Source organism: Lepisosteus oculatus, chromosome 26 (genome assembly GCF_040954835.1).
Source record: "Lepisosteus oculatus isolate fLepOcu1 chromosome 26, fLepOcu1.hap2, whole genome shotgun sequence".
Taxonomy (NCBI): Eukaryota; Metazoa; Chordata; class Actinopteri; order Semionotiformes; family Lepisosteidae; genus Lepisosteus; species Lepisosteus oculatus.
This window is the reverse complement of record NC_090721.1, coordinates 7,501-134,090: the sequence shown is the minus strand read 5'-3', so window position 1 is coordinate 134,090 and position 126,590 is coordinate 7,501. Positions and strand designations below refer to the sequence as shown.

Sequence of the window (126,590 nt, the reverse complement as noted above, 5' to 3'; positions counted from 1 at the left end):
CAGGAGTCTTGTGTACCCCTGATTGTGTTATGTGTACTCTAGTGTGTTTGCAGCGCTCGTCCTGCCTGGTTTATCAACTCGACACAGAAACAAAACCCACTGCCGTCGTGTTTGTGGGTTTCTGAGCTCTCTTGTCTTGTTTGCAAACTTTTCTCCGGTGTTTATTTTACTTTGTTAAATAAAACGGGGTTGCCGGGGCAACGGAGCTGCAGTAGTTGTTGCCGGAGCGGGTCTGACCTCCAGCAGGTCAACAGGCGGCTTTTTTAATCTAATCTGCGAGAAAAACAGAAACTTAAGAAACTTTAGTCTAAAAAGCGCTGGCTGGAGTATTTTGTGGAAGAAACGGTGACTCGCAGGCTGTGGGACAGGACTATCAGGGACACATCAGCGCTGGACACCAGCCTCACACCGCTGGGCTCACTGCACCATGAGCGAGTCCGTCGGCGCCTCCTCCTGCTGGGGTGTGTTACTGCAGGAGTGAGGAGTCTCCGGTCTCCGGTCGCGTCATGATCTGCAAGTGGAGGTGAGAGACGGCGGCGCAGTGGGTGGCAGCGCTGGGAGCCTGGATTTAGTTCCTGGGGTGCTGTCTGTGTGGAGTTTGCATGCTCTGCCTGTGTTCTCATGGGTCTGGTGTCCTGGGCTGCTGTCTGTGTGGAGTCTGCATGCTCTGCCTGTGTTCTCATGGGTCCTGTTCATGGGGTGCTGTCTGTATGGAGTCTGCATGCTCTGCCTGGGTTCTCATGGGTCCTGTTCATGGGGTGCTGTCTGTGTGGAGTCTGCATGCTCTGCCTGGGTTCTCATGGGTCCTGGTCCTGGGGTGCTGTGTGTGTGGAGTCTGCATGCTCTGCCCCTGTTCTCATGGGTCTGGTTTCCTGGGGTGCTGTCTGTATGGAGTCTGCATGCTCTGCCCCTGTTCTCATGGGTCCTGTTCCTGGGGTGCTGTCTGTGTGGAGTCTGCATGCTCTGCCCCTGTTCTCATGGGTCCTGTTCCTGGGGTGCTGTCTGTGTGGAGTCTGCATGCTCTGCCCCTGTTCTCATGGGTCTGGTTTCCTGGGGTGCTGTCTGTCTGGAGTCTCTATGCTCTGCCCCTGTTCTCATGGGTCCTGTTCCTGGGGTGCTGTCTGTCTGGAGTCTCTATGCTCTGCCCCTGTTCTCATGGGTCCTGTTCCTGGGGTGCTGTCTGTGTGGAGTCTGCATGCTCTGCCCCTGTTGTCATGGGTCCTGTTCCTGGGGTGCTGTCTGTGTGGAGTCTGCATGCTCTGCCCCTGTTGTCATGGGTCCTGTTCCTGGGGTGCTGTCTGTGTGGAGTCTGCATGCTCTGCCCCTGTTCTCATGGGTCCTGTTCCTGGGGTGCTGTCTGTGTGGAGTCTGCATGCTCTGCCCCTGTTCTCATGGGTCTGGTGTCCTGGGGTGCTGTCTGTGTGGAGTCTGCATGCTCTGCCCCGTTCTCATGGGTTCGTTTTCCTGGGGTACTGTCTGTGTGGAGTCTGCATGCTCTGCCTGTGTTCTCATGGGTCCTGTTCATGGGGTGCTGTCTGTGTGGAGTCTGCATGCTCTGCCCCTGTTCTCATGGGTCTGGTTTCCTGGGGTGCTGTCTGTGTGGATACCTGGTGAAGAGACCCAGTGAGTGTTTGTGTGGCCAGCTGCGTCAACTTCAATAAAACTGGCCTTTTGGTTTGTTGCTGACTTGCTATGGTGTATTTTTTCTCTCTGTGAACAACACGTCCTACGGCCAACACTACCCACACAGGAGGTGTGTGCGTGACAGTCCAAGTGTGCACAGATTTCTTGTTGGGTTTTGTTGTTTGAAGTTTCTGTTTGTATGTAGGAAGCAATTGTGCCATCGCGTGGTCCGAGTTATAGCACGGGACGAGAGCTCCCGAAGAGCGCCTGCCTCCTGCCCGATTCAACGTCTAAAATCATCACAGAACGGTGAGGAGCCTCTGACACAGCCCCCAGTACTGGGTGTGCAGAAAGAATCCTATTGTACAGTTTTGGTGTGAAATGGCCTCCAGTTCTTGTAACATGATGGGTTTCTCTGGACTGCAGTCCCAGTGCACTCCGCTTTGGATTTGCAGTGGTGTTTTCTACAATGGAAAACCCTTTGTTTGTACAGAATGGAAATGGCAGTCTGCATGTTTTAATAATATAATGTGATCATGTACTACAGCTTAAACACTGAGCCAGGTGACGTTTGATTCTAAAAGATTTCTCTATCATTTCAGCGGCGCCTTGTCTGCGGCAGCCCGGCAGCTCCTCCTCCCTTCCAGCTGAGACTCTTCCCTCTCCAGAGGTGGGTTAGTGCTCTCAGGTCATCTTCTCTCACACAGCTGCCGGGCAGAAACGCTACTTCCACTGGGCAGAGAGCAGACGGGCAGTGGGAAGGGCAGCCCTGTGTTTGGGGATCAGGGCTGTCCCTGCTGAGGGATGCTTTCAGAGCCAAAGCAACTGGCTGGGTTATGAACTTTATGGTGTGATCCAAATAAGACATAAAAAGACAGAGAATGAGAAAGAAATAGTATTGCATGTATCTAATCAAAACAGTCTCTTTCAGACAAAACAAATATTGAACAAAAACTTAGTTGCAACACACTGCACTACACTTTCTTCTAGGCTGACATTACCGATAGTTTGTGCTGTCTTCCTTTCAGTCTGCAGGGTGTGCATCGTTTTCCTCAGCTTCCTACACGAGGAATCAGTTTCTCCTGCCCTGGTTTCACTCCTTTATATCTCACAATCTTCTGCAGCTCCTGGAGGCTGACGACATGTTTGCTGTTTCTGAAAAATTGCTGACTGGCTCATCAGCACAATTGCTGATTCAAAATCCTTTACTCACATGTTGCCTTAGCCTCTGTATCACAGAGATGTGTGCTTTTCTGGGTTGGATAGATCGATAGTGTGCTTTTGCTCAGTTGCTCTGCTCAATGCGTGGTCTTTTAACTCCGGCTGGGTACGAGCACCTCACTCTCCACACGGCTTTCCAAGGCTCTGTCATCGTGTGTGAGGATATTGTGTAGCTCGTGAAACAGTTCCCCCATTTGAGCCCTGGATTTACTGGGTACTTGAATACCTGAATCTTGCCGTCAGTCCTGATCACCTTGTTTTTGTTCTGCAAGGACAAGGCACCTCCCCAGCACTGAACACAAACTGATACTGGCGGGTTGATTGTGTTGTGGAAAAATCGGGCTGTGGTGTGAGTTTGTGTCTGTGGGGGTAAGGTGTCCCCTGCAGCGCGAACAAACATGCAGACTCCACACAGACAGCAGCCCTGGAATCAAACCCAGGGCCCCGGTGCTATGAGGCAGCGATGCTAACCACTGTGCCGCAGTGTTGCCCCCTTTGAAAATGTCTGACTTCCGTTTAATTTGAGGTCACAAGCTTATAAATGGTCTCACAACGTTTGTCTCATCTCAGGTTTCTCTGACCAGTCCCAAGGACCTGTAGTCACTGACAGCTTCTGCAGTCTGACGGTTCATTTCAGTAGGCTGGAGGGATGGCGCAATTATCCTCAAATCAGTGAGTATTGTTTTGCTCTTGTAACATGAAACATCAAAGAGAAGTCAACAGACTATTCCGTGAAACTGTTCAGACTGGCCCGTGGTGATTTTCTGGGTCCTTTAGTAAGCTGTCCGGGACTGTGTCATCGACACACTTTGTGAGAAGCCAGTCTGTGTGTTTGCTCTTGTGATCATTCGTGAACGAATGTAAGAGAGGGAGAAGATTCGGCCCTGGAGTGATCCAGTTTTCTATTTAACAACCTCAAACTGCAGGAGAGAAATGCTTCATTTCTAAGATGGAAATATAATCAGAAAGTATAATTAGCCATTTGTGTATATCATGTCAAAAAATGTTTTATATATAAAAAGAATTTAGTAGAGACATTTGCTTAATAAGGCAGTAGAATAAATGTTGTGATGCTGGTGTGATGGTGCTCTCCAACAAACTGATACAAATGGACAGAGAGACAAAGTGAGAAAGAAAATGTGTACATAACAGACATGTATGCAGAATACAATACAGTGCTGTAAAGTACAGTACCCTAGAGTGAAGATGGAAATCATTCATTCTGGTGCAGAAGAAATGAATCTGCTCTCAATGGTTTTCCTGTACAATTGGATCACGTTGTGAATTCTACATAATTCACAGAAAACAAAATAAACAACTCATTCACTCCCCTGCTGTCCGTGACCCAGAGCTCTGTAATCATTTCACTACTGAAGATCATGCAGTTTTTAATGCTTTTCATTTGAACATCCTACTTGTTAATATTTCCTCTTAGATGAGAATATTCTCTTTGGCGTGTCTTTACAACTCTTCTCTTATTGCTCCTCTTGTCAGTAATCCGGTGTGAAAGCTGTCTCTGTCGGAATCAATGTCTTACCTCTCCGTCTTGTGTTTCAGGTCTCCTCTGGCTGCTGACCCTGCCGTCAGGACAGAACACATCCCGCACTGACCACACTGCTGGGTTTACTGTACGTGACAATAAAGAGCTTGAGCAACACATCTAATGTGATCTCTGCACGCTTCCCGAGGAGGGTCCAGCAACGTTGTATATAGTGCACATCACCATCGGGATGAAAAACAAAAATCCCCAGTGGGAGTCCAGTCTTTCCCTGCTACGCAAATTGCTTTTCGTTAGGTGAGGTCGCAAGTTCTTATTGGAGAATGTTGTACAGTTTCTTAATGCAATAGGGCGAGTAAGACTGAAGTTCCCCCCGTGTTGGCCGATCAGTGGAACGAAACTGAAAAAAGCTCCTTGAAACTGTGATTCATACACTTATACACTGGCTCAGCATGGTGCTCACCTGCTGTCCTTGGGTGTCTGCTGAAATTTGATTTTTTTTCAGGAGCACTGTGACCCAGAGCTCAATAATCATTTCAGCTACTGAAGATCATTCACTTTTTAATGCTTTTCATTTGAACATCCTACTTGTTAGTATTTCCTCTTAGGTGAGAATACTCTGGTACTTTTCTGGGTCTTAGTTGAGTGAGCTTTATTAGAATAATTGAACAATACTTTCACCTCCACATAACACTCATAGATTTTTCAAGGGTTAAATATGGGAGCCACGTTTCTTGCATGTTTCCTTTGTAAGTTGATTCACAAAGCTTTCACCGCCTCCACTCCAGTGAATCACTTTGTTTAGCAAGTGATCAGGTGGAACAGTTTAATTTCTTCCTGCAAATAATGCCTTTTCCTTTTTCATCCCATTCAAGTCTCCGTCCTAGTTAGAGTCATTGTGATGTAGAACGGCAGTGGTCCAGTTGAAAGGTTCAAGGTTTCACTGTGTTTTAGAGTGCAGATAAAGAAGATAATAGGAGAGGAAACTGGAAAAGCCGTGACTCTGTCATTCCATTCAATTCAATTTATTTTCATATAGCACCTTTCACAACAAGGTTGCCCCAAGGCGCTTAACAATGCAGGTAAATATACATTTTGTGAATACAGAACTGAAGACAATGGAGGAAAGGAACCAAAGACTCAGTAAGGAGAATAAAATCCTCTAGGGGTCCAAGGTCAACTGGCTGCCCAACCCCTTTGGGCATGCTAACATTATATCATTAAAAAAAAAGAAAGAAATGAATGCGGGTATTAATCCATCCATCCATCACGTTATCTGTATGTCAGTACCCCACGCAGGTCTCTGCAGACCAGCAGAATCCTCCTAAACGACAGCTGTATCCATGATGCCCCTCTTGGATCCATGGCACTGATGCAGCATTCAACTCACATGGTGCCCAGCCCATGACAGACAGTATTTCTCCTCTGCAGGATCCCTGCGAGGCAGGACAGGTGCCTGACCTCTGAGAGCCTGGTAAGTAAGTAGAAGGAGTTTGAAGTCCGCCCTGTACCTGAGAGGAAGCCAATGAAGAGAGAGAAGTATGGGGGTTATGTGGTCATTCTTTCTGCTCCAAGTAACAATTCTAGCTGCTGCATTCTGTAAGTATTCAAACTCTTTGCTGTGACAAATCTAACGTACTTTAGGCAGACAAAACGACCTTAAAAAGCCACATGATTTTTAAGTAGTCTGTCTGTGTGTAGTAACAGTGGTTCACATTATTTCAGAACGTATACTCCCGTCTCTGTAACTTTCCTCAGTCAGCTAGTGAACATTCTGTATTTACACCACGAATGCACTACTTTGTCTCGCGCGCGGTCACACTGGCCGTCCACAGGCACGGGCAGGAGCAGGGAACACGAGGCCGCTCTGTAGTGCCCCTGTGGCTCTCCAGCAGAGGGGAGCACTTTGCTCAACAGCCCTGAGCCAAAGGACCCAGTGATAAAGCTGAAAATCTGGCAAGTCCCCCAGTCTCCCTGGGGCGCTGAAGAGGATTTCATCTGATGCTGAGGTTCCTGTAACTCAACACAAAATTGAACACGGCGAGTTATGAGTTTGTGAAGAAGTGACAGCGGAACAATGTCAAACAGGAAGTTAACCTACAGGAAAGAATGAATTGAATCTCTGATATTCAAGCACGCAGTGTGACGTCCACAGTCTATTCAAATCTACTCTGCAAGTCTTACAATTCTTTTTCATACACCGTCTCCTGGTTATTGTTTTGTGAGTGCTTGAACTGTTTCTCAGTAGAAATAAGACCGATAACTCACTGCTTCAGGATGCACACTATCGTCGATGAAACCTGTGGTGTAAGCAAGCGAAAAGAGACAGATCCTTCTAAAACACAGAGGCCATCGGGAGGGCAGAAACACTCTGCAACAGGTAGGAGCTGTGGAGCCGTGATTCCCCCGAGCCAGAGCCCTCGTCCTCCCTCGACAGCGAACTGAGCTCCAGCGACTGGAGCAGCTACCTGCCGTCGTGGGACCTCCTGCAGATTGGGAACGGGTAAGGCAATTCGACACGAGCCCACTCCTCTTCCCACTGCTTACACCCCTATAACAAATAGTTTCAGGGTATTATTCAAGTACAGGATAAAGAGATGACAGGTGTTCCCAATTGGCTGAGGATACAACTCTCTCTCTCTGAGAAAGCACACAGAGGTGGACAAAGCAATTAAATGCGTTTACAAGTCATTTCCTCTGTTTCTGGTCTTTCTTTACATATCAGAAAAGTGAACTGGTGGCTGTTGGAAAGTGTCTGCTCCGTACGTAATATACATGTAAAAGATGTGATTAAATATCTTGGTATTAAGATTTTCAAAAAGGTGATTTTGTGATTTGATGTTCTCTACCTTAGTAAAATAAAAAAAAAAACTTTATTCATGGTTGCTATTTGTCAAACACGGGCAGAAGGAGGCATAAATGCTATAGGGTTTAGAGCATCTAATACCGATACTGATAGTATTATTTACAAAATTAAGCAAAGTAGGTGATGTATGTTTCCCTAATTTAATCATTCAGGAACTAGGTATTGATGCTTTTAAGAAACTAACAGTAGCCCATCAGAAACTATGGAAGAATTTACAACCTTTATTAGACTACAAGGAAAACAATTTAGTTATACTTGTACTAATAAATACTTCAGATCCCTCTCGCAATCTCACAATATCTTGTCAAACTATTTTGGAGCACCTCTTTGGGGAAAGTGAGTGGAATCAAACATGACTATTGTCAAACAGATTTTGTATGAATAATAAGGTTAAGGCGTCAGTACAAAATTGTACATTGAATCGACCCGGTAAAGATACACAGTGTGCATAGATTTAAAAGTAATATAGATGATAATTGTCTTTCTCAAAGCAGCCCAGAAACCTTACGTTTGTTTTTGTTTTGTTCTGTTGTTAAAACACTCTGAACAGATCGGCAAAATGGTGTAAAGAAGGCTTCTAATTCTGACATTTCCTGTAGACAAATTGATGTTATTTTACTGCTCAATACTGCTGAACCGAATCTAAAATATAATGTATCATTGGCTTAATCATTATACTCGCTCGTTATTAGATGTAGAAATAGCCTAAAGATGAGAAATAATCGAAAATTGAATAATAAGACCGTATGTCGTAGTAGCAGATTGTACTTCTCGCCTACTTGATGTGGTCGAGCAACACCACAATCGCCATACAATCCGTCCGTTCTCATGCTCTGACTTTCAGGTTGGGCAGTGGACTGGATTCCAGGGCAAACTCGTTCTTGTTTGATTATCCGTGTGAAATCTCGCCCAATATAACAGGTAAGCTCATGCACTGAAATGATGCGCTTCCAAAATAAAGCGACACGCATTTGAATAATTCAAAATACACACGAGGGAACGTCTCCAAACCATGTCTAAGTATCACAACATGAAAGCTGTGCGTACCTTATCTTTATTTGACTGTATAATGTACTCCGGTGATCTGTAACGTAGTCTTGCGTGCATCGTAAAGGATCCGGACTTCCGGCTACGGAAAACCCGGAGTGGATCAGCCTTTGCACCGGACCCGGACTTCCGGCTACGAAAAACCCGGAGTGGATCGGCCTTCCACCGGATCCGGACTTCCGGCTACGGAAAACCCGGAGTGGATCGGCCTTTCCACCGGACCCGGACTTCCGGCTACGGAAAACCCGGAGTGGATCGGCCTTCCACCGGATCCGGACTTCCGGCTACGGAAAACCCGGAGTGGATCGGCCTTCCACCGGATCCGGACTTCCGGCTACGGAAAACCCGGAGTGGATCGGCCTTCCACTGGATCCGGACTGCCGGCTACGGAAAACCCGGAGTGGATCGGCCGTTCCACTGGATCCGGACTGCCGGCTACGGAAAACCCGGAGTGGATCGGCCGTTCCACTGGATCCGGACTGCCGGCTACGGAAAACCCGGAGTGGATCGGCCGTTCCACTGGATCCGGACTGCCGGCTACGGAAAACCCGGAGTGGATCGGCCTTCCACTGGATCCGGACTGCCGGCTACGGAAAACCCGGAGTGGATCGGCCTTCCACTGGATCCGGACTGCCGGCTACGGAAAACCCGGAGTGGATCGGCCGTTCCACTGGATCCGGACTGTGAGCAGCTTTTGTCCAATCGGCGCTGAGATTTCAGCAGGAGGCGGGAGACAGGCTCTTGTCCAGTCACACAGCTTCAGTCCCGGGACTTTTCCGAATTCCGGCGGGCGGTGACACTTCCGAGAAATGTCCACTGGGTGGCGACAGAGATACACGGAGCTGAGTCTCAAAGCGCTATCGGAAAGACTTGAAATCGGAAAGAAATACATTTGTTACGTTTTAATCCCATTGAAAAGGAAGATGAAAATATCGTTTGTATTTTAAAACATTATTATACTTGCGCAACATAATTATTAAGGGAATGGTGTGAGAGGAGACCGTGTTTGAACAGTTTAAGACGGATGTAAAGACATTTTATTTCAGAATGTCTTTCTGAAATGTGTCTGTTTCTGTGTTGTAAGAACGTTGAAGCATGGACGGGCCTTATCTGCATTTACCTTGTTGAATCTTTTTTTCCATAAAATGTACATGTATTATTGCATGTACCCTGACAATACGACTGCTACGTTACGTTTTCTTGTAGTTTTTGGTCTCATAAAAAATACAAAAGTATGAGTCGATGACGTCAAAATGGTGTCGCCCACAGGGCTTATGGGTAATGTAGTCTCTGTAGTTCACTGGGCTGCCCTGCCCATGTGTTTCGCTGATTTCATTGAACATTAGAATGAATTATATTAATACAATTTCAGCGTATTTATCGTGTCTTGTATTTCTTTGTCTCTCTTATGTGTTCCCTTGTGTGTATGTTTTCTTGTATTTCACTTGTCTGCGGCGCTGGTTAATCGACTTGGCACATAAAGCAAACCCACTGTCCTCGTGTTTCTTAGCTCCCGTCTTGTTTGCAAACTTTTCTCCTGTGTTTATTTTACTTTGTCAATAAAACGTGGTTGCCGGGGAAACGGTGCTGCAGAAGTTGTTGCGAGCTGACCTCTAGGAGGTAAACAGTCGGCTTTTGTAATCTAATCAGCGAGCAAAGCAGAAACGTTAGTCTAAAAAGCGCTGGCTGAGTATTTTGTGGACATTATGCAGAAGAAAAGGAAGAAACGGTGAGTCGCAGGCTGTCGGTAAATATCAGCGCTGGACACCAGCCTCACACCGCTGGGCTCACTGCACCATGAGCGAGTCCGTCGGCGCCTCCGCCTGCTGGGGTGTGTTACTGCAGGAGTGAGGAGTCTCCGGTCTGCATGTGGAGGTGAGAGACGGCGGCGCAGTGGGTGGCAGCGCTGGGAGCCTGGATTTAGTTCCTGGGGTGCTGTGTGTGTGGAGTTTGCATGCTCTGCTCATGTTCTCGTGGCTCCAGTTTTCTGGGGTGCTGTGTGTGTGGAGTTTGCATGCTCTGCTCATGTTCTCGTGGCTCCAGTTTTCTGGGGTGCAAAATTCTGTTTATTTCACAAGACGGACCCGGGCAGCAGCATGTGTCTGCAGCGCTCATCCTGCCTGCATGTTTGCAAACTTTTCTCCTGTGTTTATTTTACTTTGTTAAATAAAACGTGGTTGCTGGGGAAACGGTGCTGCAGAAGTTGTTGCGATCTGACCTCCGGGAGGGAGACAGCTGGCAAAGCCGAAACTTTAGTCTAAAAGGCGCTGGCTGGAGTATTTTGTGGACATTTTGCGGAAGAAAAGGAAGAAGCGGTGAGTCGCAGGCTGTGTGACAGGACTGTCAGGGAAATGTAAGCGCTGGGCTGAGCGAGTCCGTCGGCGCCTCCTCCTGCAGGAGTGAGGAGTCTCCGGTCTCCGGTCGCGTCCTGATCTGCATGTGGAGGTGAAAGGCTGAGAGACGGCGCACATGCTCTGCACATGTTCTCATGTGTCTGGTTTCCTGGAGTGCTGTCTGTGTGGAGTTTGCATGCTCTGCTCATGTTCTCAAGGGTTTCCTGCCGCTTCTGCAGTCCAGTGTTGGTGAGTCTGTCGGGTTGATTTTGTTGTGGTGTGAGTGTGCCCTAAAGGGGTTTTAATAGTATGGGGTTTGTGTGTTCACTTGTTTGCAGACCACTGGAGAGACCGGTTGTTTTTTGCCAGGCAGACTAATGGCTGCATATTCAATTCCAGCTACTGATGTTGCCAAACCAGCAAGTGGGACAGTGTTTGAAAACCCTTTCAATGAAAGGTTTGTAGAACAGTGTTGCTATTGTTCTGTTTAATTCGAGGTCACCAAGCTTATAAATGGTCTCACAACGTTTGTCTCTTTTCAGGTTTCTCCGACCCGGAGAGTGAACAAAGAAGTGATAAGGGCCCATAACACCTAAGCTCGGCACTCTCACACTCTTCAGCCACACGAGCTTCCTCCTGGTAAAATACTGGGCAAGCCCCTTTCTGACAGGGACAGTGGAAAACCCCCTGAGGGAGATGGGCTGAGGGGAGGAATAAAACCATCTGAGCCGGAACGGAGCACGCTCCCGATTCCCACCAGACCTGGGAGACGACACAGGCAGCACAAGGGAAGCTGCGGAGCGCGAGTTCGCGGAGGCAAGGACCGATGGACGACCACGGGAGACAGTGGCATCGGAACAGAGGTACTGTACAGAGACTTTTAATACCTGAAGGCAAGGAGCGAGAAACCGGCCCGGCTAGCCGCTCCAAACTGAGGGGAATGGAATACAGTTCGCGGGAGGATTTCTAGTGGAACCTGAATGGAGTCTGGGGAAATGGGACCGGCCTCTCGTTCACTGGGGCCATCAAAGACTTTACAGGTACGAAGAAGAATCGTTCGAGTGGCCACTCTTCGGTACTTGACAGAAAAGACTGCCGTCCCTCTGGATTCATTATGACCCTTGGAAGGACCTTTTGTTGCTGCTGTTTTCGTTGTGTCTTTGGCTGATGGTGAATGTGGATAGAAAATAAAAAGGTCACTTATACGATACACATGCTTGTCGCTGGTCTGTGTGGGCATTGGTGGATCTGGGAGATCAACAGAACCTGTTGCATTGCTAGGTGCCGTAGTCATATATGAGGCAGGAAATAATTGTTGTTTGAGGGGTCACCTCACTCTGACACGAACGTGTTGGGAAGACGCGCCAGTTCTGACGTTAGTGCGACGGGTCTGTAGGCATTAAGGCAGGTTCTTGTGTCCTTTTTTGGAACAGGAACAATTACAGAAGATTTGAAGCAGTCTGGCACTGTGCACTGGGACAATGATTGCTTAAAAACGTCTGTAAAGATTGGAGCGAGTTGGCCAGCACAGGGCTGTAGTGTGGCTGGAGATACACAGTCAGGTCCTGCTGCCTTTTTACAGTTTTGCTTTTTGAATAGCCTTAACACATCCTGTTCTTTGCTTCACAGGGCATTCTCAAGACTTGTTAACGGCGTCAAGTCTTCGTGAGAGATTGAGTGTGAGTGGGTGTGGCACTCCAGTTGAGTGGGGGACAATAGCTCATCCCCAGGATGTGAATTATTTGGACGAGTTGTGAGACTGCCATGGACAAGGTCGTTGGAGATCCTTTGTGTTTCAGGCCTGCTGTAAAATGTGTTATCTGGTAGAGATGTATCTGAGGGGATTTTCTTTTGTAATTGGTAACAGTTTGGAGACCTTTCCAGACAGATAAACAGTCTTTGTTAGCAAACAGTTGTTCCAGCTGTGGACAGGAGGGGAAACAAAAGGTAGAGAACACTATTTTTAGAGAAATGGTCCTAAAGGAACAAAGCATAGTGTAGGATGCCACTAGCTTAAGTCTTAACAGCACTGCATGAGAGGAGACTCCAGTGTCTATTTGTTCCGAGGGATCCTCAGAAAGGTCAAAAGGTTGCAAACAGATAGGAGACTGGTTACATGCCTGAAGCTTAGCTAGAGGAACATAACAGTGCTGGAATTCTGAGAGGGGAGGTTATCAGAGCCTAATGTTATTGCGAAAAATGGCAACTAGGTATAGACGGTCTGCTGAATAATAATAATAATTGCTTACACTTATATAGCGCTTTTCTGGACACTCCACTCAAAGCACTTTACAGGTAATGGGGACTCCCCTCCACTACCACCAATGTGCAGCATCCACCTGGATGATGCGACGGCAGCCATAGTGCGCCAGAACGCTCACCACACATCAGCTATCAGTGGGGAGGAGAGCAGAGTAATGTAGCCAATTCATAGAAGGGGATTATTAGGAGGCCATGATTGGTAAGGGCCAATTGGAAATTTGGCCAGGATGCCGGGGTTACACCCCTACTCTTTTCGAGAAGCACCCTGGGATTTTTAATGACCACAGAGAGTCAGGACCTCGGTTTTACGTCTCATCCGAAGGACGGCGCCTGTTTACAGTATAGTGTCCCCATCACTATACTGGGGCATTAGGACCCACATGGACCACAGGGTGAGCACCCCCTGCTGGCCCCACTAACACCTCTTCCAGCAGCAACCTTAGTTTTTCCCAGGAGGTCTCCCAGCCAGGTACTGACCAGGCTCACACCTGCTTAGCTTCAGTGGGTTGCCAGTTGTGAGTTGCAGGGTGATATGGCTGCTGACTGTCTGTCCTGTGAATTGTTAAGGGTTTCATGTATTTGTGTGTCCAGGTAGTCCGGACTGCTGTGCTATGTGTTGTTTGTCTTTTGAATTTTCTGTTTTGCACCTATTGTATCCATAGTGGTACGGGCCAAATCCAATTTAAAGGGTGTTGTGAGCACTGGGGTTTGTTGGGAGTGGTGAGTTAGGAGTCTGGAAATGAGAGCAAGGTGCGAGTGGATATGATAAAAAGATTGTTCCTTTATTTTGTTTCTGATACCTGGTGAAGAGACGCAGTGAGTGTTTGTGTGGCCAGCTGCGTCAACTTCAATAAAACTGGCCTTTTGGTTTGTTTGAGTGCTGACTTGCTATGGTGTATTTTTTCTCTCTGTGAACAACACGTCCTACGGCCAACACTACCCACACAGGAGGTGTGTGCGTGACAGCTCCTCAGCTGCAGCAGGAGTCCAAGTGTGCACAGATTTCTTGTTGGGGTTTGTTGTTTGAAGTTTCTGTTTCGATGTAGGAAGCAATTGTGCCATCGCGTGGTCCGAGTTATAGCACGGGACGAGAGCTCCCGAAGAGCGCCTGCCTCCTGCCCGATTCGACGTCTAAAATCATCACAGAACGAGAGGAGCCAACAGGAATGCAAGTCTCTTCTGGTGAGGAGCCTCCGACACAGCCCCCAGTACTGGGTGTGCAGAAAGAATCCTGTTCTACAGTTGTGGTGCGAAATGGCCTCCAGTCCTTGTCAAATGCTGGGTTTCTCTGGACTGCAGTCCCCTCCGCATTTGGATGATTGTGATTGGTGTTGCTGCAGCTGTGCTGTCCTGAGACTGACTGGTGTCAAGACCAGCTGTACTCTGGGATCAGCAGGGCCTAGTGGTGGTATGAATTGTGGCCTCTGTTTCTCAGGTGTAACAAGTGTTTGATTACTCTGTTCTGTATGTTTATCAATAGTGGGTACTGGCCTAATTCAGCCCTGCACTCGCTGTTGGCTGTTTTTCTCTGCGCAAGGCGGATGTTTCTACAGATTGATTAGAGTTTCTACAGAGTGTACTCCTGGTCTGTGAGGGGACCCCACACTTCACTGCCGTATAGGGCAATGGGTTGGATTACACTTTCAGATATTTGGAGCCAAATTCTTGTTGGTGGGTTGACATTGAAGAGCCTCCTTCTTATTGCGTAGAAAGCCCTGAGTGCCTTCTCCCTCAGTGCCTTCACTGCCAGGTCAAAGCTCCCAGAAGAGCTGATGGTGAGACCGAGATATGTGTAGCTGGATGTGTGCTCCAATGTGTTGTTGTTCAGTGTGAATTTTGTACCCGTTTCCCTGAGGTCTGGCTTTCTCCTGGAAAACCATAACTCTGGTCTTGTCCAGATTGACTGGCAGTGCCCAGGTGTGACAGTCCTGCTCCAGCAGTGCCAGGCTCTGCTGTTCTGGGTCCAGATGGGCTGGCAGTGCCAGGCTCTGCTGTTCTGGGTCCAGATTGACTGGCAGTGCCCAGGTCTGACAGTCCTGCTCCAGCAGTGCCAGGCTCTGCTGTTCTGGGTCCAGATGGGCTGGCAGTGCCCAGGTGTGACAGTACTGCCCCAGCAGTGCCAGGCTCTGCTGTTCTGGGTCCAGTTTGGCTGGCAGTGCCCAGATGTGACAGTCCTGCTCCAGCAGTGCCAGGCTCTGCTGTTCTGGGTCCAGATGGGCTGGCAGTGACCAGGTCTGACAGTGCTGCTCCAGTAGTGCCAGGCTCTGCTGTTCTGGGTCCAGATGGGCTGGCAGTGCCCGGGTCTGACAGTGCTGCTCCAGCAGTGCCAGGCTCTGCTGTTCTGGGTCCAGATGGGCCATCAGAGCCCAGGTGTGAATGTGATGGGATGTGTGGCGGTTTGGTAGGAAGCCAGTCTGACTCTTATGCAGGACATTGTGCTCAGTAAGGAGGGCCGGTTATCAGATATTCAAGACTGAAGCCCCGGTACCTGTTGGGGTCGAGTCTGTCTCCATTCTTACAGACGGGCGTGATCAGTCCTTGATTCCAGGCCTCAGGGAAACAGCCGGCCGTCAGGACGAGGTTGAGGAGTTTGAGCAGGCTTTACTGCAGGTCTGAGCTGCAGTTGGGTCAAGCGTTGTTGACTGTGTCTTGGCTACAGGCCTTTTGTGTTCTGAGAGTTGTCTGTTTGTGTATGTGCTTATCTTCTTTAGGGTGTGCATGTAGTGTCTAACCATCTCACAGTATCTGAGGCGCAGTTCAGAGTGGTGTGGTGTTGTTTTAGTTCTGGTAGTTCTCTTCAGTTGTTTCTGCACTCTGTATCAAACCATTTGATATTGTTTCTGAGTGTGTTTCATATGAATGTAGTCATTTTGATTTTAAGGCTAGTTTCTCAAAAACATGGTTTAAATTTATGCCCGATTTGTTGGTTTGATTCAGAGCATTTTGAAATGTAAGGGATCAAGTAATGGGTTTATTTGCTGCTGAAAAGAGAAGAAAGAAAAAAAAAGAAATGAGACAATTAGCTTGTAATGAGTTTATAACAACAGTAATTAGATTCCTGCAAGCACTCTTTTCATTGTCCAACAACTGAAAGCTTTTAGGTATAAAGGAAGGGTCCTCTAATATTTGATGTGTGAGATTGTCGTTCTATTGGAGATGTTAGTGAGTCTGAGGATTTGTGTTAATATGACAATATGACAATACAATACAATGCTACTACTATTAATAATACAGCATGGCAAGACTTCTTTCAGTCATTTCCCACCCCTCCACCTCAGTGAATCACACATGTTAAACTTCCATCTCGTGTTCCAGATCAGACATGAGCAATCCTATATTACAAATACTTACCACCAGACAATTTAACCAGACAATAATTTAAGCAATTATTAATTCAACAGAAGCAGCAGGACGAGTAAAGTGCCCCTCTGATGGCCGGTCCGTGGAATTAAACTGGAAAATTTCTTAGAAATGATTATTCTTACAATAATGTGCCAATGGCGCCGCTTGGTGGTCATTCAGCAAAATTTCACCGAAAGTTTGTTTAATTAAAATACCGTTAGTAATGTTCGTATTAATACGTTATTTTAATTTTAAATATATTTAAGCATTTTCAACAGCAAAGAATGCAAAGAATACATTGCATTGCAAACAAGAGTAATGAATGAATGAATGAATGTATTGTACATGGATACAAAATACAAAATAAATACAATAAACCCAAAATTAAAATAACATTCAAAAGGCGCGAGTCGATGACGTCAGAAGGAAGTCGCCCACAGGGCGTATGGGTAATGTAGTTTCTGTAGTTCTCTGGCCCGCACTGCCCACGTGTTTCGGTGATTTGATTGAACATCAGAATTAATTATATTGTACCATTTCAGCGTGTTTATCGTGTCATGGATTTCCATGACTGTCTTGTGGGTTCTCTTGTGTGTCATGTTTATTTTAGTGGGTGGCAGTGCTGGGGCCCTGAACTGTAATCATTCGTGTTACTCATCATCATTGTTACTGTGACCCTCCTGGGAGGAGTGGACCTTTGTAAGATTCCTGTCCTGGCAAGCAGCAGGTGACAGTTTGCTGTCCGACTCAATTACACCTCCGCTACCTCATTTCACCTCTTTCACCAGCCTGTAAAGGGGGTTGTGATAGTATGGGGTCTTTCTCTTTAACAACCTCAAACCGCAGGAAAGAAATGCTTCATTTATAAGATTGAAATATAACCAGAAAGTATAAAAATAGCTATTTGTGTGTATCATGTCAGAAATATTTGTTTTTATTTTTAAAGAATTTAGAAGAGAAATATGATTAATAAGGCAGCAGAATCCATTTAAACTGTCATTTTCCTGTTTAGGTTGGAAAGTTTAATTTGATCAAGTCCACTTGAGTGCCTAAGCAACTATTTGGGTAGTTTGGCTGGTGTGGTGGTGCTCTCCAAATACCTGATCCAAACGGACAGAGAGACAAAGTGAGAAAGAAAAGGTGTAAATAACAGATATATCATATGCAGAATACAGTAATGTGCTGTTCAGCACAGTGACCTAGAGTGAAGATGGAAATCAGTCATTCTAGTGCTCTCAATGGTTTTCCATTACAAACGGACCAGGGCTTCCTGAGACACAGGCAGTTGGAGTTATATAGAGTTAGAGGTTGTTTTCACGGCACCAGCCGACTAAAGCAGAGACCTCCTTCCACTCCAGAATTTTTTTTTTATTTGGGTGGGATCATCTGGAGTCTTGATTCCTTTCACGGAGTCAGCAGTAGATACACAGCTGTTAGCATAGGAGGAGTACAGAAGAGGTGACAGCAGTGCTGGGGACCCTGGTATCTCTTCCACTGAGGACCCTCTGGCACAACCAGAGGTGTGAAATTGAAATTGTTTGGAAGGAATGGGAAGCTAAAGGCAGAGTCACAATCTCTGATTCATGTAATCAAAACAGTAAGTTCTTTCCTCAGGCAGCTTCGTTAGAACATTTTAAATAGATGTAAAAGTGTATTTACAGACTATATCAGCCCTTATCTTTATTAACCTGGTTTAATCTTTTTTTCAGAAGTGTAAATATATTATACTATGTACCCCTGATGGTATTATTGATGTGCTATAAATATACTCTTGTTTGTATTGTATCTATTCTTATTGCTACCATAAAAAGTTAAAAAGAACTGCACTTTCGAGAAATGTCCACTGGGCGGCGACAGAGATACACGAGTCTATGGCGGCGAGTCCAATAGCGCCTCCGTACAGATCCTCGTTGTGCAGAGATTGAAAATCAATACAGATGATAACTGTGACGTTTGTGACAGCAACTCTGAAAGATAACGTAAAGAAGGAAACTAATATTGACATTACTTTTAGAGAAGTTAAATAATACTACATTTTAAACCTATTGAAAGTAATATGAAAATATCGTTTGTATTTAAAAAAATATGATACTTCATAATAATTAACGAAATGCTGTGAGAGGAGACCCATGTTTAAACACTTTAAAACGGATGTAAATGCGTCTGTACAGACAATTTGAAACATGTACGGACCTCATCTGCTTTTGTTTACTATTAAACAAGATTACTTGTTTAATCTTTTTCCATAACATGTACATGTATTATCGTATGTACCCCTGACTATACTCTGTGTTATATGTATTCTTGTTTTTATGGCATGTATTGTTGTTATAATTAAAAATAAAAAGACGCGAATCGATTACGTCAAAAGGAAGTCGCCACAGGGCTTGTGGGAAATGTAGTCTTTATAGTGCTCTGGACTGCGCTCCGCACGTGTTCCGCAGATTTGATTGAGCATCAGAATTAATTATACAATGTCAGTGTATTTACCGTGTCGCGGATTTCTATGTCTGTCTTACAAGACGGACTCGGCAGGAGCTGTTCCTTGCTCTCCGGAGTGAAGCTGCTCTGGGAAGAGACGAGCAAATCTTCAGACTCTTTGTAAATGAGACATCATGACAGCTGTGCCGACCTGCTCTTTATAGGCCTGTTGAACCTGTTTGTGTAAAAAGCAGGAGTCTTGTGTACCCCTGATTGTGTTATGTGTACTCTAGTGTGTTTGCAGCGCTCGTCCTGCCTGGTTTATCAACTCGACACAGAAACAAAACCCACTGCCGTCGTGTCTGTGGGTTTCTGAGCTCTCTTGTCTTGTTTGCAAACTTTTCTCCGGTGTTTATTTTACTTTGTTAAATAAAACGTGGTTGCCGGGGCAACGGAGCTGCAGTAGTTGTTGCCGGAGCGGGTCTGACCTCCAGCAGGTCAACAGGCGGCTTTTTTAATCTAATCTGCGAGAAAAACAGAAACTTAAGAAACTTTAGTCTAAAAAGCGCTGGCTGGAGTATTTTGTGGAAGAAACGGTGACTCGCAGGCTGTGGGACAGGACTATCAGGGACACATCAGCGCTGGACACCAGCCTCACACCGCTGGGCTCACTGCACCATGAGCGAGTCCGTCGGCGCCTCCTCCTGCTGGGGTGTGTTACCTGGGCTGCTGTCTGTGTGGAGTCTGCATGCTCTGCCCCTGTTCTCATGGGTCTGGTGTCCTGGGGTGCTGTGTGTGTGTGGAGTCTGCATGCTCTGCTCCTGTTCTCATGGGTCTGGTTTCCTGGGGTGCTGTCTGTATGGAGTCTGCATACTCTGCCCCTGTTCTCATGGGTCTGGTTCCTGGGGTGCTGTCTGTGTGGAGTCTGCATGCTCTGCCTGTGTTCTCATGGGTCCTGTTCCTGGGGTGCTGTCTGTGTGGAGTCTGCATGCTCTGCCCCTGTTCTCATGGGTCTGGTTTCCTGGGGTGCTGTCTGTGTGAAGTCTGCATGCTCTGCCCCTGTTCTCATGGGTCTGGTGTCCTGGGGTGCTGTCTGTGTGGAGTCTGCATGCTCTGCCCCTGTTCTCATGGGTCTGGTTTCCTGGGGTGCTGTCTGTGTGGAGTCTGCATGCTCTTCCCCTGTTCTCATGGGTTCGGTTTCCTGGGGTACTGTCTGTGTGGAGTCTGCATGCTCTGCCCCTGTTCTCATGGGTCTGGTGTCCTGGGGTGCTATCTGTGTGGAGTCTGCATGCTCTGCCCCTGTTCTCATGGATCTGGTGTCCTGGGGTGCTGTCTGTGTGGAGTCTGCATGCTCTGCCCCGTTCTCATGGGTTCAGTTTCCTGGGGTGCTGTCTGTGTGGAGTCTGCATGCTCTGCCCCTGTTCTCATGGGTCCTGTTCCTGGGGTGCTGTCTGTGTGGAGTCTGCATGCTCTGCCCCTGTTCTCATGGGTCTGGTTTCCTGGGGTGCTGTCTGTGTGGATACCTGGTGAAGAGACCCAGTGAGTGTTTGTGTGGCCAGCTGCGTCAACTTCAATAAAACTGGCCTTTTGGTTTGTTTGAGTGCTGACTTGCTATGGTGTATTTTTTCTCTCTGTGAACAACACGTCCTACGGCCAACACTACCCACACAGGAGGTGTGTGCGTGACAGCTCCTCAGCTGCAGCAGGAGTCCAAGTGTGCACAGATTTCTTGTTGGGTTTTGTTGTTTGAAGTTTCTGTTTGTATGTAGGAAGCAATTGTGCCATCGCGTGGTCCGAGTTATAGCACGGGACGAGAGCTCCCGAAGAGCGCCTGCCTCCTGCCTGATTCAACGTCTAAAATCATCACAGAACGGTGAGGAGCCTCTGACACAGCCCCCAGTACTGGGTGTGCAGAAAGAATCCTATTGTACAGTTTTGGTGTGAAATGGCCTCCAGTTCTTGTAACATGATGGGTTTCTCTGGACTGCAGTCCCAGTGCACTCCGCTTTGGATTTGCAGTGGTGTTTTCTACAATGGAAAACCCTTTGTTTGTACAGAATGGAAATGGCAGTCTGCATGTTTTAATAATCTAATGTGATCATGTACTACAGCTTAAACACTGAGCCAGGTGACGTTTGATTCTAAAAGATTTCTCTATCATTTCAGCGGCGCCTTGTCTGCGGCAGCCCGGCAGCTCCTCCTCCCTTCCAGCTGAGACTCTTCCCTCTCCAGAGGTGGGTTAGTGCTCTCAGGTCATCTTCTCTCACACAGCTGCGGGGCAGAAACGCTACTTCCACTGGGCAGAGAGCAGACGGGCAGTGGGAAGGGCAGCCCTGTGTTTGGGGATCAGGGCTGTCCCTGCTGAGGGATGCTTTCAGAGCCAAAGCAACTGGCTGGGTTATGAACTTTATGGTGTGATCCAAATATGACATACAAAGACAGAGAATGAGAAAGAAATAGTATTGCATGTATCTGATCAAAACAGTCTCTTTCAGACAAAACAAATATTGAACAAAAACTTAGTTGCAACACACTGCACTACACTTTCTTCTAGGCTGACATTACTGATAGTTTGTGCTGTCTTCCTTTCAGTCTGCAGGGTGTGCATCTTTTTCCTCAGCTTCCTACACGAGGAATCAGTTTCTCCTGCCCTGGTTTCACTCCTTTATATCTCACAATCTTCTGCAGCTCCTGGAGGCTGACGACATGTTTGCTGTTTCTGAAAAATTGCTGACTGGCTCATCAGCACAATTGCTGATTCAAAATCCTTTACTCACATGTTGCCTTAGCCTCTGTATCACAGAGATGTCTTCTGGGTTGGGTAGATCGATAGTGTGCTTTTGCTCAGTTGCTCTGCTCAATGCGTGGTCTTTTAACTCCGGCTGGGTACGAGCACCTCACTCTCCACACGGCTTTCCAAGGCTCTGTCATCGTGTGTGAGGATGTTGTGTAGCTCGTGAAACAGTTCCCCCATTTGAGCCCTGGATTTACTGGGTACTTGAATACCTGAATCTTGCCGTCAGTCCTGATCACCTTGTTTTTGTTCTGCAAGGACAAGGCACCTCCCCAGCACTGAACACAAACTGATACTGGCGGGTTGATTGTGTTGTGGTGTGAGTTTGTGTCTGTGGGGGTGAGGTGTCCCCTGCAGCGCGAACAAACATGCAGACTCCACACAGACAGCAGCCCTGGAATCAAACCCAGGGCCCGGTGCTATGAGGCAGCGATGCTAACCACTGTGCCGCAGTGTTGCCCCCTTTGAAAATGTCTGACTTCCGTTTAATTTGAGGTCACAAGCTTATAAATGGTCTCACAACGTTTGTCTCATCTCAGGTTTCTCTGACCAGGCCCAAGGACCTGTAGTCACTGACAGCTTCTGCAGTCTGACGGTTCATTTCAGTAGGCTGGAGGGATGGCGCAATTATCCTCAAATCAGTGAGTATTGTTTTGCTCTTGTAACATGAAACATCAAAGAGAAGTCAACAGACTATTCCGTGAAACTGTTCAGACTGGCCCGTGGTGATTTTCTGGGTCCTTTAGTAAGCTGTCCGGGACTGTGTCATCGACACACTTTGTGAGAAGCCAGTCTGTGTGTTTGCTCTTGTGATCATTCGTGAACGAATGTAAGAGAGTGTAAGAGATGGAGAAGATTCGGCCCTGGAGTGATCCAGTTTTCTATTTAACAACCTCAAACTGCAGGAGAGAAATGCTTCATTTCTAAGATGGAAATATAATCAGAAAGTATAATTAGCCATTTGTGTATATCATGTCAAAAAATGTTTTATATATAAAAAGAATTTAGTAGAGACATTTGCTTAATAAGGCAGTAGAATAAATGTTGTGATGCTGGTGTGATGGTGCTCTCCAACAAACTGATACAAATGGACAGAGAGACAAAGTGAGAAAGAAAATGTGTACATAACAGACATGTATGCAGAATACAATACAGTGCTGTAAAGTACAGTACCCTAGAGTGAAGATGGAAATCATTCATTCTGGTGCAGAAGAAATGAATCTGCTCTCAATGGTTTTCCTGTACAATTGGATCACGTTGTGAATTCTACATAATTCACAGAAAACAAAATAAACAACTCATTCACTCCCCTGCTGTCCGTGACCCAGAGCTCAGTAATCATTTCACTACTGAAGATCATGCAGTTTTTAATGCTTTTCATTTGAACATCCTACTTGTTAATATTTCCTCTTAGATGAGAATATTCTCTTTGGCGTGTCTTTACAACTCTTCTCTTATTGCTCCTCTTGTCAGTAATCCGGTGTGAAAGCTCTCTCTGTCGGAATCAATGTCTTACCTCTCCGTCTTGTGTTTCAGGTCTCCTCTGGCTGCTGACCCTGCCGTCAGGACAGAACACATCCCGCACTGACCACACTGCTGGGTTTACTGTACGTGACAATAAAGAGCTTGAGCAACACATCTAATGTGATCTCTGCACGCTTCCCGAGGAGGGTCCAGCAACGTTCTATATAGTGCACATCACCATCGGGATGAAAAACAAAAATCCCCAGTGGGAGTCCAGTCTTTCCCTGCTACGCAAATTGCTTTTCGTTAGGTGAGGTCGCAAGTTCTTATTGGAGAATGTTGTACAGTTTCTTAATGCAATAGGGCGAGTAAGACTGAAGTTCCCCCCGTGTTGGCCGATCAGTGGAACGAAACTGAAAAAAGCTCCTTGAAACTGTGATTCATACACTGATACACTGGCTCAGCATGGTGCTCACCTGCTGTCCTTGGGTGTCTGCTGAAATTTGATTTTTTTTCAGGAGCACTGTGACCCAGAGCTCAATAATCATTTCAGCTACTGAAGATCATTCACTTTTTAATGCTTTTCATTTGAACATCCTACTTGTTAGTATTTCCTCTTAGGTGAGAATACTCTGGTACTTTTCTGGGTCTTAGTTGAGTGAGCTTTATTAGAATAATTGAACAATACTTTCACCTCCACATAACACTCATAGATTTTTCAAGGGTTAAATATGGGAGCCACGTTTCTTGCATGTTTCCTTTTGTAAGTTGATTCACAAAGCTTTCACCGCCTCCACTCCAGTGAATCACTTTGTTTAGCAAGTGATCAGGTGGAACAGTTTAATTTCTTCCTGCAAATAATGCCTTTTCCTTTTTCATCCCATTCAAGTCTCCGTCCTAGTTAGAGTCATTGTGATGTAGAACGGCAGTGGTCCAGTTGAAAGGTTCAAGGTTTCACTGTGTTTTAGAGTGCAGATAAAGAAGATAATAGGAGAGGAAACTGGAAAAGCCGTGACTCTGTCATTCCATTCAATTCAATTTATTTTCATATAGCACCTTTCACAACAAGGTTGCCCCAAGGCGCTTAACAATGCAGGTAAATATACATTTTGTGAATACAGAACTGAAGACAATGGAGGAAAGGAACCAAAGACTCAGTAAGGAGAATAAAATCCTCTAGGGGTCCAAGGTCAACTGGCTGCCCAACCCCTTTGGGCATGCTAACATTATATCATTAAAAAAAAAGAAAGAAATGAATGCGGGTATTAATCCATCCATCCATCACGTTATCTGTATGTCAGTACCCCACGCAGGTCTCTGCAGACCAGCAGAATCCTCCTAAACGACAGCTGTATCCATGATGCCCCTCTTGGATCCATGGCACTGATGCAGCATTCAACTCACATGGTGCCCAGCCCATGACAGACAGTATTTCTCCTCTGCAGGATCCCTGCGAGGCAGGACAGGTGCCTGACCTCTGAGAGCCTGGTAAGTAAGTAGAAGGAGTTTGAAGTCCGCCCTGTACCTGAGAGGAAGCCAATGAAGAGAGAGAAGTATGGGGGTTATGTGGTCATTCTTTCTGCTCCAAGTAACAATTCTAGCTGCTGCATTCTGTAAGTATTCAAACTCTTTGCTGTGACAAATCTAACGTACTTTAGGCAGACAAAACGACCTTAAAAAGCCACATGATTTTTAAGTAGTCTGTCTGTGTGTAGTAACAGTGGTTCACATTATTTCAGAACGTATACTCCCGTCTCTGTAACTTTCCTCAGTCAGCTAGTGAACATTCTGTATTTACACCACGAATGCACTACTTTGTCTCGCGCGCGGTCACACTGGCCGTCCACAGGCACGGGCAGGAGCAGGGAACACGAGGCCGCTCTGTAGTGCCCCTGTGGCTCTCCAGCAGAGGGGAGCACTTTGCTCAACAGCCCTGAGCCAAAGGACCCAGTGATAAAGCTGAAAATCTGGCAAGTCCCCCAGTCTCCCTGGGGCGCTGAAGAGGATTTCATCTGATGCTGAGGTTCCTGTAACTCAACACAAAATTGAACACGGCGAGTTATGAGTTTGTGAAGAAGTGACAGCGGAACAATGTCAAACAGGAAGTTAACCTACAGGAAAGAATGAATTGAATCTCTGATATTCAAGCACGCAGTGTGACGTCCACTGTCTATTCAAATCTACTCTGCAAGTCTTACAAGTCTTTTTCATACACCGTCTCCTGGTTATTGTTTTGTGAGTGCTTGAACTGTTTCTCAGTAGAAATAAGACCGATAACTCACTGCTTCAGGATGCACACTATCGTCGATGAAACCTGTGGTGTAAGCAAGCGAAAAGAGACAGATCCTTCTAAAACACAGAGGCCATCGGGAGGGCAGAAACACTCTGCAACAGGTAGGAGCTGTGGAGCCGTGATTCCCTCGAGCCAGAGCCCTCGTCCTCCCTCGACAGCGAACTGAGCTCCAGCGACTGGAGCAGCTACCTGCTGTCGTGGGACCTCCTGCAGATTGGGAACGGGTAAGGCAATTCGACACGAGCCCACTCCTCTTCCCACTGCTTACACCCCTATAACAAATAGTTTCAGGGTATTCAAGTACAGGATAAAGAGATGACAGGTGTTCCCAATTGGCTGAGGATACAACTCTCTCTCTGAGAAAGCACACAGAGGTGGACAAAGCAATTAAATGCGTTTACAAGTCATTTCCTCTGTTTCTGGTCTTTCTTTACATATCAGAAAAGTGAACTGGTGGCTGTTGGAAAGTGTCTGCTCCGTACGTAATATACATGTAAAAGATGTGATTAAATATCTTGGTATTAAGATTTTCAAAAAGGTGATTTTGTGATTTGATGTTCTCTACCTTAGTAAAATAAAAAAAAAAACTTTATTCATGGTTGCTATTTGTCAAACACGGGCAGAAGGAGGCATAAATGCTATAGGGTTTAGAGCATCTAATACCGATACTGATAGTATTATTTACAAAATTAAGCAAAGTAGGTGATGTATGTTTCCCTAATTTAATCATTCAGGAACTAGGTATTGATGCTTTTAAGAAACTAACAGTAGCCCATCAGAAACTATGGAAGAATTTACAACCTTTATTAGACTACAAGGAAAACAATTTAGTTATACTTGTACTAATAAATACTTCAGATCCCTCTCGCAATCTCACAATATCTTGTCAAACTATTTTGGAGCACCTCTTTGGGGAAAGTGAGTGGAATCAAACATGACTATTGTCAAACAGATTTTGTATGAATAATAAGGTTAAGGCGTCAGTACAAAATTGTACATTGAATCGACCCGGTAAAGATACACAGTGTGCATAGATTTAAAAGTAATATAGATGATAATTGTCTTTCTCAAAGCAGCCCAGAAACCTTACGTTTGTTTTTGTTTTGTTCTGTTGTTAAAACACTCTGAACAGATCGGCAAAATGGTGTAAAGAAGGCTTCTAATTCTGACATTTCCTGTAGACAAATTGATGTTATTTTACTGCTCAATACTGCTGAACCGAATCTAAAATATAATGTATCATTGGCTTAATCATTATACTCGCTCGTTATTAGATGTAGAAATAGCCTAAAGATGAGAAATAATCGAAAATTGAATAATTAGACCGTATGTCGTAGTAGCAGATTGTACTTCTCGCCTACTTGATGTGGTCGAGCAACTCCACAATCGCCATACAATCCGTCCGTTCTCATGCTCTGACTTTCAGGTTGGGCAGTGGACTGGATTCCAGGGCAAACTCGTTCTTGTTTGATTATCCGTGTGAAATCTCGCCCAATATAACAGGTAAGCTCATGCACTGAAATGATGCGCTTCCAAATTAAAGCGACACGCATTTGAATAATTCAAAATACACACGAGGGAACGTCTCCAAACCATGTCTAAGTATCACAACATGAAAGCTGTGCGTACCTTATCTTTATTTGACTGTATAATGTACTCCGGTGATCTGTAACGTAGTCTTGCGTGCATCGTAAAGGATCCGGACTTCCGGCTACGGAAAACCCGGAGTGGATCAGCCTTTGCACCGGACCCGGACTTCCGGCTACGAAAAACCCGGAGTGGATCGGCCTTCCACCGGATCCGGACTTCCGGCTACGGAAAACCCGGAGTGGATCGGCCTTCCACCGGATCCGGACTTCCGGCTACGGAAAACCCGGAGTGGATCGGCCTTTCCACCGGACCCGGACTTCCGGCTACGGAAAACCCGGAGTGGATCGGCCTTCCACCGGATCCGGACTTCCGGCTACGGAAAACCCGGAGTGGATCGGCCTTCCACCGGATCCGGACTTCCGGCTACGGAAAACCCGGAGTGGATCGGCCTTCCACTGGATCCGGACTGCCGGCTACGGAAAACCCGGAGTGGATCGGCCGTTCCACTGGATCCGGACTGCCGGCTACGGAAAACCCGGAGTGGATCGGCCGTTCCACTGGATCCGGACTGCCGGCTACGGAAAACCCGGAGTGGATCGGCCGTTCCACTGGATCCGGACTGCCGGCTACGGAAAACCCGGAGTGGATCGGCCTTCCACTGGATCCGGACTGCCGGCTACGGAAAACCCGGAGTGGATCGGCCTTCCACTGGATCCGGACTGTGAGCAGCTTTTGTCCAATCGGCGCTGAGATTTCAGCAGGAGGCGGGAGACAGGCTCTTGTCCAGTCACACAGCTTCAGTCCCGGGACTTTTCCGAATTCCGGCGGGCGGTGACACTTCCGAGAAATGTCCACTGGGTGGCGACAGAGATACACGGAGCTGAGTCTCAAAGCGCTATCGGAAAGACTTGAAATCGGAAAGAAATACATTTGTTACGTTTTAATCCCATTGAAAAGGAAGATGAAAATATCGTTTGTATTTTAAAACATTATTATACTTGCGCAACATAATTATTAAGGGAATGGTGTGAGAGGAGACCGTGTTTGAACAGTTTAAGACGGATGTAAAGACATTTTATTTCAGAATGTCTTTCTGAAATGTGTCTGTTTCTGTGTTGTAAGAACGTTGAAGCATGGACGGGCCTTATCTGCATTTACCTTGTTGAATCTTTTTTTCCATAAAATGTACATGTATTATTGCATGTACCCTGACAATACGACTGCTACGTTACGTTTTCTTGTAGTTTTTGGTCTCATAAAAAATACAAAAGTATGAGTCGATGACGTCAAAATGGTGTCGCCCACAGGGCTTATGGGTAATGTAGTCTCTGTAGTTCACTGGGCTGCCCTGCCCATGTGTTTCGCTGATTTCATTGAACATTAGAATGAATTATATTAATACAATTTCAGCGTATTTATCGTGTCTTGTATTTCTTTGTCTCTCTTATGTGTTCCCTTGTGTGTATGTTTTCTTGTATTTCACTTGTCTGCGGCGCTGGTTAATCGACTTGGCACATAAAGCAAACCCACTGTCCTCGTGTTTCTTAGCTCCCGTCTTGTTTGCAAACTTTTCTCCTGTGTTTATTTTACTTTGTCAATAAAACGTGGTTGCCGGGGAAACGGTGCTGCAGAAGTTGTTGCGAGCTGACCTCTAGGAGGTAAACAGTCGGCTTTTGTAATCTAATCAGCGAGCAAAGCAGAAACGTTAGTCTAAAAAGCGCTGGCTGAGTATTTTGTGGACATTATGCAGAAGAAAAGGAAGAAACGGTGAGTCGCAGGCTGTCGGTAAATATCAGCGCTGGACACCAGCCTCACACCGCTGGGCTCACTGCACCATGAGCGAGTCCGTCGGCGCCTCCGCCTGCTGGGGTGTGTTACTGCAGGAGTGAGGAGTCTCCGGTCTGCATGTGGAGGTGAGAGACGGCGGCGCAGTGGGTGGCAGCGCTGGGAGCCTGGATTTAGTTCCTGGGGTGCTGTGTGTGTGGAGTTTGCATGCTCTGCTCATGTTCTCGTGGCTCCAGTTTTCTGGGGTGCTGTGTGTGTGGAGTTTGCATGCTCTGCTCATGTTCTCGTGGCTCCAGTTTTCTGGGGTGCAAAATTCTGTTTATTTCACAAGACGGACCCGGGCAGCAGCATGTGTCTGCAGCGCTCATCCTGCCTGCATGTTTGCAAACTTTTCTCCTGTGTTTATTTTACTTTGTTAAATAAAACGTGGTTGCTGGGGAAACGGTGCTGCAGAAGTTGTTGCGATCTGACCTCCGGGAGGGAGACAGCTGGCAAAGCCGAAACTTTAGTCTAAAAGGCGCTGGCTGGAGTATTTTGTGGACATTTTGCGGAAGAAAAGGAAGAAGCGGTGAGTCGCAGGCTGTAGGACAGGACTGTCGGGGAAATGTAAGCGCTGGGCTGAGCGAGTCCGTCGGCGCCTCCTCCTGCAGGAGTGAGGAGTCTCCGGTCTCCGGTCGCGTCCTGATCTGCATGTGGAGGTGAAAGGCTGAGAGACGGCGCACATGCTCTGCACATGTTCTCATGTGTCTGGTTTCCTGGAGTGCTGTCTGTGTGGAGTTTGCATGCTCTGCTCATGTTCTCAAGGGTTTCCTGCCGCTTCTGCAGTCCAGTGTTGGTGAGTCTGTCGGGTTGATTTTGTTGTGGTGTGAGTGTGCCCTAAAGGGGTTTTAATAGTATGGGGTTTGTGTGTTCACTTGTTTGCAGACCACTGGAGAGACCGGTTGTTTTTTGCCAGGCAGACTAATGGCTGCATATTCAATTCCAGCTACTGATGTTGCCAAACCAGCAAGTGGGACAGTGTTTGAAAACCCTTTCAATGAAAGGTTTGTAGAACAGTGTTGCTATTGTTCTGTTTAATTCGAGGTCACCAAGCTTATAAATGGTCTCACAACGTTTGTCTCTTTTCAGGTTTCTCCGACCCGGAGAGTGAACAAAGAAGTGATAAGGGCCCATAACACCTAAGCTCGGCACTCTCACACTCTTCAGCCACACGAGCTTCCTCCTGGTAAAATACTGGGCAAGCCCCTTTCTGACAGGGACAGAGACTTTTAATACCTGAAGGCAAGGAGCGAGAAACCGGCCCGGCTAGCCGCTCCAAACTGAGGGGAATGGAATACAGTTCGCGGGAGGATTTCTAGTGGAACCTGAACGGAGTCTGGGGAAATGGGACCGGCCTCTCGTTCACTGGGGCCATCAAAGACTTTACAGGTACGAAGAAGAATCGTTCGAGTGGCCACTCTTCGGTACTTGACAGAAAAGACTGCCGTCCCTCTGGATTCATTATGACCCTTGGAAGGACCTTTTGTTGCTGCTGTTTTCGTTGTGTCTTTGGCTGATGGTGAATGTGGATAGAAAATAAAAAGGTCACTTATACGATACACATGCTTGTCGCTGGTCTGTGTGGGCATTGGTGGATCTGGGAGATCAACAGAACCTGTTGCATTGCTAGGTGCCGTAGTCATATATGAGGCAGGAAATAATTGTTGTTTGAGGGGTCACCTCACTCTGACACGAACGTGTTGGGAAGACGCGCCAGTTCTGACGTTAGTGCGACTGGTCTGTAGGCATTAAGGCAGGTTCTTGTGTCCTTTTTTGGAACAGGAACAATTACAGAAGATTTGAAGCAGTCTGGCACTGTGCACTGGGACAATGATTGCTTAAAAACGTCTGTAAAGATTGGAGCGAGTTGGCCAGCACAGGGCTGTAGTGTGGCTGGAGATACACAGTCAGGTCCTGCTGCCTTTTTACAGTTTTGCTTTTTGAATAGCCTTAACACATCCTGTTCTTTGCTTCACAGGGCATTCTCAAGACTTGTTAACGGCGTCAAGTCTTCGTGAGAGATTGAGTGTGAGTGGGTGTGGCACTCCAGTTGAGTGGGGGACAATAGCTCATCCCCAGGATGTGAATTATTTGGACGAGTTGTGAGACTGCCATGGACAAGGTCGTTGGAGATCCTTTGTGTTTCAGGCCTGCTGTAAAATGTGTTATCTGGTAGAGATGTATCTGAGGGGATTTTCTTTTGTAATTGGTAACAGTTTGGAGACCTTTCCAGACAGATAAACAGTCTTTGTTAGCAAACAGTTGTTCCAGCTGTGGACAGGAGGGGAAACAAAAGGTAGAGAACACTATTTTTAGAGAAATGGTCCTAAAGGAACAAAGCATAGTGTAGGATGCCACTAGCTTAAGTCTTAACAGCACTGCATGAGAGGAGACTCCAGTGTCTATTTGTTCCGAGGGATCCTCAGAAAGGTCAAAAGGTTGCAAACAGATAGGAGACTGGTTACATGCCTGAAGCTTAGCTAGAGGAACATAACAGTGCTGGAATTCTGAGAGGGGAGGTTATCAGAGCCTAATGTTATTGCGAAAAATGGCAACTAGGTATAGACGGTCTGCTGAATAATAATAATAATTGCTTACACTTATATAGCGCTTTTCTGGACACTCCACTCAAAGCACTTTACAGGTAATGGGGACTCCCCTCCACTACCACCAATGTGCAGCATCCACCTGGATGATGCGACGGCAGCCATAGTGCGCCAGAACGCTCACCACACATCAGCTATCAGTGGGGAGGAGAGCAGAGTAATGTAGCCAATTCATAGAAGGGGATTATTAGGAGGCCATGATTGGTAAGGGCCAATTGGAAATTTGGCCAGGATGCCGGGGTTACACCCCTACTCTTTTCGAGAAGCACCCTGGGATTTTTAATGACCACAGAGAGTCAGGACCTCGGTTTTACGTCTCATCCGAAGGACGGCGCCTGTTTACAGTATAGTGTCCCCATCACTATACTGGGGCATTAGGACCCACATGGACCACAGGGTGAGCACCCCCTGCTGGCCCCACTAACACCTCTTCCAGCAGCAACCTTAGTTTTTCCCAGGAGGTCTCCCAGCCAGGTACTGACCAGGCTCACACCTGCTTAGCTTCAGTGGGTTGCCAGTTGTGAGTTGCAGGGTGATATGGCTGCTGACTGTCTGTCCTGTGAATTGTTAAGGGTTTCATGTATTTGTGTGTCCAAGTAGTCCGGACTGCTGTGCTATGTGTTGTTTGTCTTTTGAATTTTCTGTTTTGCACCTATTGTATCCATAGTGGTACGGGCCAAATCCAATTTAAAGGGTGTTGTGAGCACTGGGGTTTGTTGGGAGTGGTGAGTTAGGAGTCTGGAAATGAGAGCAAGGTGCGAGTGGATATGATAAAAAGATTGTTCCTTTATTTTGTTTCTGATACCTGGTGAAGAGACGCAGTGAGTGTTTGAGTGGCCAGCTGCGTCAACTTCAATAAAACTGGCCTTTTGGTTTGTTTGAGTGCTGACTTGCTATGGTGTATTTTTTCTCTCTGTGAACAACAGGTCCTACGGCCAACACTACCCACACAGGAGGTGTGTGCGTGACAGCTCCTCAGCTGAAGCAGGAGTCCAAGTGTGCACAGATTTCTTGTTGGGGTTTGTTGTTTGAAGTTTCTGTTTGTATGTAGGAAGCAATTGTGCCATCGCGTGGTCCGAGTTATAGCACGGGACGAGAGCTCCCGAAGAGCGCCTGCCTCCTGCCCGATTCGACGTCTAAAATCATCACAGAACGAGAGGAGCCAACAGGAATGCAAGTCTCTTCTGGTGAGGAGCCTCCGACACAGCCCCCAGTACTGGGTGTGCAGAAAGAATCCTGTTCTACAGTTGTGGTGCGAAATGGCCTCCAGTCCTTGTCAAATGCTGGGTTTCTCTGGACTGCAGTCCCCTCCGCATTTGGATGATTGTGATTGGTGTTGCTGTAGGTGTGCTGTCCTGAGACTGACTGGTGTCAACACCAGCTGTACTCTGGGATCAGCAGGGCCTAGTGGTGGTATGAATTGTGGCCTCTGTTTCTCAGGTGTAACAAGTGTTTGATTACTCTGTGCTGTATGTGTCACGGACGTCCAAAGGGACTAACCGTAGGGAGCAGGAGAGCGGAAAAAGACCCATATGCGTAGCGGCGAGACGGGAAAAAGGCCCGGGCTCATTAGTGCAAAGAGTTCAGGAATGCCGTATAGAAACCTATGCCCTCAGGGAGCGGACGTGGGGCGCCCTGGTGCTAGGCGGGTCTCAGGACATCCGAACAACAATGCTGAGCGAGGACAGAGTGCAAGACCCGGAAATATATAGCCCAAGGGAAAGAGAGGGACAGGAAGGACAGCAGACCGGAAACTAGGGACAGGACAGAGAAGGAGCGCCCTCTGGCTGCAGAGGGCGTGACAGTATGTTTATCAATAGTGGGTACTGGCCTAATTCAGCCCTGCACTCGCTGTTAGCTGTTTTTCTCTGCGCAAGGCGGATGTTTCTACAGATTGATTAGAGTTTCTACAGAGTGTACTCCTGGTCTGTGAGGGGACCCCACACTTCACTGCCGTATAGGGCAATGGGTTGGATTACACTTTCAGATATTTGGAGCGAAATTCTTGTTGGTGGGTTGACATTGAAGAGCCTCCTTCTTATTGCGTAGAAAGCCCTGAGTGCCTTCTCCCTCAGTGCCTTTAGTGCCAGGTCAAAACTCCCAGAAGAGCTGATGGTGAGACCGAGATATGTGTAGCTGGATGTGTGCTCCAATGTGTTGTTGTTCAGTGTGAATTTGTACCTGTTTCCCTGACGTCTGGCTTTCTCCTGGAAAACCATAACTCTGGTCTTGTCCAGATTGACTGGCAGTGCCCAGGTGTGACAGTCCTGCTCCAGCAATGCCAGGCTCTGCTGTTCTGGGTCCAGATGGGCTGGCAGTGCCCAGGTGTGAATGTGATGGGATGTGTGGCGGTTTGGTAGGAAGCCAGTCTGACTCTAATGCAGGACATTGTGCTCAGTAAGGAGGGCCGGTTATCAGATATTCAAGTTACGACAGAGTTCCTTCCCCAGGTTACTGTTCACACTGAAGCTCCGGTACCTGTTGGGGTCGAGTCTGTCTCCATTCTTACAGACGGGCGTGATCAGTCCTTGATTCCAGGCCTCAGGGAAACAGCCGGCCGTCAGGACGAGGTTGGGGAGTTTGAGCAGGCTTTGCTGCAGGTCTGAGCTGCAGTTGGATCAAGCGTTGTTGACTGTGTCTTGGCTACAGGCCTTTTGTGGTCTGAGAGTTGTCTGTTTGTGTATGTGCTTATCTTCTTTAGGGTGTGCATGTAGTGTCTAACCATCTCACAGTATCTGAGGCGCAGTTCAGAGTGGTGTGGTGTTGTTTTAGTTCTGGTAGTTCTCTTCAGTTGTTTCTGCACTCTGTATCAAACCATTTGATATTGTTTCTGAGTGTGTTTCATATGAATGTAGTCATTTTGATTTTAAGGCTAGTTTCTCAAAAACATGGTTTATAAATTTATGCCCGATTTGTTGGTTTGATTCAGAGCGTTTTGAAATGTAAGGGATCAAGTAATGGGTTTATTTGCTGCTGAAAAGAGAAGAAAGAAAAAAAAAAGAAATGAGACAATTAGCTTGTAATGAGTTTATAACAACAGTAATTAGATTCCTGCAAGCACTCTTTTCATTGTCCAACAACTGAAAGCTTTTAGGTATAAAGGAAGGGTCCTCTAATATTTGATGTGTGAGATTGTCGTTCTATTGGAGATGTTAGGGAGTCTGAGGATTCGTGTTAATATGACAATACTGCTACTACTATTAATAATACAGCATGGCAAGACTTCTTTCAGTCATTTCCCACCCCTCCACCTCAGTGAATCACACATGTTAAACTTCCATCTCGGGTTCCAGATCAGACATGAGCAATCCTATATTACAAATACTTAGCACCAGGCAATTTAACCAGACAATAATTTAAGCAATTATTCATTCAAGAGAAGCAGCAGGACGAGTAAAGTGCCCCTCTGATGGCCGGTCAGTGGAATTAAACTGGAAAATTTCTTAGAAATGATTTATTCTTACAATGATGTGCCAATGGCGCCGCTTGGTGGTCATTCAGCAAAATTTCACCGAAAGTTTTTTTTAATTAAAATACCGTTAGTAATGTTCGTATTAATTAGTTATTTTAATTTTAAAAATATTTAAGCATTTTCAACAGCAAAGAATACATTGCCTTGCAAACAAGAGTAATGAATGAATGTATTGTACATGGATACAAAATACAAAATAAATACAATAAACCAAAAATTAAAATGACGTTCAAAAGGCGCGAGTCGATGACGTCAGAAGGAAGTCGCCCACGGGGCGTATGGGTAATGTAGTTTCTGTAGTTCTCTGGCCCTCACTGCCCACGTGTTTCGGTGATTTGATTGAACATCAGAATTAATTATATTGTACCATTTCAGCGTGTTTGTCGTGTCATGGATTTCTATGACTGTCTTATGGGTTCTCTTGTGTGTCATGTTTATTTTAGTGGGTGGCAGTGCTGGGGCCCTGAACTGTAATCATTCGTGTTTAGTATTTGTTACTGTGACCCTCCTGGGAGGAGGGGACCTTTGTAAGATTCCTGTCCTGGCAAGCAGCAGGTGAGAGTTTGCTGTCCGACTCAATTACACCTCCGCTACCTCATTTCACCTCTTTCACCAGCCTGTAAAGGGGGTTGTGATAGTATGGGGTCTTTCTCTTTAACAACCTCAAACCGCAGAAAAGAAATGCTTCATTTATAAGATTGAAATATAACCAGAAAGTATAAAAATAGCTATTTGTGTGTATCGTGTCAGAAATATTTGTTTTTATTTTAAAAGAATTTAGAAGAGAAATATGATTAATAAGGCAGTAGAATCCATTTAAACTGTCATTTTCCTGTTTAGGTTGGAAAGTTTAATTTGATCAAGTCCACTTGAGTGCCTAAGCAACTGTTTGGGTAGTTTGGCTGGTGTGGTGGTGCTCTCCAAATACCTGATCCAAACGGACAGAGAGACAAAGTGAGAAAGAAAAGGTGTAAATAACAGACATATCATATGCAGAATACAGTAATGTGCTGTTCAGCACAGTGACCTAGAGTGAAGATGGAAATCAGTCATTCTAGTGCTCTCAATGGTTTTCCATTACAAACGGACCAGGGCTTCCTGAGACACAGGCAGTTGGAGTTATATAGAGTTAGAGGTTGTTTTCACGGCACCAGCCGACTAAAGCAGAGACCTCCTTCCACTCCAGAATTTTTTTTTTTATTTGGGTGGGATCATCTGGAGTCTTGATTCCTTTCACGGAGTCAGCAGTAGATACACAGCTGTTAGCATAGGAGGAGTACAGAAGAGGTGACAGCAGTGCTGGGGACCCTCTGGCACAACCAGAGGTGTGAAATTGAAATTGTTTGGAAGGAATGGGAAGCTAAAGGCAGAGTCACAATCTCTGATTCATGTAATCAAAACAGTAAGTTCTTTCCTCGGGCAGCTTCGTTAGAACATTTTAAATAGATGTAAAAGTGTATTTACAGACTATATCAGCCCTTATCTTTATTAACCTGGTTTAATCTTTTTTTCAGAAGTGTAAATATATTATACTATGTACCCCTGATGGTATTATTGATGTGCTATAAATATACTCTTGTTTGTATTGTATCTCTTTTTATTGCTACCATAAAAAGTTAAAAAGAACTGCACTTTCGAGAAATGTCCACTGGGCGGCGACAGAGATACACGAGTCTATGGCGGCGAGTCCAATAGCGCCTCCGTACAGATCCTCGTTGTGCAGAGATTGAAAATCAATACAGATGATAACTGTGACGTTTGTGACAGCAACTCTGAAAGATAACGTAAAGAAGGAAACTAATATTGACATTACTTTTAAAGAAGTTAAATAATACTACATTTTAAACCTATTGAAAGTAATATGAAAATATCGTTTGTATTTAAAAAAATATGATACTTCATAATAATTAACGAAATGCTGTGAGAGGAGACCCATGTTTGAACACTTGAAAACGGATGTAAATGCGTCTGTACAGACAATTTGAAACATGTACGGACCTCATCTGCTTTTGTTTACCATTAAACAAGATTACTTGTTTAATCTTTTTACATAACATGTACATGTATTATCGTATGTACCCCTGACTATACTCTGTGTTATATGTATTCTTGTTTTTATGGCATGTATTGTTGTTATAATTAAAAATAAAAAGACGCGAATCGATTACGTCAAAAGGAAGTCGCCACAGGGCTTGTGGGAAATGTAGTCTTTATAGTGCTCTGGACTGCGCTCCGCACGTGTTCCGCAGATTTGATTGAGCATCAGAATTAATTATACAATGTCAGTGTATTTACCGTGTCGCGGATTTCTATGTCTGTCTTACAAGACGGACTCGGCAGGAGCTGTTCCTTGCTCTCCGGAGTGAAGCTGCTCTGGGAAGAGACGAGCAAATCTTCAGACTCTTTGTAAATGAGACATCATGACAGCTGTGCCGACCTGCTCTTTATTGACCTGTTGAACCTGTTTGTGTAAAGAGCAGGAGTCTTGTGTACCCCTGATTGTGTTATGTGTACTCTAGTGTGTTTGCAGCGCTCGTCCTGCCTGGTTTATCAACTCGACACAGAAACAAAACCCACTGCCGTCGTGTTTGTGGGTTTCTGAGCTCTCTTGTCTTGTTTGCAAACTTTTCTCCGGTGTTTATTTTACTTTGTTAAATAAAACGGGGTTGCCGGGGCAACGGAGCTGCAGTAGTTGTTGCCGGAGCGGGTCTGACCTCCAGCAGGTCAACAGGCGGCTTTTTTAATCTAATCTGCGAGAAAAACAGAAACTTAAGAAACTTTAGTCTAAAAAGCGCTGGCTGGAGTATTTTGTGGAAGAAACGGTGACTCGCAGGCTGTGGGACAGGACTATCAGGGACACATCAGCGCTGGACACCAGCCTCACACCGCTGGGCTCACTGCACCATGAGCGAGTCCGTCGGCGCCTCCTCCTGCTGGGGTGTGTTACTGCAGGAGTGAGGAGTCTCCGGTCTCCGGTCGCGTCATGATCTGCAAGTGGAGGTGAGAGACGGCGGCGCAGTGGGTGGCAGCGCTGGGAGCCTGGATTTAGTTCCTGGGGTGCTGTCTGTGTGGAGTTTGCATGCTCTGCCTGTGTTCTCATGGGTCTGGTGTCCTGGGCTGCTGTCTGTGTGGAGTCTGCATGCTCTGCCTGTGTTCTCATGGGTCCTGTTCATGGGGTGCTGTCTGTATGGAGTCTGCATGCTCTGCCTGGGTTCTCATGGGTCCTGTTCATGGGGTGCTGTCTGTGTGGAGTCTGCATGCTCTGCCTGGGTTCTCATGGGTCCTGGTCCTGGGGTGCTGTGTGTGTGGAGTCTGCATGCTCTGCCCCTGTTCTCATGGGTCTGGTTTCCTGGGGTGCTGTCTGTATGGAGTCTGCATGCTCTGCCCCTGTTCTCATGGGTCCTGTTCCTGGGGTGCTGTCTGTGTGGAGTCTGCATGCTCTGCCCCTGTTCTCATGGGTCCTGTTCCTGGGGTGCTGTCTGTGTGGAGTCTGCATGCTCTGCCCCTGTTCTCATGGGTCTGGTTTCCTGGGGTGCTGTCTGTCTGGAGTCTCTATGCTCTGCCCCTGTTCTCATGGGTCCTGTTCCTGGGGTGCTGTCTGTCTGGAGTCTCTATGCTCTGCCCCTGTTCTCATGGGTCCTGTTCCTGGGGTGCTGTCTGTGTGGAGTCTGCATGCTCTGCCCCTGTTGTCATGGGTCCTGTTCCTGGGGTGCTGTCTGTGTGGAGTCTGCATGCTCTGCCCCTGTTGTCATGGGTCCTGTTCCTGGGGTGCTGTCTGTGTGGAGTCTGCATGCTCTGCCCCTGTTCTCATGGGTCCTGTTCCTGGGGTGCTGTCTGTGTGGAGTCTGCATGCTCTGCCCCTGTTCTCATGGGTCTGGTGTCCTGGGGTGCTGTCTGTGTGGAGTCTGCATGCTCTGCCCCGTTCTCATGGGTTCGTTTTCCTGGGGTACTGTCTGTGTGGAGTCTGCATGCTCTGCCTGTGTTCTCATGGGTCCTGTTCATGGGGTGCTGTCTGTGTGGAGTCTGCATGCTCTGCCCCTGTTCTCATGGGTCTGGTTTCCTGGGGTGCTGTCTGTGTGGATACCTGGTGAAGAGACCCAGTGAGTGTTTGTGTGGCCAGCTGCGTCAACTTCAATAAAACTGGCCTTTTGGTTTGTTGCTGACTTGCTATGGTGTATTTTTTCTCTCTGTGAACAACACGTCCTACGGCCAACACTACCCACACAGGAGGTGTGTGCGTGACAGTCCAAGTGTGCACAGATTTCTTGTTGGGTTTTGTTGTTTGAAGTTTCTGTTTGTATGTAGGAAGCAATTGTGCCATCGCGTGGTCCGAGTTATAGCACGGGACGAGAGCTCCCGAAGAGCGCCTGCCTCCTGCCCGATTCAACGTCTAAAATCATCACAGAACGGTGAGGAGCCTCTGACACAGCCCCCAGTACTGGGTGTGCAGAAAGAATCCTATTGTACAGTTTTGGTGTGAAATGGCCTCCAGTTCTTGTAACATGATGGGTTTCTCTGGACTGCAGTCCCAGTGCACTCCGCTTTGGATTTGCAGTGGTGTTTTCTACAATGGAAAACCCTTTGTTTGTACAGAATGGAAATGGCAGTCTGCATGTTTTAATAATATAATGTGATCATGTACTACAGCTTAAACACTGAGCCAGGTGACGTTTGATTCTAAAAGATTTCTCTATCATTTCAGCGGCGCCTTGTCTGCGGCAGCCCGGCAGCTCCTCCTCCCTTCCAGCTGAGACTCTTCCCTCTCCAGAGGTGGGTTAGTGCTCTCAGGTCATCTTCTCTCACACAGCTGCCGGGCAGAAACGCTACTTCCACTGGGCAGAGAGCAGACGGGCAGTGGGAAGGGCAGCCCTGTGTTTGGGGATCAGGGCTGTCCCTGCTGAGGGATGCTTTCAGAGCCAAAGCAACTGGCTGGGTTATGAACTTTATGGTGTGATCCAAATAAGACATAAAAAGACAGAGAATGAGAAAGAAATAGTATTGCATGTATCTAATCAAAACAGTCTCTTTCAGACAAAACAAATATTGAACAAAAACTTAGTTGCAACACACTGCACTACACTTTCTTCTAGGCTGACATTACCGATAGTTTGTGCTGTCTTCCTTTCAGTCTGCAGGGTGTGCATCGTTTTCCTCAGCTTCCTACACGAGGAATCAGTTTCTCCTGCCCTGGTTTCACTCCTTTATATCTCACAATCTTCTGCAGCTCCTGGAGGCTGACGACATGTTTGCTGTTTCTGAAAAATTGCTGACTGGCTCATCAGCACAATTGCTGATTCAAAATCCTTTACTCACATGTTGCCTTAGCCTCTGTATCACAGAGATGTGTGCTTTTCTGGGTTGGATAGATCGATAGTGTGCTTTTGCTCAGTTGCTCTGCTCAATGCGTGGTCTTTTAACTCCGGCTGGGTACGAGCACCTCACTCTCCACACGGCTTTCCAAGGCTCTGTCATCGTGTGTGAGGATATTGTGTAGCTCGTGAAACAGTTCCCCCATTTGAGCCCTGGATTTACTGGGTACTTGAATACCTGAATCTTGCCGTCAGTCCTGATCACCTTGTTTTTGTTCTGCAAGGACAAGGCACCTCCCCAGCACTGAACACAAACTGATACTGGCGGGTTGATTGTGTTGTGGAAAAATCGGGCTGTGGTGTGAGTTTGTGTCTGTGGGGGTAAGGTGTCCCCTGCAGCGCGAACAAACATGCAGACTCCACACAGACAGCAGCCCTGGAATCAAACCCAGGGCCCCGGTGCTATGAGGCAGCGATGCTAACCACTGTGCCGCAGTGTTGCCCCCTTTGAAAATGTCTGACTTCCGTTTAATTTGAGGTCACAAGCTTATAAATGGTCTCACAACGTTTGTCTCATCTCAGGTTTCTCTGACCAGTCCCAAGGACCTGTAGTCACTGACAGCTTCTGCAGTCTGACGGTTCATTTCAGTAGGCTGGAGGGATGGCGCAATTATCCTCAAATCAGTGAGTATTGTTTTGCTCTTGTAACATGAAACATCAAAGAGAAGTCAACAGACTATTCCGTGAAACTGTTCAGACTGGCCCGTGGTGATTTTCTGGGTCCTTTAGTAAGCTGTCCGGGACTGTGTCATCGACACACTTTGTGAGAAGCCAGTCTGTGTGTTTGCTCTTGTGATCATTCGTGAACGAATGTAAGAGAGGGAGAAGATTCGGCCCTGGAGTGATCCAGTTTTCTATTTAACAACCTCAAACTGCAGGAGAGAAATGCTTCATTTCTAAGATGGAAATATAATCAGAAAGTATAATTAGCCATTTGTGTATATCATGTCAAAAAATGTTTTATATATAAAAAGAATTTAGTAGAGACATTTGCTTAATAAGGCAGTAGAATAAATGTTGTGATGCTGGTGTGATGGTGCTCTCCAACAAACTGATACAAATGGACAGAGAGACAAAGTGAGAAAGAAAATGTGTACATAACAGACATGTATGCAGAATACAATACAGTGCTGTAAAGTACAGTACCCTAGAGTGAAGATGGAAATCATTCATTCTGGTGCAGAAGAAATGAATCTGCTCTCAATGGTTTTCCTGTACAATTGGATCACGTTGTGAATTCTACATAATTCACAGAAAACAAAATAAACAACTCATTCACTCCCCTGCTGTCCGTGACCCAGAGCTCTGTAATCATTTCACTACTGAAGATCATGCAGTTTTTAATGCTTTTCATTTGAACATCCTACTTGTTAATATTTCCTCTTAGATGAGAATATTCTCTTTGGCGTGTCTTTACAACTCTTCTCTTATTGCTCCTCTTGTCAGTAATCCGGTGTGAAAGCTGTCTCTGTCGGAATCAATGTCTTACCTCTCCGTCTTGTGTTTCAGGTCTCCTCTGGCTGCTGACCCTGCCGTCAGGACAGAACACATCCCGCACTGACCACACTGCTGGGTTTACTGTACGTGACAATAAAGAGCTTGAGCAACACATCTAATGTGATCTCTGCACGCTTCCCGAGGAGGGTCCAGCAACGTTGTATATAGTGCACATCACCATCGGGATGAAAAACAAAAATCCCCAGTGGGAGTCCAGTCTTTCCCTGCTACGCAAATTGCTTTTCGTTAGGTGAGGTCGCAAGTTCTTATTGGAGAATGTTGTACAGTTTCTTAATGCAATAGGGCGAGTAAGACTGAAGTTCCCCCCGTGTTGGCCGATCAGTGGAACGAAACTGAAAAAAGCTCCTTGAAACTGTGATTCATACACTTATACACTGGCTCAGCATGGTGCTCACCTGCTGTCCTTGGGTGTCTGCTGAAATTTGATTTTTTTTCAGGAGCACTGTGACCCAGAGCTCAATAATCATTTCAGCTACTGAAGATCATTCACTTTTTAATGCTTTTCATTTGAACATCCTACTTGTTAGTATTTCCTCTTAGGTGAGAATACTCTGGTACTTTTCTGGGTCTTAGTTGAGTGAGCTTTATTAGAATAATTGAACAATACTTTCACCTCCACATAACACTCATAGATTTTTCAAGGGTTAAATATGGGAGCCACGTTTCTTGCATGTTTCCTTTGTAAGTTGATTCACAAAGCTTTCACCGCCTCCACTCCAGTGAATCACTTTGTTTAGCAAGTGATCAGGTGGAACAGTTTAATTTCTTCCTGCAAATAATGCCTTTTCCTTTTTCATCCCATTCAAGTCTCCGTCCTAGTTAGAGTCATTGTGATGTAGAACGGCAGTGGTCCAGTTGAAAGGTTCAAGGTTTCACTGTGTTTTAGAGTGCAGATAAAGAAGATAATAGGAGAGGAAACTGGAAAAGCCGTGACTCTGTCATTCCATTCAATTCAATTTATTTTCATATAGCACCTTTCACAACAAGGTTGCCCCAAGGCGCTTAACAATGCAGGTAAATATACATTTTGTGAATACAGAACTGAAGACAATGGAGGAAAGGAACCAAAGACTCAGTAAGGAGAATAAAATCCTCTAGGGGTCCAAGGTCAACTGGCTGCCCAACCCCTTTGGGCATGCTAACATTATATCATTAAAAAAAAAGAAAGAAATGAATGCGGGTATTAATCCATCCATCCATCACGTTATCTGTATGTCAGTACCCCACGCAGGTCTCTGCAGACCAGCAGAATCCTCCTAAACGACAGCTGTATCCATGATGCCCCTCTTGGATCCATGGCACTGATGCAGCATTCAACTCACATGGTGCCCAGCCCATGACAGACAGTATTTCTCCTCTGCAGGATCCCTGCGAGGCAGGACAGGTGCCTGACCTCTGAGAGCCTGGTAAGTAAGTAGAAGGAGTTTGAAGTCCGCCCTGTACCTGAGAGGAAGCCAATGAAGAGAGAGAAGTATGGGGGTTATGTGGTCATTCTTTCTGCTCCAAGTAACAATTCTAGCTGCTGCATTCTGTAAGTATTCAAACTCTTTGCTGTGACAAATCTAACGTACTTTAGGCAGACAAAACGACCTTAAAAAGCCACATGATTTTTAAGTAGTCTGTCTGTGTGTAGTAACAGTGGTTCACATTATTTCAGAACGTATACTCCCGTCTCTGTAACTTTCCTCAGTCAGCTAGTGAACATTCTGTATTTACACCACGAATGCACTACTTTGTCTCGCGCGCGGTCACACTGGCCGTCCACAGGCACGGGCAGGAGCAGGGAACACGAGGCCGCTCTGTAGTGCCCCTGTGGCTCTCCAGCAGAGGGGAGCACTTTGCTCAACAGCCCTGAGCCAAAGGACCCAGTGATAAAGCTGAAAATCTGGCAAGTCCCCCAGTCTCCCTGGGGCGCTGAAGAGGATTTCATCTGATGCTGAGGTTCCTGTAACTCAACACAAAATTGAACACGGCGAGTTATGAGTTTGTGAAGAAGTGACAGCGGAACAATGTCAAACAGGAAGTTAACCTACAGGAAAGAATGAATTGAATCTCTGATATTCAAGCACGCAGTGTGACGTCCACAGTCTATTCAAATCTACTCTGCAAGTCTTACAATTCTTTTTCATACACCGTCTCCTGGTTATTGTTTTGTGAGTGCTTGAACTGTTTCTCAGTAGAAATAAGACCGATAACTCACTGCTTCAGGATGCACACTATCGTCGATGAAACCTGTGGTGTAAGCAAGCGAAAAGAGACAGATCCTTCTAAAACACAGAGGCCATCGGGAGGGCAGAAACACTCTGCAACAGGTAGGAGCTGTGGAGCCGTGATTCCCCCGAGCCAGAGCCCTCGTCCTCCCTCGACAGCGAACTGAGCTCCAGCGACTGGAGCAGCTACCTGCCGTCGTGGGACCTCCTGCAGATTGGGAACGGGTAAGGCAATTCGACACGAGCCCACTCCTCTTCCCACTGCTTACACCCCTATAACAAATAGTTTCAGGGTATTATTCAAGTACAGGATAAAGAGATGACAGGTGTTCCCAATTGGCTGAGGATACAACTCTCTCTCTCTGAGAAAGCACACAGAGGTGGACAAAGCAATTAAATGCGTTTACAAGTCATTTCCTCTGTTTCTGGTCTTTCTTTACATATCAGAAAAGTGAACTGGTGGCTGTTGGAAAGTGTCTGCTCCGTACGTAATATACATGTAAAAGATGTGATTAAATATCTTGGTATTAAGATTTTCAAAAAGGTGATTTTGTGATTTGATGTTCTCTACCTTAGTAAAATAAAAAAAAAAACTTTATTCATGGTTGCTATTTGTCAAACACGGGCAGAAGGAGGCATAAATGCTATAGGGTTTAGAGCATCTAATACCGATACTGATAGTATTATTTACAAAATTAAGCAAAGTAGGTGATGTATGTTTCCCTAATTTAATCATTCAGGAACTAGGTATTGATGCTTTTAAGAAACTAACAGTAGCCCATCAGAAACTATGGAAGAATTTACAACCTTTATTAGACTACAAGGAAAACAATTTAGTTATACTTGTACTAATAAATACTTCAGATCCCTCTCGCAATCTCACAATATCTTGTCAAACTATTTTGGAGCACCTCTTTGGGGAAAGTGAGTGGAATCAAACATGACTATTGTCAAACAGATTTTGTATGAATAATAAGGTTAAGGCGTCAGTACAAAATTGTACATTGAATCGACCCGGTAAAGATACACAGTGTGCATAGATTTAAAAGTAATATAGATGATAATTGTCTTTCTCAAAGCAGCCCAGAAACCTTACGTTTGTTTTTGTTTTGTTCTGTTGTTAAAACACTCTGAACAGATCGGCAAAATGGTGTAAAGAAGGCTTCTAATTCTGACATTTCCTGTAGACAAATTGATGTTATTTTACTGCTCAATACTGCTGAACCGAATCTAAAATATAATGTATCATTGGCTTAATCATTATACTCGCTCGTTATTAGATGTAGAAATAGCCTAAAGATGAGAAATAATCGAAAATTGAATAATAAGACCGTATGTCGTAGTAGCAGATTGTACTTCTCGCCTACTTGATGTGGTCGAGCAACACCACAATCGCCATACAATCCGTCCGTTCTCATGCTCTGACTTTCAGGTTGGGCAGTGGACTGGATTCCAGGGCAAACTCGTTCTTGTTTGATTATCCGTGTGAAATCTCGCCCAATATAACAGGTAAGCTCATGCACTGAAATGATGCGCTTCCAAAATAAAGCGACACGCATTTGAATAATTCAAAATACACACGAGGGAACGTCTCCAAACCATGTCTAAGTATCACAACATGAAAGCTGTGCGTACCTTATCTTTATTTGACTGTATAATGTACTCCGGTGATCTGTAACGTAGTCTTGCGTGCATCGTAAAGGATCCGGACTTCCGGCTACGGAAAACCCGGAGTGGATCAGCCTTTGCACCGGACCCGGACTTCCGGCTACGAAAAACCCGGAGTGGATCGGCCTTCCACCGGATCCGGACTTCCGGCTACGGAAAACCCGGAGTGGATCGGCCTTTCCACCGGACCCGGACTTCCGGCTACGGAAAACCCGGAGTGGATCGGCCTTCCACCGGATCCGGACTTCCGGCTACGGAAAACCCGGAGTGGATCGGCCTTCCACCGGATCCGGACTTCCGGCTACGGAAAACCCGGAGTGGATCGGCCTTCCACTGGATCCGGACTGCCGGCTACGGAAAACCCGGAGTGGATCGGCCGTTCCACTGGATCCGGACTGCCGGCTACGGAAAACCCGGAGTGGATCGGCCGTTCCACTGGATCCGGACTGCCGGCTACGGAAAACCCGGAGTGGATCGGCCGTTCCACTGGATCCGGACTGCCGGCTACGGAAAACCCGGAGTGGATCGGCCTTCCACTGGATCCGGACTGCCGGCTACGGAAAACCCGGAGTGGATCGGCCTTCCACTGGATCCGGACTGCCGGCTACGGAAAACCCGGAGTGGATCGGCCGTTCCACTGGATCCGGACTGTGAGCAGCTTTTGTCCAATCGGCGCTGAGATTTCAGCAGGAGGCGGGAGACAGGCTCTTGTCCAGTCACACAGCTTCAGTCCCGGGACTTTTCCGAATTCCGGCGGGCGGTGACACTTCCGAGAAATGTCCACTGGGTGGCGACAGAGATACACGGAGCTGAGTCTCAAAGCGCTATCGGAAAGACTTGAAATCGGAAAGAAATACATTTGTTACGTTTTAATCCCATTGAAAAGGAAGATGAAAATATCGTTTGTATTTTAAAACATTATTATACTTGCGCAACATAATTATTAAGGGAATGGTGTGAGAGGAGACCGTGTTTGAACAGTTTAAGACGGATGTAAAGACATTTTATTTCAGAATGTCTTTCTGAAATGTGTCTGTTTCTGTGTTGTAAGAACGTTGAAGCATGGACGGGCCTTATCTGCATTTACCTTGTTGAATCTTTTTTTCCATAAAATGTACATGTATTATTGCATGTACCCTGACAATACGACTGCTACGTTACGTTTTCTTGTAGTTTTTGGTCTCATAAAAAATACAAAAGTATGAGTCGATGACGTCAAAATGGTGTCGCCCACAGGGCTTATGGGTAATGTAGTCTCTGTAGTTCACTGGGCTGCCCTGCCCATGTGTTTCGCTGATTTCATTGAACATTAGAATGAATTATATTAATACAATTTCAGCGTATTTATCGTGTCTTGTATTTCTTTGTCTCTCTTATGTGTTCCCTTGTGTGTATGTTTTCTTGTATTTCACTTGTCTGCGGCGCTGGTTAATCGACTTGGCACATAAAGCAAACCCACTGTCCTCGTGTTTCTTAGCTCCCGTCTTGTTTGCAAACTTTTCTCCTGTGTTTATTTTACTTTGTCAATAAAACGTGGTTGCCGGGGAAACGGTGCTGCAGAAGTTGTTGCGAGCTGACCTCTAGGAGGTAAACAGTCGGCTTTTGTAATCTAATCAGCGAGCAAAGCAGAAACGTTAGTCTAAAAAGCGCTGGCTGAGTATTTTGTGGACATTATGCAGAAGAAAAGGAAGAAACGGTGAGTCGCAGGCTGTCGGTAAATATCAGCGCTGGACACCAGCCTCACACCGCTGGGCTCACTGCACCATGAGCGAGTCCGTCGGCGCCTCCGCCTGCTGGGGTGTGTTACTGCAGGAGTGAGGAGTCTCCGGTCTGCATGTGGAGGTGAGAGACGGCGGCGCAGTGGGTGGCAGCGCTGGGAGCCTGGATTTAGTTCCTGGGGTGCTGTGTGTGTGGAGTTTGCATGCTCTGCTCATGTTCTCGTGGCTCCAGTTTTCTGGGGTGCTGTGTGTGTGGAGTTTGCATGCTCTGCTCATGTTCTCGTGGCTCCAGTTTTCTGGGGTGCAAAATTCTGTTTATTTCACAAGACGGACCCGGGCAGCAGCATGTGTCTGCAGCGCTCATCCTGCCTGCATGTTTGCAAACTTTTCTCCTGTGTTTATTTTACTTTGTTAAATAAAACGTGGTTGCTGGGGAAACGGTGCTGCAGAAGTTGTTGCGATCTGACCTCCGGGAGGGAGACAGCTGGCAAAGCCGAAACTTTAGTCTAAAAGGCGCTGGCTGGAGTATTTTGTGGACATTTTGCGGAAGAAAAGGAAGAAGCGGTGAGTCGCAGGCTGTGTGACAGGACTGTCAGGGAAATGTAAGCGCTGGGCTGAGCGAGTCCGTCGGCGCCTCCTCCTGCAGGAGTGAGGAGTCTCCGGTCTCCGGTCGCGTCCTGATCTGCATGTGGAGGTGAAAGGCTGAGAGACGGCGCACATGCTCTGCACATGTTCTCATGTGTCTGGTTTCCTGGAGTGCTGTCTGTGTGGAGTTTGCATGCTCTGCTCATGTTCTCAAGGGTTTCCTGCCGCTTCTGCAGTCCAGTGTTGGTGAGTCTGTCGGGTTGATTTTGTTGTGGTGTGAGTGTGCCCTAAAGGGGTTTTAATAGTATGGGGTTTGTGTGTTCACTTGTTTGCAGACCACTGGAGAGACCGGTTGTTTTTTGCCAGGCAGACTAATGGCTGCATATTCAATTCCAGCTACTGATGTTGCCAAACCAGCAAGTGGGACAGTGTTTGAAAACCCTTTCAATGAAAGGTTTGTAGAACAGTGTTGCTATTGTTCTGTTTAATTCGAGGTCACCAAGCTTATAAATGGTCTCACAACGTTTGTCTCTTTTCAGGTTTCTCCGACCCGGAGAGTGAACAAAGAAGTGATAAGGGCCCATAACACCTAAGCTCGGCACTCTCACACTCTTCAGCCACACGAGCTTCCTCCTGGTAAAATACTGGGCAAGCCCCTTTCTGACAGGGACAGTGGAAAACCCCCTGAGGGAGATGGGCTGAGGGGAGGAATAAAACCATCTGAGCCGGAACGGAGCACGCTCCCGATTCCCACCAGACCTGGGAGACGACACAGGCAGCACAAGGGAAGCTGCGGAGCGCGAGTTCGCGGAGGCAAGGACCGATGGACGACCACGGGAGACAGTGGCATCGGAACAGAGGTACTGTACAGAGACTTTTAATACCTGAAGGCAAGGAGCGAGAAACCGGCCCGGCTAGCCGCTCCAAACTGAGGGGAATGGAATACAGTTCGCGGGAGGATTTCTAGTGGAACCTGAATGGAGTCTGGGGAAATGGGACCGGCCTCTCGTTCACTGGGGCCATCAAAGACTTTACAGGTACGAAGAAGAATCGTTCGAGTGGCCACTCTTCGGTACTTGACAGAAAAGACTGCCGTCCCTCTGGATTCATTATGACCCTTGGAAGGACCTTTTGTTGCTGCTGTTTTCGTTGTGTCTTTGGCTGATGGTGAATGTGGATAGAAAATAAAAAGGTCACTTATACGATACACATGCTTGTCGCTGGTCTGTGTGGGCATTGGTGGATCTGGGAGATCAACAGAACCTGTTGCATTGCTAGGTGCCGTAGTCATATATGAGGCAGGAAATAATTGTTGTTTGAGGGGTCACCTCACTCTGACACGAACGTGTTGGGAAGACGCGCCAGTTCTGACGTTAGTGCGACGGGTCTGTAGGCATTAAGGCAGGTTCTTGTGTCCTTTTTTGGAACAGGAACAATTACAGAAGATTTGAAGCAGTCTGGCACTGTGCACTGGGACAATGATTGCTTAAAAACGTCTGTAAAGATTGGAGCGAGTTGGCCAGCACAGGGCTGTAGTGTGGCTGGAGATACACAGTCAGGTCCTGCTGCCTTTTTACAGTTTTGCTTTTTGAATAGCCTTAACACATCCTGTTCTTTGCTTCACAGGGCATTCTCAAGACTTGTTAACGGCGTCAAGTCTTCGTGAGAGATTGAGTGTGAGTGGGTGTGGCACTCCAGTTGAGTGGGGGACAATAGCTCATCCCCAGGATGTGAATTATTTGGACGAGTTGTGAGACTGCCATGGACAAGGTCGTTGGAGATCCTTTGTGTTTCAGGCCTGCTGTAAAATGTGTTATCTGGTAGAGATGTATCTGAGGGGATTTTCTTTTGTAATTGGTAACAGTTTGGAGACCTTTCCAGACAGATAAACAGTCTTTGTTAGCAAACAGTTGTTCCAGCTGTGGACAGGAGGGGAAACAAAAGGTAGAGAACACTATTTTTAGAGAAATGGTCCTAAAGGAACAAAGCATAGTGTAGGATGCCACTAGCTTAAGTCTTAACAGCACTGCATGAGAGGAGACTCCAGTGTCTATTTGTTCCGAGGGATCCTCAGAAAGGTCAAAAGGTTGCAAACAGATAGGAGACTGGTTACATGCCTGAAGCTTAGCTAGAGGAACATAACAGTGCTGGAATTCTGAGAGGGGAGGTTATCAGAGCCTAATGTTATTGCGAAAAATGGCAACTAGGTATAGACGGTCTGCTGAATAATAATAATAATTGCTTACACTTATATAGCGCTTTTCTGGACACTCCACTCAAAGCACTTTACAGGTAATGGGGACTCCCCTCCACTACCACCAATGTGCAGCATCCACCTGGATGATGCGACGGCAGCCATAGTGCGCCAGAACGCTCACCACACATCAGCTATCAGTGGGGAGGAGAGCAGAGTAATGTAGCCAATTCATAGAAGGGGATTATTAGGAGGCCATGATTGGTAAGGGCCAATTGGAAATTTGGCCAGGATGCCGGGGTTACACCCCTACTCTTTTCGAGAAGCACCCTGGGATTTTTAATGACCACAGAGAGTCAGGACCTCGGTTTTACGTCTCATCCGAAGGACGGCGCCTGTTTACAGTATAGTGTCCCCATCACTATACTGGGGCATTAGGACCCACATGGACCACAGGGTGAGCACCCCCTGCTGGCCCCACTAACACCTCTTCCAGCAGCAACCTTAGTTTTTCCCAGGAGGTCTCCCAGCCAGGTACTGACCAGGCTCACACCTGCTTAGCTTCAGTGGGTTGCCAGTTGTGAGTTGCAGGGTGATATGGCTGCTGACTGTCTGTCCTGTGAATTGTTAAGGGTTTCATGTATTTGTGTGTCCAGGTAGTCCGGACTGCTGTGCTATGTGTTGTTTGTCTTTTGAATTTTCTGTTTTGCACCTATTGTATCCATAGTGGTACGGGCCAAATCCAATTTAAAGGGTGTTGTGAGCACTGGGGTTTGTTGGGAGTGGTGAGTTAGGAGTCTGGAAATGAGAGCAAGGTGCGAGTGGATATGATAAAAAGATTGTTCCTTTATTTTGTTTCTGATACCTGGTGAAGAGACGCAGTGAGTGTTTGAGTGGCCAGCTGCGTCAACTTCAATAAAACTGGCCTTTTGGTTTGTTTGAGTGCTGACTTGCTATGGTGTATTTTTTCTCTCTGTGAACAACAGGTCCTACGGCCAACACTACCCACACAGGAGGTGTGTGCGTGACAGCTCCTCAGCTGAAGCAGGAGTCCAAGTGTGCACAGATTTCTTGTTGGGGTTTGTTGTTTGAAGTTTCTGTTTGTATGTAGGAAGCAATTGTGCCATCGCGTGGTCCGAGTTATAGCACGGGACGAGAGCTCCCGAAGAGCGCCTGCCTCCTGCCCGATTCGACGTCTAAAATCATCACAGAACGAGAGGAGCCAACAGGAATGCAAGTCTCTTCTGGTGAGGAGCCTCCGACACAGCCCCCAGTACTGGGTGTGCAGAAAGAATCCTGTTCTACAGTTGTGGTGCGAAATGGCCTCCAGTCCTTGTCAAATGCTGGGTTTCTCTGGACTGCAGTCCCCTCCGCATTTGGATGATTGTGATTGGTGTTGCTGTAGGTGTGCTGTCCTGAGACTGACTGGTGTCAACACCAGCTGTACTCTGGGATCAGCAGGGCCTAGTGGTGGTATGAATTGTGGCCTCTGTTTCTCAGGTGTAACAAGTGTTTGATTACTCTGTGCTGTATGTGTCACGGACGTCCAAAGGGACTAACCGTAGGGAGCAGGAGAGCGGAAAAAGACCCATATGCGTAGCGGCAAGACGGGAAAAAGGCCCGGGCTCATTAGTGCAAAGAGTTCAGTAATGCCGTATAGAAACCTATGCCCTCAGGGAGCGGACGTGGGGCGCCCTGGTGCTAGGCGGGTCTCAGGACATCCGAACAACAATGCTGAGCGAGGACAGAGTGCAAGACCCGGAAATATATAGCCCAAGGGAAAGAGAGGGACAGGAAGGACAGCAGACCGGAAACTAGGGACAGGACAGAGAAGGAGCGCCCTCTGGCTGCAGAGGGCGTGACAGTATGTTTATCAATAGTGGGTACTGGCCTAATTCAGCCCTGCACTCGCTGTTAGCTGTTTTTCTCTGCGCAAGGCGGATGTTTCTACAGATTGATTAGAGTTTCTACAGAGTGTACTCCTGGTCTGTGAGGGGACCCCACACTTCACTGCCGTATAGGGCAATGGGTTGGATTACACTTTCAGATATTTGGAGCGAAATTCTTGTTGGTGGGTTGACATTGAAGAGCCTCCTTCTTATTGCGTAGAAAGCCCTGAGTGCCTTCTCCCTCAGTGCCTTTAGTGCCAGGTCAAAACTCCCAGAAGAGCTGATGGTGAGACCGAGATATGTGTAGCTGGATGTGTGCTCCAATGTGTTGTTGTTCAGTGTGAATTTGTACCTGTTTCCCTGACGTCTGGCTTTCTCCTGGAAAACCATAACTCTGGTCTTGTCCAGATTGACTGGCAGTGCCCAGGTGTGACAGTCCTGCTCCAGCAATGCCAGGCTCTGCTGTTCTGGGTCCAGATGGGCTGGCAGTGCCCAGGTGTGAATGTGATGAGATGTGTGGCGGTTTGGTAGGAAGCCAGTCTGACTCTAATGCAGGACATTGTGCTCAGTAAGGAGGGCCGGTTATCAGATATTCAAGTTACGACAGAGTTCCTTCCCCAGGTTACTGTTCACACTGAAGCTCCGGTACCTGTTGGGGTCGAGTCTGTCTCCATTCTTACAGACGGGCGTGATCAGTCCTTGATTCCAGGCCTCAGGGAAACAGCCGGCCGTCAGGACGAGGTTGGGGAGTTTGAGCAGGCTTTGCTGCAGGTCTGAGCTGCAGTTGGATCAAGCGTTGTTGACTGTGTCTTGGCTACAGGCCTTTTGTGGTCTGAGAGTTGTCTGTTTGTGTATGTGCTTATCTTCTTTAGGGTGTGCATGTAGTGTCTAACCATCTCACAGTATCTGAGGCGCAGTTCAGAGTGGTGTGGTGTTGTTTTAGTTCTGGTAGTTCTCTTCAGTTGTTTCTGCACTCTGTATCAAACCATTTGATATTGTTTCTGAGTGTGTTTCATATGAATGTAGTCATTTTGATTTTAAGGCTAGTTTCTCAAAAACATGGTTTATAAATTTATGCCCGATTTGTTGGTTTGATTCAGAGCGTTTTGAAATGTAAGGGATCAAGTAATGGGTTTATTTGCTGCTGAAAAGAGAAGAAAGAAAAAAAAAAGAAATGAGACAATTAGCTTGTAATGAGTTTATAACAACAGTAATTAGATTCCTGCAAGCACTCTTTTCATTGTCCAACAACTGAAAGCTTTTAGGTATAAAGGAAGGGTCCTCTAATATTTGATGTGTGAGATTGTCGTTCTATTGGAGATGTTAGGGAGTCTGAGGATTCGTGTTAATATGACAATACTGCTACTACTATTAATAATACAGCATGGCAAGACTTCTTTCAGTCATTTCCCACCCCTCCACCTCAGTGAATCACACATGTTAAACTTCCATCTCGGGTTCCAGATCAGACATGAGCAATCCTATATTACAAATACTTAGCACCAGGCAATTTAACCAGACAATAATTTAAGCAATTATTCATTCAAGAGAAGCAGCAGGACGAGTAAAGTGCCCCTCTGATGGCCGGTCAGTGGAATTAAACTGGAAAATTTCTTAGAAATGATTTATTCTTACAATGATGTGCCAATGGCGCCGCTTGGTGGTCATTCAGCAAAATTTCACCGAAAGTTTTTTTTAATTAAAATACCGTTAGTAATGTTCGTATTAATTAGTTATTTTAATTTTAAAAATATTTAAGCATTTTCAACAGCAAAGAATACATTGCCTTGCAAACAAGAGTAATGAATGAATGTATTGTACATGGATACAAAATACAAAATAAATACAATAAACCAAAAATTAAAATGACGTTCAAAAGGCGCGAGTCGATGACGTCAGAAGGAAGTCGCCCACGGGGCGTATGGGTAATGTAGTTTCTGTAGTTCTCTGGCCCTCACTGCCCACGTGTTTCGGTGATTTGATTGAACATCAGAATTAATTATATTGTACCATTTCAGCGTGTTTGTCGTGTCATGGATTTCTATGACTGTCTTATGGGTTCTCTTGTGTGTCATGTTTATTTTAGTGGGTGGCAGTGCTGGGGCCCTGAACTGTAATCATTCGTGTTTAGTATTTGTTACTGTGACCCTCCTGGGAGGAGGGGACCTTTGTAAGATTCCTGTCCTGGCAAGCAGCAGGTGAGAGTTTGCTGTCCGACTCAATTACACCTCCGCTACCTCATTTCACCTCTTTCACCAGCCTGTAAAGGGGGTTGTGATAGTATGGGGTCTTTCTCTTTAACAACCTCAAACCGCAGAAAAGAAATGCTTCATTTATAAGATTGAAATATAACCAGAAAGTATAAAAATAGCTATTTGTGTGTATCGTGTCAGAAATATTTGTTTTTATTTTAAAAGAATTTAGAAGAGAAATATGATTAATAAGGCAGTAGAATCCATTTAAACTGTCATTTTCCTGTTTAGGTTGGAAAGTTTAATTTGATCAAGTCCACTTGAGTGCCTAAGCAACTGTTTGGGTAGTTTGGCTGGTGTGGTGGTGCTCTCCAAATACCTGATCCAAACGGACAGAGAGACAAAGTGAGAAAGAAAAGGTGTAAATAACAGACATATCATATGCAGAATACAGTAATGTGCTGTTCAGCACAGTGACCTAGAGTGAAGATGGAAATCAGTCATTCTAGTGCTCTCAATGGTTTTCCATTACAAACGGACCAGGGCTTCCTGAGACACAGGCAGTTGGAGTTATATAGAGTTAGAGGTTGTTTTCACGGCACCAGCCGACTAAAGCAGAGACCTCCTTCCACTCCAGAATTTTTTTTTTTATTTGGGTGGGATCATCTGGAGTCTTGATTCCTTTCACGGAGTCAGCAGTAGATACACAGCTGTTAGCATAGGAGGAGTACAGAAGAGGTGACAGCAGTGCTGGGGACCCTCTGGCACAACCAGAGGTGTGAAATTGAAATTGTTTGGAAGGAATGGGAAGCTAAAGGCAGAGTCACAATCTCTGATTCATGTAATCAAAACAGTAAGTTCTTTCCTCGGGCAGCTTCGTTAGAACATTTTAAATAGATGTAAAAGTGTATTTACAGACTATATCAGCCCTTATCTTTATTAACCTGGTTTAATCTTTTTTTCAGAAGTGTAAATATATTATACTATGTACCCCTGATGGTATTATTGATGTGCTATAAATATACTCTTGTTTGTATTGTATCTCTTTTTATTGCTACCATAAAAAGTTAAAAAGAACTGCACTTTCGAGAAATGTCCACTGGGCGGCGACAGAGATACACGAGTCTATGGCGGCGAGTCCAATAGCGCCTCCGTACAGATCCTCGTTGTGCAGAGATTGAAAATCAATACAGATGATAACTGTGACGTTTGTGACAGCAACTCTGAAAGATAACGTAAAGAAGGAAACTAATATTGACATTACTTTTAAAGAAGTTAAATAATACTACATTTTAAACCTATTGAAAGTAATATGAAAATATCGTTTGTATTTAAAAAAATATGATACTTCATAATAATTAACGAAATGCTGTGAGAGGAGACCCATGTTTGAACACTTGAAAACGGATGTAAATGCGTCTGTACAGACAATTTGAAACATGTACGGACCTCATCTGCTTTTGTTTACCATTAAACAAGATTACTTGTTTAATCTTTTTACATAACATGTACATGTATTATCGTATGTACCCCTGACTATACTCTGTGTTATATGTATTCTTGTTTTTATGGCATGTATTGTTGTTATAATTAAAAATAAAAAGACGCGAATCGATTACGTCAAAAGGAAGTCGCCACAGGGCTTGTGGGAAATGTAGTCTTTATAGTGCTCTGGACTGCGCTCCGCACGTGTTCCGCAGATTTGATTGAGCATCAGAATTAATTATACAATGTCAGTGTATTTACCGTGTCGCGGATTTCTATGTCTGTCTTACAAGACGGACTCGGCAGGAGCTGTTCCTTGCTCTCCGGAGTGAAGCTGCTCTGGGAAGAGACGAGCAAATCTTCAGACTCTTTGTAAATGAGACATCATGACAGCTGTGCCGACCTGCTCTTTATTGACCTGTTGAACCTGTTTGTGTAAAGAGCAGGAGTCTTGTGTACCCCTGATTGTGTTATGTGTACTCTAGTGTGTTTGCAGCGCTCGTCCTGCCTGGTTTATCAACTCGACACAGAAACAAAACCCACTGCCGTCGTGTTTGTGGGTTTCTGAGCTCTCTTGTCTTGTTTGCAAACTTTTCTCCGGTGTTTATTTTACTTTGTTAAATAAAACGGGGTTGCCGGGGCAACGGAGCTGCAGTAGTTGTTGCCGGAGCGGGTCTGACCTCCAGCAGGTCAACAGGCGGCTTTTTTAATCTAATCTGCGAGAAAAACAGAAACTTAAGAAACTTTAGTCTAAAAAGCGCTGGCTGGAGTATTTTGTGGAAGAAACGGTGACTCGCAGGCTGTGGGACAGGACTATCAGGGACACATCAGCGCTGGACACCAGCCTCACACCGCTGGGCTCACTGCACCATGAGCGAGTCCGTCGGCGCCTCCTCCTGCTGGGGTGTGTTACTGCAGGAGTGAGGAGTCTCCGGTCTCCGGTCGCGTCATGATCTGCAAGTGGAGGTGAGAGACGGCGGCGCAGTGGGTGGCAGCGCTGGGAGCCTGGATTTAGTTCCTGGGGTGCTGTCTGTGTGGAGTTTGCATGCTCTGCCTGTGTTCTCATGGGTCTGGTGTCCTGGGCTGCTGTCTGTGTGGAGTCTGCATGCTCTGCCTGTGTTCTCATGGGTCCTGTTCATGGGGTGCTGTCTGTATGGAGTCTGCATGCTCTGCCTGGGTTCTCATGGGTCCTGTTCATGGGGTGCTGTCTGTGTGGAGTCTGCATGCTCTGCCTGGGTTCTCATGGGTCCTGTTCCTGGGGTGCTGTGTGTGTGGAGTCTGCATGCTCTGCCCCTGTTCTCATGGGTCTGGTTTCCTGGGGTGCTGTCTGTATGGAGTCTGCATGCTCTGCCCCTGTTCTCATGGGTCCTGTTCCTGGGGTGCTGTCTGTGTGGAGTCTGCATGCTCTGCCCCTGTTCTCATGGGTCCTGTTCCTGGGGTGCTGTCTGTGTGGAGTCTGCATGCTCTGCCCCTGTTGTCATGGGTCCTGTTCCTGGGGTGCTGTCTGTGTGGAGTCTGCATGCTCTGCCCCTGTTGTCATGGGTCCTGTTCCTGGGGTGCTGTCTGTGTGGAGTCTGCATGCTCTGCCCCTGTTCTCATGGGTCCTGTTCCTGGGGTGCTGTCTGTGTGGAGTCTGCATGCTCTGCCCCTGTTCTCATGGGTCTGGTGTCCTGGGGTGCTGTCTGTGTGGAGTCTGCATGCTCTGCCCCGTTCTCATGGGTTCGTTTTCCTGGGGTACTGTCTGTGTGGAGTCTGCATGCTCTGCCCGTGTTCTCATGGGTCCTGTTCCTGGGGTGCTGTCTGTGTGGAGTCTGCATGCTCTGCCCCTGTTCTCATGGGTCTGGTGTCCTGGGGTGCTGTCTGTGTGGATACCTGGTGAAGAGACCCAGTGAGTGTTTGTGTGGCCAGCTGCGTCAACTTCAATAAAACTGGCCTTTTGGTTTGTTGCTGACTTGCTATGGTGTATTTTTTCTCTCTGTGAACAACACGTCCTACGGCCAACACTACCCACACAGGAGGTGTGTGCGTGACAGTCCAAGTGTGCACAGATTTCTTGTTGGGTTTTGTTGTTTGAAGTTTCTGTTTGTATGTAGGAAGCAATTGTGCCATCGCGTGGTCCGAGTTATAGCACGGGACGAGAGCTCCCGAAGAGCGCCTGCCTCCTGCCCGATTCAACGTCTAAAATCATCACAGAACGGTGAGGAGCCTCTGACACAGCCCCCAGTACTGGGTGTGCAGAAAGAATCCTATTGTACAGTTTTGGTGTGAAATGGCCTCCAGTTCTTGTAACATGATGGGTTTCTCTGGACTGCAGTCCCAGTGCACTCCGCTTTGGATTTGCAGTGGTGTTTTCTACAATGGAAAACCCTTTGTTTGTACAGAATGGAAATGGCAGTCTGCATGTTTTAATAATATAATGTGATCATGTACTACAGCTTAAACACTGAGCCAGGTGACGTTTGATTCTAAAAGATTTCTCTATCATTTCAGCGGCGCCTTGTCTGCGGCAGCCCGGCAGCTCCTCCTCCCTTCCAGCTGAGACTCTTCCCTCTCCAGAGGTGGGTTAGTGCTCTCAGGTCATCTTCTCTCACACAGCTGCCGGGCAGAAACGCTACTTCCACTGGGCAGAGAGCAGACGGGCAGTGGGAAGGGCAGCCCTGTGTTTGGGGATCAGGGCTGTCCCTGCTGAGGGATGCTTTCAGAGCCAAAGCAACTGGCTGGGTTATGAACTTTATGGTGTGATCCAAATAAGACATAAAAAGACAGAGAATGAGAAAGAAATAGTATTGCATGTATCTAATCAAAACAGTCTCTTTCAGACAAAACAAATATTGAACAAAAACTTAGTTGCAACACACTGCACTACACTTTCTTCTAGGCTGACATTACCGATAGTTTGTGCTGTCTTCCTTTCAGTCTGCAGGGTGTGCATCGTTTTCCTCAGCTTCCTACACGAGGAATCAGTTTCTCCTGCCCTGGTTTCACTCCTTTATATCTCACAATCTTCTGCAGCTCCTGGAGGCTGACGACATGTTTGCTGTTTCTGAAAAATTGCTGACTGGCTCATCAGCACAATTGCTGATTCAAAATCCTTTACTCACATGTTGCCTTAGCCTCTGTATCACAGAGATGTGTGCTTTTCTGGGTTGGATAGATCGATAGTGTGCTTTTGCTCAGTTGCTCTGCTCAATGCGTGGTCTTTTAACTCCGGCTGGGTACGAGCACCTCACTCTCCACACGGCTTTCCAAGGCTCTGTCATCGTGTGTGAGGATATTGTGTAGCTCGTGAAACAGTTCCCCCATTTGAGCCCTGGATTTACTGGGTACTTGAATACCTGAATCTTGCCGTCAGTCCTGATCACCTTGTTTTTGTTCTGCAAGGACAAGGCACCTCCCCAGCACTGAACACAAACTGATACTGGCGGGTTGATTGTGTTGTGGAAAAATCGGGCTGTGGTGTGAGTTTGTGTCTGTGGGGGTAAGGTGTCCCCTGCAGCGCGAACAAACATGCAGACTCCACACAGACAGCAGCCCTGGAATCAAACCCAGGGCCCCGGTGCTATGAGGCAGCGATGCTAACCACTGTGCCGCAGTGTTGCCCCCTTTGAAAATGTCTGACTTCCGTTTAATTTGAGGTCACAAGCTTATAAATGGTCTCACAACGTTTGTCTCATCTCAGGTTTCTCTGACCAGTCCCAAGGACCTGTAGTCACTGACAGCTTCTGCAGTCTGACGGTTCATTTCAGTAGGCTGGAGGGATGGCGCAATTATCCTCAAATCAGTGAGTATTGTTTTGCTCTTGTAACATGAAACATCAAAGAGAAGTCAACAGACTATTCCGTGAAACTGTTCAGACTGGCCCGTGGTGATTTTCTGGGTCCTTTAGTAAGCTGTCCGGGACTGTGTCATCGACACACTTTGTGAGAAGCCAGTCTGTGTGTTTGCTCTTGTGATCATTCGTGAACGAATGTAAGAGAGGGAGAAGATTCGGCCCTGGAGTGATCCAGTTTTCTATTTAACAACCTCAAACTGCAGGAGAGAAATGCTTCATTTCTAAGATGGAAATATAATCAGAAAGTATAATTAGCCATTTGTGTATATCATGTCAAAAAATGTTTTATATATAAAAAGAATTTAGTAGAGACATTTGCTTAATAAGGCAGTAGAATAAATGTTGTGATGCTGGTGTGATGGTGCTCTCCAACAAACTGATACAAATGGACAGAGAGACAAAGTGAGAAAGAAAATGTGTACATAACAGACATGTATGCAGAATACAATACAGTGCTGTAAAGTACAGTACCCTAGAGTGAAGATGGAAATCATTCATTCTGGTGCAGAAGAAATGAATCTGCTCTCAATGGTTTTCCTGTACAATTGGATCACGTTGTGAATTCTACATAATTCACAGAAAACAAAATAAACAACTCATTCACTCCCCTGCTGTCCGTGACCCAGAGCTCAGTAATCATTTCACTACTGAAGATCATGCAGTTTTTAATGCTTTTCATTTGAACATCCTACTTGTTAATATTTCCTCTTAGATGAGAATATTCTCTTCGGCGTGTCTTTACAACTCTTCTCTTATTGCTCCTCTTGTCAGTAATCCGGTGTGAAAGCTGTCTCTGTCGGAATCAATGTCTTACCTCTCCGTCTTGTGTTTCAGGTCTCCTCTGGCTGCTGACCCTGCCGTCAGGACAGAACACATCCCGCACTGACCACACTGCTGGGTTTACTGTACGTGACAATAAAGAGCTTGAGCAACACATCTAATGTGATCTCTGCACGCTTCCCGAGGAGGGTCCAGCAACGTTGTATATAGTGCACATCACCATCGGGATGAAAAACAAAAATCCCCAGTGGGAGTCCAGTCTTTCCCTGCTACGCAAATTGCTTTTCGTTAGGTGAGGTCGCAAGTTCTTATTGGAGAATGTTGTACAGTTTCTTAATGCAATAGGGCGAGTAAGACTGAAGTTCCCCCCGTGTTGGCCGATCAGTGGAACGAAACTGGAAAAAAGCTCCTTGAAACTGTGATTCATACACTTATACACTGGCTCAGCATGGTGCTCACCTGCTGTCCTTGGGTGTCTGCTGAAATTTGATTTTTTTTCAGGAGCACTGTGACCCAGAGCTCAATAATCATTTCAGCTACTGAAGATCATTCAGTTTTTAATGCTTTTCATTTGAACATCCTACTTGTTAGTATTTCCTCTTAGGTGAGAATACTCTGGTACTTTTCTGGGTCTTAGTTGAGTGAGCTTTATTAGAATAATTGAACAATACTTTCACCTCCACATAACACTCATAGATTTTTCAAGGGTTAAATATGGGAGCCACGTTTCTTGCATGTTTCCTTTTGTAAGTTGATTCACAAAGCTTTCACCGCCTCCACTCCAGTGAATCACTTTGTTTAGCAAGTGATCAGGTGGAACAGTTTAATTTCTTCCTGCAAATAATGCCTTTTCCTTTTTCATCCCATTCAAGTCTCCGTCCTAGTTAGAGTCATTGTGATGTAGAACGGCAGTGGTCCACTTGAAAGGTTCAAGGTTTCACTGTGTTTTAGAGTGCAGATAAAGAAGATAATAGGAGAGGAAACTGGAAAAGCCGTGACTCTGTCATTCCATTCAATTCAATTTATTTTCATATAGCGCCTTTCACAACAAGGTTGCCCCAAGGCGCTGAACAATGCAGGTAAATATACATTTTGTGAATACAGAACTGAAGACAATGGAGGAAAGGAACCAAAGACTCCTCAGTAAGGAGAATAAAATCCTCTAGGGGTCCAAGGTCAACTGGCTGCCCAACCCCTTTGGGCATGCTAACATTATATCATTAAAAAAAAAGAAAGAAATGAATGCGGGTATTAATCCATCCATCCATCACGTCGTCAGTACCCAATGCAGGTCTCTGCAGACCAGCAGAATCCTCCTAAACGACAGCTGTATCCATGATGCCCCTCTTGGATCCATGGCACTGATGCAGCATTCAACTCACATGGTGCCCAGCCCAGGACAGACAGGCCTCTGAAACTATGCTGTGTACAGTATTTCTCCTCTGCAGCATCCCTGCGAGGCAGGACAGGTGCCTGACCTCTGAGAGCCTTGTAAGTAAGTAGAAGGAGTTTGAAGTCCGCCCTGTACCTGAGAGGAAGCCAATGAAGAGAGAGAAGTATGGGGGTTATGTGGTCATTCTTTCTGCTCCAAGTAACAATTCTAGCTGCTGCATTCTGTAAATATTCAAACTCTTTGCTGTGACAAATCTAACGTACTTTAGGCAGACAAAACAACCTTAAAAAGCCACATGATTTTTAAGTAGTCTGTCTGTGTGTAGTAACAGTGGTTCACATTATTTCAGAACGTATACTCCCGTCTCTGTAACTTTCCTCAGTCAGCTAGTGAACATTCTGTATTTACACCACGAATGCACTACTTTGTCTCGCGCGCGGTCACACTGGCCGTCCACAGGCACGGGCAGGAGCAGGGAACACGAGGCCGCTCTGTAGTGCCCCTGTGGCTCTCCAGCAGAGGGGAGCACTTTGCTCAACAGCCCTGAGCCGAAGGACCCAGTGATAAAGCTGAAAATCTGGCAAGTCCCCCAGTCTCCCTGGGGCGCTGAAGAGGATTTCATCTGATGCTGAGGTTCCTGTAACTCAACACAAAATTGAACACGGCGAGTTATGAGTTTGTGAAGAAGTGACAGCGGAACAATGTCAAACAGGAAGTTAACCTACAGGAAAGAATTAATTGAATCTCTGATATTCAAGCACGCAGTGTGACGTCTACTGTCTATTCAAATCTACTCTGCAAGTCTTACAATTCTTTTTCATACACCGTCTCCTGGTTATTGTTTTGTGAGTGCTTGAACTGTTTCTCAGTAGAAATAAGACCGATAACTCACTGCTTCAGGATGCACACTATCGTCGATGAAACCTGTGGTGTAAGCAAGCGAAAAGAGACAGATCCTTCTAAAACACAGAGGCCATCGGGAGGGCAGAAACACTCTGCAACAGGTAGGAGCTGTGGAGCCATGAGTCCCCCGAGCCAGAGCCCTCGTCCTCCCTCGACAGCGAACTGAGCTCCAGCGACTGGAGCAGCTACCTGCCGTCGTGGGACCTCCTGCAGATTGGGAACGGGTAAGGCAATTCGACACGAGCCCACTCCTCTTCCCACTGCTTACACCCCTATAACAAATAGTTTCAGGGTATTCAAGTACAGGATAAAGAGATTACAGGTGTTCCCAATTGGCTGAGGATACAACTCTCTCTCTGAGAAAGCACACAGAGGTGGACAAAGCAATTAAATGCGTTTACAAGTCATTTCCTCTGTATCTGGTCTTTCTTTACATATCAGAAAAGTGAACTGGTGGCTGTTGAAAAGTGTCTGCTCCGTACGTAATATACATGTAAAAGATGTGATTAAATATCTTGGTATTAAGATTTTCAAAAAGGTGATTTTGTGATTTGATGTTCTCTACCTTAGTAAAATAAAAAAAAACTTTATTCATGGTTGTTATTTGTCAAACACGGGCAGAAGGAGGCCTAAATGCTACAGGGTTTAGAGCATCTAATACCGATACCGACAGAGTACTATTTACAAAATTAAGCAAAGTAGGTGGTGTATGTTTCCCTAATTTAATCATTCAGGAACTAGCGGGTATAGACTTTTTACTTGAATGTCATTTGGATGCTGGAAACCCCCCTGAAACTTGCCAGCTTCCATGAAGAAGTTCTCCTCACGTGGTCTCTTATAGATAAACATACCTCCCATAGATACATCATCTAGAATACAGAGAAAAAATAAACCTGTGCTTTGAAAACTGGGTTTAAAATAGTATAAGCGGGGTCAACAAATTAACTGGTGTGGATGATGAAATGTAGAATCAAGCAGATTTTATGAATAGATATAATGTTTGTGATACGTCTGATAACAATCCATCGTAACCAGAGTTACTCCTAGAGAGGTATTGATGCTTTTAAGAAACTAACAGTATACCATCAGAAACTATGGAAGAATTTACAACCTTTATTAGACTACAAGGAAAACAATTTAGTAATACTTGTACTAATAAATACTTCAGATCCCTCTCGCAATCTCACAATATCTTGTCAAACTATTTTGGAGCACCTCTTTGGAGAAAGTGAGTGGAATCAAACATGACTATTGTCAAACAGATTTTGTATGAAAAATAAGGTTAAGGCGTCAGTACAAAATTGTACATTGAATCGACCCGGTAAAGATACACAGTGTGCATAGATTTAAAAGTAATATAGATGATAATTGTCTTTCTCAAAGCAGCCCAGAAACCTTACGTTTGTTTTTGTTTTGTTCTGTTGTTAAAACACTCTGAACAGATCGGCAAAATGGTGTAAAGAAGGCTTCTAATTCTGACATTTCCTGCAGACAAATTGATGTTATTTTACTGCTCAATACTGCTGAACCGAATCTAAAATATAATGTATCATTGGCTTAATCATTATACTTGCTCGTTATTAGATGTATAAATAGCCTAAAGATGAGAAATAATCGAAAATTGAATAATTAGACCGTATGTCGTAGTAGCAGATTGTACTTCTCGCCTACTTGATGTGGTCGAGCAACACCACAATCGCCATACAATCCGTCCGTTCTCATGCTCTGACTTTCAGGTTGGGCAGTGGACTGGATTCCAGGGCAAACTCGTTCTTGTTTGATTATCCGTGTGAAATCTCGCCCAATATAACGGGTAAGCTCATGCACTGAAATTATGCGCTTCCAAATTGAAGCGACACGCATTTGAATAATTCAAAATACACACGAGGGAACGTCTCCAAACCATGTCTAAGTATCACAACATGAAAGCTGTGCGTACCTTATCTTTATTTGCCTGTATAATGTACTCCGGTGATCTGTAACGTAGTCTTGCGTGCATCGTAAAGGATCCGGACTTCCGGCTACGGAAAACCCGGAGTGGATCGGCCTTTCCACCGGACCCGGACTTCCGGCTACGGAAAACCCGGAGTGGATCGGCCTTTCCACCGGACCCGGACTTCCGGCTACGGAAAACCCGGAGTGGATCGGCCTTCCACCGGATCCGGACTTCCGGCTACGGAAAACCCGGAGTGGATCGGCCTTCCACCGGATCCGGACTGCCGGCTACGGAAAACCCGGAGTGGATCGGCCTTCCACCGGATCCGGACTGCCGGCTACGGAAAACCCGGAGTGGATCGGCCTTCCACCGGATCCGGACTGCCGGCTACGGAAAACCCGGAGTGGATCGGCCTTCTACTGGATCCGGACTGCCGGCTAAGGAAAACCCGGAGTGGATCAGCCTTCCACTGGATCCGGACTGTGAGCAGCTTTTGTCCAATCGGCGCTGAGATTTCAGCAGAGGCGGGAGACAGGCTCTTGTCCAGTCACACAGCTTCAGTCCCGGGACTTTTCCGAATTCCGGCGGGCGGTGACACTTCCGAGAAATGTCCACTGGGTGGCGACAGAGATACACGAGTCCACGGAGCTGAGTCTCAAAGCGCTATCGGAAAGACTTGAAATCGGAAAGAAATACATTTGTTACATTTTAATCCCATTGAAAAGGAAGATGAAAATATCGTTTGTATTTTTAAACATTATTATACTTGCGCAACATAATTATTAAGGGAATGGTGTGAGAGGAGACCGTGTTTGAACAGTTTAAGACGGATGTAAAGACATTTTATTTCAGAATGTCTTTCTTTCTGAAATGTGTCCGTTTCTGTGTTGTAAGAACGTTGAAGCATGGACGGGCCTTATCTGCATTTACCTTGTTGAATCTTTTTTTCCATAAAATGTACATGTATTATTGCATGTATCCTGACAATACGACTGCTACGTTATGTTTTTTTGTAGTTTTTGGTCTCATAAAAAATACAAAAGTATGAGTCGATGACGTCAAAATGGTGTCGCCCACAGGGCTTATGGGTAATGTAGTCTCTGTAGTTCACTGGGCTGCCCTGCCCATGTGTTTCGCTGATTTCGTTGAACATTAGAATGAAGTATATTAATACAATTTCAGCGTATTTATCGTGTCTTGTATTTCTTTGTCTCTCTTATGTGTTCCCTTGTGTGTATGTTTTCTTGTATTTCACGTGTCTGCGGCGCTGGTTAATCGACCCGGCACATAAAGCAAACCCACTGTCCTCGTGTTTCTTAGCTCCCGTCTTGTTTGCAAACTTTTCTCCTGTGTTTATTTTACTTTGTCAATAAAACGTGGTTGCCGGGGAAACGGTGCTGCAGAAGTTGTTGCGAGCTGACCTCTAGGAGGTAAACAGTCGGCTTTTGTAATCTAATCAGCGAGCAAAGCTGAAACGTTAGTCTAAAAAGCGCTGGCTGGAGTATTTTGTGGACATTATGCAGAAGAAAAGGAAGAAACGGTGAGTCGCAGGCTGTCGGTAAATATCAGCGCTGGACACCAGCCTCACACCGCTGGGCTCACTGCACCATGAGCGAGTCCGTCGGCGCCTCCTCCTGCTGGGGTGTGTTGCTGCAGGAGTGAGGAGTCTCCGGTCCCCGGTCGCGTCATGATCTGCAAGTGGAGGTGAGAGACGGCGGCGCAGTGGGTGGCAGCGCTGGGAGCCTGGATTTAGTTCCTGGGGTGCTGTGTGTGTGGAGTTTGCATGCTCTGCTCATGTTCTCGTGGCTCCAGTTTTCTGGGGTGCTGTGTGTGTGGAGTTTGCATGCTCTGCTCATGTTCTCGTGGCTCCAGTTTTCTGGGGTGCAAAATTCTGTTTATTTCACAAGACGGACCCGGGCAGCAGCATGTGTCTGCAGCGCTCATCCTGCCTGCATGTTTGCAAACTTTTCTCCTGTGTTTATTTTACTTTGTTAAATAAAACGTGGTTGCTGGGGAAACGGTGCTGCAGAAGTTGTTTCGATCTGACCTCCGGGAGGGAGACAGCTGGCAAAGCCGAAACTTTAGTCTAAAAGGCGCTGGCTGGAGTATTTTGTGGACATTTCGCAGAAGAAAAGGAAGAAGCGGTGAGTCGCAGGCTGTAGCACAGGACTGTCAGGGAAATGTAAGCGCTGGGCTGAGCGAGTCCGTCGGCGCCTCCTCCTGCAGGAGTGAGGAGTCTCCGGTCTCCGGTCGCGTCCTGATCTGCATGTGGAGGTGAAAGGCTGAGAGACGGCGCACATGCTCTGCACATGTTCTCATGTGTCTGGTTTCCTGGAGTGCTGTCTGTGTGGAGTTTGCATGCTCTGCTCATGTTCTCAAGGGTTTCCTGCCGCTTCTGCAGTCCAGTGTTGGTGAGTCTGTCGGGTTGATTGTGTTGTGGTGTGAGTGTGCCCTAAAGGGGTTTTAATAGTATGGGGTTTGTGTGTTCACTTGTATGCAGACCACTGGAGAGACCGGTTGTTTTTTGCCAGGCAGACTAATGGCTGCATATTCAATTCCAGCTACTGATGTTGCCAAACCAGCAAGTGGGACAGTGTTTGAAAACCCTTTCAATGAAAGGTTTGTAGAACAGTGTTGCTATTGTTCTGTTTAATTCGAGGTCACCAAGCTTATAAATGGTCTCACAATGTTTGTCTCTTTTCAGGTTTCTCCGACCCGGAGAGTGAACAAAGAAGTGATAAGGGCCCATAACACCTAAGCTCGGCACTCTCACACTCTTCAGCCACACGAGCTTCCTCCTGGTAAAATACTGGGCAAGCCCCTTTCTGACAGGGACAGTGGAAAACCCCCTGAGGGAGATGGGCTGAGGGGAGGAATAAAACCATCTGAGCCGGAACGGAGCACGCTCCCGATTCCCACCAGACCTGGGAGACCACACAGGCAGCACAAGGGAAGCTGCGGCGCGCGAGTTCACGGAGGCAAGGACCGATTGACGACCACGGGAGACAGTGGCATAGGAACAGAGGTACTGTACAGAGACTTTTAATACCTGAAGGCAAGGAGCGAGAAACCGGCCCGGCTAGCCGCTCCAAACTGAGGGGAATGGAATACAGTTCGTGGGAGGATTTCTAGTGGAACCTGAATGGAGTCTGGGGAAATGGGACCGGCCTCTCATTCACTGGGGCCATCAAAGACTTTACAGGTACGAAGAAGAATCGTTCGAGTGGCCACTCTTCGGTACTTGACAGAAAAGACTGCCGTCCCTCTGGATTCATTATGACCCTTGGAAGGACCTTTTGTTGCTGCTGTTTTCGTTGTGTCTTTGGCTGATGGTGAATGTGGATAGAAAATAAAAAGGTCACTTATACGATACACATGCTTGTCGCTGGTCTGTGTGGGCATTGGTGGATCTGGGAGATCAACAGAACCTGTGGTAATGGAGAGGGGCCCTAGCACCCTGTTTGCATTGCTAGGTGCCGTAGTCATATATGAGGCAGGAAATAATTCTTGTTTGAGGGGTCACCTCACTGTGACACGAACGTGTTGGGAAGACGCGCCAGTTCTGACGTTAGTGCGACGGGTCTGTAGGCATTAAGGCAGGTTCTTGTGTCCTTTTTTGGAACAGGAACAATAACAGAAGATTTGAAGCAGTGTGGCACTGTGCACTGGGACAATGATTGCTTAAAAACGTCTGTAAAGATTGGAGCGAGTTGGCCAGCACAGGGCTGTAGTGTGGCTGGAGATACACAGTCAGGTCCTGCTGCCTTTTTACAGTTTTGCTTTTTGAATAGCCTTAACACATCCTGTTCTTTGCTTCACAGGGCATTCTCAAGACTTGTAAACGGCGTCAAGTCTTCGTGAGAGATTGAGTGTGAGTGGGTGCGGCACTCCAGTTGAGTGGGGGACAATAGCTCATCCCCAGGATGTGAATTATTTGGAGGAGTTGCGAGACTACCATGGACAAGGTCGTTGGAGATCCTTTGTGTTTCAGACCTGCTGTAAAATGTGTTATCTGGTAGAGAGTGATCAAGATGTATCTGAGGGGATTTTCTTTTGGAATTGGTAACAGTTTGGAGACCTGACAGATAAACAGTCTTTGTTAGCAAACAGTTGTTCCAGCTGTGGACAGGAGGGGAAACAAAAGGTAGAGAACACTATTTTTAGAGAAATGGCCCTAAAGGAACAAAACATAGTGTAGGATGCCACTAGCTTAAGTCTTAACAGCACTGCATGAGAGGAGACGCCAGTGTCTATTTGTTCTGAGGGGTCCTCAGAAAGGTCAAAAGGTTGCAAACAGATAGGAGACTGGTTATATGCCTGAAGCTTAGCTAGAGGAACATAACATTGCTGGAATGCTGAGAGGGGAGGTTATCAGAGCCTAATGTTATTGCGAAAAATGGCAACTAGGTATAGAAGATCTGATGAATGTCTGTCCTGTGAATTGTTAAGGGTTTCATGTAATTGTGTGTCCAAGTAGTCCGGACTGCTGTGCTATGTGTTGTTTGTCTTGTGAATTTTCTGTTTTACACCTCTTGTATCCATAGTGGTACGGGCCAAATCCTATTTAAAGGGTGTTGCGAGCACTGGGGTTTGTTGGGAGTGGTAAGTTAGGAGTCTGGAAATGAGAGCAAGGTGCGAGTGGATATGATAAAAAGATTGTTCCTTTATTTTGTTTCTGATACCTGGTGAAGAGACGCAGTGAGTGTTTGTGTGGCCAGCTGCGTCAACTTCAATAAAACTGGCCTTTTGGTTTGTTTGAGTGCTGACTTGCTATGGTGTATTTTTTCTCTCTGTGAACAACACGTCCTACGGCCAACACTACCCACACAGGAGGTGTGTGCGTGACAGCTCCTCAGCTGCAGCAGGAGTCCAAGTGTGCACAGATTTCTTGTTGGGGTTTGTTGTTTGAAGTTTCTGTTTCGATGTAGGAAGCAATTGTGCCAACACGTGGTCCGAGTTATAGCACGCGACGAGAGCTCCCGAAGAGCGCCTGCCTCCTGCCCGATTCGACGTCTAAAATCATCACAGAACGAGAGGAGACAACAGGAATGCAAGTCTCTTCTGGTGAGGAGCCTCCGACACAGCCCCCAGTACTGGGTGTGCAGAAAGAATCCTGTTCTACAGTTGTGGTGCGAAATGGCCTCCAGTCCTTGTCAAATGCTGGGTTTCTCTGGACTGCAGTCCCCTCCGCATTTGGATGATTGTGATTGGTGTTGCTGCAGCTGTGCTGTCCTGAGACTGACTGGTGTCAAGACCAGCTGTACTCTGGGATCAGCAGGGCCTAGTGGTGGTATGAATTGTGGCCTCTGTTTCTCAGGTGTAACAAGTGTTTGATTACTCTGTTCTGTATGTTTATCAATAGTGGGTACTGGCCTAATTCAGCCCTGCACTCGCTGTTAGCTGTTTTTCTCTGCGCAAGGAGGAGTTTCAACAGAGTGTACTCCTGGTCTGTGAGGGGACCCCACACTTCACTGCCGTATAGGGCAATGGGTTGGATTACACTTTCAGATATTTGGAGCCAAATTCTTGTTGGTGGGTTGACATTGAAGAGCCTCCTTCTTATTGCGTAGAAAGCCCTGAGTGCCTTCTCCCTCAGTGCCTTCACTGCCAGGTCAAAACTCCCAGAAGAGCTGATGGTGAGACCGAGATATGTGTAGCTGGATGTGTGCTCCAATGTGTTGTTGTTCAGTGTGAATTTGTACCCGTTTCCCTGAGGTCTGGCTTTCTCCTGGAAAACCATAACTCTGGTCTTGTCCAGATTGACTGGCAGTGCCCAGGTGTGACAGTCCTGCTCCAGCAGTGCCAGGCTCTGCTGTTCTGGGTCCAGATTGACTGGCAGTGCCCAGCTCTGACAGTCCTGCTCCAGCAGTGCCAGGCTCTGCTGTTCTGGGTCCAGATGGGCTGGCAGTGCCCAGGTGTGACAGTACTGCCCCAGCAGTGCCAGGCTCTGCTGTTCTGGGTCCAGTTTGGCTGGCAGTGCCCAGATGTGACAGTCCTGCTCCAGCAGTGCCAGGCTCTGCTGTTCTGGGTCCAGATGAGCTGGCAGTGCCCAGGTGTGACAGTCCTGCTCCAGCAGTGCCAGGCTCTGCTGTTCTGGGTTCAGATGGGCTGGCAGTGACCAGGTCTGACAGTGCTGCTCCAGTAATGCCAGGCTCTGCTGGTCTGGGTCCAGATTGGCTGGCAGTGCCCAGGTCTGACAGTGCTGCTCCAGCAGTGCCAGGCTCTGCTGTTCTGGGTCCAGATGGGCCATCAGAGCCCAGGTGTGAATGTGATGGGATGTGTGGCGGTCTGGTAGGAAGCCAGTCTGACTCTAATGCAGGACATTGTCCTCAGTAAGGAGGGCAGGTTATCAGATATTCAAGATACAACAGTTCCTTCCCCAGGTTACTGTTCACACTGAAGCCCCGGTACCTGTTGGGGTCGAGTCTGTCTCCATTCTTACAGATGGGCGTGATCAGTCCTTGATTCCAGGCCTCAGGGAAACAGCCGGCCGTCAGGACGAGGTTGAGGAGTTTGAGCAGGCTTTGCTGCAGGTCTGAGCTGCAGTTGGGTCAAGCGTTGTTGACTGTGTCTTGGCTACAGGCCTTTTGTGGTCTGAGAGTTGTCTGTTTGTGTATGTGCTTATCTTCTTTAGGGTGTGCATGTAGTGTCTAACCATCTCACAGTATCTGAGGCGCAGCTCAGAGTGGTGTGGTGTTGTTTTAGTTCTGGTAGTTCTCTTCAGTTGTTTCTGCACTCTGTATCAAACCATTTGATATTGTTTCTGAGTGTGTTTCATATGAATGTAGTCATTTTGATTTTAAGGCTAGTTTCTCAAAAACATGGTTTAAATTTATGAACGATTTGTTGGTTTGATACAGAGCGTTTTGAAATGTAAGGGATCAAGTAATGGGTTTATTTGCTGCTGAAAAGAGAAGAAAGAAAAAAAAGAAATGAGACAATTAGCTTGTAATGAGTTTATAACAACAGTAATTAGATTCCTGCAAGCACTCTTTTCATTGTCCAACAACTGAAAGCTTTTAGGTATAAAGGAAGGGTCCTCTAATATTTGATGTGTGAGATTGTCGTTCTATTGGAGACGTTAGTGAGTCTGAGGATTTGTGTTAATACGACAATACTGCTAGTACTATTAATAATACAGCATGGCAAGACTTCTTTCAGTCATTTCCCACCCCTCCACCTCAGTGAATCACACATGTTAAACTTCCATCTCGTGTTCCAGATCAGACATGAGCAATCCTATATTACAAATACTTACCACCAGACAATTTAACCAGACAATAATTTAAGCAATTATTAATTCAACAGAAGCAGCAGGACGAGTAAAGTGCCCCTCTGATGGCCGGTCCGTGGAATTAAACTGGAAAATTTATTAGAAATGATTATTCTTACAATAATGTGCCAATGGCGCCGCTTGGTGGTCATTCAGCAAAATTTCACCGAAAGTTTTTTTAATTCAAATACCGTTAGTAATGTTCGTATTAATACGTTATTTTAATTTTAAATATATTTAAGCATTTTCAACAGCAAAGAATGCAAAGAATACATTGCATTGCAAACAAGAGTAATGAATGAATGAATGAATGTATTGTACATGGATACAAAATACAAAATAAATACAATAAACCCAAAATTAAAATAAAATTCAAAAGGCGCGAGTCGATGACGTCAGAAGGAAGTCGCCCACAGGGCGTATGGGTAATGTAGTTTCTGTAGTTCTGTGGCTCGCACTGCCCACGTGTTTCGGTGATTTGATTGAACATCAGAATTAATTATATTGTACCATTTCAGCGTGTTTATCGTGTCATGGATTTCCATGACTGTCTTGTGGGTTCTCTTGTGTGTCATGTTTATTTTAGTGGGTGGCAGTGCTGGGGCCCTGAACTGTAATCATTCGTGTTACTCATCATCATTGTTACTGTGACCCCCCTGGGAGGAGTGGACCTTTGTAAGATTCCTGTCCTGGCAAGCAGCAGGTGAGAGTTTGCTGTCCGACTCAATTACACCTCCGCTACCTCATTTCACCTCTTTCACCAGCCTGTAAAGGGGGTTGTGATAGTATGGGGTCTTTCTCTTTAACAACCTCAAACCGCAGGAAAGAAATGCTTCATTTATAAGATTGAAATATAACCAGAAAGTATAAAAATAGCTATTTGTGTGTATCATGTCAGAAATATTTGTTTTTATTTTAAAAGAATTTAGAAGAGAAATATGATTAATAAGGCAGTAGAATCCATTTAAACTGTCATTTTCCTGTTTAGGTTGGAAAGTTTAATTTGATCAAGTCCACTTGAGTGCCTAAGCAACTGTTTGGGTAGTTTGGCTGGTGTGGTGGTGCTCTCCAAATACCTGATCCAAACGGACAGAGAGACAAAGTGAGAAAGAAAAGGTGTAAATAACAGACATATCATATGCAGAATACAGTAATGTGCTGTTCAGCACAGTGACCTAGAGTGAAGATGGAAATCAGTCATTCTAGTGCTCTCAATGGTTTTCCATTACAAACGGACCAGGGCTTCCTGAGACACAGGCAGTTGGAGTTATATAGAGTTAGAGGTTGTTTTCACGGCACCAGCCGACTAAAGCAGAGACCTCCTTCCACTCCAGATTTTTTTTTTTTATTTGGGTGGGATCATCTGGAGTCTTGATTCCTTTCACGGAGTCAGCAGTAGATACACAGCTGTTAGCATAGGAGGAGTACAGAAGAGGTGACAGCAGTGCTGGGGACCCTGGTATCTCTTCCACTGAGGACCCTCTGTCACAACCAGAGGTGTGAAATTGAAATTGTTTGGAAGGAATGGGAAGCTAAAGGCAGAGTCACAATCTCTGATTCATGTAATCAAAACAGTAAGTTCTTTCCTCAGGCAGCTTCGTTAGAACATTTTAAATAGATGTAAAAGTGTATTTACAGACTATATCAGCCCTTATCTTTATTAACCTGGTTTAATCTTTTTTTCAGAAGTGTAAATATATTATACTATGTACCCCTGATGGTATTATTGATGTGCTATAAATATACTCTTGTTTGTATTGTATCTCTTTTTATTGCTACCATAAAAAGTTAAAAAGAACTGCACTTTCGAGAAATGTCCACTGGGCGGCGACAGAGATACACGAGTCTATGGCGGCGAGTCCAATAGCGCCTCCGTACAGATCCTCGTTGTGCAGAGATTGAAAATCAATACAGATGATAACTGTGACGTTTGTGACAGCAACTCTGAAAGATAACGTAAAGAAGGAAACTAATATTGACATTACTTTTAAAGAAGTTAAATAATACTACATTTTAAACCTATTGAAAGTAATATGAAAATATCGTTTGTATTTAAAAAAATATGATACTTCCACGATATAATAATTAACGAAATGCTGTGAGAGGAGACCCATGTTTGAACACTTTAAAACGGATGTAAATGCGTCTGTACAGACAATTTGAAACATGTATGGACCTCATCTGCTTTTGTTTACTATTAAACAAGATTACTTGTTTAATCTTTTTCCATAACATGTACATGTATTATCGTATGTACCCCTGACTATACTCTGTGTTATATGTATTCTTGTTTTTATGGCATGTATTGTTGTTATAATTAAAAATAAAAAGACGCGAATCGATTACGTCAAAAGGAAGTCGCCACAGGGCTTGTGGGAAATGTAGTCTTTATAGTGCTCTGGACTGCGCTCCACACGTGTTCCGCAGATTTGATTGAGCATCAGAATTAATTATACAATGTCAGTGTATTTACCGTGTCGCGGTTTTCTATGTCTGTCTTACAAGACGGACTCGGCAGGAGCTCTTTCTTGCTCTCCGGAGTGAAGCTGCTCTGGGAAGAGACGAGCAAATCTTCAGACTCTTTGTAAATGAGACATCATGACAGCTGTGCCGACCTGCTCTTTATTGACCTGTTGAACCTGTTTGTATAAAAAGCAGGAGTCTTGTGTACCCCTGATTGTGTTATGTGTACTCTAGTGTGTTTGCAGCGCTCGTCCTGCCTGGTTTATCAACTCGACACAGAAACAAAACCCACTGCCGTCGTGTTTGTGGGTTTCTGAGCTCTCTTGTCTTGTTTGCAAACTTTTCTCCTGTGTTTATTTTACTTTGTTAAATAAAACGTGGTTGCCGGGGCAACGGAGCTGCAGTAGTTGTTGCCGGGGCGGGTCTGACCTCCAGCAGGTCAACAGGCGACTTTTTTAATCTAATCTGCGAGAAAAACAGAAATTTAAGAAACCTTAGTCTAAAAAGCGCTGGCTGGAGTATTTTGTGGAAGAAACGGTGACTCGCAGGCTGTGGGACAGGACTATCAGGGACACATCAGCGCTGGACACCAGCCTCACACCGCTGGGCTCACTGGGCATGATCTGCAGGTGGAGGTGAAAAGGTGAGAGACGGCGGCGCAGTGGGTGGCAGCGCTGGGAGCCTGGATTTAGTTCCTGTGGTGTTGTCTGTGTGGAGTCTGCATACTCTGCCCCTGTTCTCATGGGTCTGGTGTCCTGGGGTGCTGTCTGTGTGGAGTCTGCATGCTCTGCCCCTGTTCTCATGGGTTCAGTTTCCTGGGGTGCTGTCTGTGTGGAGTTTGCATAATCTGCCAGTGTTCTCAAGGTTCCTGTTCATGGGGTGCTGTCTGTGTGGAGTCTGCATGCTCTGCCTGTGTTCTCATGGGTCCTGTTCATGGGGTGCTGTCTGTGTGGAGTCTGCATGCTCTGCCCCTGTAATCATGGGTCTGGTGTCCTGGGGTGCTGTCTGTGTGGAGTCTGCATGCTTTGCCCCTGTAATCATGGGTCTGGTTTCCTGGGGTGCTGTCTGTGTGGAGTCTGCAAGCTCTGCCCCTGTTCTCATGGGTCCTGTTCCTGGGGTGCTGTCTGTGTGGAGTCTGCATGCTCTGCCCCGTTGTCATGGGTCTGGTTTCCTGGGGTGCTGTCTGTGTGGAGTCTGCCTGCTCTGCCCCTGTTCTCATGGGTTCAGTTTCCTGGGGTGCTGTCTGTGTGGAGTCTGCATGCTCTGCCCCATGTTCTCATTTGTCTGGTTTCCTGGGGTGGAGTCTGCATGGTCTGCCCCTGTTCTCATGGGTCTGATGTCCCGGGGTACTGTCTGTGTGGAGTCTGCATGCTCTCCCCCTGTTCTCATTGGTCTGGTTTCCTGGGGTGCTGTCTGTGTGGAGTCTGCATGCTCTGCCCCTGTTTTCAGGGGTCTGGTTTCCTGGGGTGCTGTCTGTGTGGAGTCTGCATGCTCTGCCCCAGTTCTCATGGGTCTGGTGTCCCGGGGTGCTGTCTGTGTGGAGTCTGCATGCTCTGCCCCTGTTCTCATGGGTCTGGTGTCCCGGGGTGCTGTCTGTGTGGAGTCTGCATGCTCTGCCCCTGTTCTCATGGGTCTGGTGTCCTGGGGTGCTGTCTGTTTGGAGTCTGCATGCTATTCCCCTGTTCTCATGGGTTCAGTTTCCTGGGGTACTGTCTGTGTGGAGTCTGCATGCTCTGCCCCTGTAATCATGGGTCAGGTGTCCTGGGGTGCTGTCTGTGTGGAGTCTGCATGCTCTGCCCCTGTAATCATGGGTCTGGTGTCCTGGGGTTCTGTCTGTGTGGAGTCTGCATGCTCTGCCCCTGTTCTCATGGGTCTGGTTTCCTGGGGTGCTGTGTGTGTGGAGTCTGTATGCTCTGCCCCTGTTCTCATGGGTCTGGTTTCCTGGGGTGCTGTCTGTGTAGAGTCTGCATGCTCTGCCCCTGTTCTCATGGGTCCTGTTCCTGGGGTGCTGTCTGTGTGGAGTCTGCATGCTCTGCTCCGTTGTCATGGGTCTGGTTTCCTGGGGTGCTGTCTGTGTGGAGTCTGCGTGCTCTGCCCCTGTTCTCATGGGTTCAGTTTCCTGGGGTGCTGTCTGTGTGGAGTCTGCATGCTCTGCCCCTTGTTCTCATGGGTCTGGTTTCCTGGGGTGGAGTCTGCATGCTCTGCCCCTGTTCTCATTGGTCTGGTTTCCTGGGGTGCTGTCTGTGTGGAGTCTGCATGCTCTGCCCCTGTTTTCATGGGTCTGGTGTCCTGGGGTGCTGTCTGTGTGGAGTCTGCATGCTCTGCCCCTGTTTGCATGGGACTGGTGTGCTGGGGTGCTGTCTGTGTGGAGTCTGCATGCTCTGCCTGTGTTCTCATGGGTCTGGTTCCTGGGGTGCTGTCTGTGTGGAGTCTGCATGCTCTGCCCCTGTTCTCATGGGTCTGGTGTCCTGGGGTGCTGTCTGTGTGGAGTCTGCATGCTCTGCCCCTTTTCTCATGGGTCTGGTTTCCTGGGGTGCTGTCTGTATGGAGTCTGCATACTCTGCCCCTGTTCTCATGGGTCTTGTTCCTGGGGTGCTGTCTGTTTGGAGTTGATTAAAATAGTGACCTCCTTCCTCTACAGATTTTTTTTTTATTCTGGTGGGATCATCTGCAGACTTGATTCCTTTCACAGCAGTAGATACACAGTTGTTAGCATAGGAGGAGTAAAGAAGAGGTGACAGCAGTGTTGGGACCCTGGTATCTCTTCCACTGAGGACCCTCTGGCACAACCAGAGGTGTGAAATTGCCTCCATTCTTTGTAAAATTAAAGGTTTCTCTGGACTGCAGTCCCCTCCCGCTTCGCTTTGGATATGCTGTGCTGTTCTCTACAACAGAAGACCCTTTGTTTGGAAGGAATGGGAAGCTAAAAGCAGAGTCACAATCTCTGATGCATCTAATCAAAACAGTAAGTTCTTTAAAACAACTAAAAAAAACTGTCATAAAGTAAAAACGAATTTGCAAGTCAAGGTGCACCACTTAAACCCCCAGGAAAACAAAATCCCCACCTGATCGTATCCCAGTTGAGGAGAAAGCCAGGGCTGCAATGCCAACCAGTCCGTCACTCCAGGTGTCCCGACACACGAGTAAAAACCTTTCCTGTTCATCACCTGTCAGGTTTCAAGTCAGAAGGATGGGCGTCTCCAGGCCGGTCTCTGCAGCTGAGGCTCTGAGGAGCTCCTGACAGACATTAGTGGAGCTTCGCTTTCAACACCACTGTGGTCAGTAAAGGTTTAATATTCTTAAACACTGAGAGCTGGAGTTTCTCTGAATGTTATTTGATCACAGCAGCCATGTTTCATTCACACCAGAATTCACAACACACACTAACAGTGCAAGTTAACGTGACCGTAAAAATACGCATTGTATTACATAATATATTTGTAAAGCAGCCTGAAGGTGCTGATTTCACAGGCATCTGTCTAATGTGCTGTAGAGTGGGCCTGCTGGACGATGGATGGACAAGTCGCCCCTTCCTGCAGATGCCGTACTTTGACACCAGAGGAGTGAAAACATTTGTAGAAAAGTCATTTTCAGATGCGTTGTGTTTTCTTTAGAGAGGGAGTCTTCATTATCCCCGAGGTGGATGTGTTTCACGGCAGCAGGCAATATATAGAAAAGCACACAAACTAACAACACACAGGCACATGCCCAAGAGTCATCTGTTGAGATCACACACTGTATTATTATTATTGAGAGACAGACTCACTGTTCCTCAGGCTGGGACAGGAGATCACACACTGTATTATTATTGAGAGACGGGCTCACTCTCTGTTCCTCAGGCTGGGACAGTAGATCACACACTGGATTATTATTATTGAGAGACAGGCTCACTGTCTGTTCCTCAGGCTGGGACAGGAGATCACACACTGTATTATTATTATTGAGAGACAGGCTCACTGTCTGTTCCTCAGGCTGGGACAGGAGATCACACACTGTATTATTATTATTATTGAGAGACAGGCTCACTGTCTGTTCCTCAGGCTGGGACAGGAGATCACACACTGTATTATTATTATTGAGAGACAGGCTCACTGTCTGTTCCTCAGGCTGGGACAGGAGATCACACACTGTATTATTATTATTGAGAGACAGGCTCACTGTCTGTTCCTCAGGCTGGGACAGGAGATCACGCACTGTATTATTATTATTGAGAGACAGGCTCACTGTCTGTTCCTCAGGCTGGGACAGGAGATCACACACTGTATTATTATTATTATTGAGAGACAGGCTCACTGTCTGTTCCTCAGGCTGAGACAGGAGATCACACACTGTATTATTATTATTGAGAGACAGGCTCACTGTTCCTCAGGCTGGGACAGGAGATCACACATTGGATTATTATTATTATTGAGAGACAGGCTCACTGTTCCTCAGGCTGGGGACAGGAGATCACACACTGTATTATTATTATTGAGAGACAGGCTCACTGTCTGTTCCTCAGGCTGGGGACAGGAGATCACACACTGTATTATTATTATTATTGAGAGACAGGCTCACTGTTCCTCAGGCTGGGACAGGAGATCACACACTGTATTATTTCTCTCCCAGCAGGACTCGACATTGTTCTGATTCTGACAGATTTGCGATATGATCTGTTTTATTGGTGAATAATGTTCGTCTTGTTCCAGAATATTTCTCACCGTGCGGCAGAAAGTGTATCTCTCTTTCCTTTTTTTCTTTCGGCAATGGGAGCACAGCCTGTCCTCTCTGGACATTCGGGTCTTTGTCAGCCAGTTGCTCTGGCCTGATTGTGTCTCTGAACCTGTACTTGACAGGGTCTGTATCTCTTTGCTGTTTCTTAGCCTGGTCAAATATCCAGCTAGTGTTTATTGTGTGGATCGTCTGTTTAGGATTCTGTAGCATTCCAGTTTGGAGGATGTTTTTACTCTTTTGGATGGAGTATCTACAGGCTGTTTGTCCCATTTAGTGTAATCTTGCTCACTGAGGGGATCCCACACTTCACTGCAGTATAGGGTAAAGGGTTCGATTGCACTTTTGAATATTCAGAGCCAATTGTATTTGGGGGACTGATGTTGTAGAGCCTCTTTTTACTGCCATGGAAAGCCCTGTGTGCCTTCTCCTTCAGTGACTTCACTGCCAGGAAAACTCCCAGATGAACTGATTGTCTGTTAGAAGTATGTGTTTCAAAGTGTTGTTGTTCACTGTGAAGTTGTAACTGTTTTCCTGAGATCTGGATCTGTTCTGGGAACCAATGACTCTGGTCTCACGCAGAAGGGCTATCAGTGTCCAGGTCTGACAGTCCTGCTCCAGCAGTGCCAGGCTCTGCTGTTCTGGGTCCAGATGGGCTGGCAGTGCCCAGGTGTGACAGTCCTGCTCCAGCAGTGCCAGGCTGTTCTGGGTCCAGATGGGCTGGCAGTGCCCAGGTGGAGGGCCGGTTATCAGCAACCCAACTGACAAGATTAAGAGCAGCACCAAAATTAGACAGTGTGGTTGCCAGTAAATATGGTTGCAATACTATGATTTAATTATCTACTTTAGAATTTAATTCATCTTTAGTGTCCTGAAGCTAATTTGTTGTTTTCATCAAAACCTTAAACATAAAACATACATGACAATAATAAAATACAACAATGGTACATTACCATTATGCATAATATCATAAGATTAAAATTAAATCAGACAATTAGCTTGTAAAAAGTTCATAACAGTAATTGGATTCCTGCAAGCAATATTTTAATTGTTCAACATCTGAAAGCTTTTAGGTATAAAAGAAGGATCTTCTAATATTTGTTGTGTGAGATTAAGATGTCGCTCTGTTGTATATTTTGAGAATATTGCAAATACCACCAGACAATGTAACATTTTCTCATAATTCATCCATCATGAAACTTAAAATAGTTTTCAAATCCACAGTGCACAGGCTTCATTTTCCATAATTCATCACATCTTCCCGTAAAGAAAAGCGCGATATAAGTGAAAGCAATTATTATGAATTCAATAGAAGCAGTAGGAGAAGTGCCCCCTCTGTTGGCCGATCCGTGGAATTAAACTGGAAAAATACATTTTGATTCTTACAGAAATAGTGCAATGGCGCCACCTTGTGGCCATTAAGCAAAATTTCACCTTCAAAACTTTTTAAATTGAAAATACCGTTAACAGAATGTAAGTTTAATAGTTTTTAGTTCTTAAATTTTATTTATTAATAGTTCATTTAAAAAAATATGTAAGCATTATCGAACACAATACAAACAAGAGTACAGATAACATTTCAAGACAAAAGCATCACAGGGGTACATATTATAAAATAAATACAAATTATAAAAAGGTGAAACAAATTGAAGTCTGCACCGCTTTCATATTTTTACAATTTGAAACAGTCTGCAGATTCTCCTTTACATCCATATTAAAATGCTCAAACATAGGATTTTTCCCAGACCATTTCATTTTGTGTACATGATAATGTGCCATTCTAATAAAGTTACAAACGATATTTTTGTATCGTTTTCGATGGGGCTGAGATTGAACATGCCATCTATTTCTTCAAAGCAAATATAAATATTGGTCTATTTTTTAATATAATTTGCAACTTAGTCCAGAAAGGTTTAACCATGGGACATAACCATGGTCAGCAGCCATATCACCCTGCAACTCACAACTGGCAACCCACTGAAGCTAAGCAGGTGTGAGCCTGGTCAGTACCTGGATGGGAGACCTCCTGGGAAAAACTAAGGTTGCTGCTGGAAGAGGTGTTAGTGGGGCCAGCAGGGGGTGCTCACCCTGTGGTCCATGTGGGTCCTAATGCCCCAGTATAGTGATGGGGACACTATACTGTAAACAGGCGCCGTCCTTCGGATGAGACGTAAAAACCGAGGTCCTGACTCTCTGTGGTCATTAAAAATCCCAGGGTGCTTCTCGAAAAGAGTAGGGGTGTAACCCCGGCATCCTGGCCAAATTTCCAATTGGCCCTTACCAATCATGGCCTCCTAATAATCCCCTTCTATGAATTGGCTACATTACTCTGCTCTCCTCCCCACTGATAGCTGATGTGTGGTGAGCGTTCTGGTGCACTATGGCTGCCGTCGCATCATCCAGGTGGATGCTGCACATTGGTGGTGGTGGAGGGGAGTCCCCATTACCTGTAAAGTGCTTTGAGTGGAGTGTCCAGAAAAGCGCTATATAAGTGTAAGCAATTATTATTATTATTATTATAACCAAAATAAATATAGAAAAGTTACTAATGTCACAATAAAACACATTTATCACTTATCTCAATTTTAAATCGCTGGACAACAAGGGTCTCAACTGGGTAAGTATGATTAATTATTTTGTATGAAACCTCCTTAACCTTATTAGTTATACAATATTTATTCGGCAGCATCCACATTTGCTTTTCCAATCAACCCATTTTACAAATGAGGAATTCCAATATACTGTAACAGCAAGGATATTGTCATCTTGCAACAGAGATCTTAATTTATTACATCCACAAATATTCATATAATTGTTTAGTCTCCAAGTAACGCTCCTAGATTTTTTTCAAGACTAACTATGAGCTGGACTTTAGTTTGTAAAAATACTCTTCACCTAATTGTTAGAATTGAGGAGAAGCTTACGGGGATCTTTAAAACTTATAAACATGTAGCCCGTTAACTATGTTGAATTACAAAGTGTCTATTTCTGCTCATCATAAGCGTCTGCAATTTAATTTTCAGCAGAGTGTATTTGATGAAAAATGTAATCAAACAAAAACTGATTTGCAGCTCACAGTGCAGCTCTTAAAACACTCTTCACACTTTAAAAGCGTCAGAATCGAGGAGAAGCTCACAGGTGTACTTAAAACTTATACACATGTAGCCTGTCAACTATATTGAATTAACAGGATCTCTGGAACATCAGCATGTCATGCGATTGAGTTTATCTGGGAGAAGGATCTGGCTGAACAGCGGAATAGGGTCTGGAAAGATGTACTGTACACAGTGTCTATTTCTGTACATCATCAACTTAAGCAATTTAATTTTCTGCACAGAGTGCATTTGATGTGTGGGAAACAGTCTAATGCAGCCATCTGTAACAGACTTGTGCTTGTGTTGGAAAGAGGAGAGCTGTCTGTTTTTCATGTAGGATTTGGAAATGCTCCCGGTTAGTGCAATATCGGTTTATGGTATTAAAAACTTTCAAGTTTAAATGCAGTGGTCACCTCTTAGGATCCCAAGAGCTTTTGATCTCTTTAACTAGTTTCCAGGAAGTTCAAGAAAAGATAATTACCTGAATTTGTGCAAAAAGTGGAAAAATATAAGGAAGAAGGAATATGGGATAAATTAAACTTTAACATCCACTTAGTGATTCATTGTCTCGTGTGGCTGGTATAAGAGACGCACTGAAATTGATTGCAAAAAGGATTTGTAAGTTGGTGATGAAACAGTACCAATTATTTTTCAAGTACATACATTTCTGAATTATGTGTAGTAAGATGCTACATATGTTCTATCAGTCGGTGGTAGCGAGTGCCATTTTCTACGCAGTGGTGTGCTGGGGCTCTGGGATTAGAGCAGTGGATTCTAAAAGGCTGAACAAGCTCATCAGAAGAGCAAGCTCTGTCATTGGGTCTGACCTGGACCCCTTGGAGGTAGTGGCTGAGAGGAGAATGATGTCCAAAATGGAGGCCATCATGGACAACTTCTCCCATCCCCTCTATGACAGGCTTGCAGAAATGAAGAGCACGTTCAGCAATAGACTGATTCATCCACGGTGCAACAGGGAGCGCTACAGGAGGTCGTTCTTGCCTTCTGCCATAAGACTGTACAACACATCTACCTTGCGTCTGGGCAGAGGCAACATTGACAGTGATCTGTTCTCTTTCTTTTTCCCCGTTTACAACGGTTTTTTGTGCAATATATGCCAGGGACCTGTACATTACATCTATATTTATATTCAGATGTGTGATACGATTTTTCTGTGTTCTGTTCTAGTTTGTTCTTTCTGTGTCCGGACTGTGAGTAACTCTTGTATTGTATGTATTGTACTATTATTATGTAATTCGTTACACTGTGGCTGTGTTGTCTGTGTTAAGCTGCTGTTGCACTGCAATTTCCCTCACGGGATCAATAAAGTATCTATCTATCTAAAGCCATCTGAGGTTCTCCTGAGGAACACGATTGTGCTGTTCCATTACTGTCCTCAGTGTCATATTTATTTTTTATTGTTCTTCTACACACTTCAGGACTAATTCTGGTTGTTCATAGTGCATGATTTAAAGTCCAGAACCTTGTTCATTGGTTGTGCTCTTTTGCATGTGAAACCTGCCTACTTGTGTCCATCTTTAATGAAACAAGAAGGCACAGCCAGGTCTTGACTTAGTTTTTATTGTGCCGATTTGTAGCCTCAGTCCTGCAGAACTAAGTAGAACAGTACAGGGGGAGAGCTGCTCCTTTCGGAATAACCTTCCCAGGATTTTACAGTGGCACAAGTAGGCAAACTTGTTTGAACAGGAAAAATTGTCTTTTTGGGTGGTGCAGGCAGGCCATGATGGTGATTATCCAAGTTACTCTTGGAAATACTATGATGCCTTTTTTCAGACCCTTTGAATGCCTGTTTGTGCCAAAATGCTTTCCCACTGGTGTGTAGTCCTGATGGTCCCAGGAGGTCAGTGAGCATAGTACCTTCTGTTCCAGAGATGATACCTTCAAGTTTAAAGACAAAACTGCAGTTAAAACTCTTATCTAACTTTCACACTCTTGATAATTCAATTGGACTTGTAAACATATTTTTCTTGTAACCTTGTATAACACACCTTAAGACTGAGTACCACCTACAGTGGTAGCATGTTTATTGGTTTTAAACATGTCTAGGGGATCAAGGCTGAGGAGAAGGAAGAGTTGAGGGGTGGATAAACACCAGATAAACTGGGAGTGTTTGTTACAGATTTCACAGGAATTTTACTGCATTACCTCCAAACAACAAGGCAAAAATGTCCTACAATATTCTGTCATCTTACTAGTTATAGATCCTTCAGCATGAGCTAATGCCTTCTGGTTTTACCATGGTATAGCAGGATGTGTGAATGAAGCATCCAGCTGTATTTTCATGGCTTTGCTCTAAAACCACAGCTACTGCCCAGGGTTCTCAGTAAAGTCTCACCCCAGTCACTTTGAGCAGAAGTGAAGCCTCTGGAACCTCAAATTTTGGACAATCACTTCAATTTTTTTAAATCAGTTTCTGCATAGTCCAAGTCTAGCAATTATAATTTGGACCTTATTAACAACAGTAATTTCTTTAGCCAGTCCTAGTGCTCATTAAGAGATTTGTCTTATGGTTGAGTAGGCAGTGAGGATCATGATAGCTCACTCAATACTCTTCTTCCACTGTTCATTCTGGTTTACTTGTGAGTCTGTTGGTTGAGACCTGCTAATTTTATTGGATGGTTTACATTGACATAAGAATGAAATGTGCCTGCACTAGAGGAGCCCTGGGGTCCTAGAGGATGAAGGCTGCCTCCCAACGTAGATTGGAAACTCAGGCAAGAGAACCAGCAGAAAATAGGCCAGAGCTCCAGGGCGAAGGCCAGGAACCACAGTGCAGACTGGAGTGCAGGTTTGGAACTGGGAGCTGTAGTGCAGAGTGAAGGCCTGGAGAAAGAGCAAACTGGAACAGGAGATGCAGTGTAGAGTGATATTGCCAAGTTAAAATTGAACCCAGGCTTGAATACGTGAGGAACTCTGTTGTACCTTAATTTTACAGTCATCCACTTTTGAATATTTTGTTTGCTTTTTACATAAGCTATCGTACATAATATTTTTAATTAAGCTTTAATGCAAACACACTCTTTAATTGTATGTTTAAAATTCACGATATGTATAAATACATTACTTCTCTCTGAAAAAAGGTAACCTACTTACATCTAGCATTTTCTAATTTCATGGTGCAAAACCTACTGCTATCAGAAAACAACTTAAACTTGATAGGTTAGTCTAGTCATGAACATTCTGAGCAAAACCATTTCTCCTGTATTTTAAGGAAGGTTGTGTGGGACTGGGTAAAAGAGAACAGTGGAAGAAGGTACATTTTAATATGTAAGTGGAGTTGAGTATTTTTTCCCCCAACTGCTTTCTCATACTTTTTTGTACTCTGAAGACAAACATTTGAGGTAAAGCAGTTGCCACATTGTCAACGATTGGTTGAGCTCTGTGGGCTTTGCCCTAGCTTTTGAAATCACTTCCACAAAAAAAATCACTTTTCTTCCACCCAATAGGTACAGGAGATCTAAATTAAACTGGGTCTCAATTCCTCCTTACTGATGTCAGCCTTCATTGAGGTGCACATGTGAAGCTGCTACAGATCCAGAAGACAATATTGATCTTGGCCACCTTGTGGATTTTGTAAAGAGTAGTGAGATTCTGGTAAGGTCAGACTGGAAAGGCAATGGAAAAGCTTCTTTTCTAAAACAGTCAGTTAACTGTATAAACAAAACAAACATTTAACCAATGATACGGTTACCATTTTAAAGGACTGGTGGCTTGTAGCATGCATAGGCAGACAGTTAAACTCCAGATTATATCCTGAGAAGACATGGGTGTGAACTTCTACTTGTGACACTTTATATCTCATCTGGCACCGCCACCACATGCTGGTTGTAGTTGCAGGTAGTAGGTATGTATTACTAGTACCACAGCAGCTAAAAATTCATGTTTTAAACTAGTAAGTGCTTGAGGAGGAAGCTGTCCACATTTGTTGGTTGTATAGGAACAAGAAAGAGTTAATTGCAAAGTGAACAATAGATTGGTTTCCACTGCTGAGCCTTAAAACTGGAAGATAATTTTAATATTGCCTATAGAGCACTATTCCAGTAGGAATGTGTCCAGCGTTCACCTCCACTTCCCCCCCAGTTTAATTGCAGTACTGAGCCCTTGGATTAACACTTGCAGTGTTACATGCTGCACCCAAGTAAGATGGTAAGATTTATAACTTTTATAAACCTAGAATAGTACACTTGCCTATGGAAAAAAAGACAATAGTAACAGATTAAAAAACTACACCATTGATGAATCAATCACTTAAAATGCCATTATAGTTCAAAACTTGGCACAAACTAGTATGTGTTGTAAACTGTATGACAGTTATAACCTGTGCAGTTGAATCTGTGATTCAGGGAAACTAGTACATTTACTCACCTTTTCCATGCTCTACACGAGATGCAAGTGTTACTAAAGAACAGTGTGCACCAGGAAGAAAGCTCTGCATCACGTTTTGCAAAAATGACAGAAGCACTGAAGATGAACCACCTCCCAGGGTTTGATGCTGTACATGAGGTAAGGAAAAGGGATACTATTGATGGGCCATTTGAAGTTTAGTAGTCAAAGCCATAGTCTATCCTTCTCAAGGGTAGAGGTACACAGCTTTTGTGTAATCACATAAGCATATTACCCAGCCCTTTATTGAAAGAACCCAAGGCGTCTGCCTCCGTGATGTGGCTAAGCACTGTTTGGGACTCCCACAATGGCAGGAGTACAGCACCTCCTGTTCTCAGGATCACACTTCACAGGGGTCCACGGGTCCTCCTTCCCAAACCCTGGTTCATTCCAGCTGGGAAATGAAGGACAAGGACAGCAGCTCTGGTTAACACTGCTCATTAGGTGCCAATTCTTAAAAAAACATGGAAAACCTGAAGAGTAAGTTTGTCGGGCCAAGACGGGGTATCTATGCTCTATAGCAGTAGTTCCAAGTCTTGGTGACCTGCGCACCTTTGGGACTTTATTTAACTTACAATATATTACTTTAAATCTCCAACATGAGTAAGAACAGGGAACAAACCAAAGTCAATGAAGGGTTTGATTGTGTAACTAAGGGCTGAGCTGAAACAAGGTCACCAGGAACAGGATTGGGAACCACTTCTCTAGAGTTAAGAGCCACTGGAATTGTTTCCCAAGATTCAGAAAAAGTTATTTTCAATAAACTGGGAAACCCTCACTTTGGTGGGCAGGTGGAAAGTGTCATAGCTTAACAGAAGGATTCCACATGAAGGAAAATGGACACTGCTACAGTGTACCTACCCAGCTCACAGTATCCTGACCTTTCCATCAGGAACAGGCACTCCAGTCAGTTTACTAGAACCAGCCAAGTGAACGAATCTAAGAGCCCCCACTCATTAAAAAAGTCAACTAGAGAAAAACAGCACTTGACAAAGAGGCTTGTCCCAAAAACAGCCAGATGTCACCACTTTATAAATGCTGAATGAACACAGGAGCAGTGACTTTTTACACCTTAAGCTGGGCTGGCACCTCCACAAGAAACCTGAGTAAAACCAGTTTTCCAAGCAAAAAAAAAAGCCAAAATCAATTGGAAACAAAAAGAAGGCTTCACAGTTGAAATGTGTTTTCTTTCTTCTCTTTTCAGCATGGAATATGCATATTACTTGTTCCTTTGCAGACTGCGCATGCTGATGCAGGTACCCACCTACAATATCAATAGTCCACCAGAAATGGCTTCATGCAGCTCAGCTGCTTTCTACCAGGTAATCAAGAAAAGTATACTAGTTATATTTTACCTATGAAATATAATTATTATACTATTATAGGAATGCAAACTAAATGGTCATAATCAAGTGTTTGATAAAACAACCTTGTAAAAACTCATTTAAATCAATATTTAGCAACAATACAAACACTTGCTGCTCCAGTCCAGGAGTGGTAGTCCCCTTTAACCCGGGAAAGTGAAAAGCCAACTAGTTCAGCCCTGTAAACTTAAAGCAAATCTCAAGAACATATTCTACCCCACAGAGCAGCCTGTACTCACCCCTGTTCTGAACCACTGAATGGAAACAGGAGCAAAGGGAGTCCTCTGTTTTATACCCTGAGCAGGGCTGGCACCTCCCCCATGGAATGTAGCAAAAACAGAGGAGCAAAGCATCCACAGGTGACAGTCGTAGTGGCTGTGAAACAGGTTTAACCCACAGTTAAAAGGGGTGTTCCTTAATGTCTTTTTATAGGACCATACATGTGAATAAGGATTTAATTGTACTTGTGTATATAACAAATAAACTGAACTGAATAAAAAAACAGCCTTGTAAACACACACATATGTAGGAGAGATGAGTTTCTAGTCATCTGCAGATATAAATGTGAAATTTAAGAGCCCAACCATTACTTATTGTACTCCCACCATGTTCATTTGTCATATAAATTAACTTTTTTAATTAATGTTTTTTTTTCCTCAGGAGTGTAGGAGTGTTATTTTTTCTTGTGTTTTTTTTCTGTGTGATTAGTGATGGTTTTGACCAAATAAAATTTTATGTTAAGTTAATATCAAGGTTGCAGTTATGTTTTGTTACACAACCAAACATGTTGTGTTTATATATGTGATATACAGTGTGGATATATATACACTTTGAACATTTGAAATTATATTAAGGACATTTTAAGGATCTTGAATAATTTGCAGTTTGGCTTCAAGTCACTTTTCACCATTTATGAGTGAAATTTGAAGGGATAAAAAGGTGGTTTAATCACTAAGAAACTGCAACTAATTTAATAACAGGAGCAGGGTGCTATTTAACAAGTGTTCTTGGTAGTCATTTGGAAATTAATTTGGCTTTGGGATGAGAGATCAATAGGTTAGCTGGCTAATGCTTGTTTGGTCGTTGGAAGCAGGTGTGTGTTGTATTAGGAGCGGTGGGGGTTTGGTAGTGGCCCTTTGAGGAGCCGTTGGGATTGGCCCCTGGTGAATTAGCTACAGCCGTGAGGTCATCGTGAGGCTTATAACAAGGCAGCCCAGGTGGGTGGGTGTCTGGCTCTCTTTGTCTCTTACTACAGCAGGTTAAAGAGAGGCTTTATGTTATTAGAGTGGTGGTTGTTAGTTTTTAATGTCATTATTATATAAGGTAAATTATTTTGCTATGCTTTTTTTAACCAGGAGTTGTTGAAGAATTGTAAAGCTTTTGCAAAGATGTGTTTTTAAAAATTTTAAGAAGTGTCAATACTTGAGAGTACGGAGTGAAGTTAAGATTAGTGTGAAGTCTCTATTTGCTTTTGGTTTAGACAATTTTTAGTTTTCCCCAACACTTATACATTTTGTTTTAGTGTATAAAACTCTTGTTGGTAAATACTGTGATCTCTTCTCTAGAGCTCAAACCGGCAACAGGAAAGGCTTTATATCCTGACTTGACAGTTTCACTGGGACATCAGGGAAGACCCTTCTCTGTCCAACATGCTGGTGTTCCAGTCTCTGCTGGACTGTAGAAAACTGGAGATGCAGGTCAGTGCGGGGTGAGCTCTTAAGGCTGGGAGAAGTCTGTATGGCACTTGTTCTGGTCCCCTCTCTGTGGCAGTGGGGTGGCCATCAGTGTTTTGCTGCCCTTGTCTCCTTCAGGTGCTGTTCTGAGAAGCAGATGGTGACAATGAGCACATTCACTTGAGAGAGGATGCTGGTGGAGTTTCCAGATGAGATTTTGTTGGAACGGTGTGTGGAAACTGCACAGACCAGCTTTTTATAAGGCTGTTCAGCAGTGGTTCTGATTGTCTGTGAGTTAAACTACACTGCAGTACTCAGAGCTTCTCAATGCACAGTATGGAGACACCGCTTGGAGAATTGTTCAGAGGAAGCTCACTGGCTGGATAAAAGGATACCCACTGTGTGACCTGTTGATGCCCACCTGTGCATATTGAAGTCTTGTGGTTTTAACAGTGGAAGGTGAAGAGGTGCTGCAAGCAATCCTTGAATATTCTGGATGCCCATGGATCTTGAGCAGTTGTAAAGGTAGTGTCTAGGAGGAGGTGAGTTTCACTCTTGTATCCTGTTTTTATTTATTTATTTTTACCCTTAAGAATTGGCTTAGTTTTGGAAGACTTCTGGTGATTTTTCTATCATGTTTGAGTGTTGGTTTAATTCGAGCTGTAGGTTTTCTTATCTTCTGGGTGCTGTACTATATACTGACATGTATAGTACTAAACTGGTACTGGGAGTAAAAATTCTTACTGTTTCAAAGTGAAGAGGATCAAATCTAAATCTCTACTTCAGGTTCTGCTGTTGGAAGGGTTGACCAGGCCTTTGCTCCTAGAGGGATGACCTTTATTTGCCAGGAATGTGCAGATGTGGTACACTGTAGACTGGGTGCTTTCTCTTCAGTGAAGATCTGCTTGAGGAGTTCTTAGTTACTAAACCAAGACAACAGCTGTTAGGGGACCCTGTCAGAGCTGCTCAGTGAGTTCTCTACCACCCAGGAGTAGAGACCGGGGTGACTGTGTGTGGGGCAGCTCTGGGCTTGACATTGCTTGATCCTCACTCAAAGGTAGGAGTGGCTTTCTGTTCTGACTGCCACTCTGCACACCAGCCTTGGGGTGGCTGTTTCTAGGAGCACCTGAGCCACCTGGCTGGTTGAGCTATAACTGACTGTTCCAGGCAGGAGGGGTCTCTGATTTTACAGCCTTTGTTTAGTTGTAGTTGCTGGGGTTCTTTGTGTCTTCTAACTTAAATGAAGTGGTAAATTAGGAATGGAAGTCCAATACTGAAAGTGTTGTGCAAGCACAGGGAAAGATCTGGCTAAATTATTTTGCTAAGGGTACCAGTGGAAAATGGAGATTCACAGTATGTGAGATTTATTTCATGGGTGCACACATGTAAATAAATCTAACATTGACTTTAATTCTGAACTGAATTAAATTAAAAAATGGGGAAACCTATGCTCCAGTCTAGTGTAAGGTGGACTTCCTGATTTAGCCCAGTGAGGCTGTATTTTTCCCCATTATCTGCACTAAAAGCCATGCTGTCAGAGGTTTAGTGCAGAAAGGGGAGGTATGAGTTTCTAGGTGACTGAAGTGGTATGTATTCTCTTGTGAGAAGGGAGAGAGCAGTATGGAAACTTACTTGTGCTGGAGGACTTCATTGTTTGTGCTCCTGTTTAAACTGGCTTTATACTGCATATTTTTCCCTTGGCTCCTGTGTATTGACCTGTGACCATACAAGATACTATGGTAGTAAGCTATTTCTATTTTTACACCTCTTAGAACACTTGAATGACTTGATTAGGGAATGTTAAGCTTAGTTTTACCAATGGCTTGTTCTGCATATGTACAAGCTGTAATCTCCCTAATGGTATAGAGCATGCTGTAGCTGGAAGGCTGAAATCAACTTTAAGTGTTAAAACTCAAACCGTTCCCCTCTTATGGAGCTCCAGTCAAGGCTGCTGCTGTTGGTACTGAAGATTGTTAGTGTTTTTGGTTTTGTACTGCTGTGGAACCTAATTATTTTTTTTTGGGGGGGGACTTTTTGCTCTTTTTGTAGTAAATGCAAACTTACTGCACCTCTTTCATTGTGTGTTGAGGCATTTTCTTAAAGCATTGTCCACCACTATTTGTTTGGGTATACAACATTGAAATGTCTGTCAATTCTCTGTACTGTAAACTTGTTACTGTTTATGTAGAAGTACTGGTAGTTTTATTTAGGTGTGCATTAGATGTACTTGTATGTACCCTATGTCCAGATGGGAAAAATATCTTCCATTAACTATTTTTCCCCTTTACTTTAGGAATGTTAGTCTTCTGTAAATTGACCTAAAGATCTGAGTATTTGTGTGGCACGGGGAAGCAAGTTGAAGAATTCTAATCTCTTGCCTCAGAAGCTTGCAAGCTAATGTCAAGGAAGAGAAGCAAGGGCATCTATGTCCTGGGTGAGCAGGACAAGGATTTGTTTTTTTTTTTTTTCTTTCAGCCAGTAAGGATCCAGCATTGAGGGTTAGGATCCGTGATCCATCGGGATTGGGGTGGAGTTGAGTTGGATGCACTGAATTTGATTCATTGTTGTTTTTGTTGTTGTTTGGTGCTACATGTTTATTCTAGTGAGCTGTTGACAACCATTAATGAATATTGCAAAAGGATCCAGTTTCCCTGGACGTCTGCCGTGTCAAAGGAAGAATGTTGAGGAAGCGGAAGGCTGTGTCTATTTCAGCTATTGCCTGAATCCCTGACCTTGGCTGCTCTGTGATGGGCAGTTTGCAGGAAATACTGGTCAGTAATCCAGTCAGCCAGAGTCTTTAATGCTGATCCAATTATTGCTCTTAACTCAAGTGCACTCTTGTGGCCAAGGTAAAGGTGAGTTTGAAGGTACATAGAGGGGAGGTGTAGGTCAAGATCTTTTGGTCTGGATTGTTAATTGATTTTAGTACAATGATCAGTGTTCCCCAATCCCTGGCAAGATTAATCCACAGTGTGGAGAAACAAGATTGGTGAATCCTGTTCAGAGGGAGCTCACTGGCTGGCTAAAAGGATACCAGCTTTGTGACCTGTTGTCCATTTGTGAGTATGGAAGTCCTGTGCTTTGAACAGTGGGGAAAGTGAAGAGGTGTAAGCTGTCCTCAAGTTTCCTGGATGCCCATGGATCTTGGAGGAGATGGAAGGGTAGTGTCTAGAAAGACACTGTGCCTGGAGACAAGGTTGGTTTCACTCACCCAACCCCCCCTCTTGGATATCTTCTGGTGGCAAATGACATGGTTTTTAATGTGTTAAACCTTTTTGGCTTTCTTTCTGGGTTTGTTCCCTGCTTGGTTGAAGCTCTCCTACACAGTCATGCACTGGACTGGCTGCCATTCTGACTCAAAGACTGAATTACTGCATTGTATGTGATTTTATTTCATGGGTGCACACATGTAAGTAAATCACATTGGATACACTGCAGTACAACTGTGACTTGGCACACTGCAGACTCCTTACTGGTTGAGGCTCTGAGGAGATGGCATGTCAGCCAGGTTCTCTTGATGGGTGTTGGCACAGGAACTGCTCTCTTCAAGGGAGAGGAACTGCACTGGATCTTTTCCTTGTGGAAAGAGCCCTGGACTGGGGGGTTTTCTCTGCTCTCTACATTGTTTCCCTGTTAGCTTGTCCTGGGCAGGTGCTATACTGAACATTTTGCAAGTTCAGCGCAATCCTGGATTTGGGGTTGAGCTTCCTTTAGTATTTCTGAAAAGTGCAGAGGACTTGGACTAAATCCTTCTCTCCATTTCAGGATCTCTGCTGTCAGAAGGGACGAGCAGGCCTTGGGTCCAGAAGGACTTAGTGTGACAACATGCAGGGGTGTCAGTTGTACTTATCTGTGATGGAGTCTAAGAGTGGAATCTGTTACTCTGTACCCATATAGTGGTAGGAGATGTGAGCTTAAGGCGAATGGACACCTCCTGCTTGAATCTTTTGGTTTTACATGCATTGTATCAGTTTAAAACTAGTTTGAATCAAGTGGGTAGTGCTGTGCTTGCTCCAGATAAGGAATTTTTCAGACTTAAGACCTCTGCCTTAGTCTCTTGCTCAACAGTTTCCATGCTAGTTCTTGGGGACCATAAAGTGCTGCATGTAATTAAGTCATATGCAAAGAATTGTCTGGACTGGTTAATATTTCTGCTTTACTTCAAGTATGTTTCAGATATCATACCTTTCTCTAGTCTTCCCAAGCTGAACACATGGTTAAGTAATTTTGTTCCTCCAGTCTTGTCTTTTTTTAAATAAAGGTTAATTTCCTTTTTAGTTTGAGATAACTAATGGATTAATAGTGGTGGGAAAGTTCTCTATGGTTGATTGTAATCCATTAATTATCCAAATCTCATCTGATTAACAGATGAGGTGGTAAGTGCTAGTTTAGTCATTGGAAGCAGTTGTGTTGAATTGGAAACAGTGGAGGTGGGACACTGAGCACAGGTTGGGATTGGCTCCTGTTAATCGCCCTGAGGAGTTTTATAAGGCAGCCCTGGAGCCAGTGTGTTCCCAGCTGCAGCAGGTGAAGACGCTCCTGTGATTTGTGGTGGTTTTTTTACTTTTAAAATGTTAGTATTACTGTGGTAGGTAAGAGTAATAGCTTCTTTTGAGGTTTTAATTTTTTTCTAGGTTTTTTTTTTTTGCAAGCCAGTGTAATCAGATTTACTGTAGCCCTGAGCTTTATTGGATGAAAATCAAGTGTTTTTGTTTTAGTGATCATTGATCCTTTTACGTGGTGAATTAACTAATTGTATGGATAAAGCTGAGGTGATGCATCTGCTCAATTTTTTTTTTTTTTTATCGGCTTAAATTGTTAGGACTCACAGACTGTAAACCAATCATCCCACTGCCTGAAATTCCTGACCCTAACCTATAACCTGCACCTTCAATGCTGACCTGATCATTGATCCTAACCCAATCAGTGCACCCATGTGGCCAAGGTAAAGGTGAGTTGCAAGTCAAACTTTTCGTGCATTTGGTCAGCAGTGATGTGCTTCCCGGTCCCTGGCCAGCTGTATGCACAGTGTGGAGTGACGGGCCTAGAGAATCCTGCTTCGAGGAAGCTCACTGGCTGGCCGAAAAGATGCTAGCTGCGTGACCTGTTGATGCCCTACCGTGAGTATAAAGTGCAGAACTTTAAAACGGGAGAGCGAAGACATGCTGCAAGCTGTCCTTACATTTCCTGGATGCCCATGTATCTTGGAGCAGTTGCACTACCCAGAGCAGAGGTGAGTTTCACTCTTCTCCTGTCTTCCCTAATCCAAAGCAAATTTGATGCTCTAACCATTTAGTATTGGTGAGTGAGCTTCTCTTTCAGATATCTTTCATGTTGCTTAGTCCAAATTGATCAAACAACCCCCTCACTTGTAAGAATTTTTACAATGGAGGAAAAGGTACTTTTGGTGTAGGCTTAGTGTTAAACTCTTGAACCTCATTGCAACATGCTATCCACTTAGAAATGAGGTGTAATTTTGGATTTGTCTTGTCTCTTTTGGGTGATGTTTGCTCCTTGATTGGGTGAGGCACTGACGTGCACTTGACTGGCTGTCATTCTGGCTCTCAAAGACTAAATTAGTGCTTTGTATGTGATTTATTTCATGGGTGCACACATGTAAATAAATCACTTTGGTTCAATTGTGACCTGATGGATCGGACTCCTTACTGGTTACAACTCTGAGGAGACAGCATGTCAGCCAGGTTCTCTTGATGGGTGTTTGCACAGGAACTGCACTTGCTCCCCTGTGGCACGACAGTGGACTGGAGGGTTTCCTTTGTTTTCTGCAGGGTGTTGTCCTGTTGGTTTGACTTGGACCCTGTTGGTAGTGAAAATGCGGACTTGACTGTTTCTAAGAAAGGAAGAGGACTTGGGTTAAATCCTTCTCTCCATTTCAAGCTCTCTGCTGCCAGTAGGGATGAGAAGGCTTGTGCTCCTGAGGGAAGACCTTTCATCACCAGGAGTGGAGCGCAGATGGGGCCGGTCTCTTTCTATGAAGGTCTACTGGAGGAGTGGGGAGCTTGTTCCAAGTCTGAATGTCATTGATAACATCAGAGGATTCAGGTTTGACTACAATGTGTACACTAGCTACATGTGGAACATTTTCATTGGGTACAGTACATATACCTGGGTTCACGTACAATTGTGTAGACTGTTGTATGGGGTATATTTATGTGTACTGGGCAGATGGCTTTTGGCATGGGACATAGTGTTGTATGACAAACTCTTGGCTACTTCTAGTTTGTACTTGAAGTTGAAAGACCCTGTAATCAGGATCAGAGATGCAGGACAATCTGAAAGCCAAACATTCTTTAGTTTACTGCATGGAAAATTGAATATTTTGAGAATCTTTGATTTTGCAACTAACTTCAACTGTAGCAATCCGTTGGGCATCTTCAGTATTCAAGCCAGTGTTGTGATGCAAGATAGTGATGTTGAAATACTTTTTTTACACTGTGTATTCCAATGAGCAGGTGACAGCCGTCAGACTGAGAACGGGGGAGTAGGAAGCATTACTGCTGGTGAACTTGGGCTGCGCCGAGTGAACAATGTGAGCTGAAGGTAAGCAAAGGAGAGATTCAGGTCAGTGTGAGGAGAGCTTTTAAAGTTGGGAGCAGCCTACACAGCACAACCTGGTCCCCTCTGTGTGGAGGATGGGAGTGGTTAGTTCTGTTTCTTTTACAGTTGGTGCACGTGGCAGTGGTTGAAGACAAGATGCTCCTAGTCTCAAGAGAAGAGTGTCTTGGTCTCTGGAATGTTTCTGTGATTTAGGGTGGAATGCTGTGATTTGTGCTCCCCAGTCCCTGTCCACCTGAATGCAAAGAGTGCTGATGGACGCTTCCATTGAATAGTATTGGCCGTCCAAAAGGATATCGGGAGTGTTCTGTGAGTATTAAACACGTGGGAAGGTTGTGCAGAACATTGTCTAATCATTGGTGAGTTTTGGCATTTTGCACCTTGTGACTGGTTCTCTACACTTTCCCAAATCAAAGATGACTGAAATATCAAACTATAGTGTTTGATTAAAAGAGTCTTTATATGGAGTCAGGTGTGAGTGTCTTGCTAGCAAATTCCAAATGCAATGCTTTTTCACTTTTGTACTAGGCTTAGTTTTGGGATTCACTGGGCAAGTTTAGCTTCCTGTTGAACTGTGGGTTTCTTTATTGTAGGCTTTTGTTTTGATGTTTCTTGCTTAAGCAGTTGTAGCACCAGCAGCCGCCTCCTCTTGGAGACTCCTTGGAGATGTTTTCAAACAACAGTGAAATACCATGTCTGAGACCCAGTCAGATCAGTGAGTTCCTTACCACTCAAGAGTAGATTGGGGAGGTTGTGTGGGGCAGCTGTGGGCTTGACACCACTTGAGCAGCTTTCTTTTCCGACTGCTGCTCTACACATCAGCCTTTTGATGGTTGTTCCCAGGAGCAGCTGAGCCACCTGGCTGATTGAGCCAAAGTTGACTTTGTTCCAGGTAAGAGGGGACTCTGATGTAGCCTGGAGCTGCTGGGGTTCTTTGTTTTTTTTTTTTTAGCCTTAATGATAAAGTGTCACTGTAGCATAAGTACTGGTTAATCAGGGGACGGAAGTCAAATACTGAAAGTGTTGTGCAAGCACTGGGGAGGATTTGGCTAAATTGTTTATGGTATGACTGGGAAATTAGAGAATTGTCAGTATGTAAGATTTAGTTCATGGGTGCACACATGTAACTAAATCTTACATTGAAATTTTAGAAGTGAATTAAGTAAATTAAAGGGGGAACCAAGAGTATGGTGTCTTCCTGATTACCCAGTGAGACTATTCTGTGAATGTCCAGCACAGTCCTGTCAGAGGTTTAGTGCACAAAGGGGAGTGAGTTTCCAGCTGATTAGAAGTGGTTGTGTACTGTGCCTTGTGAGGGAGAGAGCTACATGAAGACTGTTGGACTTTCTTATACTGGATGTGTACTTTAACCATGAGCACAAACCTGTTATTGGTGTAAAACTGGCTGTGAAACGTGGTTAAGTGGTTCTGCTGATCTTCTAGAAAGCTTTTTTTAAAGGTGTTTCTAGTCATTGAGGAATATGAGGCTTAGTTTGACCATGGGTTAATTGGTATGTGTTCAAAGTATTCTCTCCATGATGGTCAAGTGTGTGATGCAGCTCAAAGACCTCAATCCACGTGGTGCCCTATCAATCAGTTTCGAGTACTATGTACTTTTGTGTCAATTGTTTAATTTGTTTAAGCTCTAAAGCCTTTTCACCTTGGTTAAGGCTGTAGCGGTTTGGTACTGAAGATGGATAGTGTTTTGATCTCCTACTGCTGTGGATCCTTGCTGTTTTTGAATTTTTGTTACTTTTGCAAAATCAGAAGTGGCTCGTCTCAAATTGAGTTTAAGGCAAAAATTCTGCTGCACTAGGTATGCATTTTTAGGGTCTCTTTAAAAAGATTGAATTTCAATTACTATTTTATTTGGATATGCAGCTTTGCATAATCAGTTCTGTTTTTCGGTAGTGGTGGTTGGATTTTAATGATGGGTAAGTTGTGCTTGAATGTGCAGCACATCTACGTGGTGAACTACTTTAAATGGATTTGGTAACAATCATGTATCTTGGTTATAAGGCTCAGTTGGTTAAGCTAGAGGTTTTTAATTGGGTGTCTCAAATTTTCTACTTTTTTGCTTTTGCAACTGATTTGACTAGTTTTCATTTCTGGTTTCAGCCAGTATCCAAGCTAATCTCAAGGAAGTGAAGCAACAGCATCTAAGTCCAGGGTGAGAACTGTCCTGGAGTATTGCAACAAGATCCAGAACTGTCAATGTTAGTGGTGTCTGTGTCCATGATGCCATGCTGCATGATGGTCCAGCTCAGAAGAGAGGAGGCTAGCTTTGTCCTGAGTAAGGTGAGGTGATCCACCTGCTTCAAGTTCTCATCTACAGAAAGTCCCGAGCCTCTGAATAAGGTGGAAAGCGTGGTGGGTAAACCAATCATCCTACTGCCTGACGACGTGCTTGGGCTGTAACCCTCATCTTCGGTGTGGATATGTTATTTGCTCTCACTCTAATCGGTGCACTCTTGAGGCCTAGGTATAGGTGGGTTTGAAGGTAAGTAGAGGAGGTGCAAGTGTAGCTGTTTTTCCTGAGATGGGTCAGCAGTGATGCAGATCTGTGCATTTGATTATAGTTCAATCAGTGCTCTGCAGTTCCTGGCCAGCTGAATGCACAGTGCAGTGACAGGCTTGGAGGACCCTGCTCAGAGGAAGCTCACTGGATACCAGCTGTGTGACTGGTTGATGCCCATTGGTAAGCAATGAAGTCTGTGGTTTGAACAGTAGAAAGTGAAGAGGTGCTGCAAGCAGTCCTTGAAATTCCTGGATGCACATGGATCTTGGAGCAGGTGCAAGGGTGGTGTAATAGAGGACATGTCCCTGGAGCAGAGGTGAGTTTCACTCTTTTCCGGTCTAACCTTATCCATTTCAAACTTGATGCTATATAACCTTTTAGTATTTGCTTGTTAGAACTGTTTACTGAAGCTGAAAAGTTTCTTCTGGAGTAGGCTACATGTTAAGCTCTTGGATCTCTTCTGGTGTATAACATCACGCTTTAACATGCTGAACTGTTTCTAGAGGTGAAGCTTTTTTGGGCTTTCTTCTGGGTAATTTTTCCTCCCTGTTTGGTTGAGGCATTTGTGTACTAATGTGCACTTGACTGGCTCTGTAAGGCAATTACTGCTTTGCATCGGATTTATTTCATGGGTGCACACATGTAAATTGGTTTTGATGCACAGCAGTACAATAGTGATTTGGCACAACAGCCTCCTCCGTAGACTCCTTACTGGTTATAGCCAGGTACTCGCGATGTGTGTTGGCACAGGAATTGCTCTCCTCACAGGGGAGGAACTGCACTGGATCCCTCCCCTGTGGCAAGAGCCCTTGACTGGGGGTTTTCTCTTCACTCTCTGCAGGGTGTTTTTCCTGTTTTATCTTGGACAGATGCTGCAACAAACATTTTGGACGTTTAGTACAAAACTGGAGCTGGGAGTAATTGTTCTTACTGTTTCTAAGTGCAGAGGATCATAACAGAATCTGTCTACTAGGTTATCTGCTGCCAGAAGGGTTGACCAGGCTTTTGCTCCCAGATGGATGACCTCTCATCGCCAGAAGTGGAGTAAACTGAGTAATCCAATTATCCCACTGCCTGATTAGTTTACTCCTAACCCATCTTGCATTTTTAGTATAGATCATGTTCTGCTTAATCGGTTATCCTTATCTTTTTGGCTTCGATGTAAATGACTGTGGGGGGGGGGTCTGATTCTTTTTTTTTTTTTCCCACAGGATGCAGTTTTCCCATAGCTGTCTTGGTGGAGAGCAAGGAGTGCTACTGCTTGGGAAGTGGACTTGGACTCCTCTCCGTGAACAAGGGGAGTTGAAAGTAAGTAGAGGGGAGATGCAGGTCAGTGTGAGGGGCACTTTTAAAACTGCATCTGCATGGTGGTAGTGTGGAGGAGGAAAATGGACAGTCCTGTTTTGTCCTTGCAGTTGGTGCACTGAGAGGCTGTCACTGGAAAAAGGATGCTTTTGAAGTTTTCAGCTCCTGGTCTCAAGAGAAGAGTGTTGGTATCTTGGTCAGTTATGTTCACAGAACCGCCTCTCTCAATGAGGCTAGACCACAGTTGTGCTGAGTGGTATGATTGACTCTGGAATATTGTTTGTGATTTAGAGTGGAATGCCATGATGGGTGCTCCCCAGTCCCTGCCCACCTGAATGCAGACAGTGCTGATGATGTCTTGTTTGGAAATGAGCTTCCATGGAACAGACTTGGCTGTCTGAATGGATATTGGGAGTGTGACCTGTGAGTATTGAAGTCCTGCAGGTTGAACACTAGAAAGCAAGGAGGGGTTTTAAGCTGCCCTTGGTGAATCTGCTGGGCACCTGAGGATGTTGGAACACATGCAAAGGTACAGTAGTCATGCAGGACACTGTCCCTACTGCAGCGGTGAGTTGTGAGCTTTTGCATCTTGTCTTTGATTTGGGAAGTGTAGAGTTCAAGTTTCATTATACTTATATACAGGTATATGGTATACCTGTATATAAGTATAATGAAAATGCTATTTGGCTAGGTCTTGGATGTTAAGCAGTACAAAACAATACTTTTGTATAAGAAAATAGGCAATGTGCAAGATCATACTTCAACTATATGAAATAAAGGATAAAACATTTTATGGAGAGTGAGCTTCTTGGCAAGTGAGGTAGATTTCAATGTGTGCGTTTTAGATTTGATTGAGGGTTCAGCTCATGGGTGAGAGGCTGGAAGTTTAATAGTTGTGTAGTGTGTGGGTAAAAACTGTCTGGGCCCAAATACTCCAGTACTGGTTTCCAGATGGTAGAGGCTCAAGCAGTCTTCTTGCTAGGGTGTGTGGGGTCTTTGCTTAGAGCTTTCCTCAAGCACTCTCCATCATAAATGACTTGGATGGGAGAGTAACCCCAGTGATGGACTGGGCAGTTTTCACCACCCGCAATACTGCAGTTGCCATACTACACTGATGCAACCTGTGTGCTTTCTGTAGTGCATCTGTAAAGGTTGGTGAGAATCTGGGGACATATCTCAGCCGCCTTCAACCGTCTTGGGGAAATTCAGGCTGTGTTGACCTTTCTTAATCAGACAGGTGGACGATGGATTAAGCGCACACCCTGGGGGACTTCTGCGTTCAGTTGGTGCTGGAGGTGCGGTGTCCAAGCTTGACAGCTGGAGGTCTGCCTGTCGGAAAGTCCCAAATCCCATTGCAGAGGGTGGTGTCGTGACCCAGTGCATTGAGTTTCTTGACTAGTTTCTGGAATGATGGTATTAAAAGCTGAGCTGAAGTAGATGAATAGTAATCCTGTGTATGTTTTCTTTTTATCCAGATGTGGATAAAAAGTGTTGCTGGCTTCAAACTGAGCATAAAAGGCATTGAGCTCATTAGGCAGGGAGGCATCATGGACAGATGTTCTGCCTTTTTGTAGTCTGTGAGGGCCTGTATACCTTGCCACATGCGCCTTGGGTCAATAGTGCTGAAGTGTTACTTCAGTTCCTGTTTGAGTGTGATTTTTGCATGTTTAATACCTTTCTTTAGATTGATACTGGCTGACTTCAGTTCTGATTTATTGCCCGATTGAGTGTTGCAGACCTCTGTTCATCCATGGTTTCTGTTTAGGAAACGCTCTTATTACTTTTGTCACATAGCCAGCACATGTCTTGATGTAGCTAGTGACTGATGTATATTCCTGTATGTCGATACATACTGTGTGGCTGCCTCTTTTAAAAACACCTCAGTCAGTGCCTTCAAAACAGTCCTGCAGGAGTGATTCAGCTCCTTCAGGGCACACTTTCACTGTCCTGACTGCTGGTTTCACTCACCTGTGCAGCTGTCTGTGTGTGTGGGGAGGAGAAATGGTGATTGTGGTCTGTTTCCACGGTGGGGGAGGGGTATGGCCTTGTAAGCATTCTGAATGTTGGTGCAAACGTGGTCCAGAGTGTTTTCTCCTCTCGTTGGGAGGGGGACTTGCTGATTGGTATTTCAGGAGAATGGGGTTGAGATTTGTAAGACTAAAGTCACCCAAGATGATAAAGGTTGTCGGGATGTGCAGATTCCTGCTTATTGCAGGGTACAGTACCTCTAGCACTTCTTTGCCATTAGTCAGGGGTGGATGTAGATGGCAGTCGTAAACAGTCTGAACAGTAAACGGCTACATCTGTTTTCGTGCGATATGCCAGGGACTTGTGCAATACAACTTGGTGTACCGTTTTGGTTTATTCTTTGTATGTTCTGGACTGTGAGTAACTCTACTTAGTGCACTTCTCACTGTACGGATTGTATTGTATCATTCATTACAATGCTGTTTACTTTAGCTGCTGTTGCACTGCAATTTCCCTCATGGGATCAAAATATCTACCTATAAGTTTTAAATTCCCTCAGCAGATAAAAGGGGTGTTATTTGATCATTAGAAATTCCAGAGTGGGTGAGCAGTGTTTCATGATGGAAGATGTTGCACCATGTGTTAATAAAAATGCAAACTCCCCCACCTCTGGATTTACCAGACTCTGTAGTTCTGTCCATGTTGAAGGCAGAAAACTCATCTAGGTGTATTGCTGAGTCTTTAATACTATGTTAGTTAAGTTTTGGTGGAAAACGAGTCAAGAGTTGTAACTGAAATGGAGAACTAGAGCTTGATTACTAAGGCTCCTGGCTCCTTTAGAACTAGGAAACAAGTCTTGCTAGTTTTATACAAAATGTTTAAATGTCTTTTCAGTTTGAGGCTAAGTTTTGTGATTTTTGTTGGGCAATTTAAGCATCTTTAAGGAACTGCACTGGATCCTGTGCCAAGAACCCTTGACTAGGGGTTTTTTCTTGGCTCTCTGCTGGGTGTTTTCTTGTTGGTTTGTCCTGGACAGGTGCTGCATTGTGTTCATGTTGGGAGTGGAAATGCTGGCTTGACTGTTTCTAAGAAGTGCAGAGGACCTGGTCTGAATCCTTCTCTTCATTTCAGGCTCTATGCTGCTAGAGGAGATGAGCAAGCTTGGGCTTCAGAGGGAGGTCCTTTCATCACCCAGGAGTGGAGCACAGATGGGGCTGGTCTCTGGGGTCTTTCAGTGAAGGTCTGCTAGAGTGGTGTGCTTGTCTGAAGACTGCAAGTTAAAGGCAGCATCAGAGGATCCAGTCAGGTGAGTGAGACAAGTACTCATTTTGAGTACACTGGGTACTTGGGGGTTTCATTTGAGTACTTTGGGTATATGTTGATTTTGTTTAGGTACAGTTGTGGAGATTGCATGTCAAGTTGGATAATTGAGTATATTGGTTAGGCAGCTGTTGGCATGTGCATGGGAGTTGTATAGTACAAACAACTTTTTTTCTTGCCTAAACTTTTTTACACATTAAATGAACATGAAAGATCCTGTTATCAGAGGAATGTGGAGGAATCTGAAACCCTGCATTTTTAATGAGGAATTGAATTTTTGAGAATGTTAACGGTTTTAATTGTCTTGTCTTAAGCTAGCACACGTAGGAGGAGAAGCAAGTGGATTTATGTCCTTGGTAAGTATTCAAGAACAATTTAGTTCCTCAAGGTTGAGGGAAGGGAGAGGTTTAACTGGCTGTTTTTGGGAACTTGTGTGGGAATGTTAAATGCTTTAAACAAGGTATTAGAAATGGACTTGAGTTCTGCACTCTGTTTTTGCTTTATCACATTTTAGGGTGGTTTTGTTGGTTTGTCCTGAAAAGGTAGTACTGAACACTTATAGTAGTTTAGGTCAAACTGGGTGTTGGAAGTGGAAATGTAGGCTGGACTATTTCTGACTAGTGTTTTTTTTTTCTTCAGGTTCTTTGCTGTCAGGGGGATGACCAGGCCTTTGCTGCCAAGAGAAGACCTTCACCAGGACAGGAGCCCAGATGCAGCAGACTGGGTAGCAGGTTCTGTCTGCAAAGATCTTGAATCTGTTCCCATCCCAGAAGCCAATGGGCACATCAGAGGATCATTAAAGCTGCTGTAGAAGTGTCTAATGACAGGCAAAAAATGAGGGGGGGGGGGGTCTTTTTTGGGTTAATTGTGGGCTGGAAAGAGGTTCAGGTGCTTTTGATGGTCCAACAGGAGCTGTGAAGCTCTAAGTGAATCTCTGCACACCAGCCTTGTAATGGCTGTTAGGACCTTGGCTTGTAACTCCAGCACCTGAGCCACCTGGCAGGGAGGAGACAGTTCCTTTTGGTGCAGGAACAGAGGAAGAGTTCCAAGTTTTGTAACTTGGTAGCTACTTTGCACATTCTTAGCCATTTTGAAAAGCGTTTGAGAGGCTAAGGTCAAGCAATGATTTATTTGCATGGGTGCACACATGTAGATAAATCTTGCCTTGGCTGTAGAGTAAAAGTGAATTAAACCTATTAAGTAGGGATGAATAAAAGGGAAACTAATCACATCCACTCATTTCGGAAAGGTTTACCTGAGTGTGGCTCTTTTTTTGGTACCTGCACAGAAAGCTCTTGTCATGGGAGAGGATTTTTGTTTTATGTTGTGGCTTTGTAAATACTTTGCCAGAGAATGTTCTCGTGTATTAAATGTCTTTTTGTCTGTATGGGATGTTAATAAAGTACCAATTTTTTTTTCTTGTACCACCACCATCAACATAAGTTGCTGTTAATTATATTAAGTACATTGTGCCACTGGATCTGCTTTTTCCTGTAGTTTTTATTTGGACATTTTGCTTCCTAATTGATTGGTTTCACAACTGATTTTTTTTTTTTACTACTGGGGAGGTTCAGGTCCTACTTTTTGGGTACATTTGATGTAAGTAGAGGATGTTTATTAGCATTCTTTAGGCATCTAAGCTTTGGTATATATTTTTAGGCATTGACAATGTAAAGCACAGAATTTTAATGGTTTGGGTTTATGAAAGTTATTAGATTTTGCCCCTGGGTGGTTTGTGCCTTGTTCAGTTGTGTAGAAATGAAAATGTACTTTATTTTCTTTGTAACGTAGAGGTTTTTAGAATGAAGGTGTCTTTGGTTGTGATTGGCTCGGCTTTGGTTTTCTTTAGTTCTCATGTTTTACTTTTGGGTTTTTTTTTGTCTAGCTTTGGCTTCATTTTTTTGTGTGAACTTTTTTACAATTACCTTGTCCCAACATGTTATCAACGTTTGTGTTCTTTTGTAGTATGTTTTGTCATCTTTTGGTTGTAGTTCCCTAGTGTATTGAAGTGAACGTAGTTGAAGTTGTCGGGTACATTGGTTTTTGTATTAGAAACACTAGTTTAGGATGGGCAAGTGCCTTTGTTTTATATGGCTGGCTGGGGGTAGTTAAGGTTAGCCAGGGTTTCAGATACCGAAGACCTGAGTGTTTTGGGTTTTTGTTTGGTTGGCTTTCTCACTATTAGCCAGCCTCATTTTGTTTCTTTTATTTGGCACTGCTCTAGTTCCATGTTATCCTGTTTATGTACCAGTCACTTTAAATAAATCTTTTGCACCAAAACTTGTCATGCTTTCGAAGTTCTTCACCAGAAACCCACCACCATCCAAAACCATCCTAGAAGTCCTAGATGCTTGGGGTTGTAACAGGCACACTGGACAGCCTCTGTGACTAGCAGTACCATCCCCTATAGAGGGAGTTTTTACTCCTACAGTCCTGGAGGGGATTGCACCCTTGTAAGGTGTCATTTCCTCCTTTCTTGTCCCTTTATGCCTTTCTCCATGTGTAGGCAAACTCATGCATCTTGGGTAGTAAGGTTTTGCTTTTTACTTTACGCACCCTGCTCAATAGTGTTAGACCAGTCTGGAGGTAATGTTGGCACTATGGTTTATTTTTTCACTGTTTGTGGTTGCTGATAATGTCATACTGGTACTTTTCCATCTGGGGTGGTTGACTTTTTTTTACTGATGCTCTCTACAGTGCCTCCCATTAGTCACAATGGATACACTTATTTAAGAGTAAACAAGCAGTTCCAGTGCAACTGAAGTTACACCAATTAAGTCTTCCATTCCCTTCCATGTGAAAATGTCCCAAAAGCAGTTTACTTAAGCTGTCCATTATACAAGGTTTTCTGTATGTGTAGTGAATTTGGGTGCAGCTATTTGTATGTCTTAATGCATTAGTTGATGTCTTTAAAAGAAAAGTCTACTGGAAGTATTGCCAAGATGAATCCATTTCATACTGTAGTGATTGAGACTGCATTGCAAAGTAAGTACTATTTTTGTAACATGTTGGTGTGAAATTGTTATAGCTGCAGTAGTTGTAGATTATAGAATAGACCAAGAGAATATAATAGATTTAAGAAAGGAGTTATCAGAATTGTATGGAGTTGTGTAGAGGTTGCCATCTAGGGCAGAGACAACTGCTAGCATTGGTGGCAGTAAAATTATTTATACATTAGGTTTATAGTCTAGCAAATGTAATTGTTACACAATTTTCATCCTTTTAAACTAATTAGATTTTTGGTTAGTGAGCTCTTTTTTTTTTTATAGAGGGCTTGGTCTGTCTCTGCAATAGATCTGTTGTGGATGTTACTATAAGTGATTTCTGCCAGCAAGGAAGTATAAATCTATTTACAGTGGTTTAACCATACTGCTCACTGCACCAATGAAGATCAGATGGAATGCCATTCCTTTCCTCATCTACTTGTGCCAGAATGCAATTAACCTACCTCCATATTCTTGGACTGTGGCAGAGAACACATCTCAGTGACAGCCGCAAACTGGAGAGAAAATTACATGAGAAGCCCAAATCTGGTTCTGTTCCAGTCGTCCCATGAAGTGTAATGTGTAGAAAAATAAACTGGTAACAAGTACCATGTGTAAGGAGTGTTTATTTTCATGAGCCCTGCATGAAGGAGTCCTTTGGAACCATGATGATGGCTTGGAGAGAAGCAAGAATGTGCACATTGACATTTAATAAGCAATGGTATGTATCATTCATAGGATAAATAAGTTTCACATTAGTTATCACATCATAAACTTGAGTTGGTAGTTAAAGCAACCTTTTCTTCATTTTTAGAAGAACCCAAAAAAGTGTGAAAAGGTCAGGTTGTCCAGATCCTGCCTCAAGTTCAACTGCTTGTAGATGTAATTACATTTCATTAATGAAAACACAATGGTGACATACTGAGTTTATAAAATATGCCACTCCAGTATTCATATATGCCATATGAGATTGGTAGTTATCAAGGTTTTGTTGATTTATTACTCTTCTACTTTTGGTACAGTAGCTTAGCTGCTCAATGTATTCTACTAGAGTTTAGGGGTCTTTTTCTCCAATCCCAGAGGTTAGTGTGATTTGGGTCAGTCCAGTACAGAGTGTAATGACCTTTACAATTATAATCTATTTCATTAATTATATCCCAGTTTTTTCAAGTACCATGTTAACCATAAAAATGCCAACTTTGTAGGTTTTGAATTGTAAGTGCATGGTTTAGCTAAAGAGACACCTTAATTTGTGGTTCTCTTTTTAACACTTTATTTTTAAAACCTTTAATAATTTATCACATTATGAAATAAATCCTCATTTATATAGACCTGTTTGGAAGTGTCCACCAATTAAGTCAGTAGAAACTTTAACGTGCGAGTAGGTTATTGCAAAAAAGGTAGTAGATTTGGTTAATAAATATAAAATAACAAATACTTTGCTCAACAAAAGGTTTGTAGTAGGAGCCAAGTGTATTTAATCTAAGTACCCCTTTTCTAAAATAAACTTTGTTAGAAAAAAAGATTTACAAAAGTAAGGAAATAGTACTCACCACTTACCACTCTCCTTAACTCCTGGACTCTTGAATGAAAACAGAGGCACAGGGAGTCTGCTCTTTTATCCTCTGAGCTGGGCTGGCTCCTCCCCCTCAGAATGTACCAAGTCCAGTGAGGGGTGAAACCTTCACAACTGTATATAGTGGCTGGCTGAATTAAATCAACAGTTATACAAACTCCATATAATACATCTATTCATTTGAACATGGATAATGAATTTCTCATTTTGGGGTTAAATAAAGTGCGACTGATTGAATCATATGTGGGAAGCTATTCATTGATGATTATTGTTTGCACTTTTGAGCCTCTTTGTGTTTTTTGATCAAGAGATTTATACAGATGTAGGCATTCAAAGTGCATGTTTAAACCTGGTTAATATGGAATCTTAATATCGAATTTTAAAACAAAAGGGTAATTTTGGTAGCTGAGCATAAAAAAAACAGGAGAATAAATCTTTGAACATCATATCATCATAAATTATATTGATTTAGTAATATAAACATTATACTTAATGTCTAAGACTGATAGAGGTAGCTTAAATAAAAAGTACACAGAAGGATTGCACTTTACAAACGTTATGCATCAAAGACTCACTTTATGTGGTTAAGTTTTGATGTGCTCTTTCTGACTATGTTAAATTTAAAACATTATTAAGATTAAAATATTATGGATTCTTTTAAAAAGCATATAAATCTTCTCTATGACACCTTGCATTATTCCAATAAAATACATGTACTTTTTAGAATCCACTGAATGAGGTAAGATTACTTTACTAGCCATATACAATTATAAAAGAATTTGTCTTTTTCTCATAAGCCAAACTTGCTGTCCATGAGATACAGAGAGGTCTGGGGCCATTATACAGCACCCCTGGAGCAATTGGCCTTGCTTAGGGGCCCAATGGAGAAAAAGCCCTCTGATAGCTGTGGGATTTGAACCAGCAACCTTCCAGCCACAGGTGCAAATCCTTAGCCACAGAGCCACCACACTTTTCTCATGGGATTATGAAATGGAAATATGTAGTAAAAGAAATTAGTAATCACATTAATGGATCAAAATATTAAAGATTTATGTAACTGATTGTATAACTGTAGTCTGTTTTCTTTGAAAATGTTTATTTTGTGACTCATTCAGTCCTGATTACTTTTGGAACAGTTTGACCTGTCTGTTTCAGCAGCAGTTCCAAGTGCTCTGTTGGTGCAGTGGGTTTAGCTGTGTGGTCCTCTCACCCCCTGGGAGATCTGAGTTCAATTCCTGCTTAGGGCTCAAGTTTTTTTTCTAATAAACAAAGTCTACTTTTTAAAAACATGAAATAGTAAATATGTATAGTATATTAAGATTTTTATATAACTATAGACTTTTATATAACTTTTTTATATAACTGTCTAGTAAAACAAATCAGGAATGAAAAACAGGTTGAGCACGCTACATTATGTGTGCTGGATAGCTCAATGGGTTAGAGTATGGTATTAATGAGCTCAAGGTTGTGGGTTCAATTCCTGCATGGGCCATGAAATCCCATTTTCCATGGGGTGGTGTGGTGGCTCTATGGCTAAGGATCTGAGAGTGGCTGGTAGGTTGCTGGTTAGTATCCCACAGCTGGCACAGGAATCCTATTTCATTGGGCTCCTGAGTGAGGCCCTTTACCCCAAATGCTCCAGGGGTGCTGTACAAATGGCTGACCCTGCAGTCTGACCCCAAGCTTCTCTCCCTGTATGTGTGTCTCATACACGGGGTATGTGGAAAGAAATTCCTAATATCATAAAAATATATATGGCCAATAAAGTGTTATTATCTATTGTCCTTTACCTCTATAGGGACACAAAAAGTTGTAAAAGTTAAAAGTCCAAAACATCAATTTGTGATATTTTTGGCTGCTTATTTACGTGATTCCATATTAATATAATTAAGTGGTATTAATTCAATGCCATTATTTATAACTGCAAGTGGCATTTACTATGTATTCTTTGAAAAGGATAAAAATAATTTCACATGTATATAAACTATAGTGTTAGAAGCAGCATATTTAAACTTTTGTATATCCCACTGTAATTTACCAATTTAAAGATTTTGATGCCTAAAAAGATGTACGAAGAAGGTGGAATACTGTTGTGTACATTATTTATATATTATGTTTTATTTTTACTTTCTGCTATAAAATTATATATTTGGATTTTCTCTTTGTCGATGTAAACCTGAAAGAGGCACATTATGTTCACACCCTACAGTATAATAATAAACTATTTGTATATATCCAACTAAGCAATCTTGTTTTTATTCTATCTACTTACTTTTAAGTACTTTGATATTTAACATGCTGTCATACACAGTATACAATTCAATTTCTATAACTGGCAAAGATTTGTTCCTTACCTTTGACTTGGATTTAAACTCTGGCATTTTCTGGTGACTGTCCAAATATTCCACAAAGAAGTGCAGTCCCACAACTGAGTGTTTGTAAAAAGTTGCAGCACCTAGCAGATGCTGAACCTTTTAAGTAGTCCTGCATTATCACCTGTGTCTTCTGAATGGCTGGATCTGTAGATGGGCTGGCTAATACTTGTTTAGTCATCGGAATCAGGTGTGTCGCATTATGAACAATAGGGCTTTGCTAATTGACCATTTTGAGGGCATGTGGGGATAGGTTCTTGATGAATTAGCCACACCTCTGAGTTAATGATGAGGGGTTTAATAACACAGCCTTGGAGACTAGTAGTCAGTCTGCTTCTGGCTCCTGGATGGGTAGGAGCTCCTGGCTTGCAGCTGTGTTAGCCCAAAGACTGCTATGGAAGGTGAGTGGTTTTGATGTTTGTTGGGTTTGGGTGGTAATTTGAAGAAGGTTGTAGGTTGAAGTTGTTGACAGTTGAAGTTTTTGAAGGTGTTTAGAATATTTTTGTACTGTGAGTTTGGGAAGGGTTTTTGTAGGTGATGGGTGGAAAGGTAACATATTTAGTTGAAACTTGACTGTCTTCTAAAGACTGTCCAAATGTTCCACAAAGTAGTGCAGTCCCACAACTAAGTGTTTGTAAAAAAAACAAAAAAAAAACAACAAAAAGTTACCCAGCAGATCCTGAACCTCTAAGTAGCCCCCACATTATCACCGGTGCATTTTGAATGGCTGGATCTGTAGATGGGCTGGCTAATACTTGTTTAGTCATTGGAAACAGGTGTGTCACATCATGAACAATAGGGCTTTGCAAATTGACCATTTTGAGGACATGTTGTGGTAGGTTCCTGGTGAATTAGCCACACTTCTGAGTTAATGATGAGGGTTTTAAAAACGCAGCCTTGGGTCTAGTAGTCAGTCTGTTTCTGGTTCCTGTAGGGGTAGGAGGTCTTGGCTTGCAGCTGTGTTAGCCGAAAGACTGAGAAAGGTGGGTGTTTTTTATGCTTTTTTTGGGGGGGGATAATATTTGTGCAATGTGGGTTTGGGAAGGTTTGTGGTACTTGTTGAGTTTAATGGTACTATAATCAGTTGAAACTAGAGTTTTTCTGGAGATATGGAAGAAAAGTTACTTTAGTTTATTTTAATGTGTTCTGAAATCTGATGTTTATACTTGTGAGGGTTATGTTCTTTGAATTGAAATGTTTTCAGCCATGGGTTGTGTTCTATAAGGTTCTTTGTAAATGGGTTTTCCAAAGGGTGGTAGGATTTCAAAGGATTTAAACCTGTTTGAACCTGAATTTGTTAATTTTCATTGGTTTTTGTAAGCAGTCAAGGCTATAGGACATTACAGTCTTGGATGATTGTTTTCAAAAAGGTGGCAGGTAAGAGAATGTAAATTGAGTTGGCAAATAGGTAGTATTTTAGATCCGGTTCAGTGTTTAGGCAAGCGTTGAGTTGGGGAAATTGAGATATGTGTTTGTGGTGTGTAACTCCTTTTTGTTGTATGCCTAAACTGTTTTGATGGGAAGTTGACATTTGGAATAATTACACAATGGTTTTTCCTTTTTAGATGGGAGAAGGAGTTAAAGGGTTAGGGACTAATTTGGTCAAGTGTTTTGTTATGTGTGGTATTTAAAGCTTATTGAATTGTGAAGGTTGTACTGGAGGTTCAGTATGTTGCTGCTGGTGTATTTTGTGGGTCTAATGTTTAAGTGACTGGAATAATGAAGGGGAGTCAATTTTGACTTTGTGGCTTTTGGAATGGTGATGGGAAATAACCTGGGTGCCAATGTGAAGTTTGTGCGTTACACACAATGCTCTACTTGGGCAACTTAAAAAGATAGTATGAATAGTATTGATGTGAAAGTGAGGAGGAGCTTCAGGTTGGCTGCACTGAGCTTTTTGGATAATGATGAATGTGGTGTTAGGAGTTATCCTTTTTTTTATGCTTAAATATGAGTATTTTGAAACATGCTTAGATGTTTATGGTTGTTTTGAGCTTTCAGTTTTGTCATTTTAGCTGATGTGGTAATTAAAATTAGTCTATTTTGCTTTTTTTAATATGAATGTTTTTGGTAACATTGTTTAGATTAGTACTCTGAATTTGTGGAGTAAGGTATGCTGATTTACAGTGAGGGTGGTTGTGAATGATGAGGCCATGTTGGATTCAGAGAAGAGTTGGAGCTTCACTTATTTTCAATGGCTATAATGTTATTGGTTCTAGTGGACATTGAAGATGTTCTGTTATGATTTGGCTGAATGATATCTGAAGTAACTTTGTTTTGAACAATTGTTTTCCTGGTGGTAAGCTCTTTGGCTAATTGCACCATTCACACCTTTTTGAGTCATTGAAAGTAAAGCCCTGTATATATTTGGATGTTTAATGATACCCTTATTACACTAACAATTTGTTGATGGTTGATATGGTTTATTAGGTGAATGTGCTGTTTATGTTCTTTTTGACTTTTGGAATTAAGTCAAAGTTTTAATTTTCAATGTGAATAGCCTGTTTTGGTTGTGTGTTATGTTGGAACTTTGCAGTTTTCATGTTTTGGAATTTCTATTGCTTTGTATTGTATTTTTTTGAGTCATGCAATATAATGTAGAACTGAAATTGGAGCATTTATTTGCTCTACGATTGTGGAGGTAGTTTGTTTTTTCTTGATGGAAGTGTGCACAATTACATTAGTTTAGCAAGGGGTATTGTGCAGGAAGGGAGGTGTTAGTTTTGGGGGTCGGTTTGTTTTGATTTGTACAGATGCAGCCATTCAAAACGAGCTGGGTACGCTGTGGTACAACGCGGTGGGTGTGTTGCATCAAAACGTGCAATTTCGTGTCATACTGCAATTGACTGTATGCAAATTAGATTGTTAATAGTACCCGGAATCACCTTGTAAAACCACCAGGTGGAGCTCATAAAGCTTAACCTTGGATGTCCAGCATTTGAGCTGTCACCAGAAATTGCCAGTTTTGAATCCCGATCACTGCTGAGGGACAATCTTTATTCAATTAAGAATTTAAGTTGTATATTCTTTAGACTTTAAACTGTGTATTACAGCATGTTAATCATCCAACATTAAAAAGGATATATTTGATGAAAGCAAGATTGCTCAGTTGGACAAAAGCACACAACCTACCTTTATCATAAATATTTTATGCATCAGTATTTACTGAAGATATTACTAATAGTATTAATGAATGTAGTTTTTTTTCAGTTCTGATATTCTATTCGTGGGATGCTACTCTTGACTTCCGAGCCTGTGAGTGGGTCAGTCTGTGTCATGCCATCCCGACATACACTTCTGAATACTTGGCTTTCTTCGGGTTCTCTCCTGGCTTCCGTGATTGAATGTTGAGCTGGCTTTCCTATTCTTATTGCCGGATATCACTCCGGACATCCGTGTCTGTGAGCGGGCTCCTTGCCTGGCTCTCCTTGGGTTGTTCATTCCGATATCAGTGATAGAATGTTGAACATGTTTTGCCCAGTCTGTGTTTTTTTTTTTTCTTGTTTTTTGCTTGGTGTTGATTTTTCCCTTCCCGGTTTCCCCTTCTTTATGGTCTCCCAGGTTTAATTCTGTTGTGGTTTGTGCTTGTTGTGTTTTTTTTTTTTTTTTTGGCAAGTCTCCGGAGCTCTACTTGACCCCCCCCTTCCTCTACCCAATAAAGTTTTAATACCCTGGAGGAGGGGGCAGCTCTCAGCCGTGGACTCCTGGAGGTTTCCCTTCTGTTAAATGAGGTTTTTCCTCCCCCAAGTGCTATGAAGCTCACTTATTTGTTTGGACGTTAGGAGCCACCCATTAAGGGGGGGGCGTACTGTCCCGCCCCCTGCAGGGTGCTCCTACTGTCTTGTCCCTAGTTTCCTGTGCTTTGCTCTCCTTCCGGTGTCTCTCTCTCCTGGGGGCTATATATTTCTGGGTAACTTATTCTCCTTTGCTCAGCATTGATGTTTGGATATCCTGAGACCCCGCCTAGCACCAGGTCGCTGCTCCGTCCGTGGCCTGAGGGCATAGGTGTCACGCCCAGTACACCTAGAGGGCGCTCTGCTTTCCTCCTGTTCCCAGTTCCATGTGATTTATTCTTGTCTTTTTGTGTAGCCTATTTATTTCCTGCTTCTGCTCTGCTACTCACTCAGCATTGACGTTTGGATGTCCTGAAATCCACCTAGCACCAGGTTGCCCCACCTGTTGCATGTTTTAACTTTGTCCTGGGCTCCCATGCACTCTGATCTCCCTGGCTCCGAGCTCCCACCACCTCTGGTCTGGGTTTCCATGCCCCTATGTGTTAATTGTTTCCATTAGGGTTTATTTTTGTTGTTTGATTTTGTCTGTTCTGCCTTTTTTTGTGTTGCTCCTCCGGAGCCCAGTCCAGCCCCCCCTTCCTCTACTCAAAGGTTGTTTTTTTTTTTTTTTTTTTACCTGAAGGAGGGGGCAGTTCTCAGCCGTGAACTCCTGGAGGTTTCCTTTCAGTTAAATGAGGTTTTTCCTCTCCCCAGTGCTGTGCAGCTCACTTATTTGTATGGACGTTAGGAGCTACCCATGAAGGGGGGGGGGGGTGTACTGTCACGCCCTCTGCAGGATGCTCCTACTGTCTTGTCCCTAGTTTCCTGTGCTTTGCTCTCCTTCCGTTGTCTCTCTCTCTCTCTCGCAGGGGCTATATATTTCTGGGTAACTTCGCTCAGCATTGATGCTCGGATATCTTGAGACCCGCCTAGCACCAGGTCGTTGCTCCGTCCGTGGCCTGAGGGCATAGCTGTCACACCCAGTACACCTAGATGGCGCTCTACTTTCCTCCTGTTCCTAGTTCCCTGTGATTATTCTTGTCTTGTTGTGTAGCCCATTTATTTCCTGCTTCTGCTCTGCTACTCACTCAGCATTGACATTTGGATGTCCTGAAATCTGCCTAGCACCAGGTCGCCCCACATCCGCTAACTGAGGGCATAGGTTTCTATACGGCATTTCCTGAACAGCTGAGCCCAGGCTAACCCCCGTCTTGCTCCTACGCATGGGGTCTTTTTGCTCTCCTGCCATTCCATGGTTCGTCCTTTCCGACATCCGTGACAAAAGGTTTCTATATGCCAATCCAGAACTCTTTGCACTGCTGAGCCCGGGCTAACTCCCTGTTCGGCCTCTTTGCATGGGGTCTTTTTCTGCTCTCCTGCTATTTTATGGTTCTAAAAAACTTTTCTAAAAATTTAAAAAAAGATTACATTGGCATGCCTGTAGCTTTTTCACGAAACCTCCTTGAGTTACGAAAACACTGGCTGTGTGTACAAAGTACATTGTGACTGTTTTCACAGCCTTCACTGTCATTTTTAAGCCATTTTTTTTACCACGCTTAATTATTCTTCTGTCCATATCTTTGGAAGGGAAGTGCAGAAAGCCTTCAAACAAATGCATTTTAAAGACCGACTTGTGAAAGTGTTCACAGCCTCCAGGTAAAACATCAGTGAGCTAATTCTTTTTTTAAAACCTCTGGTTTTTCATTAATGCCTAATTATGCACTAACTGGAACCTGGGGGGCCGCTGTGTACACACATTCACAATGTGAGAAATACTGCTCAATACGGCTTTGTGGAAAAATTCCTATATCACCATAGGAAGCAGAACAGCGCAGCCTCCAATTACCAAGACTGTAAGCACGGGAATTAAGCTTTGTTTGATTTCTGAAACCCTTTATTTATGTCCTGTTTTCATTCAGGTAAGGGTAAACTATATACACAATACTGCTGACAGCAGGAAAATTCAAATTGTTACTCGGCAGCTTATTAGCAGCTGCACAATGCTGCAAGTAAGTGTTTTATACTTTCCAAGTCATGCTTTGTGTTGTGAAACTTTTTTTTGAAGATGACACTACAGGTAATACTGGAATAGGGGGTCTTCATGACTCAATAGCATTTACACACCAGACAGCCCCCCTCACCTTATACAACCTTGCTTTGGGTTGAGAAACTGGTTTTTTTTTTTTTTTTTTTTTTTAAGAGAACACTGCAGGTAATACACTGGGATGGGGAGTGCTTCCAGTAATTTCTGGGTTTCCTGTGTCTTATTTCAGTTTCACATTGGTTCTGAAAGTTAACAGTTTTGTAAGACATACTGCGTTTTGGGAGTATTGAAACTGTTACTTGGCTTTCTTTGTGAGGGGAGTTATCCTGAGAAAAGATACTTTTCATTACTGTTTTCAAATATAGCTATTATGCTGTGCAGTGTGGGGTAGCGGTTTACTTATCAATAGTGCCTGGAATCTAAAACCATTAAAAGGGTTATGAACAACAGGAGGCCATTCACTCAATCTAGCTAATGTAATACTTAATTTTAATCTGAGGACCCTTTTCTGTTTTTTTTTTTTTTTTTTTTTTTTTTTTTTAAAGAAGCTCAAGTTAAATGATCAAAAACAGTTGGACAGATGTTGAAGTTGACCCACAACTGGCTAAATGTCACTGAAGTCACTAGGGACTTGTGTGGAGGGGTGGGGGGGGTGAGATTTTAGGACCTTATGCGGTGCTTAGAGAATAGGTGTCCAGAAATCAATAGGACGAAAGACAGAATACGAGGTTGAATGGGCAGGCTAGGTTGGGTTTCCAGTAGTTAAGTTGGTACGGTGTCCAAATCAAAAAGCTGCGAAACAGAAATGAAGACAAAGCCGGGGACAGAGCAATCGGATATCCAGTAGTCAGGTCTGTGAGGTATCCAAATCCAAAAGCTGTGAGACAAAAATGAAGACGTTGCTGAAGACAAAACGGGGTCGGTATCCAGAAGTCAGTTCAGTAAGTCATCTCAACAGTGAGCGAGGGTTTAAATGGGAAAGAGGGTGTGAGCAGTGCTAATTGCTCAACTAGGGTGCAGGTGTTGATGCGGAGAGGTGCACGGAGAGGTGCACGAGGGAGTGCGGTTCGGGACAGTACCCCCCCCTGCTCACGGGCGGCTCTGGATGCCGTAGACTGACGGAAGATCCTGATGAGGGACTTATCCAGGATGTCCCGTTCTGGAATCCACGATCTGTCCTTGGGACTTTATCCTTCCCAGTCTATTAGGTACTGGCACTGCCCCCAGTGCCAAGGTGGAAGTGCCATTGATGAGATGGCCGAGGTTGGGGTCTAGAGAGGGGAGACGGTGATAAGGCTTAAAAAGAGAAACGTGGAAGGTTGGGTGGACCTTCCAGAAAGGGCCGACAAAATGGGGTCCCAACTTGACAGAGGGTTGGCGTAATGGAATGTTCTTGGTTGATAACCAGACAAGTTGTCCCCTTTGGAGCCTGGGAAAGGGTCTTCTGTGCTTGTTTTCCAGAGTTTTAAGAGAAGACGTATATTGACAGATGGAGGGAATATCCGAGTCAGTCGGGGCTGCTATTCAGGAGGAGTGAGGGTTGATACCCCAAGGAGCAGAGGAAGGGTGAGACGCCGGTGGAGGAGGAGTAGAGGGAGTTATGGGCGTATTCGACCCAAGGTAGCAGAGAGTTCCAGACATCCTGGGATGGGGAAACGTAAGCTCGCAGGTAGGTTAAAAGCTCCTGCCTCAGATGCTCGGTCTGGCCGTTAGCGTCGGGATGATAGCCGGTGGCGAGGGAGTCGGAGGTCCCTAGAGCCTTGCAGAAAGCTTTCCAAAAGTGGAACGTAAACTGAGGGCCTCTGCCAGAGACTATATCAGTCGGTATGCCGTGGAGTCTGAAGACCTGATGAACGAAAACGTCCGCCATCTTCTGGGCAGTGGGTAACGAGGTAAGGGGAACAAACTGGGCGGCTTTGGAAAATCTATCAACAACGACAAGAATGACAGACTTGCATTTACTTAACAGGAGATCAGCAAGGAAATCCACAGCGACGTGAGACCAGGGATGCTTGGGGATAGGGAGAGGTTGAAGGAGACCAGCTCTTCTGAGACAAGGTGTCTTGATCCTGGCACAAGTGGAACAAGCCTTAACAGTCGGTGACATCGGTCTCGAGGGAGGACCACCAGAAGTGAGAGGAGATGGTGCGTCGAACCCCCAGATGACCGGCAACGCGAGAGTCATGGCCCCAGCGGAGAATGTCGGAGCAGACCTGGTCAGCAACGAAAAGCTTATCCGGAGGGCACTGGGGGGGGAGTACGGGCTGGTTGGACAGTGAGCGTCGTATGAGGTTCTCAATGTTGCAGCGGATGGCGTCAATCTTATGAGGAGGGATAATGGGTTTAAGGGGTTTCTCAGTCAGGAAGATCATGCAGGTAGGAAAGGGCGTCAGCCTTGACATTCTAAGAGCCAGCAGTGTAAGTGATGAGAGAGTCAAATTGAGTGAAGAACAGGGACCACCAGGCTTGTCGGGGATTGAGTCGCCTTGCCAACTGGAGGTAGGTCAGATTCTTGTGATGGGTGAGGATGGTGAAGGGATGCAGGGCCCCCTCCAGCCAGTGTCTCCACTCTTCGAGAGCGAGTTTAATGGAGAGTAGCTCCCTGTCACCCAGAGAATTCATCTCGGTGGGAGACAATGTTCGGGAGAAAGGCACAGTGGTGAAGAGCGCCCCTGTCCCCATGACGTTGGGACAGGATAGCTCCGACTCTGTGAGAGGAGGCATCAACTTCCAGGACAAAAGGCAGAGAGGGGTCAGGGTGGTGGAGGAGTGGAGCAGAGGTGAAAAGGTGATGAAAGGTGCTTCAGGAGTCCATTTTGCCATGCTTGGAGCCCTTGCGGTCAAGGAGGTAATGGGGGCTGCGACAGAACTGAAGTGGCGTTAAAAATTGGCAAAACCCAGGAAGTGCTGAATCTGCTTCAAGTTCTTGGGGGTGGGCCAGTCCCTTATGGCCCTTCTTGGCAGGGTCCATCTGAACACCAAGTGGAGAAATGTCACCTAGGAATTGCACCCTAGACACATGAAAAAGGCAGTTCTCCAACTTGCCAAATAACTTGTCCTCAATGAGGCGACCAGGGACCTCCCGGACATGGGTTGTGTTTGTGAATGGTGCTGGAGAAGACCAAGATATCATCCAGGTAGACCAGGACATACCGATTTAATAATATCCTGAAAAATGTCATTTGTGAAATTCTGAAAAACAGCCGAAGCGTTGGTGAGACCTAAAGGCATGATGTGGTTTTCGTAGTGGCCGTGAGTGGTAATGAAAGCCGTCTTGCATTCGTTGCCCTCGCAGATGCGGATGAAAGTTGTAGGCACTATGTAGGTCAAATTTTGAGAAGATGGTGGCGGCCCGGACAGATTCTTTAGCTGCGGGGATAAGAGGCAGATGGTAATGGTTCTGTACGGTAATTGCATTAAGCCTGAGGTAATCCACACATGGTCTTAAGGAGCCATCCTTTTTACCAACAAAAAACTTGCACAGGCAGGGGAGGCGGAGGGGTGACTAAATTCTGATTTCAGAGAGTCCTGGATGTAGGTTTCTAAGACCTTGGATTCCTGTACAGAGAGAGGGTAGATGCATCCACTGGGAAGTAAGGTACCTGGATTTTGATTGACTGGGCAGTTGTAAAGGTGATGTGGGGTGAGAGACAGTGCTTTCTGTTTACAAACTGCCAGATGAAGATTGGCGTAAGCAGGGGGTATAGTGGATGGGATATCTTGAGAGATGAGGGTGATGTGGAGTTTCTGGGGAAGTTGACAACAATGGGTTGTCACGCCCCACACTGTACCTCAAACGCCGTTCTGTCCCTGTCACACCCCACACTTTCCCTCGCAAATGACGTTACATTCTGGGAAAATCTGCTTCACAATCTCATCCCTGATTGAACCCATCACATTCTCACATGCATCAGATTCCTCAAATTCTCACTCCCTAAGCAATCATCCAATCACACCCCTTTCCTTTCAGTATTTAAACTCCCCTCACACACCTTCCCACGCTCACTACTGAGAAGCCTCTCGCAGTATTCTCCAGTGTGTTTCCTAGCCTTTTGACTGATCTCCCGTTAGAATCTTCTGCTTCCGCCTCTTGACCTCGCCTTCTGGATTTTGACTTTTGGATTGTTTTTGGATATCTCTCGTTACCAAACCCTTTGCCTCCCTAATCGACCCAGCCTTTGGATTTCGTCTTTCGGATCGTCCCTTTGCTACTCTGTGTTCTGTGGAATTCCGGTCGCGCATAAGGATCCTCCTATACTACCTATAGGTTCCCTGACATGGGTAATGCAGCGAGGGCTCCAGGCAGTGATATCATGGCAAGCCAGGAAATACGAGGATTGTGTACTTGCAACCAGGGAAAACCAAGATTAAGTGGAAGAGATGGGGAATGGATGAGGAGGAGCTGGATCTGTTCTTGGTGAGTAATACCAATATGCAGAGAGAGGGGGATCGTATGCCATTCCACCAATCCCGGAGAGAGGGAGGAGCTGTCGATGGACTGTATGTGGATGAGAGGGGAGACTGACAGCAGGGGAATCCTTAGAGGTGGCGAGACTGGAGTCTAGAAAGTTGCCCACAGCACCTGAATCAACAAAAGCCAAGATGGGTTCCTGAGAACTGCCCCAGGAAAGAGTAGCACGGAGGGAGAGCCCGGATGTGGAAGGACTGAGAGAATGGATACTGACCTTAGCAGGGGGATGGGTGGTGCGAAAGGGTTGGACTAGAGAGGAGGCTCTGAGGTGATCGGGGCCCCACAATAAAGATAGCATCCCTCAGAGTCGGCGGCTCTGTTCTTCAGGAATAAGACCGAAGGGGGAGTAGCCAGAGTAGGAACGGGAGGGGTTTGGCTAGAGCCCTACGTTGCTGCAGGTGGATGTCTAACTCTACGACCAGCGAAACAAAGCTCTCCAGCGTGGGACGGACCCCGGCGGAATTGATGAATGAGGGCCTCCTGATTCCAAGCAAGCTGGGAGGCCAGAACCCGAAAGTCTGTGATGTATTTCTGGAGAGGCTTTGCATCTTGCGATAGGACTGAAAGGCGAGAGGTGGCGAAATAGGATTGGGACTGTCTGAAGTTGGTCAACAGTGCTTGAAACTGTGAGATCTTGGCTTCCGGAGCATTCCTGGTGAGGAGCTCATTCCAGGGCCCGGCCAGAGAGGTAGGCTACCATAAAATCAATCCTTTCTTTATCTGTACGAAAGCAGTTTGGATGGAGATTATAAGCCACCCAGCACTGCATCAGGTAAACCTGGCATGTTCGGATTGCCATCGAATCGGTCCAGGGTGGGAGGAGGCATGGGGTTCCGGGGTGGGTGGGAAATGACAGGCTGGGGGGCAGACCCGGAGACAAAGTTAACTAATTGTTGAACGTTAGAGCTGAGCTGGTCCAGTGCCCGAGTACTTTGCCAGCAGCGCTGAAGGAAAATTAGAGCCTGCGGGGTCCATCTTAAGGCTCACTGTTCTGTCACTGAAGTCACTAGGGACTTGCTGTAAAAAGGTGTTAGGACCCTATGTGGTGCTGAGAGAATAGGTGTCCAGAAATCCAAAGGGTGAAAGACGGAATACGAGGTGAAGATCTGAAGGACGAAGATGTCAGCCGTTTCCTGAGCAGTAGGTAACGAGGTAAGGTGCACAAAGTGGGCGGCTTTGGAGAATCTATTGACGATGACCATAATGACAGACTTGCCTTGACTTGGGGGAAGGTCAGTAATGAAGTCCATGGAGACGTGTGACCTGGGACTAGGGAGGGGTTGAAGGAGACTGGCTCTCTTGAGGCGAGGAGTCTTGGCGATGGCGCAGGTCGGACCAGCTTTAATATAGTCGGCCACATTGGTCTTGAGAGAGAGGTGTGATGAGATGTCTGGTGAATTGAGAGTCATGAAAAAAAAGTTTATCCGGGGGGCACTGGGGTGGTACAGGCTGGCTGGAGAGAGAGCGGCGCACAAGGTCCTCAATGTCACAGCGGATAGCGGAAATGATCTTATTGGAGGGAACAATGGGTTCAGGGGAATTCTCAGAATCAGGGGGGTTGTGCAGGCAGGATAGGGCGTCTGCCTCGATATTCTTAGAGCCGGGTGTATAGGTAATGAAGAATTTGAATCGGGTGAAGAATAGAGACCATCAAGCTTGATGGGGGGTTAAGTTGCCTTGCTGACTGGAGGTAAGCCAGGTTCTTGTGGTCAGTAAGGATGGTCAAGGGGTGCATAGCCCCCTCCAGCCAGTGTCTCCACTCTTCTAGAGCGAGTTTGATGGAGAGTGGTTCCCTGTCACCCAAGTCATAATTCATTTTGGCAGGAGACAGTCTCTGAGAGAAAAAGGCACAGGGATGCAGAATGCCCCTGTCCCCATGGCACTGGGATAGGATGACGCCAATTCTGTGTGCCGAGGCATCCACTTGCAAGACAAAAGGTTGAGAGGGTCAGGGTGGTGGAGCAGAGGTAAAAAGGTACTTCAAGTGGAGAAAAGCATAGTCAGCTTCAGGAGTCCACTTACCCTGACTGGGACCCTTGCGAATCAAGGAGGTAATGGGCTCAGTGACAGAACTGAAGTCCCTGATGAAGCGATGATAAAAGTTGGTGAATCCCTGGAACTGTTGAATCTGCTTCAAGTTCCTAGGGGTGGGCCAGTCCTTGATGGCTTCTGTCTTGGCAGGGTCCATCTTGATACCAAGTGGAGAAATAATGTAGCCTATAAATTGTACCTTGGAGATGTGAAAAAGGCATTTCTCTGCGTTTGCATACAGTTTGTTGTCGATGAGGCGATGGAGGACCTCCTGGATGCAAGTGATGTGTTCCTGAAGAGAGCTGGAGAAGATCAAGATGTAGACCAGAACAAACTGATTGATAATGTCCCTGAAGATGTAGTTTATAAAATTCTGGAAGACCGCAGGAGCATTCGCGAGGCCGAACGGCATGACTTGATATTCATAGTGACCGTGGGTGGTAATGAAAACAGTTTTCCATTTGTTGCCCTTGCGGATGCGAATGAGGTTGTAGGCACCACGTAGATGGAGTTTAGAGAAGATGGTGGCACCCCTGATGGCTTCTATGGCTGCAGAGATAAGGGGCAGAGGGTAGTGATTCTTGATTGTAATGGCATTAAGGCTGCGGTAATCAATGCATGGTCTTAAAGAGTTGTCTTTCCTTCTGACGGGAAAAAAAAAACTCGCACATGCAGGGGATGAGGAGGGGCGACTTGAGCGAGTGCTGTATGTAGCTTTAAAAAAAAAAAAAAAAAAACCTGCAATGGTGGCTGTAGGTGTTACACTCTCCTCCACTTAATTCAATGTCCTCAGCGTAGGGCTATCCCATCCTGCAATGTTGTGCTCTTGGACTCCTGTGGGTTTGTGCCCTACACCCTGTGGTACTGCTGTGTTCATACAGTGTGAACATGTGATATTTAGAAATGTAAAAGATGTCAATATAATGCTATTAAGATTTGCTCTTTTAGTTTTGAAAAGAAATGTTTGTTTGTTTAAAAAAACTCATAGCAATTGCACCCAATCTCACACTTATTTAAGTCAGTTATTTAAGACATCCACTACAGATGGTGACAGCACAGTGGTGAAACAGTTGTACACATCAATAGAAAGTCTTTTAGTACTGTTTGTGCTACAGTACTTGAACTTTATTATTGTTCTTATTTTTTTATGTTTCCATATTATATTCCCTATTCATTCAATTCTAAAAGTATGCTTTTCTTTTTGTTTCTGTTGTGTTTGTATGTGTGATTTCTACATTTGTAATGGCATATGATTTTGTGCATGTAGAAGAGGCCTTATTATGAGTAAATTTAGAAGTTTTTTGTCAGTGTTTCAACTTTTGAATGTGTCTGGATGGAATGGAGGAGTGTTTAAAGTTGGAGTTTAAAAGCAATTAAATTTGTGGTAGATGAAATAAATGTGATCTTTTATTGTTTTGAGAAAGTTTGTGGGAAATTACTTTGTCTCCTTTTTTTAACTTTAAAGAACTTGAATATGTTTGAAAAGTTGTTTTGTAGTGTGATGGACAGTGTTCTCAATTGTAAATTGTATTTTCAAAACTTTGTAATGCAAGATTTTTTGAAGTTGTTTAATGCTCAATGTCTGGTGTATTGTCACTTTGTTGTAGTTTTAGCATTGTAATTTGAGCACAATAAAGTTGCTGGGTGTGCTCTTTCAGGGTATTAGTGATTGAAAAGATGTGGGTATGTTTTGTTGTACAATATTGTATGAAGTTGTAGTGTTTGGTGATGTTGTTAAATGATATGGGATGTTTATCCAAGGTTGTTTAATTGAAATTGAAGAAGTTTGATAAATGGCAATGTTTAACATCCTTTCAGGGATTGAAGAGGCAGGTGGTAAGTAGCTGTTTGTAAATTCACATTTTTGTTTGAATGGAAACCTGAAAGAGGTTCTTTGTTCACAAGCTACAGTATAATAATGAACTATTTTATATATCCAATGGAGTAATGTTTTTATCTACCTTTTAAGCACTTTAATATTTAATGCTGTCATACAATATGAAGTTTAGTATTTTTTTTTACTGGTAAAATGTGCAGATGTGAGGTGGTGTCTGTCTTCCAAGAGGGATGTTTTTGGTCATTGCTGTGGACTGTAAAATTGGAATGGAATCTGCTATTTGTGTGCATGTTGATGAGGTGATGGTAGTTCTTTGAGGGGATCTTTTTTGTGTGCTAGAGGTTTAATTTTGAGTTGGTTGAAGCTAAAGCTGTAAATTGTGGTAGGTTAAAAAAGTTTATTGTTTTGAGTGAGTTTATGTAAGAAACAGTGTTAAAATGTGTTGGATTGGAAAGAAGTTTATTTTTCCAAAAGTGTTTTGTAGTGTAATGGACCATGTTTTTCATTGTATATATTTGTAATACAAGAAATCTGACATGGTTGGAAACTCATCAACTGTCCATTTCAAGGTCCATCTACCTTTCTGGGATTGAAGAGGAATTGGGTGAGTACGTTTTTTGTGGGTGTTCTTGTAGTTGGGGTGTGGATTCATTTGCAGATTGCAGGTGTGTGTTTCTTGTTTCACTATTTAAGTTTGGGTAGTTGTTTGGAGTAATTGTAAGTAGAGCCTTGCATGTATTTGGCTATGTTTAAGTGTGAATAGTCTGGTTGGGTTTTGTATTGCAATGTTACTTTGGAAATTTGTATTTCTAATGCTTTGAAGTTAGGGTTGGTTTTGGGGGAGGGATTTTTTGAAATGTTGTATTTTATTTGGATGTTTAATGTAAATGAATCTGAAAGTTGTTTCTTTTGTTTTTCTACTTGGGTCATTTTGTTGGTGGTGGTGGGCAGATGTTTGTTTCATTGGGTACCTGTATATGTGCATGGAGTGTGGTGCAGATGAGGGAGGTGGTGTCTGTTTTCCAGGTGTGATGTATTTTTATTTCCTGACTTGGAACTGAAGATGAAAATGGAGTACATCTTGAAGAGGCCTCATCAGGAGCAGTGTTTGAGTGGATATTTTTCTGTTGCAAGTGTTTCAACTTGAGAGTTTCTACAAGCAAGTCAAGTTTCTGGATGGAGTTGAGGAGCCTGTCTGAAGTAGTGATGGACTTTTAAAAGTTGTGGTATGTTAAGTGAATATGTTCTGTGTATTGTTTGGAGTAAGGAGCTTAATTGTGATGGAAACAAATGGATGGTAGATTGTTTTGTATTGTGAAGGATGTTCACTGCATGTTATGTTGTCAATTTTCATGATGTGGTTTAGTATTGTCATTTGAGCACAATAAAGTTTCTGGGGGTGCTCTTTGAGGATTTGTATGATGACTGAAAAAATTTGGATATGTTTGTTATACAATCCTGTTTTAAGCTGTGTTATATTTTTTGTGCTTTGGGAAGGTATCCTTTGTGTGTTTTTTTTTCCAAATGAGCTAGAATGCAAGTTGTTTTAAAGAACAGTGTGTGATTGTTTTTTTTAACATGATGTAAATTGTAATGTCTAACACTTTCATAGTTTGAAGAGGCAGGTGGTAAGTACCTATTTTTGTGTGTGTGTGGGGGGTTAGGGATAGGGTTTATCTCAGTAGATCTGGCTTGTTAGTTTGTTATGGGTTAACTTTGCTTCTAACCTTAGAACAATATGGCCATGTTCTCTTGTTTTGAGTAAGTGAATGTGGGATCATTTAGCATGTAATGTGGTGTTTTCTATGGTTGTAAGGAATTTGATTATGATGGTGAAAAGGTTTGTCAATCTTTTTGTATGAAGAATAACTAAACTTGTTTTTAAGGTATTTTAAATTGTTTAGGGCTCAATGTTATGTTGCCAATTTTTATGAAGTTTAGTATTGTAATGAGCACAAGGTTTGTGTGCTCTGAAATTTGTAATGATGACTGTTATTCATTCATTGTTTTAAGCTGTACTGTATGGTTTTGTGAGAATTCATTTTTTCAAATGAGCTAATGTGAGAATTCAGAATTGCAAACTGTTTTTTAATTTTTAATGCTATGTATTTGAAGTGGTTTAATTTGCACTGTTTGTTATGTTATAAATATTTGTTGTAAGTATTGTAATTAGAGCACAATAAAGTTTTGGGTGTGCTCTTTTAGGATTTATTAATGGTAAGTTTTGCAATTGTACAATGTTCTTTGGACTGTATGCTCAGTCATTTGAGTTTTGTGTTCGCAAAATGAATTGGAGTGTAACTCATATCTTGTCATAGCTTTGAAGATACGTTTCAGTGGTTGAGGAGCCAGGTGGTGAGTACACAGTTTATGGTTGTCTGGCTCAGCTGCAGTGTTATCATGTCATTGTCAGCCTAGCTTTTTATTTTGGACCCTAGGAAAGTTAAGTTAAGTTAAGTTAAGTTAAGTTAAGTTAAGTTAAGTTAAGTTAAGTTAAGTTAAGTTAAG

At 44.5% G+C, this 126,590-nt stretch overlaps 11 long non-coding RNA genes across 14 annotated transcripts; 5 read left to right on the top strand and 6 right to left on the bottom strand.

Annotated features, from left to right (window-relative positions):
* The first annotated feature begins 3,420 nt into the window (after positions 1–3,420).
* Positions 3,421–4,501, top strand: LOC138225156 (uncharacterized). The gene is made up of 2 exons (XR_011183736.1): positions 3,421–3,516; positions 4,402–4,501. It is a non-coding gene; the product is annotated as an uncharacterized lncRNA (long non-coding RNA).
* An 845-nt stretch (positions 4,502–5,346) lies between these two features.
* Positions 5,347–8,365, bottom strand: LOC138225155 (uncharacterized). Its single transcript, XR_011183735.1, has 2 exons — positions 6,611–8,365; positions 5,347–5,853 (listed from the first exon to the last, which is right to left on the bottom strand). It is a non-coding gene; the product is annotated as an uncharacterized lncRNA (long non-coding RNA).
* A 13,585-nt stretch (positions 8,366–21,950) lies between these two features.
* On the top strand, positions 21,951–23,043 carry LOC138225169 (uncharacterized). Its single transcript, XR_011183750.1, has 2 exons — positions 21,951–22,048; positions 22,944–23,043. It is a non-coding gene; the product is annotated as an uncharacterized lncRNA (long non-coding RNA).
* An 846-nt stretch (positions 23,044–23,889) lies between these two features.
* On the bottom strand, positions 23,890–26,902 carry LOC138225163 (uncharacterized). Its single transcript, XR_011183744.1, has 2 exons — positions 25,154–26,902; positions 23,890–24,396 (listed from the first exon to the last, which is right to left on the bottom strand). It is a non-coding gene; the product is annotated as an uncharacterized lncRNA (long non-coding RNA).
* A 13,651-nt stretch (positions 26,903–40,553) lies between these two features.
* LOC138225119 (uncharacterized) lies at positions 40,554–41,634 on the top strand. Its single transcript, XR_011183694.1, has 2 exons — positions 40,554–40,649; positions 41,535–41,634. It is a non-coding gene; the product is annotated as an uncharacterized lncRNA (long non-coding RNA).
* An 845-nt stretch (positions 41,635–42,479) lies between these two features.
* Positions 42,480–45,498, bottom strand: LOC138225165 (uncharacterized). Its single transcript, XR_011183746.1, has 2 exons — positions 43,744–45,498; positions 42,480–42,986 (listed from the first exon to the last, which is right to left on the bottom strand). It is a non-coding gene; the product is annotated as an uncharacterized lncRNA (long non-coding RNA).
* Positions 45,499–59,169: 13,671 nt separating this feature from the next.
* On the top strand, positions 59,170–60,250 carry LOC138225126 (uncharacterized). The gene is made up of 2 exons (XR_011183699.1): positions 59,170–59,265; positions 60,151–60,250. It is a non-coding gene; the product is annotated as an uncharacterized lncRNA (long non-coding RNA).
* Positions 60,251–61,102: 852 nt separating this feature from the next.
* On the bottom strand, positions 61,103–64,456 carry LOC138225154 (uncharacterized). The gene is made up of 2 exons (XR_011183734.1): positions 64,332–64,456; positions 61,103–61,624 (listed from the first exon to the last, which is right to left on the bottom strand). It is a non-coding gene; the product is annotated as an uncharacterized lncRNA (long non-coding RNA).
* Positions 64,457–76,837: 12,381 nt separating this feature from the next.
* LOC138225139 (uncharacterized) lies at positions 76,838–105,265 on the top strand. Of its 3 annotated transcripts, XR_011183713.1 has the most exons (14): positions 76,838–77,029; positions 77,239–77,342; positions 87,475–87,592; positions 89,200–89,331; positions 89,446–89,849; positions 93,073–95,370; positions 95,781–96,598; positions 96,727–96,775; positions 98,002–99,709; positions 99,817–99,902; positions 99,998–100,129; positions 102,806–102,980; positions 103,309–103,350; positions 103,634–105,265. It is a non-coding gene; the product is annotated as an uncharacterized lncRNA (long non-coding RNA). The 3 variants fall into 3 exon arrangements; XR_011183711.1 differs by lacking the exons at positions 76,838–77,029; positions 77,239–77,342; positions 87,475–87,592 and adding an exon at positions 88,854–88,957 and having other exon boundaries at positions 95,781–99,709; XR_011183712.1 differs by lacking the exons at positions 87,475–87,592; positions 89,200–89,331; positions 89,446–89,849 and having other exon boundaries at positions 94,299–95,370; positions 95,781–99,709.
* LOC138225138 (uncharacterized) lies at positions 83,676–86,596 on the bottom strand. Of its 2 annotated transcripts, none has more exons than XR_011183709.1 (3): positions 86,506–86,596; positions 86,253–86,379; positions 83,676–83,765 (listed from the first exon to the last, which is right to left on the bottom strand). It is a non-coding gene; the product is annotated as an uncharacterized lncRNA (long non-coding RNA). The 2 variants fall into 2 exon arrangements; XR_011183710.1 differs by lacking the exon at positions 83,676–83,765 and adding an exon at positions 85,608–85,640.
* LOC138225140 (uncharacterized) lies at positions 84,600–85,612 on the bottom strand. The gene is made up of 2 exons (XR_011183714.1): positions 85,377–85,612; positions 84,600–84,710 (listed from the first exon to the last, which is right to left on the bottom strand). It is a non-coding gene; the product is annotated as an uncharacterized lncRNA (long non-coding RNA).
* Positions 105,266–126,590: the final 21,325 nt, after the last annotated feature.